Source organism: Fundulus heteroclitus, unplaced genomic scaffold (assembly GCF_011125445.2).
Source record: "Fundulus heteroclitus isolate FHET01 unplaced genomic scaffold, MU-UCD_Fhet_4.1 scaffold_58, whole genome shotgun sequence".
NCBI lineage: Eukaryota > Metazoa > Chordata > Actinopteri > Cyprinodontiformes > Fundulidae > Fundulus > Fundulus heteroclitus.
Window position 1 is genome coordinate 16,673 of NW_023397011.1, and position 140,828 is coordinate 157,500.

The following is a 140,828-nucleotide window of genomic DNA, read 5'->3' on the forward strand; positions in this document are numbered from 1 at the left end:
TACTACAATTTCAAACAAACACAATTTCAAATGAAGAAGTGACATTCCAGATAAACATCCATCTGTCTACTGTTGGATGTTTAGACCTGTGGCTAATTTGAATTGGTATCAAGGCACATTCCTGACTTAACCTAGAGGTAGGAGGTGGGTAGGGATGCATTTGCGTATCTCTACATGCACACCTCAGTTTGCATTCAACATGCTTTAAATCAGGTCATGAGCTAACTTCAACTAAACACAAAACTGTGTTTTATTTATTTATTTGAATAGGGACAATGCACATTAATGAACATCAGTATAAAAACAAATGTAAATATGCCGGATTATAGCTACAAAGCTAATTTTTTGTTGAGGTGGGCCAGCTTCGTCACAAGAGTTCTACCTGTGTTTTATAAGGGCTCACACACAAGAGATATTTAATATCGGAGCACAAAACAGTGAGATCTAAAACTAACTGTACTAGCACCTATACGATACATCAGAGACTGGTTATGAGTCTGTGATGAAGTAACCCTCCTCAGTCTCAAAAAAAAAATACAGTTTAAATGAATAAAGAAAACAGGATATGTATGTAAAAACATAAACAGTATATAAAATAAGATACTTAGCACATACATGTGGGATCTAAACCTGACCTGAATTAATATTTGCTATTCATTTATTCACTCCTTTTTTGCACTGCTGTCAAGACTTACTGTGTTTGCAAACGAGTTACGTCATAGCCTGCACTCCGAATTCGTTTTCCTGTTGACGATACAAACAGCCTGTTTTGATTGTCAACATCTGGGCGGATGTAGTGAGGACGAATCCAGGTGTAATATGCGTCCACCATCTGGAAAGGCAATCAAGAAATATCAATTAATTTCTGTTTGTTGATTGGAGGTGATACTGTATTTCATGGGGAGGCAATTTGGCTTGTACTAAGTGTACGTACTGCAGCTTCCTCCATCGTTAGGGCACACACAGCGATCTGCATTGTCGCAGTCTTGTGCTCTGTGACTGCCAAGCACACCTTGCCCCCAGCATTCTTTCTCTTCTCCCATTCGTTTGTCTGAAAATAAAACACAGGCAGTGAATAACTGTCACAGACTACCTAATATTATCTGTTCTGGACTACTTACCTGGATTCCCTCTACCATCCCTGGCCTCTGAAAGTGACCAAGAATCAGGATTGCTTCGCAATAATATCTAAAAATTGTCTTTTCATCGGAAGCCACCTGGTCACCATCCATCAGCTTTCCATAAATGGTCAGTATGTCCTTCTTGGCCATCCGTAGGACTGCCTGGCACTCGTGAAGGCTCTTCAGACCATCCACGTGCTGGTAAAACCTAAAATCACATAGGGTAAGATAAGATAGATTTTATTGATCTCACATTGGATAAATTCATGTGTCATGTCGAGGAAAAGCTGCATCAGGTATATAGGTAAATATTCCACATACAAGATAACAACGCAGGAGACAACTACACACATGTCTGTATCACATAACCACAGATATACATAAGTACTATCAATATGGAGAAAGTCATTAAACAAAAAGAGATGGAATGCAGATTGGCAACTGACCTTGTTTTAGTGGTGAGCTTGCTGAGGTCCTTGGCCACTGGCTTTCTGAGGGTAACCAGGAAGTCGATGTAGGATTGGCACTTCTTATAGAACTGACCATCTGCTGCAGCCAGGTCGAGGTGAGTCTTCAAATACTGAATAAACCGGATCATGTTTTTGATGTAGTTCAAGATGGTGGCTGGGCCCATTTTAGCACGCCGGAGTTGGGTTAGATAGTCCCTGGTCTCAGTGTGCTTCAGCAGGAAGTCCAAGCTGACTTTATCCCCACTTGGCTGAATGTATCTCAGCATCCTGGATACGTTGTCCACCTGTGATAAAAGAAAAACAGAAGTCTGAGATGATGATGCAGTGAGAGGACAGTGACACTTTCAGACTAAAAAGTGAACATGAGATTAAGGTTACCTCCTGCTGGCAGTTAGGAACTTGCAGGGAATTGATCAAGTAGTTCTTGAAGTCAGACAGTATGGGTTCTTCTGCCGGGAACTTTTGATACAAACCCATATTTGTCATTTGGACCCGGACAGTGTTGGTCCACCGCGCTGGAACTCTGTCAAAAATAAAATGATAACAAGAAAATGAGCTCGAACCAATCTTACAGTTTGTTCACACTTTTTTGCAGAGGTTTCCAACTTACTTTTGCCAAGTTTGGTCATTTGTATCAGTGGAGCTGGCTTCAGAGCTGCTATCCACCAGCTCTTGTGGTGAGACACCACCAGCTGTTTCAGAAACAGCAGAGGCTGGGGGAACAGCAGCTGTTGTCGTGGATGGGTCTTCGACATCTGCCTGGTTGAGAGCGTTGACCACAAAAAACTCTCTTTCTTTCAGCTCATTTAAGCCGGGCGTACACTGTACGAGTTTTTCCCCTTTTCGGGCCGATTCTTCAGTCGTGCGAGCATTTTTTGAATCGGCCGAATTTCAGCTTGGTCGTAGAGGGGGGGAGGAGGGGGGACTGGCTTCTCACGACTACCTCCCGATCAGGAATCGGACGATCGGTGAAAATCAAACATGTTTGAAATTCAGTCGGCTGTCGTGAGGTTTTCGTGAGCGCATCCTGCTGTTCAAGCAGAGCTACGAGGGGGCTCCTCTCCATCCCCGCCAGCGGAGGGAGGGAAGCGGGCGTTCCTGAAGCAACCTCCGGCCGGTGTTGGGGAGGGCGAGCCGTCAGGTCCGCGCAACGCGCTGGCCGCCTGTTTCGGCACTCCTCCGCGGTCCGCGCGTTTTGGCACTCCTCCGCGGTCCGCCTGTTTCGGCACTCCTCCGCTTGCTGGGGGGGGGGGGCAGGCGACCTGCCGTGCCGCGCGGCCGCCGGTGCGTCTCGTCCCTCCTCTCTCTCCCCTCCGTTCCCCCGACGCCTGGTGCCTCCTGCGGGCCTCGCCAGAGCTGGGCTCGAACCCCTGCTCTGGGTCCCTGTCACCTTCCGTTGCTCGCCTGCCTCTGCCACCACAGTGAGCGGTCCCAGAGGGGACACGACGTACAGTGTGAGCACTCCGGTCTCGTCCGAGCGTCGCGCCGCACAGATTGTGAGCGGTGAACTTTTTAAACCCCGCAGTTCTGTCGCACAGTTTGAGATGTATATAAGTACCACGACTGAAAAACTCGTACAGTGTACGCCCGGCTTTAGTAGAGCCATTCTGGATGGTTTGTGGGGATATCTTTTGCACATCTCAGAATAATCCCAGATTCTGGCTTGGCGTGTCCATCTCTTGCATGACTCCTTGGCCTTTCTGGCCTCTTCTTGGCGCTCCTGAGCAGAGTTTCCCTTCATGCACACCCTGCTCAGATGTGTCATTATCATTTCCTGGGGTTTTTCACACAACAGGCAGTAAATAATTCGACGGTCTGCTTTTTGGCTGTGAAAAAAGCAGACACACCCAACATTACAGTTGTGAAAAGGAATAAATGTTTTTTTAATCAATTGAATTAAACAGATCAAAGTTGTGGTTTAAGAAGGAAGCTTTCAACTAGTTCAGTTTCCAGTTAAAGCAAATCTTCTATCATGTATTTACATCACAGTAAAATTGTATTTGAGATGAAAGAAGCCTTACATTAAACAGATACACCCAGAGTGAAATGTATCATTCAGTTTTTCAGAATTTGCTTGTTACATATTTGCTTATTATCAACAATAGTTTGTCCTGGTTTTATCCAAACTATGTCAACTGAATTTCCAATAACATGCACAGACATGATCAGAAACAACACAGTTTAGAAATATAAACCAGAGAAAGGAAAGAATAAACTTACTTCTCTGCAGCCATTTTTTCTGCAAGAAACAAACAAAGGAGTGTAGCTGAGGTCTTGCTAAGGTGCAAAGGTGATCTCTCTCTGTAACCAGAGTTTAAGACAAAGTTAAAGAATTAGCCATGCACTATGTAAGACCACCAAACACACTTCTGTGATTGGTTCTCAAGCCGACCAATGATTCAGCTTTCCATTGTTAGGATGATTCATGGGTGGGGCACAAACTTGATGGTTGAAAACAAGAACACCCCTTTTTTTACACAGCAACATTAATTCCAAAAACTGAAAAAATATTTTCCACATTAAAAATCTACACACAAACTTGTTCATTTAGTTTCTTACCATTTTGTCATATGTGAAGATTTAAAACTTTAAAAATCAGACAGAGTCAGCAAAATTGAAGCCACAATCTCAGCTAAATTTGCATCAATCCAAATGCTAATCCACTGATCAGCTGCCCTCTGTCACTGGAACAGGTTTTTCCTGTATCTGAACTCAAACTGACCAACTTGTATTTCTACACTTTTGGATATATAAAATATATAAATATACACACTGCATGTTATTGGCACATTGCAGCATTTTTTTTGTCTCATATGTACCACTGTACATATGAGACAATAAAGACTAGTCTGTGCACTAAAAGAGTGGATGGTTTCTTTCAATATTCTTGCTCTCAGGCTGAACAACTCAAAATGTCTGGGTGTAATCAGCAAGTGAGGTAGAAATATTCTAAACAACTATTCCTAAAACTGGTTATACCAAAGAGCTACCTAGACTATAATATATGCAATTCTCAACTAGAACTAATTTGTTTACGGTTACTCCCAATAGTGTTTTTATTGTTATCATTATAAACCCAACCTTGCAAGAGCTACCTAGACACTAATCCTTACATTTTATCACATGATTTAAACTGAGAAATGCGGCATACTAAAGAGTGTGTTCACTCAAACTGCATGTCTTAGCACCTAAAGTTGAGTTAAGTTAAAGTGTTTATGTGTGATGTAGAAACCTCTCTTTCCTTGTTTGTTAAGAATGCATTCACCTACATACTAAAATATATATATAAAAAAAGTGTCTTATAAAGTTAAACTAGATAGCCTTTTAAATGTGTTGCTTCTAGGGATTAGTTATTAAACTACTTCTTTTGACAAGAACATGTATTTGATGAAGGCCTAATATCCAAAAACAAGGGTTTTCAGAGAATGCAGTCTAGACTGCATTGTTACAGTGTAATTAGATTAAAGAAATTGGACCTTACGCTAGGTTGTTTATGAATCACCAGCCCTTTCTCTTTCTGAATCTGTTCAACCTTCAGGGTTTTTCTTTATATGACACAAGTAAACATGTCTGTATTGAGAATATGAGAGGGTAGGAAAGCAGAGGTGGACTAAAACATTGGATGGTTTCTTTCAAGATTCTTGCTGTGAGACTCAAATACTCAAACCCACTGTGTTTAATATAACTGTGACATCTAAATCAGAAAAGACCAAACACTGGTTGTGTTTCTGAAAGGGTTGAAATCAGTAAAAAGAAAGACAACATTATATGTCAATCTCAAAATATTACATTTGAAATAAATAAGCAAAACAGTATTTGTGCATGTTAACTGCAAATACCTTTATGAAGAAAATCACATTATTTCAAATTAAGAAGTAGGCCGGCTGTTGGTAGAACTGCAGATAAAGAATGATCTGTCTACTGTTGAATGTTTAGACCTGGGGCTAATTTTAATTTGTATAAAAGGCACATTCCTGCCTTGATGGGTCAGGGAGGCCCTAGCCTAAGTGTTGAACAGGGAGCCATTTGCATACGTCTGCATGCTAACTTCAGTCAACATGTCTAAAATCAGGTCATGAGCAAGACAGTTTCAATGAATAAAGAAAAGAGGATATGTGTGTAAAAACATAAACAGTAATATTAAATATGATAAATAGCACTTACACTGTCAGAGAGCAGTCCGAGGACAGGGCCTCGGGCTGGGGCTGCAGCAGTGGGACTCCCCCCTGTCCTGCTGGAGCTCTGCTGTACCATGGGCACGGCTTTTTTCCTGCCTTACCAGGGGCACGAGAAATTTGGCGGTTGGTTTATTGGTTTATAATCGAGGAGGGGTGCTTAAGAGTGGGTACCACGGTTCGGCTGGAGGTAAAGGTTATGGAGGTGTGAGCTCCAGGGTGCATGGGTGTGTGTGGGTAGCCGGAAATGGTTGCTGGTAGCAGGGGTGGGTGTAGGGTGTGGTGCGGGTGTCCTCCTCCATGGTGGATGTGAGGAGGATGAGGGCTGTGTGCTGGGTGTGAGGTGGACCAGTTGGTGCCCCTGGAGAACCAGGGCAGGCTGGTGTGGAGGTCCAGGCATGGCTGCTGCTGCTGCCTGGGACATCCATGCTGCATGTGGAGGTTAGGAGAACCAGAGCAGGCTGCTGCTGCTGCGGGGAGATCCATGCTGCATGTGGAGGATAGGAGACCCAGAGCAGGCTCATGCTGCTGGGCAAAGACCCAGAGCGGGCTGCTGCTGCCTGGAGATCCATGCTGCATGTGGAGGTTAGCAGACCCAGAGCGGGCTCATGCTGCTGGCTGGAGATCCATGCTGGCTGTGGAGGTTAGGAGAACCAGGGCAGGCTCATGCTGCTGGGCAAAGACCCAGAGCGGGCTGCTCCTGCTGCCTGGAGATCCATGCTGCATGTGGAGGTTAGCAGACCCAGAGTGGGCTGCTGCTGGTGCGGGGAGATCCATGCTGCATGTAGAGGTTAGGAGACCCAGAGCAGGCTGCTGCTGCTGGGGAAAGACCCAGAGCAGGCTCATGCTGCTGCTGGGAGATCCATGCTGCATGTGGAGGTTAGCAGACCCAGAGCGGGCTGCTGCTGCTGGGCAAAGACCCAGAGCAGGCTCATGCTGCTGGGACAATACCCAGAGCGGGCTCATGCTGCGGGGACATCCATGCTGGATGTGGAGGTAAGGAGACCCAGAGCAGGCTGCTGCTGCTGCTGGGAGATCCATGCAGCATGTGGAGGATAGGAGACCCAGAGCAGGCTCATGCTGCTGGGCAAAGACCCAGAGCGGTCTGCTGCTGCCTGGAGATCCATGCTGCATGTGGAGCATAGGAGAACCAGAGCAGGCTCATGCTGCTGCCTGGAGATCCATGCTGCATGTGGAGGTTAGCAGACCCAGAGCAGGCTGCTCCTGCTGCGGGGAGATCCATGCTGCATGTGGAGGTTAGGAGACCCAGAGCTTTACTTAAACTTAACCATGCCCCACTTTTAAACAGGATAGAAGAGGACCTTGAAAGATGGAAATCGCTTCCAATCACACTTATGGGTAGGGTAGCTTCAATAAAAATGATGGTCCTACCTAGAATTAATTATTTATTTTCAATGGTCCCCAATAAACCATCATCTGACTGGTTTAAATCTCTAGACTCTGCCATTTCTAAATTTCTTTGGAAAGATAAACCCCCACGTATTAGCTTAAAGACAATACAGAAGACTAAAGACAGGGGAGGATTAGATCTGCCTAACTTCCATAACTATTACTTAGCAAATAGGCTACAATACATCTCTAAATGGATAAAAAATAGTCTTTTAGATGAGCCTTGGTTAGATATAGAACAGGAAATGTGCAATAATATCATGATTTCAGATCTGCCGTTTATTAGCTCAAATATAAAACGGCATACATGCTTCAAAAATATCAACATTAGTTCTACTCTGACAGCATGGTGGGAGTTCCTCAAAATGACAAAGTCATCCCTTATCCCATGCAGTCGTACACCTATCTGGAATAACCCTGATATCCTACAAAATAATAAAATGATAAACTTTACATACTGGAAGAATAAAGGTATTAAATATCTGGAACATCTACTTGACGGAACCGAGTTCATCAATTTTGCTAAACTAAATATGCAATATGGCAATAGTAAAAATAAATTCTTGGAATATGAACAACTTAAATCTATAATTAAAAATAAATATAAGCATATTAATGGTGGTTTACAAGTCCCAACTAATATAATAGAGTTCTTAGATCTAACCCCCCCCAAACTACTGTCTAAATCATACAGGACACTGACTAAAATAGATGATTCGATATCTCTTCCTATAATGAAGTGGGAAAAGGATTTATCAGGCACCTTTGAACAAAATTTCTGGGCTCAGACATGTCTAAGAACTTTCAAATTGACTAGAAACACCAACTTACAACTAATACAATACAAAATCCTTCACAGAGTACACTACACAGTACAAAGATTATTCAAGATGGGTCTGGCACAATCTAATATTTGCCCACACTGCATAGGCAATCATCCTGATAATTATTTTCATGCGTTATGGTTATGCACACCAGTCCAGAGGTTCTGGACACAGATATGTAAGGACTTATCAAAGTGCTTGAGCTGTAAAATTACACCTTCCCCATCAGTTTGCCTGCTCGGTAATTTTGGGGAAAGTCCTCTGAAAAAAGAAATAGTTTACATGGTTTTTACTGCTTTATGTATCGCAAAGAAAACTATCCTCATGAATTGGAAAAGTAAACAAAATCTCAGTATCAATCAGTATAGAGATCTTTTGTTGGATCATATTAATCTAGAGACAGCATCTGATTCCACATCTGATTGGTCTCTTTGGGCTCCTCTGATCAACACCATCACTTAGTGGAATAGGGGGCGGTGGGTTGCTTCCTGCAGGGCGCAGTGGCTGGATGGAGGGGTTCCTGGGGCCCTGGGGGCACTTGGAGTAGGGCGCCTGGTGGATCCGGCTCCGGGGTCTGTTGCCCCCATCTGGGAGGAGTTTGGGAGGCCTACGGGTGGCCTACAGCAGCCGCTTGCGGCGCTCTTTGGGAGCTGCGTGTTGACGGACGTGGGTTGCTGACCTGGTAGCTGTGCTGCCGCTGGGTGGGGCCGGGGTGGGTCTGGGGGTCTGGGGTCCCTGGGGCGCGCCGCCCTCGGGCGCGGGCCCCAGCGGAGCCTCGGGGGTTCCGGTTCCGGGGGGTGTGCCGCTTTTGGTGTGGGCCGGCGCGCGCCCGGGTGTCCGCCCCTGCACGGGGCCTCTGGTGCGCTGGGGGGCCTCGGGGCCCGTTGAGCTGGTAGGGGGGCATGGTCATTAACATCTCTGGGCAGATGCTCTTCTCCTTCATTGGATAGGCACTCTGCCAGTGGGGGGAGGGGGAAAGGAGGGGGAGTAGGGACCTACCCAGCCTGGATGTCTACTGTCGAATGTATGGTGAGTTGTTTGAATGTTAGTGTTGGGGAGGGATTAAATCTACGGGTGGGGGTGGGGGGATGTTGGGGGGGAGTTGACGTTCTGGTGGGCTTGTGTCCGGCCCCCTGTCCCGGTCCTGGTCCGTGTCGTCTTCCGGTGCGGGTTTCACCTGGGGGGTGGGGTTTGGGATGGCTCGTGCGGGCCGGCTGGCCAGGGTCCCCCCCTCTTATTATTATTTTTTTTTTTTTTTTTTTTTTTTTTTTTTTTTTTTTTTTTTTTTTTTTTATTTATTTATTTATAAATGGTGGCCTGGGGGGGGTTGAGGTGTTGGTCCTGGTGGGTGGTTGGCTGGCGGGCCCTGCGGCCTCTCCCTGGCCCCCGGGCTACGGTGGTGCCGCTGGCGAGGCCCCCTTCTCTGAGTGGGGCTTTCGGGGAGCGGGGGTGCCTATTGGAGTCAGTAGGTGGCTCCCTGGGTTGGCTTCCCAGTCATTTGCTCCCCATCCCCGGACTCCTCCCTCTGCCTGCTCCATCACGCCGCCACACATGTAGGTCCTGAGGGAGGGGGCGTTACTGGAGGTTGCCACTTTCTGGTAACGCCCCTCTCCCCAATTTTATCATGCATCTTAGACACTTTCACTTCAAACATTTTTCACATCGCACACTCATATAGGCCATGGTAGGGGGGGGGGGAGATGTCTGGGGGGGGGGCTTATGTTGTGTGGGCCTCACCTCGGACGGCTCCCTTCACCTCCTCTCCCACTTAGACATTGAGGGTTCTGGGCAGTCGCCCGGAGGGGGTGCGCTGGCAACAGCTACCTTCCGGAAGGTAGGTAGCTCTTGAGAACAACATGCGCACTTGAGAACAACATGCAACAACACAACATTTGAGCAGGCGTAGGGATGATCGGGGTCTTCTGCACACCCCCGTTCTCCGATGGCGGCAAGGAGTCTGGGGCCTGGAGGAGGTGCGGGCCACTGTGTCCGGGGTCTTGGTGGGGGGCTGCGGTGTGTAGTCAGCGGCTTGCCAGGTCTGAGGCTGATGCCTCCGCTCCCCCCAGGAGGGGCGGGGGGCAGGGATGGCAAGGGTAAGGTGGGGGGAGGGAGGGGGTTTATTAGGTATTTAGGGGGAGGGGGGGGGCTCTGGCCGGGTGGCTCGTGCGGGTCGTGTTGGCCCGCCCTCTTGGGGGGGCCCGGTCCGGGGGGCGTCTGGTCTGGGGCCGGGGGTCGGGCACAAGCAGTCGTATAGTCGATTTGGGGTGACCCCCCCCCCCCTTTGGTCAGTGTTGGATGTGAGTGTTATGTGGGAATGTGTGTACAGCGTCTTTTTTTTTTTTTTTTTTTTCTTTGTGTGTGGTGAGTGGGGCACAAGGGAGGGATGGGGTGAATGAGTTTTTTTTTTTTTTTCCTCAGGTATGGGTGTGGTCCGCTTCCTCTCCCAAGAACATCTCAAGTCTCCGCTAGGTGCGGAGCCCATCCCCCCACGTCCTGCCCTCCTCCACTTCGTTGGCGGGCGCCTTGGCCCCCTGGCGCATTGGTTGGCTTCGGGTTTGGGGCGGGTTCCCGGGCGTGCGCCGGCCCACTCCCGGCGGCCTCTTCGCGGGGCCTGGCCCCCCGGGGGGGCGGCCAGGGCCCCCGTCGCGGGGGCGGGGCGCCCCTGGGGCCTCTGGCCCTCAGGGCCCATGGCCGGGACCACTTCAGCGGGGCTAGCTGCCGGCGGAGCCCACGGGCTCGTCTCCGCGTCTCTTGAGGGTGTCGGCATTGCGGTGGCTGGGGGATTTCCTCGGGGTCGTCTCTGCTCCTTCCTTGGGGGGGGTTGCAGATATCCTGTGTCGGCCCCTCTTGGGCGACCTGCTTTAGGGACCCCTTTGGGAGTCCGGGGTTACGGGTCCCCTGACGCCTGCCTCTGTGCTCGGGGAAGGTGGGTCTTCGGTTCTCCACAATCACTATCAAGCTATTTCTGGATAATCTTCACCTAAACTAGTGCACTTTCACATCTCCCACAGGTGCTGGGTCCCAGGTATTAAGTGTTCACTTATATACAGTAATCTTATAATTTATTTATTTATTTATTTATGTTCTTTCACTTTCTTTTTTTCAAATATCACATTACACATGTCAGCTTACATAATAATATATATGATTTAGCAATGGCATCTAGGTGTTATTCGAGTGTATCTGTTGCTTTATGTCTGTTGGTTGTGCTGTTCTTTTTGTGTCTCTTTCCAGGTGATGGAGCAGACAAAGAAGGTTTTATCATTCTCTCCCTTTTATCTCCTCTTTCTTTCACCTCTACTCTTTTTTTTCCTTTTCTTTCACTTTTTGTTCTTCCTTTACTCTCCCATTGTCATGTCCATATAATTTGAAATTCTCCTTGCAGGAATCATAATAAAGCTATTTACAAGCATAAATCAAGTGGAGCACTATGGCGAAAGCCGTTTGCTCCACTTGTAAAAGCAAAATCTGTCAAGCTCTATCTGGCATTGAGACATTAATTCCTATTGCCATATTGCTAGACAGGACACTGGGAAAAAAAAAAAAAAAAAAAAAAAAAGGAGACCCAGAGCAGGCTCATGCTGCTGGGACAAGACCCAGAGCGGGCTGCTGCTGCCTGGAGATCCATGCTGCATGTGGAGGTTAGCAGACCCAGAGCAGGCTGCTCCTGCTGCGGGGAGATCCATGCTGGATGTGGAGGTTAGGGCAGCATGGTCGGTGTAAATGGTAAACTTAATACCCTCTACAAAGTGTCTCCATTTTTCCACTGCCCAAACAACTGCCAAGCATTCCTTCTCTGAGGTAGAGTAGTTATGTTCTGCTCCCTTTAATGATCTTGAAGCAAAAGCAATAACCTTTTCTCCATCAGGAGTTGGTCGGACCAGGACGGCCCCCAGACCAACGTCACTGGCGTCTGTATGGATTTCGAAAGGTAACTCGAAATCTGGCTGTCCTAATATGGGTGATTCACCCAAAGCTTTTTTCAGCATCATGAAAGCACGCTGGCAGTCCACTGTCCAGTCCCACTTTGCATCTTTTTTAAGCAGTTGATAGAGAGGTGTAGCTATTTCTGCAAAGTGTGAAATAAACTTGTGGTACCAGCCTACCATCCCAAGGAATCTCTGAAGAGTTTTCTGGTTAGTTGGAGTCGGATAAACAGTAATGGCATGGTTTTTTTCTGGATCCACTTGAACACCTTCCGCTGATACAATGTGTCCCAGAAACTTGAGTTCTTTCAGAAAAAAGTTAAATTTTTAAAGGTTGAGGGACAAATTAGCGCAGTGGAGCTTTGCGAATACCATGTCCAGGTCCTTCAAGTGTTGCTCAGCAGAGGTTGAGAAAACAATCACATCATCGATGTACACACAGCAGATCTTTCCCCGTAGATCTCCTAAAACTTTCTCCATTAAACGTTGAAAGGAGGCACCAGCGTTTTTTAATCCGAACGGCATGCACTTGAATTGATAAAGTCTGAATGGGGTGATAACAGCAGTTTTTGCTTTGCTATCCTCTGCCACTGTCATCTGCCAATATCCAGACTTCAAATCCAGGGTGCTGAAAATGTTTGCTCCTGTCATCGACTCCAACAACTCATGGATGATGGGCATGGGATACGCATCTTGAAGAGTTTTAGTGTTCAAAGCTCTGTAATCCACACAAAATCGAAAAAGATTGGTCTGGTTTAGTAACAAGGACAACTGGAGACCCCCATGAAGATTGAGATGGCTCTATGATATCATCTTTGAGCATTGCTTCAATCTGTTATTTTATTATTTGTCACTTGAAAGGAGACACCCGGTAAGCTCTACAGCGAATGGGCATTTCATCTGTGGTTATTATTCTGTGCTCTTCCACAGATGTTCTACCCAAAATCCCTGAGCATACAGATGGCCAGGCCTTCAAAAGGTTCTGGACTTCTGGCGGATGTCGTGTCTGTGATAAATACGACTCTATGTTAGGTATGTTGTCCTCTTCCCTTGGCAGAGCCAGGATTAGATAAACTGAAGAAGGACTAGCATGCACAGGTGATCTGGCATCGGCTGAAGATGAAAAAGGATAAAAAGTATAACCCTTTGGCCCTTTTACCCCGTAGGTGTGGTCACCTAGGTTGATAATGGCAGAAGACTTGGTCAAAAAGTCGAGACCTACGATGACAGGAAAGGTGAGGTTGTTATCCTCCACCACAAAGGTCTCTAAAGACCACATCATCCCATGCCAACCATAAATGATTGTTGCTTTCCCCAAAGCACTATAGGTTTTGCCATTGGCAAGTGCAAACTTCTGGTTGTCAGCAGGCTTCAAAACTTCACCTTCTCGTGCAATTATTTTCCACTGACTATGTCTCATCAGGGAATAGGCGCAAGCTGTATCCAATACAGCGTTATACATCCTGCCGCGCACCTCTATGGGAACATGAAGGAGGGAGGAAGCAGGGCCTCGCTGAACAACAGATACAGAGTCGGCTGCCTTTCTGGGATTCCCCTTAGGTCTTGCTGGGCCTTTTCCTTTGGCTTTGTGCTGATCCACTTTCCCCCAGTAGATTTTAACACCAGCACAGTCTTTTTCAACCTGGGATCCCACCTTTATTAGTTGATCCATAGAGTTGACTGTGCCTCGCAGGCAGCCTGCTATCTTCGGATTGCAGTTGTTTAAAATCCTCCTCACCAGTTCTGTCTCACTGATGTCTGGCTTCCATCTTAGACACAGTGCTTGATACTCAAAGGCAAAATCTCTCAGGCATTGCTCTGGCAACTGGACCATGTCTCTTAACTTCTCTTCCACCTCTGTCAGATAATCTGGAGGTAGAAAGGCAGCAAAAAAGGCATTTTTAAATTCAATCCAGTTGTGTATCTTGTTTTTAGCCACACTCCACCAGTACCGAGCAGATCCTTTTAAGACAGCTGTTAAGGCTCCCAATAATTCAGGGTCAGACAGGGGCCTTACTGTTAGAAATGTCTCACACTGATCAAATAAATTTAGGACATCAGAAACCTCTCCTGCACCCTCAAATGTAGGGAACTCCATGTGCACAGGGGGTTTGGAATAAACTACAGATGTTCTGCTTGACGTAGGACCTGTTAGGTGGGAGGCCGCTGCTGGGAGGTCTACGAACCCATAGTTTGTTGATGGCATGACTGGAACTGCTCCTGGAGGAATGTAGGCAGTAGTTTGATCCATCCTTGGGGGGTGTGAAGGTCCAAGGCTTCCTTGTGGTGCTCTTTGTACCGGTAGGGCTAAAGGTGGAGACGATGTTCCAGGGACAGTATGTTTCATGGTAGAGGAGAGATGGTCAGATGGCACGGTGAGACTTGGTCTGACACTATCAAGGGAATGTACAGCTGTAGAGAATCTGGCGCGCTTCAACCTCTCTATCTCAGCCTTCCACTTCTCATCTCGTCGCAGCAAACAGTTCACTACCTTAGCTTCCCACTCCTGAAAGGCTGTGTTCATATATTGTTTCAGGGCCTCAACATTTTTATCTATATATGCCCTGATGTTTTGCTCCCTATTCAAAGCACTGTCTACCGACGCCCGGAAATCTTCTTCTAGTGAGCTAATCCTAACCCCCATGTTGGTTAAATCATCCCTAAACCCATTGATGTCTGACATATTAAGGTTTTCTTCCTGGTCCTCTTCTCTGTCTTCAACTTCACTATCTGATACGTACGGAAGCGTATTGCTGCCACTGGACAAAATATTTTTTTTGGTGCTTATCTTGTATAAACATGATAATTATCTTGTATAAACGTGATCTTATCTTGTATAAACATGATAATTATCTTGTAAAAATGTGATAATTATCTTGTATAAACATGATAATTATCTTGTAAAAACGTGATAATTATCTTGTATAAACGTGATAATTATCTTGTATAAACGTGATAAATATCTTGTATAAACGTGATAATTATCTTGTATAAACGTGAAAATTATCTTGTAAAAACGTGATAACTTATCCAAATGGTGGCGCTAGTATGCTTTTAGTCTGACTCATTTAAGACGAAGAAGAAGCATGTGCGTCATCTACTCGAGAACTAAAATGGCAAATTTATGGGAATGGATCAAGTTTTACTTTATGCTCGCTGGTATCACCTTATTTTCAATGGAAATACGGAGACAGTGAGTGGCGGTTTTCTGTGCGAGACGTCCGGATACGTCACTTCCTGTTACTGGCGAGTCAGCTGGACAGCGACTCGCGCAGTTACCAAATTACTCGTCTTTATGATTTCATGGAAGGCCGGGATCGTTTGTCCGGTTAGAGGCTGTCATGATAACGGGTGTAAACGAAAGGTTTATGTGGAGCAGGAGTGTTTTAATCATCGACCGCGTACGAGAGCTGTAGATACCAGGCGCCCTACTTTCTTCACCCCCAGCCGAAGAATGAGATATCCCTCCGCCTGTGGCTAAAAGTTGTAAATTTGAAGAAACCACCGAAACAATGGTATGTTTGTTCTTTTAATTTCGTGGACAAAAGACCGATAGAAGACCACACGATGCCAGAAAAGTGGCCGGGCTACGAAGTTCCATTAAAATCTCTGTGGAGACGTCAAGAGGGCAGCAGACAGGTAAGCTTGGGAAGTGTACAGTGTTTACGTTTGTGTCACTCTTGATAAAACATATGCTTTCACATTAAGACAGCCGTGTTTTAGCTTTGTTCTGTCTGTCAATTATTATCTGAATATTTTTCATCTCTGCTGGTAGGTTTTTGGGGTTCCGTTTGTAAAGTTATACAATGAGAGATTTACAGCAAAATATTTAGCCTGTCATATGACATAAAAGGCAGGGTTCATTATTCATATTTTTGTTATTCATAAATCTATAAATAAGTCACAGTTCCCAGTTTAATATTTAAATAACAAGCTTAATATTTAGCTCCAAAATAAACGTCTAGTTTGTAAGCTATACATTTAATTTGGAGTTCAATATTTCATTTGAAAACTAAATGCTTGGTTTGCATCTTAATATATAGTTTACGATCTAAACATTTAGCTGTGTAATTAAATATTTAGTTTAGTTTAGCTTGGTGTTAACATAGTTTTAAGTAGTCTTGATATGTTTTATGCTGTTTGCTAAACTGATTGTGGTCTTGTTTTTGACAGATGACTGCCGCTGTGATGCAGAGGCTGACTGGACCGCTCCGTAATCAGTCACCTATGCAGAAAGATGCTGATACTACAGGCACCGAAGGATCACACCTAGGAGAAGAGAAGAACAGTGTATGTGGCAGGGAAAACACTGACTTCTCCAGTGCCTTTGTCCTGGTGATGAAGTGACGGCAGACAGAGGCTTTACCATCTGAGATCTGCTGTTTGAGAGGAGATTTAACCTTGTTCTCCCAGCATTCACCCATAAAAGGAGGACAGTTGTCTGATGAGGATGTAACTGCAACAAGGAGGATTGCAAATGTCCACATACATGTGGAAAGAGTTATCAGGGGGCTCAGAGTTTTGACAATAATCCCCCAGACTGTAACTCTCAACTTGGTAAATAAAATGGACAAAATCTTTTGTCCGTGCAGCCCCTTAGAACATGCAGGAGATCATCCACGAGGATGCTGATTGAGCGGAGAAGTTTACATGTCAAAAAGATCCTGATTAGTTATATTCTACTGTAAATCAGTGCAATTATAATACACTAGAATGTGTTTTGGATTTCTGCTTTTTAATATTTCTTTGTGTAGCACCTTGAGGTTTTACATTTTGGAATTAATTTTAATCTTTTAAAACTTTTCAAGTATTGTATATCCTTAGTTTTAGACCATTTAAATGTTTACATATACATAAATTGTGTCCAACTAAATGTGTATTATTAAAGTTTCCAATCTATTTCACTTGCTAATGTATTGAACTCCAAATTAAATGTATAGCTTACAAACTAGACGTTTATTTTGGAGCTAAATATTAAGCTTGTTATTTAAATATTAAACTGGGAACTGTGACTTATTTATAGATTTATGAATAACAAAAATATGAATAATGAACCCTGCCTTTTATGTCATATGACAGGCTAAATATTTTGCTGTAAATCTCTCATTGTATAACTTTACAAACGGAACCCCAAAAACCTACCAGCAGAGATGAAAAATATTCAGATAATAATTGACAGACAGAACAAAGCTAAAACACGGCTGTCTTAATGTGAAAGCATATGTTTTATCAAGAGTGACACAAACGTAAACACTGTACACTTCCCAAGCTTACCTGTCTGCTGCCATCTTGACGTCTCCACAGAGATTTTAATGGAACTTCGTAGCCCGGCCACTTTTCTGGCATCGTGTGGTCTTCTATCGGTCTTTTGTCCACGAAATTAAAAGAACAAACATACCATTGTTTTGGTGGTTTCTTCAAATTTACAACTTTTAGCCACAGGCGGAGGGATATCTCATTCTTCGGCTGGGGGTGAAGAAAGTAGGGCGCCTGGTATCTACAGCTCTCGTACGCGGTCGATGATTAAAACACTCCTGCTCCACATAAACCTTTCGTTTACACCCGTTATCATGACAGCCTCTAACCGGACAAACGATCCCGGCCTTCCATGAAATCATAAAGACGAGTAATTTGGTAACTGCGCGAGTCGCTGTCCAGCTGACTCGCCAGTAACAGGAAGTGACATATCCGGACATCTCGCACAGAAAACCGCCACTCACTGTCTCCGTATTTCCATTGAAAATAAGGTGATACCAGCGAGCATAAAGTAAAACTTGATCACCATTTGGATAAGTTATCACGTTTTTACAAGATAATTTTCACGTTTATACAAGATAATTATCATGTTTATACAAGATATTTATCACGTTTATACAAGATAATTATCACGTTTATACAAGATAATTATCACGTTTATACAAGATAATTATCACCAGTGGCGGCTGGTGAAAAAAAATCTTGGTGGGGCTGGCCAATAGATTTCCCTGCCTAACCCAGTACATGCATTTAAATTAAAAGTCGGAAAATTACTACGATTCCACAATAAGCATTTAATTAATAAAAAAAAACATTGTTCACAAAAGACTATTTTGGTGTTTTTGTCTTATTAATCCTTTTCACAGACTCATGCCAGAGGGTTTGCATACATTGTACATGTACGTATATTATTACAAAACAAACGTTTACGTCTTGACTTTAATATGTATCCTAATTTTTTATTTATATAATGATTTAAGTAGAACAATGACTAGTGCAAAATTAAGTTGTATTTACCGGAGATGAAGTGTAGACTGCAAATTCTGTCTTAGTATGATGGCTCCCACAGTCCATTGGCATCCTTCATCCTTTTCATTGAAATGATCCATTTCTTTCTTATTTCTTTGTCCTTCGGTAAACGAAACAAACGTACATCCGACGATTTGGAATGCTTCTGTGTGCAACCGGGAGCACAACAAGTCGTAGGCATTGTTTATATTGCAAAAATAAACTAAACGTATGCTCTAATTCACCCGTTTTGTCACGGTGGTAAGCGAAAACAGTGCTGTGTTTGCCGACCACCGTTACCCGGATGTAGCGCGGATGTAGCTCGTGACGTCACGCGTGAAGTGCACCTATCACTGTGCAGCTAGGGCTACTACTCCAGGAGCCCCAAAGCCATTCATTTTGGCGATGCTGATTGGCCAAATATTTATAAATCTTCCCTAGCAACAGTATACGATTGGTTATTTCGCTACACTTGTAGGGCTCCTTCAGTCACAGCCACTGAGCTATATAGCTCAGTGGTCACAGCCCCAAAAGTGTAGAAGAAGAGAAATGATACGTTCTGTTGGTGGAAATGCACTGTTAAATGATAGAGTAAATCAGTAGAAGTGTTTTAATAATTCTTATTACATGTAGCCACGTACTATTAAGTAAAAACTGACATTAATAATACTTTTAAAATCTATATATATTTTGACTTCTCCCCTCCACATCTAGGGAGGGCAGCGCCCGAGCGCCCCCTATGGGCCAGCCGCCACTGATTATCACGTTTATACAAGATAATTACCATGTTTATACAAGATAATTATCACGTTTATACAAGATAATTATCACGTTTTTACAAGATAATTACCATGTTTATACAAGATAATTATCATGTTTATACAAGATAATTATCACCAGTGGCGGCTGGTGAAAAAAAATCTTGGTGGGGCTGGCCAATAGATTTCCCTGCCTAACCCAGTACATGCATTTAAATTAAAAGTCGGAAAATTACTACGATTCCACAATAAGCATTTAATTAATAAAAAAAAACATTGTTCACAAAAGACTATTTTGGTGTTTTTGTCTTATTAATCCTTTTCACAGACTCATGCCAGAGGGTTTGCATACATTGTACATGTACGTATATTATTACAAAACAAACGTTTACGTCTTGACTTTAATATGTATCCTAATTTTTTATTTATATAATGATTTAAGTAGAACAATGACTAGTGCAAAATTAAGTTGTATTTACCGGAGATGAAGTGTAGACTGCAAATTCTGTCTTAGTATGATGGCTCCCACAGTCCATTGGCATCCTTCATCCTTTTCATTGAAATGATCCATTTCTTTCTTATTTCTTTGTCCTTCGGTAAACGAAACAAACGTACATCCGACGATTTGGAATGCTTCTGTGTGCAACCGGGAGCACAACAAGTCGTAGGCATTGTTTATATTGCAAAAATAAACTAAACGTATGCTCTAATTCACCCGTTTTGTCACGGTGGTAAGCGAAAACAGTGCTGTGTTTGCCGACCACCGTTACCCGGATGTAGCGCGGATGTAGCTCGTGACGTCACGCGTGAAGTGCACCTATCACTGTGCAGCTAGGGCTACTACTCCAGGAGCCCCAAAGCCATTCATTTTGGCGATGCTGATTGGCCAAATATTTATAAATCTTCCCTAGCAACAGTATACGATTGGTTATTTCGCTACACTTGTAGGGCTCCTTCAGTCACAGCCACTGAGCTATATAGCTCAGTGGTCACAGCCCCAAAAGTGTAGAAGAAGAGAAATGATACGTTCTGTTGGTGGAAATGCACTGTTAAATGATAGAGTAAATCAGTAGAAGTGTTTTAATAATTCTTATTACATGTAGCCACGTACTATTAAGTAAAAACTGACATTAATAATACTTTTAAAATCTATATATATTTTGACTTCTCCCCTCCACATCTAGGGAGGGCAGCGCCCGAGCGCCCCCTATGGGCCAGCCGCCACTGATTATCACGTTTATACAAGATAATTACCATGTTTATACAAGATAATTATCACGTTTATACAAGATAATTATCACGTTTTTACAAGATAATTACCATGTTTATACAAGATAATTATCATGTTTATACAAGATAATTATCACCAGTGGCGGCTGGTGAAAAAAAATCTTGGTGGGGCTGGCCAATAGATTTCCCTGCCTAACCCAGTACATGCATTTAAATTAAAAGTCGGAAAATTACTACGATTCCACAATAAGCATTTAATTAATAAAAAAAAACATTGTTCACAAAAGACTATTTTGGTGTTTTTGTCTTATTAATCCTTTTCACAGACTCATGCCAGAGGGTTTGCATACATTGTACATGTACGTATATTATTACAAAACAAACGTTTACGTCTTGACTTTAATATGTATCCTAATTTTTTATTTATATAATGATTTAAGTAGAACAATGACTAGTGCAAAATTAAGTTGTATTTACCGGAGATGAAGTGTAGACTGCAAATTCTGTCTTAGTATGATGGCTCCCACAGTCCATTGGCATCCTTCATCCTTTTCATTGAAATGATCCATTTCTTTCTTATTTCTTTGTCCTTCGGTAAACGAAACAAACGTACATCCGACGATTTGGAATGCTTCTGTGTGCAACCGGGAGCACAACAAGTCGTAGGCATTGTTTATATTGCAAAAATAAACTAAACGTATGCTCTAATTCACCCGTTTTGTCACGGTGGTAAGCGAAAACAGTGCTGTGTTTGCCGACCACCGTTACCCGGATGTAGCGCGGATGTAGCTCGTGACGTCACGCGTGAAGTGCACCTATCACTGTGCAGCTAGGGCTACTACTCCAGGAGCCCCAAAGCCATTCATTTTGGCGATGCTGATTGGCCAAATATTTATAAATCTTCCCTAGCAACAGTATACGATTGGTTATTTCGCTACACTTGTAGGGCTCCTTCAGTCACAGCCACTGAGCTATATAGCTCAGTGGTCACAGCCCCAAAAGTGTAGAAGAAGAGAAATGATACGTTCTGTTGGTGGAAATGCACTGTTAAATGATAGAGTAAATCAGTAGAAGTGTTTTAATAATTCTTATTACATGTAGCCACGTACTATTAAGTAAAAACTGACATTAATAATACTTTTAAAATCTATATATATTTTGACTTCTCCCCTCCACATCTAGGGAGGGCAGCGCCCGAGCGCCCCCTATGGGCCAGCCGCCACTGATTATCACGTTTATACAAGATAATTACCATGTTTATACAAGATAATTATCACGTTTATACAAGATAATTATCACGTTTTTACAAGATAATTACCATGTTTATACAAGATAATTATCATGTTTATACAAGATAATTATCACCAGTGGCGGCTGGTGAAAAAAAATCTTGGTGGGGCTGGCCAATAGATTTCCCTGCCTAACCCAGTACATGCATTTAAATTAAAAGTCGGAAAATTACTACGATTCCACAATAAGCATTTAATTAATAAAAAAAAACATTGTTCACAAAAGACTATTTTGGTGTTTTTGTCTTATTAATCCTTTTCACAGACTCATGCCAGAGGGTTTGCATACATTGTACATGTACGTATATTATTACAAAACAAACGTTTACGTCTTGACTTTAATATGTATCCTAATTTTTTATTTATATAATGATTTAAGTAGAACAATGACTAGTGCAAAATTAAGTTGTATTTACCGGAGATGAAGTGTAGACTGCAAATTCTGTCTTAGTATGATGGCTCCCACAGTCCATTGGCATCCTTCATCCTTTTCATTGAAATGATCCATTTCTTTCTTATTTCTTTGTCCTTCGGTAAACGAAACAAACGTACATCCGACGATTTGGAATGCTTCTGTGTGCAACCGGGAGCACAACAAGTCGTAGGCATTGTTTATATTGCAAAAATAAACTAAACGTATGCTCTAATTCACCCGTTTTGTCACGGTGGTAAGCGAAAACAGTGCTGTGTTTGCCGACCACCGTTACCCGGATGTAGCGCGGATGTAGCTCGTGACGTCACGCGTGAAGTGCACCTATCACTGTGCAGCTAGGGCTACTACTCCAGGAGCCCCAAAGCCATTCATTTTGGCGATGCTGATTGGCCAAATATTTATAAATCTTCCCTAGCAACAGTATACGATTGGTTATTTCGCTACACTTGTAGGGCTCCTTCAGTCACAGCCACTGAGCTATATAGCTCAGTGGTCACAGCCCCAAAAGTGTAGAAGAAGAGAAATGATACGTTCTGTTGGTGGAAATGCACTGTTAAATGATAGAGTAAATCAGTAGAAGTGTTTTAATAATTCTTATTACATGTAGCCACGTACTATTAAGTAAAAACTGACATTAATAATACTTTTAAAATCTATATATATTTTGACTTCTCCCCTCCACATCTAGGGAGGGCAGCGCCCGAGCGCCCCCTATGGGCCAGCCGCCACTGATTATCACGTTTATACAAGATAATTACCATGTTTATACAAGATAATTATCACGTTTATACAAGATAATTATCACGTTTTTACAAGATAATTACCATGTTTATACAAGATAATTATCATGTTTATACAAGATAATTATCATGTTTATACAAGATAAGATCACGTTTATACAAGATAATTATGATGTTTATACAAGATAAGCAACAAAAAAAATATTTTGTCCAGTGGCAGCAGTATCTTCCGTAGATACGTAAAGTGAGCTAATCAGAGAAGTTATTTCCTCCACAGGATTTCTCCTTGTAACCCAGGCTTCTCCCCCTCTGTTGCTACTTGCCTCTTCCTGATCTACCAAAAGACCTGCTCCATTTTCTTCTTCATCCTGACCACTATCTCTTTCCTCAGCGGGTTGTGATTGAGAAGTGATGTTATCCATCTTGGAAAACAAACAAACACTCAAAACAAATAAATTCAAATCTACGACAGGATTCTCATAAGGGTATCCTCTAATATAGCACAAAACCTGAAATTATATTATCCTGGGCCCCATACTGGCCACCATTGTGTAACATTCATGCTTGATTAAAAGCAGAATTTACAATATACAAAAGGGGATCCGTCACAGGAAATCAGGTAAAAAATGCCACACCATTAATTTGAAAATAAATTGATTAACTAGACACTCATTAAGAATTTTGTTGATTTTTAACAACAATTATTTATTAAAAAAAGTCATAATAATACTAAATAATGATGGTTATTTGGATAAATAGCTCAATAACAAAAAAAATCCTTCCAAAAGTAATTATGTTTAATTCCAAACACTTATTTGACTCAGCAAAGCAACTCAAAAAAAAAAAAAAAAAAAAAATCCAAAATTGTCCGATCCTTTTATCTTTAAGAATAAAGTCCGTAACGGAGTTCCATATGCTCCAAAACAAAAACAAAAACCTAGGAAAATGTTTTTCCCCTTCAAGTCCAAAGTCCCGTTCAAAAAGAAAAAAATCCAAACGTCAAAATCCCATCCAAAAAAGATAAGAAAAAAAGAGTGGTACCACTAAAAATCCCCAAAAAGAAAAATAAAGTCCAGATCTCACCCGCCGCGTCTTTCTTTCCCCTCGGTAGCGTCTTTTGCCTCGGGTGGCGTCCTTTTGCACAGGGTTGCGTCTTCTGGCTCCAAACTCCGATCAGGTTTCTGAATACACGTTTCTGTGGCGCTGGGATGAACTTTGATTTCCGTGTTATCTATTTCTTAACATTTAATCAAAGCAAAACAAAAATCTCCCGCTGCACAGATTTGAGCGTGTGCGCCTTTTTTTTTTCACCTGTCGACCTCGCGCGCCCCGCACACGCCCCTTTTTATCCACTAATTACATTCACCCGTATGCTACTTGCCCAGTAACAGTTTTAATCAGTGGAGATTCGAAATAATTTTAATAAAAGGGAAAATCAACAACTGTTCTATCCAACAGTTTGTCACCTTTTCCTACTTTAATGTCTTTACACAAAAGAAGAACATAATGGTTATGTTACAAGCTGCATTGCCTATCTTTGCTTATGTCCTACACTGTACCCAGGCTAGCCTTTATTTCAGGCTATTTAATTTTGGAGTGGGTTTTTATTTTGTTTTATTATTGTATTATGTATTATTTTTTATGTGAGTGCTGCTTGTCACGCAGCATGAGTTGCCTCTATCCACTATATAAAATAAAAATGCCATGCCATTAATCAAGCTTTTTTTCTTAAATGAAAAGCAATAATCGTATTTTACAGATTAAATAAGATGCATAATACACACGCACACACAATGTGATACAGATTATAATAACCATTATAACCAGTTATGAAAGTGTTATACATCAATGTAGGAGCTATTTCCCTATTTTTGTTTTAGAACTCAGATTATTTAGTTCATTTGGTGTATAAATACATGGACTCCAGGTAGCTCAGGAGGAAAGTGGGCGGGCTTATGATTTTTTACCAGTCTTCCAATGCTGCAGTCTGTCAATCTACCAGTCCTTTCAGGAAACCAGGGCAGGAGAGGTGGCAAGTAGTTTTTCAGTTTGTATCAAGTTTATTTTTTCCTGAAGAAACCTGGAATAAACTCACGGAACTGCATTTTGACGTATTTTGAGAATTTTTTGTACTGCGTAAAACCAGAAACCCACTATTCATCAAGAGACTATTTGATATAAATTTATTTTTTGTTTGTTTACTTTTAAGTTTTTTCATAGACAAGTAGTCACTACAATCAAGAAAAAAAAATGGAACAGGAAAAAAAAAAAAGGTCCCATAACAAATTTTCTTCCGCTGAGCAAGAAGTGGATCTAGTGGGAGAAGGAGGGACCTGTCGGACCTGTCTATTGCCTCCCCTGTCCCTTGATCCGATCAGCCATTTCTAAACTGCCATCTTCACATCATTCCTGGTGATCTCGTTGGTTAAGGTGTTCTTCTTTAAAGCTCCTGCAGGAAATATATGTTATGATCACTATGGTCACAATAAATCAGTATAAATTTCTCTCGACAAAAGTTACTATATTACAGTCATTATCATCCATCATGCACTTACCAAATATGACTTCAAACAGCTTTAAAGTCCTGAATTCCCGCTTTCCATTCCGGCCCACAAAGTTATACTGCCTTGACAGGTCATGGTCCATGACGAAGACCATCATGCGTCTTGTGGCCTCATCCACAGTGCTCCCTCCAATGGTGCCACTACTGTGACCTAAGGGGGAACAAAGTCAGTACAAAGTTAAATAATTTTTTTATTTTTTTGCAGCTTTTAATGGCTCGCTTTTATTGACAGTAGACTGACAGGAAAGGGGTGGAGGAAGGGGGGAGACATGTGGCAAAGGGCCGCGGGTCAGACCAAAGGCCTCCAAACATGGGTCGCGCTACCAGCTATGCCACGAGCGCACCCCCAGCTAAATCATCTTATAGCCACTGGAGTAAACCTGACAAAAAGACAAACTCTGGATCTAGATTATTTTCATTGTTGATTAATCTATCGATATAGATTAATGTATAATTGTTGATTATTTCAACATTGTGATTGGTTGCTATAATAATAAAATGTTAAAACATTTTGAAATATGTTGGTGCTTCCCAAATCTCTTGTTCTGTCCACAAAACAAAGAGATACTCGGTTTATGGCCATGAATGAACAAAGAAGACCGAGATATTCCTATTTATGAAGCTGAAATCATAGAATTAGGACTTTTTTGCTTTAAGAAAACTATAGTTGCCAGTTAATTGAATTATTGATTACTGTTCAATTTATTGATGATTTGTTGCAGTTCAGATCACATCTACTGCCAGCCCCCCAATAAAACTGAATGAAATGTCACTAGCCTAGACTTTACATACATACCAGTTCAGACATGAAGCTTGGGTCAGACAGTTTTTCCTCCATTACTTCGACCTCCCTAACTGTCCTTAGGTGGAAACCATCTGGGATGAAAGAAAGGGTGTCGCCACCGTTGCCACGCTGTGCCATGGTTTGTAGCATCCTTCTAGTGACTCGATTGTCTTCTTTGAGTTCCTCAAGGACTGTCAGGATGCGAACAACGATGTTGTCCCTTATTTGCATTTGCGGGGTTTTGGGTGGTGACGTGGCTGACCTAAGGAGGAGTACAAGCAAAAAAGTGTCATTGTAGACCAGTTGGATAGAGCAAAGGAGATGTCAGCACAGACACTTCAATCAGACAGTTAAACGGGCCGATTGAAAAGTACACATTCTAATCAGTTTCACTCGCATCAATGTGTCAGGATTGGAGGCAGTAGAGGTGTCGGGGCAGACCTGAGGGGGCTGGAGGCCGAGGAGGTGTAGGCCTGTGGGTGGATGAAGGCAAACGGAGGCGTCAGCACAGACCTGAGGATGGATGGAGGCAGAGGAGGTGTCTCAGTACATACCTGTGGGTGGATGGAGGTAGTGGAGGTGTAGGGCTATCATCATCTTCTTCCTCGCTGGACAGAATCACTCTCCTAGACCTGTAAAATATACTAGCACAATCAGATAATTCATTTGTTACAGTTAAGTGAATTGAAGTGTTTTAAAAGTAGTTGGGTACAGAATACTAAAACAATATATTTTGTACAACAGGTGACACAGTTGTGCATATAATCATAAAATGTAGACATCAGTGTTTCCATAGACTGTCAGTGTGTGTGGTGCTGAGAGAGGACACTAACATACATGCATAATCCAAACAGCCTTACCTCTTTTTGCGCTTCCCCCTTCCCATGTTCTCCGCAGAATCAGACTCTGTAGGGACATCTGTGTTCTGTTCAAACTCAACCAGTTTTATACGGGCTATCTCGTATGTTGCTGTCTGAGAGATACAAAAGAAAGAGTTACAATTACTTTCATTTCAGAGAACACATTCTAACCAAATCAATGGTGAGCTCATCATGTCGCATCATATCATACATTAATTAAGAAAGATGGTTACACTACCTGCTTTTCTCTTGACAGTCAACTTGTAGGTTACCCAGTCAGAGTGTGGGTCCTGTTGCTCTATGACCGCCTTTGCAATTTTAACTCTTGCTGGTGGCCAGTAGCATTCATCCTCCTCAGGCCCGATAAACCATTTGGTCGGAATCACTGCCAATCCTCCACCATTTTCAAAATCAACAATTGCAAAAGGCAACATGCTTAAAGAAGAAAAAAAATACACATCAATAGAAATTCATACATGCATAACAACAAATTAAAAAAACAAATAGGTAGCACACTAGTGCAGGAGTGGCATTGCCACATATCCAGTCTTGTGTGATAACAGAACCATTTTTGTTTTTAAGTCCTCCACAGGTAGTAGCTGACACATAACAGAAAAACAGTTATTGCCACGAGATGAGGAGATCAGCGTCTGTCCATCATTGCAAGATCTATACTATCACTATCTGGCATATCATATGAATCCCAATTTTCATTAATATGATCAAATGATGGAATGTTACTGTCATAAAAAACATCAGTGGAATTTTCTTCTTCATGATTACTTGATAAATTCTCATTGCAAGCATCGTAGAAAGTGTCCATGGAATCTATGTTCTCAGAATTAACTGCCAACAAAGCGAAAGACTCCTTTTCGAGCATAAGCAAATGTTCCTCCACTTTTGCCAATATTTTCCTCCTTTTTGAATTCTCCATTATTTAAAAAAATAAATAATAATAATAATAAATGTTTTAGCTTTCAGCTATGATAACAAACACAGGAGATAACAAACTCCAACCAACAACTGCAAATGATTTGGTTAGAAAATTTATTTCTGTGGTTAATCACAGATCTAAATCCATGTAAAATGAAGCTAGATTTGTTTTGAGATTATCGCATCACAGAGGTGACTATAGGCTAATGTGTGCATTATAAGGCGGAGGGATTTCAGCTGGTTATATGCACTGCATCGTCACTTATTTAAGAGTCAAAAAGCGACTTCACTTTCAGAAACAAACCCAAAGAACAGCAACCCGCATATAGAAAAAAAAACTTAAAGTCGTATGAAATGATCAGGCTTGGAAACAGTGAGCGCGGGTCACTGGAACTACCGCATCGAGGGGAAAGAAAAAAAAAGTCCAGCACGGCGAGGGAAAGAAACATCAGCGCCATTAACGCGCGTTAAAAACAGTCGGCGTTGAAGTCTACTCACGGCCCTTTTAACTTTCCGTCAAATACCGACTGCCAAAAAACAATAAAAAAATAAATACACTAAACAGCCCAAGTAGCTAAGGTCTAATAGTGTAAGTCCAGCTCTGATTCCCTTAAGACGGTACAATGTGCCGCAGAGCCGAAGCTCCGAGCCGACGGCGGTAGCAGCTGCGGTCGTGGTCACCTAAAACTGTGGCTTTTTTTCTTGCTGCTGTTATTACTCTCAAACCCGTAGCATTCTCTAAACTATGTCTGCAGCAGACACTTTATACCTAGCTCCTGCACTCTTTATAGTTACTTTTCGAAAAACAGTATTTATTAGATGTAGAGGCATATTCTTACCTGTATGTCGTCCGAAAGATAACCGTCTCCTCTCCTAGGATAAAAAGATGGCGTCTGTTAACTTCCGGCTAAGCATGGTGTCGAAATCCACTTCCGGCAGAAATAGGGTGTTTTCACTGACGTCACTGGCCAACTTCCGGTCCGCCATATTGGGTGGCACACTTCCTTATCTCTAGTTGTCGTACACGTATTATCGTATCGCGAATGGATAAGTACGCCAGCACGCTAGAGCGACCAGATAAGGACGTATATCTGAGGAAATGTTCCGTGATCGACCATATGGACCCCTATGCCCTCCACGGTGCCTTGTTTAGCCGTAATCCAGATGATTGGCCAAATGTAGAGCACGGCGACATAGTGCATTACCTGGTGTTCGGTGAAAACCCTCTGCACACTCTTGAGGAAATGAGAGCTTACAAGGATCTAGAGGCTCACAACCAGTTCACATCTGGTTATGTACATCAAGGAAATCGCCATCATACGTGGACGGGTGAGTTTTAATAAGATGGTAAAAATGTAAACAATCCGACGCAAATGTGTCGCATGCTTCTGCGGTGGCTGGCGGCCGGCGGTGCGCAAAGGCGCTTGGCTGCACGGCCGATCGACGCCGCTCGCGGCTTTAATTATTTAAGCAGAACAATGACCAGTGAAAAATTAAGTTGTATTTACCGTATTAGCGCCGGTAGGAGCTGCAGATCATAAAGCCAGCAAACAGTGGAAACACAGCAACTCGTTCAAAGGTAAGCTGTGCTCAGACGGGCTCTGGCACATGCTAACCGTTAGCGCTAACAACCACTCACGCATGTAATGTACTTTTAACTTGCTGCTATGTGTTTCAAACGTTTAGAACACACTCTCATTGACATCGGGATACTGTGGAAAGTTATGTTCGGTCGACTTACAGCCGCGATCCAAGCGAGCCGACGACTCTTTGTTACCGCTAACAGTTGTTCTCCGTGGTTGCGCCTCCAGGCAGGAAAGCGGTGGAAAATTAATCTGTTTCTATGTTTTTCCCATGGCGATCATGTGTTGCGCTGTTACAGCCCACAATACAGCAACGGTTTACCATGGTTGAAATCAAGTTAAGGTGAAATTAATCAAATTAAAACACGGCTGAGAGAGGGAGTACAGTACGCGGTAGTAATAGGCAGTAGAGGCGGCGGAGGCAGTCAACATGGCAGCCGCGGAAAGTAATAAGTCATAACGCCCAAGCCCTATTATTAATATATTCTTCTTATATGTTTTAAATACTTAACAGTTAATTACCTGTGACAAAGTGAGCACCGCAGACTCTGGCGTATTCCAGCTTAACACCGTCCAAATCGGACCTGGATATCCGTGTCAGCCATAGGTGACGGCGTTGTTCAGAGAGCTGTTTTGTTTTTTCACATTGATTCACTATTACGGCTAGTAGGCGATAGAAAGAGCGTTGATCTCCACCTCCACGGGCCGTGCAACCAACCATTAAACACGTTTTCCCCATTGTTCACTTCCAATACTGCCTAAGGCGTCATACAACGCAGGTCAACGGTGCGAAACGACTGCCACCCAATATGGCGGACGCGCTGAGTAGTCACGTGAGCGTGACGTCAGCTGAAAACCCCCTATTAAACTGTTTTCTTAGCGAGACTACTGGATGATCCTGGACGATCCAAGGTTTAGTTCTGTTTCAAACAATTTTCGTATTTGTTTAGTTAGCTTGGGTGATTTTCAAGATACTAATTTAGTTGTGAAATTATTAAAATGTGAACATTATAAACGTTCCCCTGTCTCGTGTTCACTGCCCCCTAGTGACTGAATTGAGAATTGTGGTAATTTATTTTTCCCCTTCTAAAGTATGTTTAATAAAGGCCACAATTAATGAAATACTAAATTCTTAGCATGCTTCGTTTGCAAGACATCTTAGCAAAACATGTTCTTTTAAAAAGCTCTTAAAAGCTACTTAATCCACAGCGTGGTGATGTTAGAACAGAATTAACTAAATGAAAAGTGTACAAAATCATTACGCTATACATAAAATAATAAAACAACAACGCACTTACTTTTTGGTTTGACATTAATTCCAGTGTATCAATATGAAAGTGTAATTCACCTGTGTGAAAACAATAAAGGAAGAGACATTAAAAACTTTAAGAATATGAAATACTGATCAGGGCCGGTTTATTATGAAACATATTGATCTGTCATCTCAGTAAAATTTTGAGATCTAAATTTTCAGCCGCTTCACTGAAAGGGGGGTTGTGAAGTGATTTCAATTTAAATGATTTAAATAATTTATAAATGTATCATCGAAATAGGCTGGATTGGTGTGCAATTAAAGACTTTTACTTATTAAAAATGAATAAATAAAATAGCATAAAAAAGGAGACCTTTCAGTGTCTGTTGTTATATAACATGTCGAATTTTGAATTTGTAAACCGTGCCCAACTGGAGCCCACCTATTGCCCATGCTTGGTCTAGCCCACAGACATCATATACGTAGACGCGTCATTGGGCGCAGGTTCGCACGTCAACGTCACCGCCATATTTTATGTGGCAGAAAAAAGTTGAGTTCTGTTGTAGTGAATGTGGATCAGACAGGATGCTTCATTCCTGTGCTGCATGGAAATGTATTAGGGCAGATTCACTACTTGTATCTGCCTTCTGTAAACTAAGGCTGCACCATGTTGCAAAACTGGACACACTAAAGCTGCAGAGTGGCAACACTAGAAAAAAGCTGTGCAAGACCATTCTTTTTCAAGGTTTTTAGCTTCAGGGCTCTTTGTTGGTGCATACAGTACAGACTACTATATTTAGACATAGATGTGCATATATAGATTTTCAAGTATTATAAATAAGACAAATAAATATCTGTGTGATTTTATATATATATATATATGTGTGTGTGTGTGTGTGTGTGTGTGTGTGTGTGTGTGGGTGTGTGTGTGTGTGTGTGTGTATGTGTTATGAATATAAGGATCAATTTGTTAAATCCAAACATTGTGGTCTTCATTATTTAATAAAACTGTATCACATGTGAAACTTTTGAAACAGACTTTTTGGGAGAGTATTAAAGAGGTAAAATTACTAATATGAGGAAAAAAAGAACTAGGACAATAAAGTAAAAAAATAAATAAACATAAAAGTGGTAATGTTATGAGAAAAACGTCATATTATGAGAATTAAGAGGGAACATTTCCAGAATGTTCACAGTTTGCAGAGTCTCCTGGAGTTTCACTACTGGAGTAATAGGGCCAGGTCAGAATATTTTAATTATTTTTATTCTTTACGAGAATAAATTCAGGAGAATGAAGCTAAAGGAATACGAAAATAAACTTGTAATATTGCAAAAATAAAAATATTATGAATACAAAGTATATTCTGAGGTTAAAGTCCCTCTGATACTGTTTAAGTCACTGAGTAACTGCAGATTTGCCACATTTAACATGACGGACGCTCTGACGCATCGCAGCATAGGCGGAACCCTCCCAACGACGCGTCTACTCTTATATTATGTATATGGTCTAGCCCATCTACTGCCCACATTAGTCATGTGGGCAGTAGATGGGCTTCCCAAATGGGTCCCAGCAACAGAGCCCACCCTGAGCCCATGCCCAGCTGAAGCCCTTCTAGCCCAAGTGAGACCCTTATGGGCCCTGGACGTGTTTGCTGGGTCCCCGTGGCAGTATTTGTATTTATTTGTGAGTGAAGATAAATCAAAAAAATCAATGACAAAAATCTTAATTTCTCTGTTAGCTTCAAAAATATGTACTGTTCACTAAAATCAAGACATACAAGACACATATAGACAGTAAGCTACTGCGCGGGGCTGCACTAATTAATTTTAATTATGCACTAACTCTGTAAACAGGCCACGTAGGGAAGCTTAAAAGTATAATGTTCTTGCCTCAAACGATCTGAAAACGTACTTTTGAACAACAGCAGCAAAAAAGAGAGTGTTTAACTTACCACTGTGAGCTCTGTTTGCGCTGTCTGGAATGAAGCTGCAGCCGCGGTGCATTCAGAGACGGTCAGTCTGAAGAGCGCATGCGCGGCTCCTATCTTCGCACTCTGTGCTCCATTAACCAGCCTTGGAAACCGTGACGTCAGACCACTGTTGTGAATTCGTATTCTCAAAGAAAAAATCCGTATTCTCAAGCAGCCGCTACTGTTTGTGTTCATAAAGAGTAAAGCACAAATTTAAACTTGAAATTTGTATTTATTAGTTATTGAAGTTGTAACTATTTAAACTGTATGTTGTATCTTTTGAATGCGATTTAAATTATTATGAGTTTACAAATGTTTTATATGCACAACTTCTGACTAATATGGACACAACTATCCTTTTATGTACAAGTTTATTATGGAACCGCTTTTACCCCATACAGCTGCGTCCTTCAAAGGCATATGCGTGCAGAGTACTTAAAAGGCAACAAGGCAGTGTGTATTTCCGGTTGGTACAGACTGACCGAGCAGGCAGCTCCCCCTGCTGTCTGATCAAGGGTACTACCCACAAGTCACAGATCATTTTTACTGTTGGGGCGGTTGTGTCAAAAGTGAAAATGAAGGCGTAACTTGTAAAGATGAATTTGTGACTCACAGGAGCAGATTCGTGCAGTTGTACTTGTTGATTTGTATTTGTGTTAAGGGAAAAAAATATAAAAACATTTTTTTTTTTTATTATTAAATTTTTTTATTATTTTTCACAACATAAGTATATAACCCCTCCCAACCCTCTCACAAAACAAAACAAAAACACCAAAGAACAACCAAAGCAACCAGGCCAGCGCATATCAAATCAATAAGTTTCACAGAAAATTGACATTTACAAATATCCTCGATGTTAGCAGAAACATCCATAGTAAACAGTAGCTTACAGTAAATAATACTTTCAAAACAAATGTTCATCAAAGAAGTTTACTTGTCCCAGTATTGCAGGAAAGAAAGTAGTTCCAAGATTTCTTGAAGTTTTTTATGTCATCATTTAGCTTAGCTAGCATTTGTTCATATGACACTATTTCCAACATTAATCCCAACCAGCTTTTAACATTCAGAACAGTTGAAGATTTCCATAGTCTGAGGATTATTCTGGCAGCCGTGACTGTCCCCACCTGCACCACGGTGTTTTGGTGTTTAGACAAATTAGGCATCACTGTTGGATCCCCCAGTAAACATAGTCTTGGTGACATGGGTATCCCCACCCCTATCCAACTTCCAATGTGTTGTAATACTGCTTTCCAGAAAGGGGAGATGCATATACATTCCCATATCGCATGTATAAAAGTTCCTGATTCCATTTTGCATTTCCAGCATAGATTATCGGCCAGCAGGCCCATTCTATGGAGCCTGGATGGGGTGAAATAAAATCTATGTATCATCTTATAATGCGTAAATTTCCCTCTCGATTCTTTGATATATTTACCATTATTTGAGAGTATTTTCAACCATTCTTCATCGCTAAAAATGCAACCAAGGTCCCTCTGCCAGACAATCCCAAGACTTTTACACACATCCCTAGGCATGCTATTGAATAATCTATAAAATATAGATGCTTTATATTTGATTTTGCTTGGGCCCATAAACTCTTGTATCGGATTATCCTTACATATGAAATTGTCTTTAATAATACAGTCTCTGATTTGTAAATATTTCCAGAAATTATCTTTTTTTATGTTATATTTCAGCATGATATCTGAAAAAGACATAAACGCCCCATCTGTATATAGATCATCCACAATACGTATTCCTTTCACCAGCCATTCTTTCCAATAAACTGTTTTTCTTCCAATACAAATGGATGGATTAAACCACAATGAAGAATACAACTGTTTTAAATGTGACATCTTACATATTTTATGCATCTCCTTCCATACTATTTTGGAATGTGCTAATATTGGATTTGCAGACAGAGGTTGTCTATTATCCGATTTACCATGGGAAAGGACATCTATTGGTCTGAATGGGTTCACCAACTCTTCTTCAATATTCATCCAACTCAATTTTGTTTCTCCCTTTTCAAAATATTTAGACAACCTGGACATTTCGAATGCAAGATTATACAACCTTACGTTAGGGAGGGCCATGCCTCCTATGTCCCTTGCACACCACATTTTCTTAATACTAATTCTGGGTTTCTTCTTGTCCCAAAGGAAGTCCTTAACATAAGTGTCATACTGTTTGTAAACCTGGGATGGGATGTCAACAGGTACCATCATGGACACATAATTAAATAATGGGGCTATCACCATTTTTATTACATTCACCTTTCCCCATAAAGAGAGCTTCAATTTTGCCCATTTATTAAGATGAGTTTTTATTTTCTGAAGAAGCGGTTCCATATTCAGTGGCATTATTTCTTCTACATTCGGATGAAGTTTTATACCCAGATACTTCATACCTGAGGGCACCCACTTAAAATTAAATTGTGTAATATAATTTGAATGACATGTTTGGGATATGGGCATACACTCAGATTTATTCCAATTAATCTTGTATCCTGAAAATTTTGAATATGATTCAACACACTGTAGTAGAGCTGGGACAGAGACGATTGGATCTGCTATAACAGCTAAGATGTCATCCGCATACATAAGTAGCTTGTGCTCTTTTCCTCCTGCATAAATTCCTTTAATTCTTGGGTTGACTCTTATCGCCACGGCTAGTGGTTCCACCACCAGCGTGAAAAGCAATGGGGACAAGGCACAACCTTGCCTTGTCCCTCTAGAAAGATGAAAAAATTCAGATAACTGACCATTCGTCATAATTGCTGCTTTTGGTTTAGAGTATAATAAGTCAACCCATTTGCAGAACATGGATCCAAATCCAAATTTTAGAAGTGTTGTTTTAAGAAAGCCCCATTCCACGCGGTCAAAGGCTTTCTCAGCATCTAAAGAAAATGTCGCAACAGGGGTTGGGTTAGAATTATTCAAATGTATTAGATGAGTAAGCCTTCTCATATTGTCGACTGAAGATCTGTTCTTAATAAAGCCTACCTGATCTTCATTTATGATATCCGGAAGTACTTTTTCTAATCGCGATGCTAGTGTTTTTGTTAGTATTTTACAATCTACTCCTATAAGACTGATGGGTCTAAAGTTAGATGGATCTGAAATGTCTCTGTCTTTTTTAGGAATAAGTGATATCAGAGCCTCATTTAAAGTGCCAGGTAGAGAGCCTGAATCAAAGGCTTCTCTATACACATCATATAATATTGGGGCAATGCTGTCGATATATTTCTTATAATATTCGACTGGGAAGCCATCCAGGCCCGGCGATTTTCCAGGTTTCATTGACAAGATCGTAGCTTTGATTTCTTCTAGAGTGATAGGAGAATCCAATTTTTCTCTTTGCTCATTGGAGATGGTAGGTAACTTCAGTAATGAGAAAAAGGCATTCATTTCTTCTGAGTCAGGTTCATTAGCAGATGTGTAAAGGTTTTTATAAAACTCTACAAATATCCTATTTATGTCTTTGACTGCAGTAAATGTCTTGCCATCTTTTCTAATTATTGGAATGTTATTCGAATTATCTTGTTGTTTAAGTTGTCTTGCTAATAATTTGCCATTTTTTTCCCCACCTTCATAAAATTTTGTTTTAAGTCTGAATAATGCATATTCAGCTTTCTTATTATATAGCTCATGTAACTGATATTTAAGATTACATAGTGTTTGATATAGAGGATTTGAGTATTTCTGTGCTATTTTTTTCTCTAACACAAAAATTTCTTTTTCCAACTTTTTTTCTTTCTCATTATTTTCTTTTTTAATTTTTGATGCATACGCAATGAATTTACCCCGAATGTACGCTTTCGAGGCTTCCCACACTGAGGCTATATTATCTGTGGAACCCTTATTTACTTGAAGAAAAAAATTAAGGTCCTCCAGAATAGAATTACTAAATGCCTCATCTTGAAGTAGCATAGTATTAAGTCTCCAACGTCCTCTTCTTTCTTTTTCCACCTTGAAGTCTATATGTAACTCCACTGTGCCATGGTCACTTATAATAATTGCTCCTATTTCACAGCCCATTACGGATTCCACTAGCTTATTAGATATTAAGAAAAAGTCAATTCTAGAATATGTCTTATGACTGTGAGAGTAGAAGGTATATTCTCTCTCTCTTGGGTTTATCAGTCTCCATATATCAACCAAATTCCAGTCCTGTGCTACCATTTGGATGGCAGCCCTATCCTTAGGTGCTGCGTTCCTCCCCGGCGTACTTTTGTCAATAAATCCGTCCATCACCTGGTTGAAATCGCCTCCCAGAATAATATGTCCCTCAGTGTTTCCTATTATATTATTAATTTCATGAAAGAAGTCTGGTTCTTCCTGGTTAGGAGCATAAATGTTGCAAAGGACAGTCCTAATTCCATTCAGCAAGGCTTCAATACATATGAAACGCCCTTCCTTATCATTATGTTGTTTAAGCATAACAAAACTTATATTTTTATTAACAAGAATCATTACACCATTTCGTTTGCTTGAAAATGAGCTGTGGTACACTTTACCCACCCAGCCTCTTTTAAACTTGGCAGCTTCTTCCTCCCCAGTTATATGTGATTCCTGAATGAGTGCAATATCAGCACCCTTGGATTTTAGATAAGTCAAAACTTTTTGTCTCTTTATTGGGTGCCCGCATCCATTAATATTCCACGATATTATGTTGATATATCCCTTAGACATCTTTTGCTACTTGGTACTTTGCGTGATTTAATCTGCCACTTAACGAGGTACATACACAACAACATAATAACTAATACTAACAACATTCGCAAACTTAAGAACATTGGCCTGGTGCAGAAAAAAAAAGAAAAAGAAATATAACACAGAACTAAGCAAGGCGACACAGAACATGCTGCCGCTGTTAGTCCTTTTCTTAACCCCTCTATTTAAACTTGGTCCGTGAAACGCCTTGAAAATCGTCCTTGGGCAGCACAGCCATCCGAACTCCGACGCACAAAACCGACATCAATTTTACATAATGTTTTGATAAGTATACACCTCAAATAGTAACGCTCGTTTTTCACTTAGCTTCTTGCAGGAACCGTTCGGCCTCTGAATTATCCCGGAAAGTCTTCCTCTCGCCCTTCCAGGTGAAGAGGAGTGTCGCTGGAAACAGCAGCCGGTGTTTCACCTCCATTTCCCGGAGGCGTTTCTTTACAGTGTTGAAAGCTCTCCTTTTCTCCACCAGCTCCTTCGACAGGTCCTCAAAGAAAGATAGTTTGCAGCCTTCCCACTCCAGTCCACGCTTTTCTTTGGCCATCTGCAGCACCTTGTCCCGAGCCGATGAGCGCAGGAACCGAATCAGGATGGTTCGCGGTGGTTCATTGACATCAGGCTTAGGCGCCAGTGAGCGGTGGGCCCGCTCCACTTCGAACTCGCCGCCCGTGAGGCCGAGCCCTTGAGCAATGATCCTTTCCACATACTGACGCACGTTTCCTTTTTCTTCTTTGTCTTCTTTCAACCCCACCATTCTCACATTGTTCCTCCGACTCCGTTCCCAAAGAGTCGCCAGCTTCTTGTCACATACCTCCACACATTTCTCCATCTGGGCACTAGCATCTTCAATGTCGGACACTCGCTGTTCGACCTCACCCAGCCTAATTAGAATATTCTCCACGGAGTCTTTAAGCTCTTTAGTTGTTTCTTTAATCAAGACAACATCTGCCGCCACAACTTGTAGTGTTGCACTCATTTTCCGTATTTCTTCCATGAAGTTGGAGTCGGTATGTTTCTCTGTAACGCAGCTTAATTCTGCAGCAGTGCTTTCAGGTGTGGGGCTGGTCCTCGCTGCTAGCTTACCCCTCGTTGTCGCACCTTTGAAAAAGTTAGCTTTGTTGTTGCTTGACATTTCGTCGGTGAATTATTAATATCTGGTTTTGTAAAATGACTTTAGGATTTAGCGTATCGAATGTATTTATGTCCGGATAGATTGAGAGGTATATACCATTTAAATGTTAAAAAAAAATTGTCGGTTTCCGGAGCTCTCCTAGCGTGCTGCCATCTTCCTCGGCGGTCCCACGTGACTCTAAAAACATTTTTTTGAAGATTTTAATACACGTGTTTTAATTTGTTTTGCACCATTTGTTTTAGATCAACTGTAGCAGAACTGAATGACAGACACTTATGATGTGCAACTCACAGAACACAATTTGTGTACTTGTAATCAAGAATTTGAAGAGGTGTAATTTTATTTTGTACTTGTGACAGATTTAAAAAAATCTACAATTACAAAACACCAAAATTACAATGCACAAATAGTTTAGCAACAATAGTTCTGGACCATTTGGAGCAAAACTGAGAATGTAAGAGGTTTTTGATGTGCAACTCACAGAACACAATTTGTGTACTTGTACTTAAAATTTGAACAGGTGTAAAAAAAACTTGTAATTTTTTTTTTTAAATTTAACTCCCTCTACAACTTCAAATTCACACTTACAATGCACAAATTGAATTGGAACAAAATTACCTTCATAGCGTTTGATTCTCCGCCTAAGACAAAGTTTTGCAGTTTCACAACACACGCCGGCTCTCACGGTTTATTGTTGTGTGTGAATAACAAGAGGTGGCTGTCAACAAGCTTGAAGGCTGTCATTTTTGATGCGCTGCTTGAGCTGAAATAAAACCGTGAAACGTCCGCTCGCTTGCTGTTCTTTCAGAAGGCTCCACCAGCACAGGATGGATCATCAAAGTGACAGACACAAGGAGCCGTAGCGGGAAACGGCGATACAGGGCAAGAAGCAATAAAAATATCATTACATATTTCGCAAAGGTTTTTCTTTATATTTTTTAAAAAATTTAACTAAATTTGTAATTCTTAATATTTTCGGAAGTAACTGTAACTGAATTACATATTTTTTCATTGTAACTGTAACGAATTACAGTTACGTAATTAAATCACGTAACGTCGTTACATGTAATCCGTTACTCCCCAACACTGCTCGTGACACGTCATCAGCCTCAGCCTGAGCACTGTTCCAATACTGAGAACGCCAAATCGAGAACGCGCCGAATTCCCCGGATGTTGTTCTCGCCCGCCCTCTTTATCGAGCATGCATCAGAGCAGACTTGTGCGTTCTTCAGACTGACCGCTTGCCCAGAATGCACCGCGGCCGCAGCTTGATTCGAGACGGCGCAAACAGAGCTCACAGCGGTAAGTTAAAAATTCCCTTTTCTGCTGCTGTTGTTGTTCAAAAGTACGTTTTAAGATCGTTTGAGGCGAGAACATTATACTTTAAGCTTCCCTATGTGGCCTGTTTACAGAGTTAGTGCGTAATTAAAAAAAGTAGTGTGCATAATACCGCTGGTTATGATTTATTTGTTTTGTGTTTATCTGACTGACGTGTGTTGCTTTATTAACTCAATACTTGCTGGAATAAATTGCAAATGTCTGCCAAGGACGACAGCAGCATATAAAATAAATAAATTCTATAAATGTTTTTCCTATCTAAGTGAGTTTCTTCTGAGTCAGGACACGAAATATTGAGAGGAGAAAGAGGGAAAGAAAACAATAGTAATAATAGTATATGAAAAAACAGACATTTATTTTATACAAATGTTTTATCTTTAGAAAAGAATGAAGGTGTAATATACTCAACAAATTATTAACAGTTACTAACATGGTTTAAAACAAAGAAATAAATCCTATAAGATCTTATACAAATAGACAACACCTACAAACTTACAATTAAAAATAGTTGGAATGGAAATTATTTAATGATTATTTAATGTATTTTCACAGGTGGTGAAAAAAATGAAATGAAGCAGCATGTGAACATGACTCCAACTGATCTACATTAGGCCAGGTGTAGTCATGTTCACTTAAACATGCAGCCAGCTGGAGCAGCTCCCTGTCTTCATCCTCCTCTGGGTCAACCTCCTCATCCTCCACGTCAAGCTGGTCCCCTGCCTTTATACAAATATTGTGGAGGATGCAGCAGGCGGCGATTACTTTTGAGGAAAACGTCAGGCGGACCTCCAGCGCCCTTAAGAAGATGAAAAGCCACCGTGTCTTCAGACCACCAAAGACACGCTCAATGATGTTTATCAGCCTTGGCATGGTGTCTGTTGTAGCGTGCCTCTTGACCTATACCAAAAATAAAATAACTTGTAATTTAGGTAATATGCTGATATGTCTTAATCTTCTATCCAATTAATATCATCTATCAATTGTGTGTCATTGGCTCTATTTAAGGACAAGAAGGTAAGAGATCTTACTGGCAAGCTGTTTCCCTATAGGATGCACTGTGGGCCAGCCAGCAGAGGGTCACCAGCACCTCTATCTCCTGTGGCCATCCATGGACCTTCTGGATGGGCAGCAGCTGAAGGAGGAGGACGATGGTGGCCCTGTTTAGCCTGAAGGCTGGTTTCAGGTCCCCTTAATTAAACAATATTTGGAGGACTGGCACAGAGGTGTTTATCCTCACATATTTTGTTTGCCAAATGTTACCATCATTGTTTTTTTTCAATTCTCACCTTCTCACACCATAAAACTATAACTGCTTAACATGCAGATTAATGTAGTTCTCAAGAAATAAAAAGGTAAAATGTATAGTAAATGTAACAAATGGCTTCCCTTCTCTGGTATTTTTACCATTTCACTGAAAAATGAGCTTAACTAACTGCACATAATTTATAGATTAATCACTGTAAAGGTGGGCAGACAAAAAAAATATGTTTTTTTCCTTTCATAATCAGTAAGTAGCTTAACCCTACTGTTACTAATTTTAAAATTGGGTCTTCATTTTAATTATTTATAGAAAAATAGTCACAATTTCAACCTGATCACGTTTTTAATATCATCATCAATGGGGATTTTTTTAAAGATAAAAGTAGGAAATAGGCTGTCAATCTTAAAATGCCTACCAGTTGGCAATAGATGGGTGAGCAAAGCCTGCCTTCTGAGCCTCCTCTGCCGCATCAATCTTCTCCTTGCTCGGATTTGCCTCCTCAACTGCATCACCTCCTCTTCAGCCTGCTGGTAAAGCTGACCAACGACCGAAGCAACAGCAATATTGCTCGTATCGCTCATTTTGCTTCTACAAAGTGCTTATTTTTTTTAAAGAAGATTCAATCGCCTCTACAACTACAATTACAACTCCCAACAAAGAAATTCCCGCTATTGCTGGTTTTAAATCCACAATTGTGTCATTTCTTTTAGATATTTTATTTGACTTTTTAGAAATGAATAAAAAAAATGTTTTCAATAAGATATGATGGTGTAGTGTATAAATAGTTTTGAACGTTAAAGAAATGCTCAAGAGCTGTGGGTGTGATGACGTCACGAGTATACTTCTGTTCCAATGCACAATACGTGCTGCGTGCTCGCGTTCTCGTCAAGTCCGATCTTCCTGTGTTCTTACCGAGAACAGACTTCACGAGAACGCGAGTACGGACTCGCGTTCTCGTGAATTGAGAAACGGCCTAGAATTACCTGTGAAACGTTTTCACACAGCCAGAAAACTGCCTGTTGTTGTAACCAAATCCTGTGGGGTTCTGTGAGAGTAGGGAGTAGCAAGATGGCAGCTAGTGACTTCAGTTTTTCCGCAAAATCAGCAATCCAGTGTATAATAAAGATCAGTGCACAGATCCCACAGCAGACATGTAGCCATAAGTGTGAGGACCCAAGATGGCGAAGTGAGAAGCAGCGTTTTTGCAGGCTCTGATTAAAAAGTATTGTTTTATCCCAAGATAGCAAATTCATTTGCAACTTTCCATAACCTCCATCAGAATTCAACTTTACACTTCCTTTGCAACCCTTTTTTTTAATTATAGCTTTTTCAGCACTTTTTTATTTGAGTCTTTCGGTCTGAGTTGCAAACATGACAGACCATAACTACAACTTCACTGCTCTCCGCGAGGCTTGTGATGAGAGCGACATTGAAGACATTGATGTCGACGAAGTCTCTTCCAAAAAAAGTAAGATTAATCTGGACCACACGCCAACAAAGAGCCCTAAACCTAAAAAAATGAAGGGGAAAGACCAAGGTAATGGAAATATCAGTACTGTTATTCTCCAAGCTGTTCAGGCGTTGACCGAGAAAATGGATGAACAGACTGAACTTTTAAAGAGTTTTGATAAACGGATTAAAGCTAACACCATGGCTACAAAAGAAGGTGGAATCTGAGGCTGACAGGATTACCAGAAAAAGAGGGAGAAAACACAAGAGAAGTCGTCATCGGAATACTTACCAGAGTTGTTCCCCTCTCTGTGGACACTGTGGACACGGTTCACCGCCTGGGTAAACGTGGCTCCGCGGCTACTTCCAACAACACGCCGAGGGCGATTATCATCCAGTTCGGGATGAGAACCGTCAGAGATGAAGTGTGGAAAAAGTCGAAGGACGCGCGGGTGTGTAGTGAGATGCATATCCGCTTCAAAGAGGACTTTTCCAAAGAAGATTGGGATGCGCGTTCCAAGCTGTGGCCTCTGGTCCAGGATGCCAGGAAGAAGGGGAAAAGAGCGTTCCTGAAGGAGGGCTATGCTCTGATCGACAATCATCGTGTGGACCCTAACTGACCAACATTCTTTAGTTATATTGGTCTATAACAGGTACTGTGAATTTACCTTGTTAGTTAAATGTTTGATTACCCCAAGGGTTGTTGCAAATGTTATTACTAAGTTCTGTTTGGGATATAAGCTACTCATTCCTGCGCAAATCCTTTTCAGCGCACTTTTGGTACTTTGTAAATGTTATCTTTTTTTTCTTTAAATACAAGGGGACTGAAAAACAATGTGAAACGTAACGCAACATTTCTTTTTTGTAAGGAGCAAAAGAGCAATATTATTTTCCTGCAAGAAACTCACTCCATGGAGGCAGACACGAAATTCTGGAAACAACAATGGGGAGACAGCATTTTTTTCAGCCATGGCACTTCACACTCAGCTGGAGTGATGATTATGTTCAACAGGTTTTCTGGAAATGTGATTAACCACATAAGTGACATCAATGGTCACTGGATAATGATGGTGATTGAATATAGTGATGTAAATTATATTTTGATATGTGTATATGGATACAACAGAAGGTTACAAAACAAACAACTTTATGCTTCCTTGAGCAAGATGTTAGAAGAATGGAAAATTACCTATACTACTGACAAAATTATTTCTGGGGGTGATTTTAATTTGGTTCCTGACCTCTGGATGGATCGCTTTCCCCCAAGATGTCAGTCATTTTTATGATGAAATCATAAGTGAATTCACCATAAAAACAGATCTGATTGACTATTGGAGAATGAAACACCCCAATACCAAACAATACACATGGTTTAGTTCAGCCAATAATGGCCAATGCTCAAGGTTAGACTTTTGGTTAATTTCTACCAACCTGATAAATGCAGTCCATAAATGTGAAATTTTGGCATCACCTTTAACAGATCACTGTGGCATTTCAATTTTCTTTCAACTTGACAGGATGAAGGTGATTCCCCCTTCTTTATGGAAGTTCAATAATAGCCTCTTAGACAATGAGGAGTTCTGTAATGAAACTAAAAACTTACTACATGGAATTAATCAATTAGAAATGTCTCATTTAAATAAATGGGAGTGGTTTAAATTCAAAATTAAAGATATTGCCATTCTTAGGAGCAAATATATCTCTAAAATAAAAAAGCAAAAACAACAGGACATTATAAAGAATATAAACAGATTATGTAAAACAGACTTATCTTTAGATGAACAAGTTGAATTAAATAGTCTTCAAACCCAATTGGACAATCTATATTTTGAGAAAGCAAAAGGAGCATTTATACGCTCTAAAGCTCGCTGGCTTGAAGAAGGAGAAAAAAACACTTCCTTCTTCTTTAGTTTAGAAAAACAAAGACAAACGAAAAAGAAAATTAATAAGTTACTAATTGATAATAAAAGTATTGATAACCAGGACGAAGTTAATGAGGAAATAAGAAACTTTTATAAAAAACTGTATACAACCAACTTTTCTGTAGACCATTGTCAAATATTTTTTGAGAAAATTGGGAAATATAGGAAAATAATTGATGGGAATTTTAAGCAACTTATAGATGACAACCTCAAAATTGAAGAGTTAGATTTAGCAATTGCAAAGATATCAAAAATATTTGGAAAAAATCCCTTAGTCACTGGTTAATCAGAGATCTTACTATTTTTGGCAGAACTATTCTATCCAAAACTGAAGGTATTTCCAAACTGATTTATCCCTGCCACTACTTGTATATATCCTCTAAAAACATAAATAAAGCAAACACAATAATCTTTAAATTTTTATGGAGGAATAAAACGCATTACATCAAAAAGTCTCAGTTGGTGAAAGATTATGATTGGAAAAACTACTAATGAATTTATTATTGCATTTTTTATCAAGCAGATTGCATTGTGCAATCAACAATGTGGGCAGTAATGGTGGGGAATTATTATATAACCTACAATTTTTGATCAAATGAATTAGAGGCCGTGGAATCGATTTACACAGTTTGTTATATTCTCTTAGAGAACAAATAAAGTAGTTTTTTCAAAGCCAGAAAATGTCATGATTATGATTTATTCGGAAGGGAGATATTCCTGTTAGTCCAGAAACGCTTGATAAAGCAGGAAAGGATTAATAGGAACAGGAAGAAATGCAGAAAGCGGTTATTAAATATCTTAAGAATGTAGGATTATACTATGATAGATAGATAGATAGATAGATAGATAGATAGATAGATAGATAGATAGATAGATAGATAGATAGATAGATAGATAGATAGATAGATAGATAGATAGATAGATAGATAGATAGATAGAGTAATCATCGCATTGATATGGCCCATGCTACATACTCCGGTACAGTAGGTGGCAGCATGCATCTAAAAGTTAAGGTTGCAATCTGCCATTAAACAAAAAGAAGAAGAAGACCATATTTCCGGTTCCGATGTTGTAGTACCCTTTACTGGTTGAAGACATGTTGTCCCGGTTCTGGCGGGTCGGGCTCGCATTGCCCCGGTCCCTCTCTGTGCCACCGACCCGCTTTGTCTCCCAGTCCAAAGCGTCCAGCGGCACCGCTTCGACGGCTGTGACGGACGTGCACCACCCCGAGCCGCCGGCTGGACACGGTGGGGTCAGCCCATACGTCAAGGTGAGTTCAGCGGCTGCGCTTCCAGCAAACAGACTGCTCACAGACAGGCTGACAAGACCGAGGCCTTGTGGCAGCTCCGTTTCCTGTCAACTTACTACAGCTCAGCGACCGATTCCACATAACATTCCGACCTGACTCCTATTTGTTGTGTGTTCAGATGGGTTCCCTCTGTGCCAGCGGCATACATGAAACATTTAGTCTTTGTTGGTATCGCTTCTTATATACAGTGAGGAAAGCACTCCAAAAAACAGACAAAAATAACCATAACCAGAGCTAAACATGAAAAAGCACTACAAAAGTTCCAGCCAGACGTAAAGTGAAGGATAGAAATGTAGAGGTAAGCTAAAATCTACCTTTGACTAAAACGATTTAAAAAATATTATACGCTGTAATGAGTATAAATCTTCAGCTGAAAACTGAGTGAAAGAAGCTGGAATTCACAGAATTTATTTAACCGGTATTTTATCGGTACCGTTATTGATATTTTTTAATCAAACTAACGGGTAAAAAAATAACAGCAAATCATGATCACTGACTGGTTTATGTTTTAAACATTTGGAACAAAAGCAAACAAAATAAAAGTACAAAATATTTCTAACAGAAATAGAGCAATAAAAACGTTACATAAATAACTTCATATATAAAAAATGCTAAAACACTATGTTGAATAAAAGTATATTGTATGAGAGAACTATCTACGTTAGCAAGAAAAAAAAATTTACTCTCTATGCCCAAAAAACTCCATAAAAATAATTTCAACTATTAAATAATATTGTTACCTGAATGCAAGCAACATTTATAATTTTTTTTATATTAATCAAGTTTAATCAAAAGATAGCAGTGGCACCCACAGTGCATAAGCTGATTAAATGAGAGGCAGTTACATGGAGGGATCCATTCAAGTGCAACAGTTTCAGAGAAAAAAAATATCATTATCCGTTAAAGATTATGTTTATAATTACATTCCACTTTGTAATCTAGTAGAAGCGTTGCTCATGGGGAAACCGACTTCAAGCTGTGTTTGCTGCAGCAGCAGCACAGCGATGCTGACTGACTGACCAACTGCCTGTAAGTGCTTGCAAAGTGGGAGGGGTTCACGGCTGATGGATTGCGGAAGAAAACTACACGGAAAAAAATCGCCAGCTCCATTACTTGTCACTTGAATAAAAAAAGTAACTAGAGAGGTCTGAAAAGTTGTTAAATTGGCAACAGTCAGTGTTGATGAAAGTAAGCGAGGTGAACATGTGAGAGCAGAATGTTAGCCCCTCCCACCACACCCCTTGTATGTTTATTTAAAGCCGGGCGTACACTGTACGAGTTTTTCAGTGGTGGTACTTATATACATCTCAAACTGTGCGACGGAACCGCGGGGTTTAAAAGTTCACCGCTCACGATCTGTGCGGCCGGAGGTTGCTTCAGGGACGCCCGCTTCCCTCCCTCCGCTGGCGGGGACGGAGAGGTAGGGAGGGCGCCCCCTCGTAGCTCTGCTTGAACAGCAGGATGCGCTCACGAAAACCTCACGACAGCCGACTGAATTTCAAACATGTTTGATTTTCACCGATCGTCCGATTCCTGATCGGGAAGTAGTCGTGAGAAGCCAGTCCCCCCTCCTCCCCCCCTCTACAATCAAGCTGAAATTCGGCCCGATTCAAAAAATGCTCGCACGACTGAAGAATCGGCCCGAAAAGGGGAAAAACTCGTACAGTGTACGCCCGGCTTAAGTGGAAAAGATAATCAAAACAATATTTTTTCGGTTGGAGTCTTCCTGAATACTTGAGAGCGACCTTAAAAAATACCGTTAAGAGGACCGATAAAGCTGAAGCTTGTTGTTCCGTGAGGATTGTCTGAAGTGGCCCCAAGGCCGTTTTCATACCATGATCTGGTACCCATCCCTAATTGGAAGTTGAAGAGGTGATCAACTTAAATCGGAAAACTAAGCAGATACCTTAAAAAGCTGAAGTTAATCTAAAAATCTCAGTTGAAGAGTAAAAAATAAGGCAAGAACTGGCAGCTGACCTGCTAAACAAACAAGTTTTAGCTGAAGAGTACTGAAGACAGGGGTTATAAGTACAAGGAGGCTTAGCCCCCAGGAGATTCACTGGATATAAATGAAAGCCTTAGCAGGTGAGCACAAAATGTCTTAAACAGCTAACAGAAACCGAGAAGCTGCCTTTTCACCTTTTGGACACATTTAACAGAGATACCATATTGTTTAAAACTTTTAAACATTTTAATACAATAGAGGTAGTTTTAAACAATTTATGATACAATAGAATGACAAACAGGAAGTACACTATATTGCCAAAAGTATTCGCTCACCTGCCTTGACTCACATATGACCTTAAGTGACATCCCATCCCTAATCCAAAGGGTTCAATATGACGCCGGTCCACCTTTTGCAGCTACAATAGCTTCAATTCTTCTGGGAAAGCTGTTCACAAGGTAAGTGGTGTGTTAAGGGGGATTTTTAACTAGGGATGCACAATACCTATCGGGCCCATTAACTATTGGCCGATTTGGTGGAATTTTTTATCGTCCCGATAGGTAAAATTTTCCGATAAAAATAGCCGATAAATTAATTAAATTTGGTATTTTATCCAGGCAGAGTTGCCCCAGAGCGGGACAAGCCCTGTGGATTTTGCGCTCCTTACGATCAGGACCCAGGCTTGGCTCCGTTATTGCCTGACTGTAATAGTCAAACATGTCTTCACCAGTGTGGTAATTTTTTTCTGTATTGGAAGAAGACAATAGCATTGCAGTTTGCAACACCTGCAATGCAAGGATTTCGAGAGGAGGAAAGAAGACTTCAGGTTACAACACAACAAACCTTATAACACACCTAGAAAATCGTCATCGTGGCGAAGCAACATGGAAAGAATACGAAGCCGCCACGGCAGCAGCCGGTGGTGCTAAGGCTAAAACAACAACAACACGGAGCACAGATGTATCCATTCAGAAGGCATTTGAAAGCTGTAAAAACTTTCCAAAAGACAGTGAAAAAGCTAAAGCTATTAACGACAAAGTGATGGAATTTATAGCGCTCGACAACCAGCCCTTTTCTGTCTTCGAGAACCCAGGTTTTCGTAACTTAATAGCACTTTTGGATCCACGTTACACCATCCCTAGCCGTCGCTTCTTCTCGGACGTCTCTCTGCCTGCCCTCAATGATGCCGTCGCCACACACGTCCACAATTTGATCAATAAGAACGGACTTCATGTGAGTTTTGCCACCGACATATGGACATCAGATGTTAGTCCCGTCAGCATGTTAAGCCTAACGGCTCAGTGGCTGGATCCAGATTTTAACATGCAAAAAGCAATCCTGCACGCACAGGAGTGCCCCGGGCCGCATACAGCGACGGTGATAAGTCAAGCTTTTGAAACAATGCTCGCGCAGTGGAGTATAAAAAAAGACCAAGTGCATGTAGTGCTCAAAGATGCATCTCGGACTGTGTTTCCATCTGCAGGAAGATAGTTGGGCTGTTCCAACAGATCATGGAGTTAAAACTTCAACGAGCACCCTACTGTAAGCCATAGAGCAGCGTTTCAGCCACATCTACATGGAGTCCCTGTTTTTTCTAGCCACAATCATGGACCCTAGATATAAGGACTGCTATTTTGACCAAGCAACAAAACTGGAAGCAACAAAAGTGTCAGATGTGCAACATCGGCAGAAAATGTTGAGGAGCCACAGGAGAAGAAACCCAAGGCAGATGACAACAACAATGTTTCCCTGCTGACGATGTATGATGAAATCCTGCAAGAAAGCAACTCAAAAGAATTTAACCAAAGCCAAACAGATCAGCAGGTAATTAATTTATTGTTTAAATAAAGCTTTAGCTATCTCAGATAAAATATCAAATATAGTAATGTTAAATTTTCTTTTCTTTGTTTTACTCCTTTAGATCCAGGGCCCGTTCTTCGTACGTTGCTTAAAACATCCGTTTTAAGCAAAACATGCGTTTGTTTAAAAGGGGAAATATGTCAATAGTAGAAACAATGATCAGCAGCGCTGCTATTGGCTGTTCAGCATGGCCAAAGAACGCTCACAGTTTTTCTCCCAAGCAGAACACGAGCTTTTAATGGAAGGTTATGCTGAATTTGAGTCATTAATTAAAACGACAGGGAACACCTCAAAATCTGCTAAAGCCAGGAGAAAGGGCTGGCAAAAAGCAGCAGACAAATTAATGCATAAATACTGTCCATGGTAGACGTTTCTATCACTTTCTACTGTATGTATTTTTGCATTTTAATAATTTCATATTTATTTTGTTCTTTTATGTCAGAGCCTACACGGGACCCACTAGAACATGGGGACAAGTAAAAGTGAAATACAAGAATATTCTACAAAATGGTAGCCTTTAATTAATATACTGTATTTTTAAAAGCAACTTCTTCCTCTTTTTTAAAAGCCACTGTTGAATGATGTTTGTCTGTTTATAACAGCCACCAATAAGAAGGATGGGGGGAAAAAACTGGTTATTTTTTACTTTTGTTGCATGAGGCATGTTTTTTTTTTTTTTTTTTACAAAATGACACATAGTGCCATCCGTTTCCGTTAGTATTTTGACCTGAAAAAAAACACAAATTAAGTAGAGAAATTGAACTCCACAACGTGAAAAAGAGAAAAAATGCACTAGAGATCAAGTTGCTTCAAAAGGACCTTCAGAGTAAGTTCTAATACACCATTTGACAGTAGTATTGCTGACTTTACATAACTATCTCTTAATGCAGACAAAAGATGACTTGCTGGCTGTTCTTTATAAAGAATTGTTTAAATAAAACGACAGGAACTAAGCATTATTTGTTTCGTCTTTTAATTAAACATTAAAAACGCCTCACTTGCATGAAAAGACCTGTGTTCGCCTTGCACCAGCATAGACAGTGAGCGTTTGTTTTCTGCTGCTGCAAATGTTATCGATGAAAAAAGAAACAGACTTGGATGTGAGAAAGCAGAGATGCTTCTTTTTGTTAGGAAAAATCTACCATTGATGCCCTCATCTAGAAAATAGAAAAGACAATGGGGACAAAGACAGTGGGGGGTTGTAAAAGATGAGTAGAAAGTGGTTATTTAAGTTATTGCAATTTTTATTTTTTCTCATAATATTTTTAAAAAAACTTCAAAAATACATTTGCAGTTAAAGCATTGATCTGTTCAATAATTGAAAATTATTGTTATATGAATGTAATTGTTTTTTTCTGCTGTTAATTGCAGTAAAGGACCCTGTTTTTGTGATAGCTCTTTTTTTATGAAAAAGTCACCACTGATGCACTGACCTAGAAATTAGAAAAGACAATGTAGAAATTAGGAGTGAAAATACTTTGGGGGTTAAATTATAGGTAGAAAGTGACAGTTATTTAATATTTGTTATTTTATTTTGAGCTATAAGATTTAAAAAAAAATCTCTACAATGCCCCCATGCAGTCAGGCAACCTTTTGTTAATTTTTCGCCTCATATTTGAGGATGCACTTTTATTTACTTTATTGAATTTTTTTAACTTAGGCTGACATGCATATGTGTGTCTGAACAGTCTTTAAGAAGTTGAATTTTTTTCTTTCACCTTAGCTGTGGTTATTTTTGAGGGTGCACTTTATTTTTTTATTACATTTTTGTAACTGAGGCTAACTATGTAAATGCATATACTTTTATATTTTATATAAATATTTGACTTCACAAATACCTATGCAGGCATGGATCTGTTCAGTAATTTTCAAGAGATGCTCTTTGTATTGTGAATTGATTTGTGTCTTTTGTTATGTAAAGCAAATTACCACTTTGTGTGATGGCATAAAAAAATAAACATTTGAAGAGCAAAAACCTTTTGTTTGCTGTTATAAATAAGCCAGAACTACTAAATAATTGTTTTTCATAGATGCATTCAGCATAAGCTGCTGAAAAATATGCAAAAACTATATTAAATATGAACTTATCGGTATCGACCACGAAAAGCAGAAAATTATCGATATCGGTTGAAATTTTTAATACCGTGCATCACTATTTTTAACCATTCTTCCAGAAGCGCAGTCACATACTGATGTTGGATGATAAGACCTGGCTCTCAATCCTCGCTCTAATTCATTCCAAAGGTGTCCTATCCACCTTATTTTTAACGGAAATACGGAGATGGGAAGATGACGTTATTTTGCGTGAGACCTCCGGTCGGTCACTTCCTGTCACTGTTTAGCTGGCTAAAAAGCGATTCATGCAGCTATTTTGTACCAAATTACCAGTCATTATAACTTCAAGGAAGATCGGGATCGTTTGTACAGTTAGAGGCTGTCATAATGCCGGATGTAAAAGGAGGGTAATGTGGAGCAGGAGTGTTTTAATCATAGACGGTGTACAGGAGCTGTGGATTCGAGGCACCCTACTTCCTTTTACACTGATACTCCAAAAATAAACTAGAAATAAAGTTACAGCTTCATTCTAAAGCTTACTTACATTTTAACGTGACAAGCGTGCATCAAGAGCATTGAAACCACATCAAATTGGCACAATTAAAAAATTCAAGCCTAAACATTAAGTAGGCAGAACGTTTTGATATCCTATTACAACATCAGCTCAATCCCAAACATAGTGCCTGTTGATGTAGTCAGGATCCAGCAAAGTGAACGTCGGACTTGCTTTGGCTTGAATGGACATCAGCCTCCATGAATACCAGGTCATCGATGTTGCTATTTATTAACACCGAGCCAACTTTTCCACTGTGGCGGTACGCCTCAATACCAAGTGACGACACAAAGTGGTTAAAAATGTCCTCGCACATTATATGAGGACTTCTTTATGTCATCCTCTCAGTCATGAATAGTGTGAGGCTGTGGCACTGACCTGCCACTTCGATCGCTCAGCAATTTTTGGAAATGTTGTCACGACAGTTTATCATTTCAGTCAAGCTAATGTTATTTGGCTGTGGAAAGCGCTGAAATGGAAGTGCCGCACAAGCAACAAGCAAACAAAAAGACCCATACTAACCTACGTGTTCGAAAATAAGGTGGATTGCACTGGTGCACAGTCATGTTGGAAGAGGAGGGGGGCAGCTCCAAACTGTTCCCACAAAGTTGGGAGCATGGAATTGTCCAAAATGTCTTGGTATGCTGAAGCATTCAGAGTTCCTTTTAGTGGAACGAAGGGACAAGCCCAGCTCCTGAGAAACAACCCCACACCATAATCCCCACTCTACCAAACTTTAGACTTGGCACAATGCAGTCAGACAAGCACCGTTCTCCTGGAAACCACCAAACTCAGACTCATCCACCAACAGATATCCAGATGGAGAAGCGTGATTCGTCACTCCATAGAATAGGGCTGGGTATCAGTTAAAATTTCAAGAATCGATTCAATTCTGATTCTCAATATTTGGAATAGATTTTTTTCGATCCGATCTCAAATTGGATTGCTGGTATAAAATTTTTTTTTAGTTTCATGACTGTATAGTTGTGCAACATATTAATACTAACAGCAAACTGGACTTTCACTCTGTTCTTTCTGAAAATGTTTTGACGCCTATCCAGGAATTTTTGTCAAATCTAGTGGCCTGCACTTGAGCAACCAGCAGTTGGTGCAATGTTGTTTTTAAAGGACATGGACCCCCATCCCCCTAAGCACATTTTAGGTCAGATGCAAATCAATGATCCACCCGCCACTGTCCTGGGTCATTAGAAACTATTGCTTGGTGTGAGTGGAGTACTTGGTCACCTGAATGATGATGAGACTGCTGATGTAATCTCTTTGGAATGTGTTAGAGGACCTAGCTGTAAACACTAAAGAGTTAGCAGCGCAATCCTCCACCTCTGTTTAGTGATGGCTTTTCTCTTTTGACGAAGATGGCTTCTTTTACCCGTCTTTCAAACCATCCATTCTCCCTGTCCAAAATCTGGACAACATTGTCATCAAAAGAGTGCCCTTTGTTTTTTAGGTGCAAGTGGACTGCTGAATCTTGCCCTGAGCTGCTGGTCCTCCTGTGCTGTGCCATGCGTTTATCTAGCTGTTGTTTAGTTTCTCCAATGGGGTACCGCGAACGAGCTATTTTTAGAAACGTAACGTCACCATGACGTCACATCACGTGGTACGCAGTGGGGCAAACTCCGGAAACCCGCCGCTGTTTTGCTTTAAAAGAGACGTGCGTTAGCCTAGGTTTTACTCGTTAAAACGACTGCTTTTTCCAAATCTAAGACCATGGTTTTTAAACATTGTTGCTATGGAACGTGCAACAGCGACTCGAGTTACGCTGATCGGCCGCATATGAAGGATGTTTTCTTCAAGACTGCCAAGGAGAAATGTGTGCGCTTGGTACACCGGTGCGGTTGGCCTACATATGTAGCAAGCATTTTGTTGGAGGAAAGGGCACAACCGAAGAACATCCTGACCCAATTCCAGCGACATCAAGTCAAGGTAAGAGTATTTTGGTGGCCGACATGTTAATAAAGAAGCGCCTGCTACCATGATCGCATATAGGCTGTCATGGTAGCAGGCTCTAACATGATAGCTTGCTACCAGGATAGCTTACTCAAAAACATTTCAAATGAGACAAACATTAAACATATACCCATTCCTGGACGGTGATTGCAAACAACAACAAAAAAAAAAAACGGCCGACGCTACCATGATCGCCGCGCAGGAAAAAAAACCAAAGCTTACCGTTCATCAACTCGGCCAGTTTTCCAGTCTTTTTAAGCCCTCGAACCTCAAGCCATCGTTTGAGCTGAAGGTTGGTGTGTTCTTCGACAGTGCGACCAGTAATCCGTGCGCCTGGAACATCGTCTTGGGAAAGTTTAACGGCTGTAAAGTCGGTCATATCGCTGGTTCTGTTGCGCTTGTAATAGCTGGGTTATCCGTGCGTTCTCTCCTGTGTGCCCTACCTAAGCGGCAAAAGGGGCGTTGCTCTTGAGACGGTGACGTCACGTGCGCGGTACCCCATTTGCTTTTGGAAGCTGTTGCTGTGAACACACAACATGCGGTCAAAGGAGCTCTCAATGGAAGTGAAACAGTCAAGCCTGAGACTGGGAAAAAAGAAGAAATCCATCAGAGAGATGGCAGAAATGTTAAGAGAGGCCAAATCAACTGTTTGTTACTAGGGCTGGGTATTGTCTAGGATGAGCCGATACGCTTCACGATACATAGCTCACGATATGATACGATTCTCGATATAGCTCGGCTTGATTTGATTTGACTCAATATCAATATTTATTACTTTCAAATTAATGCTCATTAAATCAACACACCAGCCAAATATTGTATTTATGTTCAATTTATTGAACACTGATATAGTAAACAGAAAAATAAAGTGCATTTGGTTCAATACATTTAACCTCTTTGCTGTAACATCTGTTTTTAACACAGGCACTTTTAAAACATTCTCTGTTGCTGCACATCGCGCTTGGGAACTCCCCGTGTTTCACATGGTTTGCTTTTTTGGCGTGGTAAAAGGGCGCTTGCCTAGCTTTAGCCTAGCCTAGCTTTAACTTCACAATGGCTTCTTCTCCTACTATTACTTTAGCTTCTCCGTCTCTGTCTAAGTCTTCCCCTATCTCCTGCTCTCTGTGTCAGATGTTTAGTTATTCCTCAGCCTCCTTTAGTGATAATGGTACTTGTAATAAATGTAGTGTTTTTGTAGCTTTGGAGGCGAGGGTGTCAGAATTGGAGACGCGGCTACATAAAGCCACATAGAGTAACTTTATGTAGTGGTCCTCCAGAAGCACCCAAACAGCCGGGTAACCAGGCAGGCTGGGTGACGGTTCGTAGGAAGCATAGCTCTAGATTTCAGCCCCCAGGTCACCACCAACCCGTCTGTGTTTCTAACACGTTTTCCCCACTCAGCAACGCACCCGCTGAGAAGCTGACCCTGATTATTGGGAGCTCAATAGTCAAAAACGTGGCACTAGAGACACCAGGGACCATAGTTAAATGCCTGCCAGGGGCCAGAACGGGCGACATAGAATCCTACTTGAAACTGCTGGCTAAGGATGAGCGTAAATACAGTAAGATTGTTATTCATGCTGGCGGTAATGACACCCTGTCTCGCAGATCGGAGGTCACTAAAGTTGGTGCTGCTTCGGTGTGTAAGGTTGCTAAAACAATGTCGGACTCCGTAATTTTCTCTGGTCCCCTGCCTGATCTGACCAGTGATGACATGTTTAGCCGCATGTCATCATTCAACTGCTGGTTGTCTAGGTGGTTTGCTGAAAACGACGTGGGTTACATTGATAACTGGCGAACTTTCTGGGGAAAACCTGGTCTGATCCGGAGAGAAGGCATCCATCCCAGTTTGGATGGTGCAGCTCTTTTTTTTCTAGGAATCTGGCCAGATTTATTAGTTCTCCTAAATGCTGACAACCCAGGGTCCAGACCAGGAAGCAGAGCCGTAGTTTAACACACCTCTCTGCAGCTTCTGTACTGTTACCCACCCACTATCCTATTGAGACGGTGTCTTCCCCACAGCCAAAACTTTACAGATCAAAAACTGATCTAAAAGGAACAAATCATAAAAATCTAATAAAAACCAATACGGCTCACCTTGAACCAAAAAATAAAACAATTTAAATGTGGTCTATTCAATGTAAGGTCTCTCCCTCCAAAGACTTTGTTAGTTAATGAATTGATTTCTGATAATCAGATTGATTTATTTTGTCTCACAGAAACCTGGCTACAAGAGGACTGCGTTAGTATAAATGAGTCAACTCCCTCCAATTATTCAAATTTCCACATTCCCAGATCTGTGGGAAGAGGAGAAGGAGTGGCAACTATCTTTCAGTCTGATTTATTAATTAGTCTGAGGCCAATTAATAACTACAGTTCTTTTGAACATTTAACCCTCAGTTTCCCTCATCCAAACTGCAAAGCAAGTTTGTTGTTTTGTATCGTGCACCAGGCCCTTACTCTTAGTTTTTGGACCAGTTGTCAGACTTCTTATCTGATTTGGTGATAAACACTGACAAGGCTATTATAGTGCAGGGGTGTCCAACTCCAGTCCTCGAGAGCCGGTGTCCTGCAACCTTTAGATGTGTCCCTGCTATGACACGCCAGAGTCAAATAATCAGTTAATTAGCAGGACTCTGAAGAACCTGACTGCATACTGAGGAGCTAATTGTGCTATTTGATTCAGGTGTGTGGGGCCAGGGAAACCTCTAAAAGTTTCAGGACACCGGCTCTCGAGGACTGGAGTTGGACACCCCTGTTATTGTGGGTGATTTTAACATTCATGTTGACACACAATGTGATAACCTTAGCGTAGCCTTTAAAACTATCCTAGATTTAATTGGTTTTGCTCAAAATGTGCATAAACCAACGCACTCTTGGCTCTATACTTTAGACCATGTGCTGACATATGGCATTGATTGTGAAGAATTAACAGTATTTCCTCACAACCCTGTCCTACCTGATAATTTTTTAATAACATTTGAGTTTAATCTAACTGAGTTCTCCACCCCCAAAAGAGCGTTCCATTATAGTAGATCTTTATCGGACAATGCTGCATCAAACTTTAAAGAGTCTGTCCCCCTTTTAATATTGTCAGTATTGCAGAAATACCCTGCAGATAGCAATGTTGTTTCTTCCCATTCACAAATCAATGTCTTTGTTAACGGTATGACTTTGTCATTGTGTTCTGCATTAGACAATGTAGTTCCCTTGAAAAAGAAGGTGATTATTCACAGGAAGCTGTCTCCCCGGTTTAATTTAGAGCTGCGTTCCTTGAAGCACCATGTTAGGAAATTGGAGAGAAAATGGCGCTCTACACACCAAGAGGAATCCTACCTAATCTGGAGGGACAGTCTATTATTGTATAACAAGACCCTTTGCAGAGTTGGAGCAGCATATTTTTCAACATTAATTGAGGAAAACAAAAATAATCCTAGATTTCTCTTCAGTACAGTTGCCAAACTTACTCAGAGTCACAGCTCTGTTGATCCATCCATTCCCTTAGCTCTTAGCAGTAATGATTTTATGGGATTCTTCATAAATAAAATTGATTCCATTAAAAATAAAATAATTGGCATCCTCCCAAACATGATTACCTCGTCCTTAGTAAGTGAGGCAGCGTTGGAGGAATCTTTAGAACCTGCGCAGTGTCTGAACTGTTTAGAAGCAGTAGAGCTTTCTGAGCTATCTAAAATTTTAGCTTAATCTAATCCTTCTACCTGTATGTTAGACCCAATCCCAACCCAGTTGTTTAATGAGGTATTCCCTTTGACCAGTGGCCCTATTTTAGACATGATTAATCTATCCTTGTTAAATGGATATTTATCACAGGCTTTTAAAGTAGCTGTTATTAAACCTTTACTTAAGAAACCATCTCTTGATCAAGATGAGTAAGTAAATTACAGACTTATATCTAATCTTCTTTTCTTATCTAAAATTCTTGAGAAAGTAGTTGCCAATCTACTTTGTGAACATTTACAAAGTAATGACTTGAAGAGTTTCAGTCAGAGCTCATCATAGTATTGAAACAGCTCTGGTGAAGGTCACCAATGATACTCTCATGGCCTCAGATAATGTACTTGTGTCTGTACTTGACCTGTTAGATCTCAGTGCTGCATTTGACAGTTGATCACAATATTCTCCTACAAAGACTTGAGCATACTGTTGGGATTAAGGGGAAAGCATTAGGCTGGTTTAAATCGTATCTGTCGGACAGATTCCAGTTTTTTCATGTTAATAAATCTTCCTCAAACTCTAGGGTCACCTGTGGAGTACCACAGGGTTCAGTTCTTGGACCAATTCTCTTTACTATATATATGCTTCCGATTAGCAAAATTATCAGACAGCATGGGATTAATTTCCACTGTTATGCTGATGACACTCAGCTATATTTATCCATAAATCCTGATGAATCCAATCAATTACTTCGACTACAGTCATGTCTTGATGACATCAAAAGCTGGATGACTTTAAATTTCCTACACTTAAATTCTGACAAGACAGAAGTTGTAATCTTTGGACCAGAGTCCTCAAAAATAAACTTCTTAATCAATCACTTAATCTGGATGGCATTCACTTGGCCTCTGGTAATAAAGTAAAAAATCTTGGTGTTGTTTTCTACCAAGACATGTCATTTAAATCCCATAATAAATAGGTTTCCAGAGTTTCCATTTTTCACCTCAGGAATATCGGCAAAATTAGAAACATTCTGTCCAGGGGTGATGCTGAAAAACTAGTCCATGCATTTGTTACTTCAAGGCTGGACTATTGTAATTCTTTACTATCAGGAAGTTCACAAAATGCAGTTCAAAGTCTTCAGCTGATCCAAAATGCTGCAGCAAGAGTTCTGATGAAAATCAACAAGAGGGATCATATTTCTCCTGTTTTAGCTTCCCTTCATTGGCTTCCTGTTAAATCAAGAATAGAATTTAAAATTCTTCTTCTAACGTATTAAGCCCTTAATAATCAAGCTCCATCATATATCAGAGCTCTGATTAGCCCGTATGTTCCTAACAGAGCACTTTGCTCTCAGACTGCAGGTCTGCTGGTGGTTTCAAGAGTCTCTAAAAGTAGAATGGGAGGCAGATCCTTTAGCTATCAGGCTCCTCTCCTGTGGAACCAACTCCCAGTTTCGGTCCGTAAGGCAGACACCCTGTCTACTTTTAAGACTAATCTTAAAACCTTCCTTTTTGACAAAGCTTATAGTTGGAGTGGCTCATGTTACCCTGAGCAACCTTTATAGTTATGCTGCTATAGGCTTAGGCTACTGGAGGACATCAGGGCCTATTTTTCTCACTCTACACATTTCTACTGTTCTCCAGTCTACTGTTCTCCAGTTTTGCATTGTTTTGCATTGTATTACATTGAAATGACTGTCGTCATTTCAGCTTTTAACTTTTTGCTCTCTCTCATAGTAGGTACACCTGGTCTGACGTTCTGTTAACTGTGACATCATCCAGGGAAGACAGATCACCCGCTACTACCATCTAATGTAGAACAGATTACTGGATCAATGTGTGCTTCTGTGCTTTTTTGTCTATCTTGTTGTGTCTCTGCTCTGTCTTCTGTAACCCCCAGTTGGTCGAGGCAGATGACCGTTCATACTGAGCCCGGTTCTGCTGGAGGTTTTTCCTTCACGCTAATGGGTGGTTTTTCTTTCTACTGTCGCTTCATGTTTGCTCAGTATGAGGGATTGCTGCAAAGGCATGGACAATGCAGACGACTCTCCCTGTAGCTCTACACTTCTCCAGCAGTGAATGCTGCAATCAATTGGTTCCCTTATATAGGAAAAATTTTGACCAATCTGTAGAATATGATTGATTTTGACTTTGTAAAGTGCCTTGAGATTACATGTTTCATGAATTGGGGCTATATGAATAAAATTTAATTGAATTGAATATAGCGGGCCACTATAGCGTAACAGGTCACACCGACAGCTACTCTCTCCCTTGTGTGTATAATACACTGCATATATTGTGAAGACAGACAGTAAGACGATGTTCCAGGCGCACGGATTACTGGTCGCACTGTCGAAGAACACACCAACCTTCAGCTCAAACTATGGCTTGAGTGTCGAGGGCTTAAAAAGACCGGAAAACGGTCCGAGTTGATCGAACGGTAAGCTTGGTGTTATTTTTCCTGCGCGGCGGTCATGGCGTCGTCGGCCGTTTTTTTGTTTGTAATCACCGTCCAGGGATCGGTATATGTTTAATGTTTGTCTTATTTGAAATGTTTTTGAGTAGGCTATCCTGGTAGCAGGGTATCATGTTAGCGCCTGCCACCATGATAGCCTATATGCTATCATGGTGGCAGGCGCTTCATTATTAACATGTCGGCCACCAAAATACTCTTACCTGTTCACTACTTGATGTCGCTGGAATTGGGTCAGGATGTTCTTCGGTTGGACCTTTTCCTCCAACAAAATGCTTGCTACATATGTAGGTGAATTTGGTAACTTTTTCCGGGTTGAACTGTTGTGTAGGCTGACCGCACCGGTGTACCCAGTGCACACATTTCTCCTTGGCAGTCTTGAAGAAAACATCCTTCATATGCGGCCGATCAGCGTACCTCGAGTCGCTGTTGCACGTTCCATAGCAACAATGTTTAAAAACCATGGTTTTAGATTTGGAAAAAGCAGTCGTTTTAACGAGTAAAACCAAGGGTAACGCACGCCTCTTTTACAGCGACACAGCGGCGGACTATGCAAGCTTGCCCTACTGCGTACCACGTGATGTGACATCATCGTGACGTTAGGTTTCTAAAAATAGCTCGCTCGTGGTACGCCATTGGCAGTGTTATTACCACAGTAAAATAACACCGCCAATTCTTCTGACAGTGAGAGATTACATGGAATGTAGGCTAATTTTGCGACCACAATTTTGAGTTAGAACTGATAATGAACATGAATTAACAGAGTACCAACCAGTCAGACGATAACATGCCTATCCTGTTTTATGGGACTTGTCCAGACAAGCTAGCGGCTAACTGATGCAACGCTACTAGCATCAGTTAGCCGCTAGCTTTCGCTACTGACTGTAAAGATGTTGGGTGTTTAAATGTTAAAAATGTGTGTCACCTTCTTCATTAAACGACTTGCAATACTGCACAACACAACTTAGAATATCATTCTTGTATCAGTTTAACTTAATTTAATTGAAGGTTACGTAACTGTGTGGACTCCAGCTCGAGGCAGCACAGCCACAAAGAGACTTCAAGTGCCAACTCGGAAAGTTGGCTTTCTCGCGTTTCACAACAAAGAAATAAGAGTTTGCAGAACTCTTGTCCCTTGTATTGAACTCAAACTTAAAGATTTAAAGAAGTCCGGTCAAAATCAGAATTCAAACTGCTGAAAGTACTTAAAATATAAAATTAGTACATACTGTTCAATAAATGATAAGCTTTTTTAATTAAGAGTAATTTTCATTTGAAGGTCCTTTTATGGGGGCAGCAATCTTGGTGAAGAACAGTACTGCCTCCTCCCAGTTTGTGACGTCAGGTAGTGGGATCGGCTGTAGAGCAAGTCCCAATGCTCTATCTATCCCCTTGTAAAGTTTTCATGCCAAAATATTTTTTAACCCCTTAAACAAAGATAGACATGGTATTAAGCATTTAAATTTAAATTAATACTAATTGTACATTTTAGAGACATAAACAAATAAGCATTAAAGTACTGTTTATGGGTTGGGTTCTGCAGTTATGAGTATAAAACTCATCTTTAGAACCAATCTCTGCTCAAAATGGTGATCTGCACCGCCTAATCTACTTTTAGCAGTTATCAGTTATTCGTCCGTCCGTCTTCTTCCGCTTATCCGGGGTCGGGTCGCGGGGGCAGCAGCTTCAGTAGGGAGGCCCAGACGTCCCTCTCCCCGGCCACTTGGGCCAGATCCTCAGGAGGAATCCCAAGGCGTTCCCAGGCCAGCCGGGAGACATAGTCCCTCCAGCGTGTCCTGGGTCTTCCCCTGGGCCTCCTCCCGGTGGGATGTGCCCGGAACACCTCACCAGGGAGGCATCCAGGAGGCATCCTGACCAGATGCCCGAGCCACCTCAACTGGCTCCTCTCGACGTGGAGGAGCAACGGCTCTACTCTGAGTCCTCCCCGGATGACTGAGCTCCTCACCCTATCTCTAAGGAAGAGCCCAGACACACTACGGAGAAAACTCATTTCAGCCGCTTGTATCCGGGATCTCGTTCTTTCGGTCATGGCCCAAAGCTCGTGACCATAGATGAGGGTAGGAACATAGATCGACCGGTAAATCAAGAGCTTCGCCTTTTGGCTCAGCTCTCTCTTCACCACAACGGATCGGTACAGCGCCCGCTTCACAGCAGACGCTGCACCAATCCGCCTGTCGATCTCCCGCTCCATCCTCCCCTCATTCGTGAACAAGACCCCAAGATACTTGAACTCCTCCACTAGGGGCAGCACATCATCCCCAACCCGGAGAAGGCACTCTACCCTTTTCCGGTTCAAGACCATGGTCTCGAATTTGGAGGCACTGATTTTCATCCCGGCCGCTTTGCACTCGGCTGCGAACCGCTCCAGTGAGAGCTGTAGATCACGCCCCGATGAAGCCAATAGGACCACGTCATCCGTGAATAGCAGAGACGCTATCCTAAGGCCACCAAAACGGATCCCCTCAACACCTTGGCTGCGCCTAGAAATTCTGTCCATAAAAGTTATGAACAGAATCGGTGACAAAGGGCAACCTTGGCGGAGTCCAACTCTCACCGGAAACGAGTCCAACTTACAACCGGCAATGCGGACCAGACTCTGACACCGGTCGTACAGAGACCTGACAGCCCTTATTAAAGGGTCCGGTACTCCATACTCCCCCCACAGGATCCCTCGGGGGACACGGTCGAATGCCTTCTCCAGATTCACAAAGCACATGTAGACTGGTTGGGCAAACTCCCATGCCCCCTCCAGAATCCTGCTGAGGGTGTAGAGCTGGTCCAGTGTTCCACGGCCAGGACGAAAACCACACTGCTCTTCCTGAATCCGAGATTCGACTATCCGACGGATCCTCCTTTCCAGAACCCCTGAAAAGACCTTACCAGGGAGGCTTAAGAGTGTGATCCCTCTGTAGTTGGAACACACCCTCCGGTCCCCCTTTTTAAATAGGGGAACCACCACCCCAGTCTGCCTATCCAGGGGAACTGCCCCCGATGTCCACGCAGTGTTGCAGAGCCGCGTTAACCAACACAGCCCCACAACATCCAGAGCCTTAAAGTACTCAGGGCGAATCTCATCCACCCCCGGGGCTTTGCCACCGAGGAGCTTTTTAACAACCTCGGCAACCTCAGCACCAGAGATGGGAGAACCCGACCCAGAGTCATCAGGCTCTGCTTCCGCAATGGAAGACGTGTTGGTGGGATTAAGGAGGTCTTCGAAGTATTCCGCCCACCGAAACACGACGTCCCGAGTCGAGGTCAGCAGCACACCACACCCACTGTAAACAGTGTTGGTACTGCACTGCTTCCCCCCCTTAGACGCCGGATAGTGGAGCAGAATCGCTTCGAAGCCGTACGGAAGTCTTTCTCCATGGCCTCTCCAAACTCTTCCCACGCCCGAGTTTTTGCCTCGGCGACCAGCCGAGCCGCCTGCCGCTTCGACTGCCGGTACACATCAGCTGCTTCCGGAGTCCCACAGGCCAAAAAAGCCCGGTAGGACTCCTTCTTCAGCTTGACGGCTTCCCTCACCGCTGGTGTCCACCAGCAGGTTCGAGGGTTGCCGCCGCGACATGCACCGACAACCTTGCGGCCACAGCTCCGACTAGTCGCCTCAACAATAGAGGCGCGGAACATGGTCCATTCAGACTCAATGTCCCCCGCCTCCCTCGGGACGTGTTTAAAGTTCTCCCGGAGGTGGGAGTTAAAGCTCCGTCTAGTGGGGGACTCTGCCAGACGTTCCCAGCAAACCCTCACAATACGTTAGGGCCTGCCTGGTCGGACCGGCTTTCTCCCCCGCCATCGGAGCCAACTCACCACCAGGTAGTGGTCGGTGGAGAGCTCCGCCCCTCTCTTCCCCCGAGTGTCCAAGACATACGGCCGCAGATCAGATGAAACGACAACAAAGTCGATCATTGAACTGCGACCTAGGGTGTCCTGGTGCCAAGAGCACATATGGACACCCTTATGCTTGAACATGGTGTTTGTGATGGACTATCCATGATGAGCACAGAAGTCCAACAACAAAACACCACTCGAGTTCAGATCAGGTGGGCCATTCCTCCCAACCACGCCCCTCCAGGTCCCACTGTCATTGCCCACGTGAGCGTTGAAGTCCCCCAGCAAAACGAGGGAGTCCCCAGGAGGGGCACTTTCCAGTACCCCTTCCAAGGACTCCAAAAAGGGTGGGTAATCTGAACTGCTGTTTGGCGCATAAGCGCAAACAACAGTCAGAACCCGTCCCCCCACACGAATGCGGAGGGAGGCCACCCTCTCGTTCACCGGGGAAAACCCTAACGTGCAGGCACCGAGATGGGGGGCAACAAGTATGCCCACCCCAGCTCGGCGCCTCCCACCATGGGCAACTCCAGTGTGGAAGAATGTCCAGCCCCTCTCAAGGGGACAGGTTCCAGAGCCAGAGCGGTGCGTCGAGGTGAGTTCGACTATCTCTAGTCGGAACCTCTCAACCTCGCGCACAAGCTCAGGCTCCTTCCCCACCAGAGAGGTGACATTCCACGTCCCAAGAGCCAGCTTCTGAAGCCGAGGATCGGGACGCCAAGGTCCCCGCCCTCTACTGCTACCCGTTGCACATTGCACCCGACCCCTTTGGCCCCTCCGACAGGTGGTGAGCCCATCGGAAGGGGGACCCATGTCGCCTCTTCGGGCTGAGCCCGGCCGGGCTCCATGGGCAAAAGCCCGGCCACCAGACGCTCGCCAACGTGCCCCACCTCCAGGTCTGGCTCCAGAGTGGGGCCCCGGTGACCCGCGTCCGGGCGAGGGAACACGAAATCCAATAATCTTGCTCATTGTCGAGGGACCAAGCAGTACATAGTGGAGGACACAGGTGTTGGATTCAAAAAGTGGGTTTTATTTACCCAAAGCACAAAAATATTGAACTAAGTCAGGAATTAAACTGGCATGCCATTAAAAGAGGTCAACTGAAAATACTGAATACAGACAGACACAAACAAAACTGACCTAATGAAATGAGAAACAAGGGCCTTTAAATAATAGTTTAGCTAAACCATAGACATACTATAGGGGAAAACAAAATGGCTGCCACATAACTACTAACTCAAACAATGAAATAATCCTAAACACCCCCCTAAGACTACCCCACTTGGCAAGAGGCACTTGGTTCAGTCCAATGAGGCCATCAGCTGCGCTTCAGTGATCAGCCACGCCTTAGACACGCCTTCTCCCACCCGGAAGGGGAAGCCAAACACCAAAGTAACTCAAACAAAGAAAAGAGTATTAGTACAACATAAACTGAATTGACCTTGCAGTGTTAATATGTGTGCACTCCATATAAACATTGTAAGGTAAATAAAGGAATAAACTAAGAGATATAGTGAAGGAATATTTAAAGTAATAACTAAAGTGAATTAAAGAGAAAGCAAACTGTTTTAGGGTGTGTTCTTACCCTGTGTGGCTTGCCATCACACTCATCATAAGGGGCATTTTGGGCTGCGCTTTGTCTGGTCCCTCACCTAAGACCTGTCTGCCTTGGGTGACCCTACTAGGGGCTTAAAGCCCCTGACAGCATAGCTCCTAGGATCATTGGGACACTCAAACCACTCCACCACGGTAAGGTGGCAGCCCAGGGAGCGGGTTATCAGTTATTGCAACTGTAAACTGCAGAAAATAGAGGCAGAGCGGCTCTTTCTGAGTTTACTCTCTGCTCCTGTCAGGATGAGCTGCAGTGCGTTATGAGGCGGAGGGATATTTCGCCGTCACTTAGTTTAGAGCCTAAACAATCGACTTCACTTTCAGAAACAAGCCCAAAAAACTGCAACCCGCAACTCATGAAATTTACAAGCGACTTTAGAAAAAATACGACCAAAGTGGTATAAAATAAGTGGGCTTTGCAACAGTGAGCAATGTTTCTAAGTGTGTCGTATCCCTCCGCCGCTCTGTGGGCAGCGACAGACCGGAAGCGCCAGAGTGTACAGACGGCTACCCGAGTGCGCCGGAGGGCTCTGGCGGCAACCTGCGTGCGCCGGGCAGCGACAAGCCGGATGCACCAGAGGGCACAGACGGTGACACGTGTGCGCCGGAGGGCTCTGGCGAACCTAAACACCGGGGAAACAGAGGAACTAGGGGACACCAGAACTAAACAGAAACTACAGAGGGCTAAGACCAGACAAAACTAAGGAACACGATAATCATACAGAAACTAATAGGCCGTGGGCCAGAATCTGTACGATGACTTTTCGTGTGAACTGTCAGGGAGCAACTTTCTTGCACCGGGATAAGTTGCTACACATAGCAGTGATCTCAAAACACCAATGTTCCCACGTTTTCACGTGCACATTAATAAGTTAAAGCCGATAGATACATTTTTGCTGCTAAGCCAATCAATTGGTTTAAGCAGACAGACAATGCGACAATCTAATAACATAAAGCTAATATTTTCGTGACACATCTGGAAATGACCACAGAGCCGTTTTCTTTCCCAGAACGTGTTATAATGAGTGATCAATCGAGTTTTAACCGGTATAGCAATCCCTTATGATAGCACTAACAATTTTACATTTTCAGTTTTTTCACACTAACTGAACGATAATGTAACGACACCATTGCTATATTTCGTTAAGAAAAGTAAAACATCTTCATTTCCACGCCTAATAGGTTGGAGATGAGGCAGAGTTGACTGGATTCATTCTTCCAGCTGAATGCACTCCCGACGCAGGGGATACAAATTCTGCCGGGGATAAGTCGCTTGGCTGTGCTATCCTAGCACAGCAGGTCTCGGTGATATTACAGTCAATTGGGCAAAAGTCTGGGCTATTTCTGCTCTGCCATGGATTGCCGACCGGTCCATGTTGTACCCCGCCTCTCGCCCATTGACAGCTGGAGATGGGCACCGGCACCCCTCACGAACCCAGCAGGGATAAGCGTGTTAGAAAATGAATGGATGGATGGTCTAGGCAATTTATTTTTACCTTGCCTTCTAGATCTTTTCAACTTGACTTTGTAAAGTGCCTTGAGATGACATGTTTCATGATTTGGCGCTATATAAATAAAATTGAATTGAATCTTTACCATCTGGTGCCAGGAAATGCTATTATTGGGCTTTCTTCATCTGGAAACAAATGTTTACCACTCTTTACAGGCGCAGCCATGATGAACGGTTGAACGCGCTCAGCTGACAATACAGGGATCTGATTGGCTGAGCAGCAAAAATCGAATCACGTGACCTCTTGGCCTGGAGCGCCATAGTTTTGATTTTTTTATCGCCTATAACTTATTAATGTGCAAGTGAAAACGTGGGAACATTGGTGTTTTGAGATCACTGCTATGTGTAGCAACTTATCCCGCTGTTAGAAAGTTGCCCCCTGACAGTTCATACGAAACTTCTTAAGGAGACGTCCTACAGATTCTGGCCCACGGACTATAAGGAGCGTGAAACTAGGGAGCGCAGGAACCCAAATGAGCACTGGGAAAGCGCAGGAATGCATAAACGCAGGAATCAGAGAGCAAGACAGAAACAAATAACCAAGAACTAGAATACAAAGGCAAAAATTACAAAATTAAGGCAAGGCAAATTTATGTATATAGCACAATTCAGTACAAAGACAATGCAAAGTGCTTTACATGATTAAAATATAGCAAAATAAAACAGAATAAAAGCAAGTAGGAATAAAATGTAGAAGGAAAAAAGAACAAAAAAGTGGTGATTCAGTTAACTAGAACAGTTGAAGGCAATCCTAAACAAATGTGTGTTTGAATCTTGATTTAAAGGAACTCAGGCCTTCCGGTGGTTAAACACCGCGCTGGTGTTTAACCCGTCATTAAACACCTTGATAAGGGCGGTCTCTGTACTGTGGTGAGCACGGAAACCTGACTGGAAAACGTCAAAGCGGCTGGTCGTTGTTAAGAAGGTGTTTAATTGTTGAAACACAGCTTTTTCAATAATCTTACTGATAAAGGGGAGGTTTGAGATGGGCCTGTAGTTCTGGAGTAGTAGTTTGTCTAAATTGTTCTTTTTCAGCAGTGGTTTGATAATTGCTGTTTTTAGGGACTGGGGGAAAACTCCTGACAGAAGGGACGTGTTTATTATCTGAGTCAAATCAGACGCCATGACAGGTAAAACGTTCTTAAAGAAAGCTGTGGGGAGAACATCAAGGCAGCATGAGGAGGAACTTAGCTGCTGAATGATCTCCTCTAAGCTTTTGTGGTTTATTTGGCTGAATTGGGACATTTTGTCAGGGTAAGTTCCAGCTGAATACAGCTTCGGTTCTGGTGTTGATATAGAAGAACAAAGTGATCCTCTAATTTTTAGGATTTTCTCAGTAAAGAAGTTAGCAAATTCATTGCAGGCCCTGGTGGAGTGGAGTTCAGAAGCCACGGACACAGGAGGATTTGTTAACCTGTCGACTGTGGCAAATAAGACACGAGCATTATTAAGGTTTTTCTTGATGATCTCTGAGAAGAAAGATTCCCTTGCATTTTTCAGTTGTTAGTTAAATCTGTAAAGTCTCTCTTTATAGATGTCACAGTGAACCTACAGTCTGTTCTTTCTCCACCTGCGTTCAGCTTTCCCTTTTTTCACCTCTAACTGCTGGAGCATTTCTCCAAGGAGATTTTTTCTTCCCGGAAAGAACTTTCATTTTAACTGGAGCAATGCAGTCAATGATGTCTGAGACTTTAGAACGAAAGTTATCTACTAGCTCATCTACTGAGTTGCAGCCCAAGGTTGAAGTATCAGAATAAGCTTGAATAAAAGTTTCTGTGGCATTGTCCTTAAAGGTGCGTTTTCTTACGGTGTCTCTTTGGCTAAATGAGTCACTGGAAATTATACATTCAAAGGTAACAGAGAAGTGATCAGATAGGGCAACATCAGCTACATTGACGTTAGAAATGTTTAGACCTTTAGTGATGATCAAGTCTAAAATATGTCCCTGTTTGTTTGTTGGCTGTTTAACATGCTGAGTTAAACTAAAGTTTCTAAGTGTGTCACACAGTTCTTTTGCACTTCTGTCTTCAGGGTTGTCAACGTGAAAGTTGAAGTCTCCCACAATAATTAAACAGTCATAGTCAACACATATCACAGACAAGAGGTCACTAAAATCCTTAAAAAGGTTTGATGTGGACATAGGAGGCCTGTAGACATTCAGAAACATAGTTCGTACCGGGCTCTTTACCTGGAGAGCCAAATGTTCAAAAGAGTCAAATTTTCCCAAAAACACCTTTTTACACTTTAGTGAATCATTAAACAATGTTGCTACTCCTCCACCTTTCCTTTGCTGTCTGCTCTCATAAAGGAAATTGTAGTTTGGAGGTGTCGACTCTATCATTATAACTTCCTTATTAGATTCATGTAACCATGTTTCTTTTAAAAACATTACATCAAGATTATTGTCAATAATGAAGTCATTAATTAAAAGGGATTTTCCTGACAGAGATCTAATGTTTAGTAAACCCAGTTTATATGACTTGGTGGTTGATGGTGTCTGTGGCAGGTTGCATCTGACAGTTTATGACTTTTAAGTACGATTGATTATTCCTGTTTGTTTTCCTTTTGCTTTTCTTATTTCTGCCACGTATCATAACACATATTCCATATTCTCTGTCAAGAGGCCCAGGCTGATGCTGGAAGCGGTCTTGTCTGATAAACGTACTGCCAGGGCCTGGTGTACATCACACTGGGCCCTAAGTCATGAACAAAGAAAAACAAAGTATTAAATACATAACAGGCTTTTTGACTGAAGAAAAAATAGAAACACTTCTAAAAGATATAAACATCCCTGGAAGAAAAATATGAACAAGGAAATGTAGTATGTAGTATTTTATGTAAAGAGAAGCTTGTGTTGAAACAGTCTATGATACAGGCTGGTGGTGTACACCCCTGTGTTTTTGCTCTGGTGTTACTGTTATGTCAATTTATTTCCCTCAGGTTCACCAGCTCACAAGTGAGGTGCACCCAAACCGCATATGATTCATTTGTATTTGAAAAAAAAGAATCAACCTCAATTATTAAAGTAATTTAGTTGTGGCTCTAAGTGTGTTCCAGCTCAAATGTTGTGTTCTGTGTGTTCTGTTTTGACAGGTTTTTCATTTTGTTTTATTTTCTATTAGAATCCAGATTACCACGGCTTCTCCTGCGATCCTGTGGAGGATGAATGGAACATGAAAGTTGGCTTCTTCTTTGGCATCTCTGTGGCTCTTGTCATCGGAGGAACATTTATCTATTATTTACCAGACCAAGGGTAAGTTTATCGTTGTGCTCAGATGTGATGTAACAAATGGAGTTTTTAGAGATTAACCCAGTTTTATTTATGTATACAGAGCCAATTCACAACACGTCATCTCAGGGCACTTTACAAATGTAATCAAATGTCAGACAGATTGGTCCATCTTTTTTTTTCTTTAAGGAAACCCAGCAGATTGCATTGAGTCATTGATGTGCAGCATTTACTCCTCCTGATCGTGTAGAGATAGTGGACAGTCACTTGCAATATGTTATTGACTTTGCAGCAACCGCTCATACCAAGCATCCATGGAGCGTAAAACTCCCCTTTAGGGATGGATACCAAAATCCGGTATCAAAAGAAGGCCCGGGGCCACGGTGGGCAGTTCTAAGGGACTAAAAAGCTTCAACCTTATCCTTGGTCTTCGTAACAGTATTACTAAAGCCCCAATGTGTAAGATTTGCACACTGGCGAATGAATGATGACCTCGCCGTTAAGAGTGTAATAACTCGCCCTGCAACCCTACGGACAAGAATGAACTTGCTGATACCACGCCACCCCTCCGTGTACACACATACTCCCTGAGAGGGAGACAAGACGAAAAAACAAGCCGTCTCTGCCGGGAAGACAGAGTAGTTGCTGGACTACGCTGCCCTGTTTCTAACATACGGCAAAATAAACATCACTGTTTTATTGAATTAACTTACCTGCTATCCAGTTGAAAGCCTGAAATCTCTGCATTAGTTTAGAACCCCCGCTCCCTCATTAATTATCTTCACTCCATCTGGTAATAAATTAGAGATGCCCGATCCATATGTTTTCACTTCCAATCCCATATCAGAATTTGGGTATCTGCCAACACCTATACTTTTCTGATACCAGAGCTCTTTTTGCTTTAATGTTATTCTTATCATATTGTTGAATTTTTTTAATAGGCTGTAATCTCCTTTCTACAGGCAAGTATGATATGCATGAATGTAAGCATGTATCCCAAAATAGCACTTGGGATAAGTATAAACTCACAAAGGAAGTCAGAAAAACTGTGTTTACAGGAAAAATCTCATCCTGAAACCAAAAACAATGTGCAGATTTCAAATTGACTGTATTTATGAAATCCCAGAGATATTTCCATAAAGGGCAAACTTCCATGCTGTTCAAAACTTTAACCTAACTTCTGATTTTTTTTATTTATCTTACTTTAGTTCATCTTTTTTACCCTCTTAATTGTAGCAGTTTGAGATATATAAACCACATGTAAAATGGATAGTAAAAAAAATATTATTGTTATTATTATGATTATCGAAAACTTCACGCTCCAAATAAAATTCAATGGATTGCTTCATATGATCACCACAAAATTGTGTATGTGGAAAAAGTTTTAGATCTGTGCGTTCATCTCATAAAAAATGCGAGCAAAACCAAAAGTGTTGCATTTATATTTTTGTTGAGCGTACATCCTTTGCTTTGTCAAACTAGCAGAAAGTGTGGGTAATGTATGACTTTGGAATGCACCTAGGAGAATGGGCCGCCATGTGGTTAAAAACAGCAGCATGTTGGTGAAGTGCGAGCCACCAGGTATGACAAACTCCTGGAGAGGTGAGGAAACGTTTTCAGAAACACTGAGCCAAAGTCTGTTTGCCTCCAATGCCTGTTTGCTGTTTTGATGACCCAGATAACTGAGAATTTGCACACAAGTGGGCTATGTTCCCACTGCCGGTCTTAATGCTCAATTCTGATATTTTCAGAATTTAACTTTTTTTTTTTTTTGCAAGGTCGTTCCCATTATTTTCAAAATGCTGCGTATATCTGACTCTAGTTTGACACCCACATGCACAATAACCTAGAATCCCGAAATACCCTGGATACCTAGCCTTCACACAATAATGACTTCACGTAGCCCGCTTTGGTCCAGCAAAGCCTCTGGATTGAGGTGTCCAACAGAAGTCATGTATTGTCAGTGGGTTCTGAGGGGGAAATAAAAAGAAAGTGAAACTTTTGGCTAAACAGATGTCTGTTTGGCTGCGGAAACGACTGACGGGTGAATTGAGTCCCGGTTGATTAGTGACGGCAGGTGGAGAAGATCTACGCTCAGTGGAATCGGGGCTGTATGGGAGATGGAAAGTGCTGGAACTGTCCAATAGTATGTTTGTGTGAAAATAAGAACTCTTGTCATACATTTACATTTTCTGAGGGTTATGCCTCTCCTTTTCTCTTTATTTATTTTGTTTTAGCCTGCAAAGCCACATCTACTGCTCTCTTACTGTAATGCACCATTTATGCGCTAAGCTAATTTTTAAGGGATAGCTAACGTCGGCTGGCTTGAAAGCGTATTTCCAAGTATCGGCTCACTTGACATCAGTATTTCACGGTAGTCTCTAGTTTTAAACAGCCTAATCTTGGTGAAAATGGGCCCTGGAAATGTCCTAGATTTACGAATGAGAACCAAATATTGTGTGCAACAACAGCAGCTGGTAGCCGGTCGCGCTGCTGTCAAAGACAGAAGAATCGAAGGCAGACTAGCGCAGCGTCACCCACACACCAGTCAGCCTTGCCCCCCTTCACACTCCCAAGCCCCGAATTTCACTGCAGAAATCTGGTCACCTTGATCTACAGCGACTGCATCAGCAGCTGCCACAGAGCCACTCAACCAGAAATAGGTCTGTGACCTGGCTGGGATAAAAGTTTAATGAGCAATCATAACTAAAACGATTCAGTCTCGCCAGCAGCAGGAGTTTATATAGAAAAGTTGTGAGACCCAGCTTTTATTTTGATAATCCACTTCTGCTTATCGACAAGGGAATTTGCATATTAGCTAAACATTTGGATCCCATCTAAATATTTAGCTCCAAACTAAATATTTAGACGTGAGCTAAATATTTAGTTTTAGAGAAATCGGCTGCTGCTGCTTTTTGTCTTGTGACGCTGCCTGCAAATCTTCATCATCCACCAAAGTTCGTCCTGTAACATTACCATGGCTGTTGGTCCCGTCATCTACTCTTGACCTTTTCTGTTGATTTTTTTGGGCCGAAATATGACAAAATACTTTGGGAGTGGGTATTAGTTTACTTTAACCGCTTCAAGTAGAAAACGTATTAATACTCTTTAAAAACAGACAAAAAAATTTAAATTAACAAATGTGAAGGACACAAGACATGTATTTATATTAGGGCTGTCAAACAATTAAAAATTTTAATTTGAACCGATTAATCACATAATGTCGATAGTTAACTCGAGATTAATTGCAAATTAATAGCATGTTTTATCCTTTTATTTCTGAAAGTGTAATAGCCTGTTTGGGCATTTTAATATACAATTTTGCAGTAAATGACACTAATAAAATACATGCTTGTACAAAAAATATTTTTATTTTGTTTTTTAAGCACTTTTGAGAATTGGAATGAAAACACCCTAGTGCCAAATGTTAAACTCCGAACTATGATGGCTAAATGACTAATCATGACGCCCTGATGTTTACAAAATGTGTAAATTTGTAAATAAATACCATCCCGATATATTTTTTGCCTCTTAAACAAAGAGTATTTGGCATATACATATAAATTATTAAAAATTTTACATTTCAATAAAGTCATAAGTTTTATTGTTCGTTTTTTCACTCTCTCACACACATCTAATTCTGAGCTTTCACACCAACAACAATATTTTTGCTTGCTGTTTATATCCATATTCATACAGTTTAAGCCTGGAAAAAGGTTTTAAATTTCCAGGTCATTCCAGTCTTACTTTGCTTGCAACTGGGCAGGAGCTTAATACCCTGAAAGAGACTGTTTAGCAACTGTTTAGTAACAGTGCGGAGAGCGCAGCGGGGAAAAAACATTAGGGAACGGTGTGTGTGTTTTGACGCGCAATTAACGGCGACAAAAAAAATGTCAGCGTTGTGGTCTAACAAAGTTAACGCTTTAAAACGGACAGCCCTACTTTATATACATTTTTAAAAATCCATAATATTACTTATTCAGACCGGGGGGGGGGATGTATCCCCCCCAGGGATAAAACATGAATGACCAGAGGGGGGGACATCACAAACAGAGGGGGGGTAAATCCCCCCATCCCCGCCGGCAAATCGCACCCAGACCATAGCTATTAGGAGTAGCTAATACATGGTTGACATATTTATATAGTCACATTTATGATACGATGTGACTTCTACAGTAGTTATTACGTGCTTAACAACGAGGTAGTTCATTTAGCTAATCTTACACACTGGGGCTTTAAGTGAAATATTAATTCTGAGTGTTTTTTCTTTTTCTACAGGTTTTGGTAGTAATCTGACCAATTTTGCTTAAAAAAATCTACTTATGCATGGTTAACTTATGCTTTTGTGAGTCATTGCATTTTAAACATGGGGTGAAGTTAGTAAAGATAGATGTTTCCTTTAATAAAGGCAATCTTTTCAGTTTAAATGGAATCTTAACGAAACTTGATTGCATTGTTGTATTTCTAGGATACAACTGTAATCCATGTAATTCACTTTGAAACTTTTTGTATTGCATTGCATTTATCAATCTATCCATCATATCCTGCTGCTCCAAGATCAGGTCACAGGGTTTGATTATATATTTCTATCTATAAACTACATGTTTTGTTTTCAGGGTTTCCGCGGGTCATTAAAAATCATTAAATGTCATTAAATACATTTTTTTTTAATTAAGGCCTTAACTGACATTAAAAGTCATTAAATGTGATTATCAGTGGCATTTAAAATGGCTTATTTTTTTCAAAAAAAAATAGGTTCATAAAAAACAGTTTAGTCAGATATATTATATCAGAGATACAACTGATTCTGGCTTACCATACCATACCATACCAACTTTATTTATGAAGCACTTTATACACCGACAGGACCAAAGTGCTGTACACAATCATAAAATACAATGCAATTATGAAATAGAAAGGATCGAATATAAAATACATATTAGAAATGGACACAATGAAACAAAGTGAAATCTCTCAGATTGTGCCAAAAGCCAAAGAAAAAAGATGAGTCTTAAGAAGGGACTTAAAAATAGCAAGTGAAGAGGCCTGTCTTATGCTCAAAGGCAGATCATTCCATAGCTTAGGAGCTGCCACAGAAAAAGCACAATCCCCTCTGAGCTTGCAATTTGGCTTGCAAATACTGCATTAAGATGGAATAAATCAAAATGCTGCAGCTTTTGGCAGAAATTACTAAACATGACGGTGGTATTCAAGAAAAAACAACCAATAAACAGTTTAATATTTTAGTCTTAAATATTTAGTTTTAAATTAGGAATTATTCCTTGAGTTACTAAATGAGGTGTGAAAAACGTTTTTCTCTCTTTTCTTTCCAGCTTCTAGGAGGTGATGCAAAGGCTTCTGGTAATCATAATCATCATCATTATTTAAATAGCACTTTAAAAGGTATACTATGCAACCGGGGTTGATTTTCCAGCGAGGCTCCCCCCAGAGTGCGAAAGTAAAAGTGCACTGTCGTAAAGATACTTAGCTGTTCTCCTGGTTTTTCCGTCAAGCCAGGCGCGGTTGTTTTGAGCTTAGCAGACAGGCGAACGCAACCAAAAGTCGAAAAAACGGCAGTACAAACAATGACTAACACAGTGAAAGTATGAACATGCACACAGAGAGAAAGAAACCATTCAAATGTTACTTACAATCGCATCAGCAGAAACGCGAGGTCCGCGTCAGCCTTGCAGCCTTCTTTTTCTTTTAGCTCTCGCCATTCGGAAAAAGCTTGCCCGATGTTCACCCGTGTACGACTCCTCTCTGTCCAGAGCCCTTTTCCTCTTTCTTGCCTGCTCCGACATGGGCTTTCGCTGTTTTCTCGCTGGTTCCGCCATGATAACTGCACAAACATCGCCATTGCGCTAGCAACGAGCATGCCTTTCACTGGGGGCGTGTAGCAGTTCTCGGCGTAAAGCAAGACCGACTCTCGCGATGCACAGACTTCTGAGCCTGTGGGTGCGGGCCGAGGGCTCCTGCAATTGCAAGTACGGTATTTCCCCTACAGACCACCAGGGCGGCCGATAAAACCTTTGTTCGACCTGAAATGACTCATTTAATCATCCAAAACGGTATGGAACAAATTAATTAACTGAAAAATATTGCATACTATGCCTTTAACACGAGTAAAACATGCCTTTTTAACACGTAAAACAAAATAAAATCTAACAAAATGACTTGAATAAAGACTCAACAGTTTAAAACAACAATAACAATATTAACTAGAACTGCAAGCAGTTATTAACGGGTTCCAAGCCCATCCACGCCCCGCCCCCTTGAGCATGTTCCTGGACTTCAGTTCAATGTTGAACACCATCATCCCACAGCATCTGGTGGAAAAACTGGAACATCTGTGCTTCAGCACACCCCTTCACAACTGGCTGCTAGACTTCCTCACCTCCTGACCTCTGTCGGTCCGGGCCGGACAGAACACCTCTGATGTCATTACCCTAAGCACGGGCTCCCGTCAGGGCTGCGTCCTGAACCCCCTGCTGTTCAGTCTGACACAAGACTGTGCCCCCAGGTTCACCACTAATCACATCGTGAAGTTTGCAGATGACACAACGGTGGTGGTCCTGATCAAAGATGACAACGACCGGGACTACAGAGAGGAGGTGAAGCAGCTGGTGGGCTGGTGCAGAGACAACAGCCTGATCCTGAACGTGGAGTAGACGAAGGAGATCAACTTCGACTTCAGGAAGAACCGGCCTCGCCTCGCTCCACTTACCATCAACAGCTCAGCTGTGGAGGTGGTCAGCAGCACCAAATTCCTCGGGGTGCACATCACCGACAACCTCAGCTGGTCTGTGAACACTACGTCACTGGTAAACAGGGTACAGAAGCGCTTGCACTTACTGCGGAGGATGAGGAGAGCCCACCTGCCCCCACCCATCCTCATGACCTTCTACAGAAGCACCATAGAGAGCATTCTGACCAGCTGTCTGTCTGTGTGGTGTGGAGGCTGCAGCGCCTTCCACTGGAAGAACGTGAGGAGAGTGGTGAGGACAGCAGAAGGGATCATCCCCTCCATTAAGGACATTTCATCCCAGCGCTGCATGTCCCGAGCCCGTAACAATGTCAGAGACTCCTCACAGTCCCCCCGTCCTTTGTCCAAACCCCTCAGGTTTGGACAAAAATAAGATACGCTTTTTTGATATCATTTCCCCAGCTGTAGAAAACACCCAGGCACAGATGATGCTGGAGTGCACAGAAAATGTAATGAAAGGCAGAAGAGGTTTTGATAGATTATTTGGTTTTTCAAGTATATCATAGGATCCTGGGACCCTCTGCCAAGTATCTGTGCATCTCCTGGATGGCTTCAGCTGTGGACCATTGGTCTGCCTGCCCACTTCGATGTCAAGATTTTTTTCTAAAAATAAAAAAATGGTATTTTAGTACATGGTTTACAAATATATAATGTTTAATAACATGCCTGAAGTGGGGGCAGAATGTTGTTGCAAAGATGTTCCTGGCTTGGGCTCATTTGTGCAGATTGCCTGGCGATCCTGACTTAAAAAGACGATGGCTTGTAAATATTTATCAAGACAAATGCAAGCCATTACCGCATAGCAAGGTTTGCAGCCTTCACTTCATTCCAGATCAGCTTCTTCAGCCTAAGACTGCTTGTGGGAGAAGAATTGGAATAAAGGAGCCGTCCCCGTGTTATTTCAACGGAACAACTTCTGTGTTCCATTGAAATATATATATATATATATATATATATATATATATATATATATATATATATATATATATATATATATATATATATATATATATATATTATTAAACTGAGATAAGGGTTAAATAAGTGAAAAGGACTAGGAAGAAATTAACAAACCGAAAAGTAGTGGTGTTCTGTTCTTGGTTATGTATATATACATTTTATCTTTATCTACTGGTTACTTTTGTTTATAAAAACATATTTAAAATAAATAACTAAATAAATATGGATCTTTATATATTTTGAATGTGTTTTTGCTTGTTCTCAACTTCAACATGTCATCCAGACGCAGAAAATCTTACATCTGTGAGTTCACATTGAGTGGGTAATGCATCGAGATAAAGAAAGCAAACACTTTGATTCAGTTATTCCTTTATATATTGTTGGCATCACTAATGAACTTTTTGCAGTGACTTGCCTATTAATCAAAATCAGCAAATCAGAAAGCTGATGATAAAATGGTGGCAAGTTATCCCTTCAATTTCTGCCTCTTCCCCACTTGAAAAGTGATCTCGGACTACAAACGAAACAGCATTTCTATTATTTGAATCTTTTGAAGCATCCATGAAAATTTTTACATATCCATAATATTCTTTATCTATATATTGTTGAACCATACTTGAATCTGAAATATCTCCTTTGTTTTTCCGCTTATACAATAAAGTTAAATCTGTATAAATTTCAGGCAACATAGATGGATGAAGTAATGATGTACTAACTGTTTTACTTTGAGTTAGTTCAAGATCTTTTATAGTAGAATCTGCTATCCAGCCAAAATAATTTACCAACTTGGTTTTAAAATTTCCTGACATATGAGTTTCACAATAATTCTTTAACTGAAACCAGTAAGTGGAAAGTAATAAGGTAGTTCACGCGTGACGTCAGCGCTACATCCGGGTCCCGCTGGTAGGCAAAAACAGTACTGTTCTCGTCTACTACATGACAAAATGGGTGATTTAGAGCGTACTGTACTTTTACTTCGTTTATTTTTGGAATCTAAGCAATGTCTACGACTTGTTGTGCTCCCGGTTGCACACAGAGAGGCATTCCAAATCGTTGGATGTACGTTTCTGTCGTTTACCGAAGGAGGAAGGACGAAGAACGAAGAAAGAAATGGATATTTTCAATGAAAAGAGCGCAGGCAGACACTCTCAATGGACTGGGGGAGCCATCATACTACGACAGAATTTGCAGTCTACACTTCATCTCCGGTAAATACAACTTAATTCTGCTCTAGTCATTGTTCTACTTAAATAGCGGCGGAGGGGAGGTGGCGATCGCTACACGGGCCGGAGAAGCGGTAGCAGCAGCAGCCGTTGTCTGAAGCAGCAGCGGCTGCTGCGTAAACACTACACGGGCCGGAGAAGCCGCTGCTTCTGCTTATGTCGCGGTACGGAACACTTGGCCAGCATTTCACAGACTCGCTCCGTCCCTTAAGGCTTTTGCTGTGTGGATCTGGCAATCTGATACCATCAACCATAAACTTACTCTTAAAACGATCTTGTAGTACGTTATCTAAAGAAGAAAAATACGCGGAGAACTCGTCAGTTTCTCTGTTTGCGTCCGCCATTGTGTTCACCTTTTGCCTACCAGTCTGGCGCGCATGCGCGAAAAACCCGCATCAAAACAATAACAATGAACTGGTCTATCGTAATCTGCTCAACTGTAGTGACATTTCTCCCGTTTCTACTTGTAATGCGGATGATATTGTTGTTCTTATGGCACCTGTCCATAATCTCAATGCCTGATACTGAACAATAGCCATTTTTTTAAGTAATGATACTGATGCTCAACCAAAAGCAATACATCTATAATAAAAAACAGACCTAATCAAACCTGTATACATTTATTTCAACGCCTTCCTCTCAGCACCTCATAACATTTATAACCATTTTGCATTCATCAATCATCTTCTCAATATGAACTTTCCAAGTAACTTAAGCCTTTCATCCAACCATATACCCAAAAATGTAAATTGGTTTACCCTTTCCGAGTCATATATATAAATTTGTAACTTTATTTCTTCAGAAACTTTTTTCCTTGTAAAAAACAAAGCCTTTGTTTTATCTACAGAAATATTGAATCCCCATCTAAAGGACCAATCTTTTATTTTATTAATGGCTTCTTGAACTTTTTTAATGATGTAACTTACATTTAAAGAAACGTCAATTTTATTTTCCACATCTTCAATACAAGTTATCTATATATTATACTCATAGGACAAATCTATCAGTAAAATTCTGTATAATAGTATCCATCTCTATATTTATTTAGTAAAAACCCATGTCCTGTACTTATGGAACCATTGTTTATCTTGCACTTGCTGCTATTGCACTTCTGGTTAGATCTAAACTGCATTTTTTTTGCCTTGTACCTGTGTAATGACAATAAAGTTGAATCTAATCTAATCTTTCAAACATATCATTAATCATAATAGAAAAAAATAAATTCTGGACTAACGATGCTTCCTTGGTGGATACAATTTTCAACATAAATATTTCCTGATAATTGGTTTCCTATTCTTACTTGTATAGATTGATTATGAAGAAAATCCTTTATCCAGTTGAACATTGAACCACCCACTCCCATCTTCTTTAATTTGATCAAAAATCCTTTCTTCCACATCATACGTCAAAGAAGACAGCTACCACATTCTCTTTATTAACTTGTGCCTTTCTGATTTCATGTTTCAATAACAGAATATGATCCATTGTATTTCTACCTTTCCTGAATCCTTTGGTTGACGGTTCAGTGTGCACCCGCCGCATCCGGCAACCAGTTGTATTACATTTGTTTCACCAGCAGATGGCATCATTGCATCATATTCTGAAAATTCTTTTTTTATATATATGTTTTCTACTGATACGTATTAAATTTATAAAAAATCAACGGTTTGCTCTAAAATTCAAAAAATATTCACAGATGTCCAAGAATGCTTTCCCTAAGCACTTGATTTTTTTTTATTGTGTTTTAGAAAAAATTGTCAGTGAAAAAAAATTGTATACATTATAGTGCTGTACATTTTAATTTCAATGTCTTGTAAATAGTTAAAACATGCCTGGATTTTTACCAAACTGATATCAATGTTAGGTCTCCATGTGATCAACAACTGTCCACATTTTCATTGGCCTAGAACAATATTTGTGGAAAATACATTAATTTCTCCATTTTCCAAATCAGAGTGTGCAACTTTCAAAAACCTCAATACATGCAATGAGAGAATTGTTACACCTTATTCAAGGAATACATCCTGAAAATCTGTGATCGTTACACCAAAAAATGTATTTTTAAAACATTTTTTTATTCTTTTGTTTATTATTTTTATTTTCCAGGTTTTTTACACTATTAGGCAATAGGCCCCGCCCACTTATTTCAATCATCACCATATTTTATACTTTAGTTCAGGGCTATGATTAGAAGGGAATAAAGAAGGTTTTGTAAAAATTCAAACAGCCATTCTTGTGTAGTAGATTTCTTGACATCACAGCGCCCCCTAGTGATGGACGATCCTCAAATGCGGGACACGTGTGCAAAATTTTATTTGGAGTGTGGGTTGCGAAGGACATGTTAAAATCCGTTATGGTTTTAGAATAATCAGCAATTACATTTAGAGCTTGCTAGCTGACAATCATTTATTTTACCATTACTTTTCGAAAAAGTCAAAATTTAAAAATCCGCCAAAGAGACTTTTTTTTATTTGTCCTTTACACGGTTATATATGAAGTTTTGCGCGGATTGCACAAAAACTGTAGGAGAAGTTTAACCAGAAAGGTTTAACCTTTCCACCCATGTAGCGCGAAAACTAGCTAGGAAACGAAAGGTGTGTAAATTCCCTTTTTGATGCAGAATCATCCAATAAACAAATTGATATGAAGTTTTTAAGTGTGAGACCAGTACTTTGGTGGTTACAGGCCGAAACGCATTGTCTTTTGTTATAGCGCCCCCTAGTTGTTGAGGGGTCTGAATTTCTGTGTTTGAGTAGGGGCGCACATTCTGTACCTGATTCAATAGGTTCGTTACAAGTCCGCATGGGCCGCACAACGCGTTTTAATTCCGTAATAATAATAAAGAATAATGGAAAAACACCCGAGAAACAATAGTGTTCTCTGGTCACAGAGCAGGCGAACGGCATAGAACCCTAACAATAATAACTAATAGTAGTAATAATAATAATTAATAATAATAATAAAAACTTTATATCAAACATAATGGAACCAGCCGGAACCGCAGAAATACAAGTACCAAGAAAAGTTGAGAAAGATAAAATCTCAGTAAGGTTGAAGGCCAATAAGTAAAAATAGGTTTTAAGACAGGTTTTAAAACTGGACAGCGGAGGGGCCTGTCAAATGTACAAAGGTAAGTCGTTCTATAACTTAGGGGGACCCAATTGAGAAGGCCCTGTTCCCTCTAAGCTTCTGCTTAGAGGGAACAGGGCCTGTGAATGACCATGAGCAGTTGGTCAGCAGACATGAATGAGCAAGCAGGGGTGTACAGATGAAGGATAAGCTCATTTAAGTAAGGTGTGCAAAGCTGTTTAAACCTTAAAAACAAACAGAAGTTCTTTAAGCTGAACTCTAAGATAAACAGGCAACCAGTGAAGGGAGGCCAGGATGGGGTAATGTGCTCTTTTTATGTTTTTCCATTAAAAGATGCAGCAGTGTTTGAACCAGCTGCAGACATCTGAGTGAGGACTGACCGATATAGAGATAAAGAGAATTACATTAATCCAGCCATGATGAATGAAGGCTTGGAGTAGTGATTCCATATTTTTGCCTTGAAAGAATAGGTTTTACCTTTGTTACTTAAATGATAAAAATTACTTAACTGAGGTCCTTTTTTGACTCATGTTTAAAATCCCCGTCCATTTTAAAATTGAGGTTCATATATTGGGGCCAAACATTCAATGTCAGGGAGTCTAAATCAACAGGATAAACACTTCTTTGAGTGTTTCAACTGTTATATTTGACAATTCATGATTTGCAAAGACAAATAGATTTGAGTTTTGATGGTCTCCTCGTTATTACCTTTATCTCTTTCTATAGATTCTCTTTCTCATACAATTTAGGACTTTCCATATGCCTTATCATCTAGGTCTATATTGAAAAACCTACAGAAAAGTAATGTCGATTCTGGATGTAGTGTAGGAATTCCATCAATATAAACCAAAGAAAATTTTACATTACCTACCAGAAGCTGGAAAAAATCATTAAAAAAGAGATAACAGTATTTTCACACCTCACGTAGTAGCTCAAGGAAATATTTTAATCTAAATATTTTAGGCTAAAATGAGTAAACCCTAGTGATAGATTTTTAGCTAAACTAAATAGAGCAGTGTTACATGTCATTGTTTCTAAAACAGCATTTTTCTGAGCTGCGTCTAAAAGGGCAAACATTGAGAGTATACCTACTTCTCCAGGGACCACTACACCACTGCGGACAGCCACAGATCAGCTGACAGCTAACAATGTCAAGTTACTTTTCTGTAACCAACGCAGTCACATCCGCATTAGCCACCGCAAACAGCACAGCAGCAGCTGGGGCAAGCTTTACCGCCACTAACGTCAGGAAATCGGACGGTCTCATGTGTGTATATATATATATATATATATATATATATATATATATATATATATATATATATATATATATATATATATATATATATATGGCATTAAAATTATTTCTGAGAGCATTAAAAGAGCTTTAAAAAGCATTAAATTAGAGTTACTCATTCCTGTATAAACCCTGGTTTTGTAAATTGCTTTGGGATGACATTTGTTGTGAACAAACACTAAATAGAATTGGAAACTGCATTTTGCATTGTCTCAGGTTATCTTTGTATGCTTACAATTTTATAATTGTGACAAAAAGTTGTTAGTTTCTCTCCATGTTTTTGAGGAGACACATGGGTTTCATCTTCCTCCTTTAAATTCATGAACTAGCCTTTTTTTTAAAGTGCACTTTAGTGGTGTTTACATTGTCTACCTTTTTAGAAAAAAACATATATAGTATTTGGGAAAACAATATCTAAGTTATGTCAGTTAGAAACACTAACCAAAATGCGCAAGTATGTCTTTCTATAACTGTTAGGTTTTTTACTTTTGATCACAATTTTGACACAAAAAATAACTATACTTTTGCCTTATCCCATGCAAGTGTCGAAATTAAAGTTATGGTGCTATGTACTTTTTTAGAGAAAAAATACTTTTTACATCAACCCATCCAAACCAGCCATACTCTAATTTCTAATCTTGTCATTAAGTTTAAAGTGTACCTCACCCTGATGTAGAGACATAACTCTGCCCCTAGACGCATTTTGAAAAATGCCACCAAAGTGGGCAGTCCCAAGAGACTTGGCTAAGTGTGGAGATGAGCGATGGAGGTTTAAGTAGGGCTCATTCCTGCAGTGGTCACAGACATATGTCTGTGGCGGCAGTCAGGAAGAGGGAAAGTGACAGATCGAAACATAGAGTGACACTGGTGACATCTGATGGTTTTGACACAAATCTGCCTTTTGAGCTGGAGGATCTTCCACAGCCTCTCGTCACCGAAGGTTTGTGGAGCCTTGCTAAACCTTATACACAGTTCGAGACACTGGCTCAAGACGCTTACTCAGCAATATTGGAAGCCGGCACTGTCGAGGCAGTGGAGGACAAAATACGTACAGTTTAAGTGGTAAAGTGATGTTAGCAGCATCAATGCTAACATGGGCTAACGTTTAAAGCAGTAACAGACATTAAACACTATCGATCCATGCTCTCAATGCTTGTGACTTCAACTCGTGTATGTGTCTGACTGAGATCCTTTTGTACACTAACATGGAGCTATGGTGACAAAAGCATGTACTGTTTGAACCAATGGGAAAATTCAACTGCAATAGCCACCGGTCAACCCCAAGAGGGAAACACTTAGATGGTTTTAAGAAAAATATTGCAGAACTGAACAAGTTCCCATAAAAATGTAAGAAATTGTACAGTAACATTACAGTAACCCCCTTAGACCCAGTACAGTTTATCTGCAAAAAATGTTGAATATGGAGTGGCTTACAGTTTAACATTTATTATGCTATTTGAGGCCTGGAGAGTTTGGGAAGGAGCTGTAGGTTGCAGTAGGATCTTGACTTGAGCTATACTCCTAAATGTTTTTCACTTGTGTATAAGTACAATAGAATATAAATACCTTTTTGTCCCACAACGGGGAGATTTGGGTGTCACAATGGTAAAAAAAAAAAAGTAGACAGAAGACACCGGACTTGCACACAGGTTTAATTAATATGAAAATTAAAGTTAAGCTGTACAGCAGAAGAGAAAAACTTGTCGGAATTTGAAATTACTGCAATTATTTATAGGTAATAAGGTATATTCAGATGAATATGAAATGTTCAAGTTAAATAAGAAGAAAAACAACAGGTGATGGCAGAGCGTTGTAAAAAAATGCTAAGGATAGAATGCCAGGTATTAAAAAGTTTGGAAATGGCTTTATGGTCACTCACCTTATTATCAATAATACCTGGCTGCTACTAAGCAGGGTCCTCAGCAGGATTTATTTTCGACATTACGGTGGATACGATGGATGGCGGGGGTGCATGCGTGTGTGTGGGGGAGGCGCCTTGCTGTTGTTTTTTGTTGCTTTTACACTGCATCTGCATTCTCGCAGTGTACATAGTGCTGCTCAAAGGCAGCTGTTTGTCAACCTTATAACAGCTAGCGTTAGCTTATGCAGTTTGGGAGGTTTAGAGCTGCGCTGATTAATGTATGTTCGTGAGCTTTACTGAAATTTCCATGTTGCTCTCAAACATCCATATCATGCTGTTCCGTGTCGTACTGACCGTCACACTCATTTTTAATGAGCGTAACTGTCTAATTTCAGCGTGACTTTGACAACTTTTACCTAACCGTTCACAGTGGTGGTTCTACATTGAATTACTCCCCAGGCAAGAACTTCTTTCTGTTTGGTGTGCAATCCTTGGATGTTTAAAATTATTCAATGCAAACATCTATTACCAACCCAGGTGGTTCTTACTCCTCCTCCTCCTCAGTCACCTTGTCTTTCACCTGTCCCTCCTCATCTGTCTCCTTCTCCTATGACTGGCATTATTATGTCCCTCTGCATCAGTTCCACTACTAAAACTCGCCTCCTCAGCTACAGATAACAATAACAGCAGCAATAATAAACATTATAGAATGTGCAGTGTTAAACACAACTACAATAAAAAACAAAATAAGGAAGTGCTAAACAGAAAAACCCAGTAAGGGAATTACTTCTTGGGCTTGTAAGAAATTGTCAATGTAGAAACACAACACGATATTAGGATGTAGCCTATAGTTATTAAAATATCCTTTGAACACAGACTCTCATTTTAATTGATTAAGCAGAGTAATTATTTATAGACATATTGTAACATTTAATGTTATATGTCCCCTGAACACATCCAAAACACAAACATAATATCTGGCAAGTCTGAGATGATACCATGTAGGGAGTGGTCGCTAACCTGTAGTCATGCTGCTCGGTCCATTACTGGCCTGGCTGACTGGAATCACGCATCCTGTAGACATTTTCTCTACTCCACTATTTTCTTTCCAGCATCTTTGCTACTTTATGTCGCTCCAGTTTCTTTCTTGCTTTTTTTTAATAATGAGGGGCCGGTTGTATCTCGCGTAATATCAGACTCACTCAGTCTGATAATATTTCTTCTCTGTTCCACATGCAGCGTCGAGGGAAGCTTTGCGGTCACTTATCACTGCAGTTGTGTTTTATTATTGGATAGAAAGAAGGGAAAACGGTTCGACCACCAACCTGAAACAGACCGGCCTGTAGGGAATCCTCCCAAACCTCCCTGGCCACCCCGTGCCTTGGTGTGACTGACTTTAGCCACCGCTCAAAGTTGATATTCAATTGTCTAACGGCATTCATTCCGTTAGACAATTGCACTGTAGAGTGGTTCCCCCGCAGTCCCGTTGCCGATGGTCCATTTGAGAGACCCAGAGGTTTAACCTCCAACCTGTCAGCCTCTATGCAGTGCAGGGCTAGAGCATCTTCTCACAGCAAGCAGGGCACCTGCAGCTGGAAGGGGCGCTGATTCCTCACACAATGATATGATAGAAATTTTTTTTTTTTTTTTACTGCTCGTGCCACCCCCTATACGTTATTGAAAAAAGTGCTGCCCCAGGCGGCTGCCCAGTTCGCCCATGCCAAATATCGCTACTGACTGTCCATTACGCTGAAATGCTCTGGCGAGAACCCTTCTTAGCTTTTTGATTTTGATATTTGCAGAGGGAGGAAGGATTTTTACTCACTCAAATTTTGTTAGACTGTTAAATAATGACTCAATATAAATAAATCAGGGACACACTGGTGCCGAGGTAGACTTCTGTTGGATTTACACATAGAGGTACAATGAAAAATGATCACATGTGGTATTCATCATGTTAACATGGGATAATAAACAGCATTTGTGGTTTTCAGTATGCGGCAGTGGGCCAGAAGGGAAGCAGAGCAGCTCATCCAGCTTAGAGAGGAACAAGATCTGCCACTCATCAAGGAAAACTACTACGACACAAGCAAAATTATCTTGCCCCCATCTGAGAAAGAGTAATACCTCTTGCACTGTCCAACTGTATTTAATGGCTGTGATTCACTGATAAAATAAACAATATTCATCCTTGATTGTGTTATTTTCTTTGTTCCACGGTTTGATTTAATAAAAAAAATAAATTTTGTGGTGTGTTTAGAGCTGCAACTAACAATTATTTTTATAATCGATTAATCTGTTTATTATTTTTATGATTTAATCAATGACTCCGGATGGGGAGTCAGTTTTATTTTCATTCCTATTTTTCCAAAATAGAACATTTGGACTGAGAGCAAATAAGCGCACACAAAACAAGTTGCTACTTAGGAGTTCTGTTGCAATATTAGGTTGTAAATATTTTTGCTTCAAATAAAGAAGTTTGTGTTGACTAGATTGTTAGTCAATCATTTAATAGGCAATGTTGTCTGTATGAACATTGATTTAACACAAAAGTGAAGCTGTAAAACTAGGGTGTCAAATGCAGTTTGGTTGAACCTTACCCTTGTGCTAAAGCACCTCGGGGGGGGGGGGGGGCATAACAATGAAACCAGTGCAAAAACACCACTTCTGACAATCAAATAAACCACCAGCCCATTTCATAGACTGTTTCAGCACAAGCTGCATTTTATGTTAATGCTACATTTTTGTATATATTTTTCTTCCACAGACATTTATTCTGTAAATTTTTCTAATTTCTAAGGGTTAAAAAGGGTGTTAGATATTTCTTCTGAGGGTTTTACATTTTTGAGGGTGTCTTTTAGGGATGCTTATGTCTTGTTTTTCTGCAAGTCTTTTTAATTTGGGTCTGCCTCTTATCATTCTGAGTGTCTCACCAAAATTCCGTTATGGTTGCATAACAAAAAAGACTTAATTCTTGAAACTTTTGTTTAGAGCCCTACTCCTCTCTCTCATGCAGTACCTTCACTCAGACTTTGTCAGCAAATTAAAACTTCAAGCTTAATCAACCAATTATTACCATCAGAATGAAATTGTATTCCGACTGAGAGTTGGTTTATGATCCATGATCCGATCCATGTCCATCTAAACACTTTCCGATTAACTCATGAACTTACTGCGTCTGCATGTGGAAGATGGGGCCACAGCTTTGAGTGCATCTTTTTAGCACAGTAGGCCTGTCAACAAGCCTGACATGAAATTCAGTGCAACTGTCATGAAAGTTCATCCCGAATAATGACCAGTGTCTTCAAAGTGTCCAGTTTCTCTTATTGGTCCAAGAAATGTTCATAATACAAAAATGCATTCCACAGAGGAATTGGTGCCAGGTAGTCACATCGCAAATTGACAGGTAATCGCTAAATTTTTAAATGGAACACTTCTGTGCATGAAATGTGTGAACATCTCAACCCAGTGCTCATCTGCAACGTTTAGTGTCTTTGTTCTACTGTTCAATCTTGTCAGACGTGTACATTTTCACAGAGGAAACTTCGTTAAAGAGTTGCATTTCATTGATGTTGACGTGTGACAGTTTTTAGGAGACATACCTCAGGGTCTCAACCTCATCCCAATCTGGTGAATGTTGTAGCAAGGTCCAGGAGACGCATTTCATGTCACTGAATGAAGAGCCCCACTCTGGCTGATATGAGATGCAACCTTCATAAATGTGAGTTCCTCCAGCAGCAGCTGAAAATCCCGGCTGACGAGGTAAAACACATCACCTTACACCGCGTTCACAGGCTTGGAGGTAACAAGCCCGATAAAACCCAACCTCAGCCAATTGTAGCTAAATTCGAGCACTACAAGCAAAAAGCGCAGGTAAGAAGTCGGGGCAGGGAGCTGAGGGTAATGAAATTCCTCATCAGTGACCAGTTTCCAAAGGAAATCCTTGATAGGTGAGTATTATTCCCAATCAGGAAGATATACATAGCTGAGGGCTTCAGGGCTACAGTTGCTGTAGACAAGCTTTATATTAATGGTCAGCTTTTCAGGGATCAGAAGATCACTCCGTGGCTTTATTAGCAGCACAACAGGTGAATTTAAACCGTGACACATGTTAAAAGAGAACAGAACTGAACACGGTGATAAATGTATGCCCAGGCCATAGGCTGAAGCCTGTATCGTTCAGGTTCGCTCCACCTATTTAGGGACTACTAAATGAAAACTACAATAAAATCCTAAGTGCATTTTGAGGCCATAACCAAAAGTTCTCCAATCGCTTTGAGCCAGTATTTTTACAGTAATTACTTAAAAGTGTAACTATATCGGTAGCCTGATCACACCGCTAATCTACGCTCGAATCAAGCCGCCTAGCCGTTAGCCAATCAGAGCGCGTCCTTCAGGTATGCTCTCGCACTTCGAGCGGAAAGAAAACAACAACAAACACGTCAACCCTGGCTTGTCCAGACGAAACTCTTTCTGGCTTCTTGGAGGTACACAAACTTGGTTTTCATCCAACTTGTTATAGATGTTTCATCGATAAGAAACGAATTGCCAGTGCTGAAAAACTAGCAGAAAAACAGAGAGCATGTGGTGGTGACAACAATGATTCTGATTCTGATCACGAGTCTTCCACAACCACGTCCACGACTAGCCGGCCACCATCTCCAAAACGGTTGAGATCCACGACTAAATCATCGAGGTCTGGCAATGTACTTCCTGCTGTCTGTATAATTTGCAAGAGGGTTGACCGCTTTGTGAAAGAAGGACACAAGACAAAGAAAGATAAATTGGTCCAAGCAGAAACTATTAATGCTGGTGAGTAGATAATTTGCAGACTGCATCTTTGTTTGTGGCTTATAACCAAAAGCAAAAGTAATACATTTGTTGGTAAAAAAAAAAATGCATGTGTAATTGGTGCCAGCCCAAGCCTGCTCATATCATTATGAAGTAGGCGTATGAATATGGAGGACCAAGTCTTCCATATTTAAAAATAAATACAGAAATAAATAAATGCTCAATAAATAAATATGCATACAATTATGTGCCACCAAAAAAAAAACAATAAACAAATAAATGTAGATAGAAAATTAATTATACAGTGAGACAAAATGTATATATCTCCTTTAATTAGCCACTTTATTTATTAATTACTTATTTTTTTAAGTATTTATTTATGTGCATGTTATAATATTTTTGTCTGTTTTATTCTTTCTTTGTATTTTTTTGCCCTATTTATTTCTCTGATGCTATTTATTTCTGCCTGTCCTTTTTACATTTCTGTTTGTCCTTTTTACATTTCTGTTTGTCGTTTTTACATTTCTGTCTGTCCTTTTTACATTTCTATTTGTCCTTTTTACATTTCTGTCTGTCCTTTTTACATTTTTGTCTCTCGTTTTTACATTTCTGCCTGTCCTTTTTACATTTCTGCCTCATTATGCAAATGAGGAGGGGCTGTGTCTTAAGGGCTCAACTTCTTCCCATTGGTTGGTTAGCATTTTACTGCGTCGGTCGAATCTACATGGCTTTGCCCCGCACTAAAGCATTGTTTAGTAATGTCAAACTCAGCAGGCAGACGTTCAGTGTCTGACCTCTTACGGGAAGCTGCTAATAGACTGGAAGAATTAGAACGCTGTACATTTGGGATCTGAAATGTTTTTCGGTGGTTTCAGATTCGGCTTTCCAGATCAATAACTCATCGGCGGATGATTTATTCTACAAAACAGACACCTCTCCGCAACCACCGCAAGGCAGACAGTGAGCTACAACCGTAGTTTCCTCAAAACGAGTCTTAGTCCGTGGGCCAGAATCTGTGGGACGTCTCCTTAAGAAGTTTCGTATGAACTGTCAGACGGCAACTTTCTTGCACTTAGATAAGTTGCTACACATAGCAGTGATCTCAAAACACCAATGTTCCCACGTTTTCACTTGCACATTAATAAGTTATTGCCGATAAAAAATCTAAACTGTTGCGCTCCGGTCCGAGAGGTCACGTGATTCGATGTTTGCTGCTCAGCCAATCAGATCGCTGTATTGTCAGCTGAGTGGGTTCAATGTGTAAGGTGTTGTAAACATTTGTTTCCAGACGAAGAAAGCCCAATAATAGCATTTTCTGGCGCCAGTTGGCAAAGATCTGGATGGCAAGGAAAAAGAAATAGCCCACCATCCATCATCCATTTTCTAACACGCTTATCCCTGCTGGGTTCGCGAAGGTTGCTGGTGCTGATCTCCAGCTGTCAATGGGCGAGAAGTATAAACTGGACAGGTCGGCAGTCCATCACATGGCAGAAATAGCCCAGACTTTTACTCATTTTACTGTGATATCACCAAGCCCTGCTGCGCTAGGATAGCACAGGCGACAGGTGTCGTTGTGCCAAACGGCTTATCCACGCCAGAATTTGTATCGCCTGCGTCGGGAGAGTGTTTGAAATCAATAAAACTTTTAACCTCCAGCTTTGTGAAGTCTAAATATTTTTAAACATCACATTCTAATAAAATAAAATTGATTTTTTTTAAACTCCTAATACATTGTTCAGTTTTTAAAGTCGACATATCTCGTTTTCTTAATATAGTTAATATCTCTATATGGTTCTTGGTTGAATTAAAATCTTATTAAATCTGATAATTTTGGCTGTACCTTTATTCAGTGTTCATTTGATCACTCGTGAAATCCGCTTTATATGATCTATTCATGCGGGTCTAGCTACCAAAAAAGAAAGAGAAAAAAGACGAACAAGTAATCAGCTGTGATGGACTCATGAAGGTGGATTTTTGGTTTAATCAGACAGACATGCAACAATCTAATAACATAAAGCTAATATTTTCGTGACACATGTGGAAATGACCACAGAGCCGTTTTCTTTCTAATAACGTGTTATATTGAGTGATCAATCGAGTTTTAACCGACATAGCAATCCTTGATGATCGCACTAACAAGTGTTACATTTTAATTTTTTTCACACTAACTGAACGATAATGTAACGACACCATTGCTATATTTCGTTAAGAAAAGTAAAACATCTTCATTTCGGTTGGAGATGAGGCGGAGTTCACTGGATTTATTCTTCCAGCTGAATGCGCTCCCGACGCAGGGGATCCAAATTCTGCCGGGGATAAGTCGTTTGGCTGTGCTATCCTAGCGCAGCAGGTCTTGGTGATATCACAGTAAAATGAACAAAAGTCTGGGCTATTTCTGCCCAGCGATAGACTGGCGACCTGTCCAGTTTATACCCCGCCTCTCGCCCATTGACAGCTGGAGATCGGCACCGATCCGAACCCAGCAGGGATAATCGTGTTAGAAAATGGATAATGGATGGTCTGGGCTATTTCTTTTTCCTTGCCATCAAGATCTCTGCCAACTGGCGCCAGAAAATGCTATTATTGGGCTTTCTTCGCCTGGAAACAAATGTTCACAACACCTTACAGATTGAACGCACTCAGCTGACAATACAGCGATCTGATTGGCTGAGCAGCAAACATCAAATCACGTGACCTCTCGGACCGGAGCGCAACAGTTTAGATTTTTTATCAGCAATAACTTATTAATGTGCAAGTGAAAACGTGGGAACATTGGTGTTTTGAGATCACTGCTATGTGTAGCAACTTATCTAAGTGCAAGAAAGTTGCCGTCTGACAGTTCATACGAAACTTCTTAAGGAGACGTCCCACAGATTCTGGCCCACGGACTAAGACTCGTTTTGAGGAAACTACGGTTGTAGCTCACTGTCTGCCTTGCGGTGGTTGCGGAGAGGTGTCTGTTTTGTAGAATAAATCATCCGCCGATGAGTTATTGATCTGGAAAGCCGAATCTGAAACCACCGAAAAACATTTCAGATCCCAAATGTACAGCGTTCTAATTCTTCCAGTCTATTAGCAGCTTCCCTTAAGAGGTCGGACACTGAACGTCTGCCTGCTGAGTTTGAAACTACTAAACAATTATTTAGTGCGGGGAAAAGCCATGCAGATTCGACCGATGCAGTAAAATGCTAACCAACCAATGGGAAGAAGTTGAGCCCTTAAGACACAGCCCCTCCTCATTTGCATAATGAGGCAGAAATGCATACATAAATGTAAAAAGGACAGGCAGAAATGTAAAAACGAGAGACAAAAATGTAAAAAGGACAGACAGAAATGTAAAAAGGACAGACAGAAATGTAAAAAGGACAAACAGAAATGTAAAAACGACAAACAGAAATGTAAAAACGACAAACAGAAATGTAAAAAGGACAGGCAGAAATAAATAGCATCGGAGAAATAAATAGGGCAAAAAAATACAAAGAAAGAATAAAACAGACAAAAATATTATAACATGCACATAAATAAATACTTAAAAAAATAAGTAATTAATAAATAAAGTGGCTAATTAAAGGAGATATATACATTTTGTCTCACTGTATAATTTATTTTCTATCTACATTTATTTGTTTATTTTTTTTTGGTGGCACATAATTGTATGCATATTTTTTTTTTAAGCATTTATTTATTTCTGTATTTATTTTTAAATATGGAAGACTTGGTCCTCCATATATGAAGGCTATGTGTAGGGCCTCAAAAATAATAAAAGGCATTATTATGAACTTGAAGTGATGATAGGCAATTAATTCATTTGTCAAATAATGGTTAGATTTTAAATTTGTCACCCAATTACCAGTTCAGTCTCGTAAAACAGAGAAAAGGTATTTGATATTATTTGTTGGCAGCTGGTTTATGATTGAAGTTTTTTTAACTCTCTCTTTGCTAGGGAGTTTGGTTAAAGCAGCTGAACTGAAAATGGACGAATCCATCCTCAAGGATGTATGTGGAAAAAATTGTGTCACAATTGAAGTGCGGTACCACAAATGGTGCTACAAAGAATATACAAGATTTCTGGTGGCTACAACAAGTGATGAAAGGTAAATTTCAGATAATTCAAGTAGAATATTTGTGAAATACAAATACTTGAGAGTGAACCTTATATTGATAGTAGGGTTACATTCTGGGGTTAAACATTTTTGAAAGTTGATTATTCTTACAAATGAAGCCCAGTTTATAGAGAAATGATATTGTAGTAAATAATGTAAAATAAACATTTAGATGCAGTTTTGCATAAAACATTTTAACCATACATTTGTATGAAATGAGATATTCTGTCATTGTTAATTTTAAGATTGAGTAAGCATTTTAACTAATCTGTATTTTGCATTGTTTCACACAGGATGCCAAAAGCCTGGGAGTATGCCACTGTGTGTCTTCCCCTTCAGAGAAACTTTTGCCTCCTACAAAAGATGCCCTCTACCAGCACAGCTTGCGAGCCAATTATCAAGCAGCTATTCACCAGAGATTGCTTGAGCAACAGATCTGCGCTCCTTCTCCTGAGAGTCATGGCTGGATTTTAGAAGGTTGAGCATTGTCTATAAAGTGGATGACTATCGCTGCTGCCCTGGATGTGGTCCTTAATACATCTCGCTGTTCTTGTAAAGTCGGAAAATGTTCTCAGGGTAAATGCTCCTGTTTAAAAGCAAAGGTCTCTTGTTCTTTTTCCTGCAAATGTGTGGACTGTGAGAACCGTGATGCTACACCTAATGAATTGTTGCTCCAGACATCGAAGAGCATTGATGAAATGCCAGACTCTGAATCAGATTCAATTCAATTCAATTCAATTCAGTTTTATTTATATAGCGCCAATTCATGAAACATGTCATCTCAAGGCACTTTACAAAGTCAAATTCAATCAGATTATACAGATTAAGGGAATACCAGATTAAGGGAAACCAGTTGATTGCTTCAAAGTCCCGACAAGCAGCATCGCAAGTGATGAAAGTGATTTTGATGATTCATAATTTCTTTGTGTTTTCTATTGTAATTCTCAAGTCGTAACAACCTGAAGTGATCCTAAAAAGTTTAACATCTCTTTCTGGGTCCAACAAAAAAAAAGTCATTGTTTAAAAACAAATGTCTTTGTGCCTAGTTTTCATTGATCAAATTTTAGCTGTGTTTCAGTTACTTCCTAAAATTTTGCTTCCAATATTGTAACTGGTCTGTTAGGTGATAAAATTCACACCACTTTTCATAGTAATTAGTTAACCAGACACAAAAGGATATCTTGCTATTAGAGTTTTTCAATTGAAAATTCAAAGAATTGCAGTTTTCATGTGCAATAAAGATATATTTTGGGAGATTGTGAAATTGTTAAAAAGTGTATTTTTTCATTTAGAATAACTCCTTACTTAAAGCACGCAGAACATTGCCGCTTTATAAGCTCTGAGTAAGTATGAATGTCTGTAGGAATCAAAATTTTGAGTCCGATCGCCTTACAAGGGTTTGAAAATGGTAGAAGACCCAAATTTGTCACTTTTTTGGGTAAACTGCCACCTTTGGCACCCATTTTCTCAAATACTGGCAGAAATCCCATGGAGAACTTTTTTTCCCAGCTCGAGTACACATTTAAGTTTGGAAAACTGCTATCGAAAAGTAGTCCCCATGCAGGTTAGTGGAGCGAAATCCTATTTCTAGCCTCATTTTGAGCTTCAGCCTATGGCCTACTCAACAGCATTTTGGCACGGTATGTTGGTTAGTCACGGCTGGTGTTTCTGGGTCACGGGTTGTAATCCTTTTTCTTTCACCCATTTTCATTCTGCACTTTCTTTATTCTCTGAATAATCTTCACCCTGTATAATCTTTGACCAGTATAGTGTATTATGTGAAGGATTTTGCTTTGTATTAGTTGTAAATTTGGGATAAAAGTTTAAGAAAGTTCTTAAACATATCTGAGCCCAGAAGTTTTTTTCAAAGCTGACTGATAAACCCTCTTCCCATTTCATAACAAGAAGCGATATTGAATCATGTAGTTTAGACAGTGTCTTGTATAATTTATACAGTAGTTTTGGGAGGGGGGTTAGATCCAGGAACTTTATTGGAATTTGTAAACCACCTTTATTGAGCTTAAATTTATTTTTTATCATAGATTTAATTTGTTGATATTCTAAAAATGTAATGAACTCAGTTCCTTCTCATATACTAATACCTTTACTCTTCTAGTATGGAAAATGTATATATTTTTTTGTAGGATGTCTGGATAATTCCAGATGGGTGTACAATTGGATGGGATAAGTGATGACTCCATCATTTTAAGAAACTCCCACCATGCTGTCGAAGAAGAGCTGATGTATATTTTTAAAGCATAAATAAATGGCAAATCAGAAATCCTGATATCACATATTTTCTGTTCTGTCTAGCCAAGTCTCATCTGAGGGATTATGCTTTATCTATTTTGAGATGTATTGTAGCCCATTTGCAAAGAAGTATTAATAGAAGTTAGGCAGATCTTGTCCCCTATCTATCTTTAGTCTTCTGTAGTGTCTTTAAGCTGATGCTTGAAGTTAGAAATTTAGAGATGGAGGAGTCCAGAGATTTAAACCATTCGAATGATGGGGATTTATTTATTGTGGATCATTTAGAATAAGTAATTCATTCTAGGTAAAACCATCAATTTATTGGAAGCAACCATTCCCATAAGTGAAATTGATAGCAATTTCCATCTGTTAAGATTCTCTTTATAAGAGAGATGTGGTTAAATTTTGTTAAATCCACCAATTTAGATGACACAGTAATACCCAAATAGTTAATAATCCCTGGCTGTAGTTAGAAATCTAGGAGGTTCTGTAAAGAGCAGTTAATGGGCAGTATTGTAGATTTTGACCAATTAATTCATAAGTAATCTGAGAATTTTGAGAAAGATTTTAGTAATCTAATTACTTGAGAGAGAAAGAGGTGTTTGAGTGCTGGAGATAAAGTAATACATCACCTGCATAACGACTAATTTATGCTTTATTTTCATGCATTTTATACCTTTAACAACATTAGTTTGTCTAATTGGTATTTTATTGAACCAATGGCAGCAACAAACAGTGAGGGGGGAAAGCAGGCATCCTTGCCTGGTGCCTCTCTGGAGACAAAAGCTGGAAGATGTTTGGTTATTTGTCCTGACACATGCTGTTAGGAAACTATAAAAAAAAATTAACCAATTCAGTAATTACTAAATCAATTCAAATTTAGTAACGCTGGAGATAGGCACCAGCACCCCCCGCGACCCCATGAGGGATTAAGCGGTTTGGAAAATGGATGGATGGATGGAATTCAGATTTAGTAATCTGTGTGCCTTTGTGAATGACTGCCTTTAATAAAACCAGTTTGATCAGGATGTATTATGAGAGGAGTGACTTTATCTAACCGTCTTGCAGGAGCTTTACAGATTATTTTAATATCAACGTCAATAAGGGATATGGGGCGATAGCTGGTAGGAAACGCAGGATCTTTGCCTGGCTTGGGCACGAGACTAATGGTAGCATAATTCATATTAGCTGGGAACCTATCATTTTCCTGAGTTTCCTGCAATGTTCTGTGGAATGTTGGTGCCAAAATATTCCAGAATTCTTTATAAAACTCTGCTGAAAATCCATCTGAACCCGGAGCCTTTTTATTTCAACTGTTGTAAGTAGTGCATCTAGAGTCATCGTTTGACTGTCTGATAATTTAGGAAGAGTTATTTTATCCAGAAATTGCTCAATATCTTTATCTGATGGGTTTGTTGCGATGTGTATAAGGATTTGAAGACATCCCGGAAGGTGTTCTTTATACTTTCAGGATCATATAATGTATTATCAGTTGAGTCTGTGACTGCAAATATAGTTTTTTTTTATTGATTTATTTTTAGTTGATTAGCTAAGAAGCTTCCTGACTTATTGCCATGTTCAAAGACTTGTATTCAAAGTCTTTGTATTAAGATTTTATTTTTGCGTTGCAATATATTTGTTTAATTCTCATTTTGCTTTACGGATTTTACCCAGCTGTTCCTCTTCCTGGTGGGTTTCTAGTAACTTATTTTTTTTCTTCTAATTCCTGAATCTTTTTGATTTCTATCTTCTTTTTATGAGATAAGAATGAAATTATTTTACCTCTCATCATTGCTTTCCTTGCCTCCCAGAGAATAGATGCTGATGTCCCTGGTAGATCGTTGTACTCCAAGTATGAAGCCCACTCTTCTTTAAAATATTTGACAAATTCTTCACTGCATGAAAAGTGTGATTTTCGTCACTATGCGGCACTGTAGATTGTCGTGGAAGTTCAGGTTAACGGCTGTTCACGGTAATTTGCAGTCAACACCGAAAACTGCCATGAATTGTCAGAAATTGACGTGGCAGTTGTCCCCCCATGACCCCCCTCCTCCTAATTCTAGGGGAGGCTTTAACATGTAAATGAAAATGCTGTGAGCTATACAAACGCAATGTTGCAGGGGGAGGTTTCGCCTTTAGCAAGACAGAGCCACATTTCACAGACTTGATGCACAGAAGAAGTGATGTGATAACCTGACGCCGCCAGATAGATTTGCTTCGCATTTCCATCTGGAAACCTTCCGTTGAAGTAATTTTGGGAAGGGGCGAAAATACTGGTTAGCTGATTGGCCTATGTTGGTGATAGACAAGCCAAATAAACCAATCAGATCAACGAAGCATATGACGTACTCGTCAACAAGCAACAAAACACAACCACAAGCCAAGCTACTCTTGCTGCTGCAGGTAAAGGCTCGTTAGCTCAGCAAAGAAATACTCTGTAATGCCGATAAAACTTGCTCGATAGCCACGCTAACGCTAGTTTCATCGGCTGAAGCCGCCATGTTCTTTAGACTGAACTGTCGATCTTCTCGTTGCGTCACACCTCAACCCGCCTCAAAGCCAACGCTGATTGGACGTTCGTTTGGTGAACGGCTCCAAATTTTCTTTAACGGAGAGTAGCCAGACTGATCTGCGAGTGAAACCTTGAAAGCTCGCGAGATCAGGATGGTCTCACGAGGCTAGTGATGTGATGGCATTGTCAGAAATCTTGAAGGTTGATTGCCATGACAAAAGCATCATGGCCAGAAGTTTCATCAACAAGTCTCCTGGTTTTTCACTTGTGGACTGATCACTTCGTAAAATGTGTTATTTAGTTAGAAGTTATAAATTTACTGAAGGCTGTGTCATGACTGGCTTTAAATGTTTGGCCCACATGCAGAGAACCACTCGGCAGCAGAGATCAGTTCAACAATTTATTTGCGAGGCAAGTGGTGTGACAGCCCAAATGGCGAGGAGGTAACAACGGGAACGAGGCCCGGTGAATCACTGAAAGGTAAGGAGAGATGATTAGAGGGGGAAAGGCTCAGGGGAGAAGGATCTGAGGCGCGTACGCTTACCACCGGGCGCGGCGACCGGACCGGGAGGGGACGGTAAGGACTCAGCGTGACGTACGAAGGTGGCAGGTGCTTCAGGGACCGGGGAGGGCGTAGGTGGAGCGGGGGTCTGAGCAGCGTCGTCGATCGAACGAACTGGGACAGCGGAGGAACCAGAGGAGCTCGGGGCGACAGGTATACTCGAGAGGGAGTCCCGTAGGAGGATCTGACGAGAGCACTCGGGTGAGGCCTGAGAGACACAAACAAGCGGTTAGCTCAAAGAGATCTATCTCGTGACTGAGATAGTGGCCTGCAGTCATACCAACGACTGATAACATTCTGGCATCCTCCTGCTGTCCGCACGCAGTTCTTGTAGCGTGGCAAGACGCTGCTGAACCAATCCCGGTGTGTGTGCCCCGCCCACCGGTCAACTGGGAACACCTGCGGAGAGGTAGAGCCAGCAGAACAGCCTGGCTCAGCTGACTGAGTCCTGACAGGCTGTGGCTGGAAATAATTGGGGTGCAGATAGACAATCATTATTAAACATATATAAGGCTCTCATGAGATCAATAATACATTATGGCAGTTTTATTTATGGAGCAGCAGCTAAAACAACATTACAAAGAATAGATAGATTGCAAAGTAGGGCTTTACGTATATGCACAGGAGCCGTGAAAACACCTATCAACGCTCTTTTAGTAGAGACTGGGGAAACTCCACTGGAATTCAGAAGAATGAAATTAGGTTTAGTATATTGGATGAAAATTAAAAGTAGTATGGATGAAAATGTAACTTCAACAATTTTACAAACTTGTTGGGAATAAAAGGACATGCCAAGAATGGTGTCTTAAAGGATAATTGGGAAATAAAGGAAATATAAAGGATATTTATAGATTAAGGAAAGCATTATTTATTTATTATTTATTATCTTCAGAATACAAAATTAACAAATAGAATTTAATAGATGTAAAACAGTGTTGCTACACACTCATTGACAGTAGGTGGCGGTATGCACCTTAAAGTTGCTTGCGATCCGCCATGATAGAAGAGAAGAAGAAGACAAAGAAGAAAAAAAACGTGCTGAGCGCTCCGCTACTGTGTGTTCATGTCCACTTCTGAGCCTGAAGATGAAATAAAACCACAACTGCTGGTAAGTGATCAATGGATGGACGACGTCTCGCGTTCAACTCGCCTTCAACTTGCAAGAACAAGCTTTATTAAAGTGTATTTTTTGTGAATCACAGTAAGCAGTACGCCGTCTTCACAACTCGGAGACAAATTGCAGGCGCTATGAACCGGAGCAAGGGTAAGATTTAAAGAATATGCTTTCATTCTGTGGTAAAAGGAAATAGATACGGATAGATACCGATCATAACTGTACATTTTGTTTTCACAGACTAATCTCGCCTCATAATGAGGCGGTGACCTCCTATTTGCTCGGAGCAATATATGCAAGTCCAGATTTACACGATGTTGATAAAGACGACATTGTGTGTAAGTAACTTGTTTTACTGTTTTCTCCTTCCTTGTTACTGTGACTTGCGTTTGATTTTTATTCATACCACTCTCATTTAATTGTTTTCCAGCCGCTTGTAAGACGTATTATGAGACGGTACGCAGGAGCTTCAGATATACGCAGCCAGAGAACTCAATGCGGGCGGAAGCTGCCAAGAATTCAGCTCGGAGTCGAGCTAGAAGAAAGAGGGTAAGACTTTATTTGGTGACTATTTTTCAGGTGCATTGATAGATGTGTTGTGTCCATACGCAGTGCATCCCATCGCACAGTACTGATTCATTGTTTTTTTTTAACAACTGCTGGAATTGAGACAGAGCGTGCTAGCGGATGACGAGGTGGAACTCTGGAAGTCCGCCACCGTAGACCTCATGTCTGGCGAAGAAGATGGCGTCGTTGGCAGAGTCTCCGGATGGATTGTACAGCCGCCGTCATTTCGTAAGGTTGTGCGCAATTCTGTTCCCCCGTGAAAATCTGTTTCCCCCGTGTCGGGAACGCGCTTTGCAGCCATTTTCCCGGCGCTTCTAATTGATTTCTCGGTTTTCTTTACCGAGAAATCAACTAGAAGCGCCGGGAAAACCTGCTGCAAAGCGCGTTCCCGACACGGGGGAAACAGATTTTCACGGGGGAACAGAATTGCGCACAACACCGGATTTCTCTGAACTCTGTGTGAAGCTGCAGTCCCGGTTAGAGGCGACGCCGAAGTACAGAGCCACGCACAGTAGGCGTCTGCACATCGAACCTGCCTCGGAGAAAATGCTGCCAGCATTTACCTACAACCCCGAGGAGGCAAATGGACAGTTCACGGAGTTGTAGTTTTTGGATAGACATGTGTGGGCAGATCCTCGCGTTGTATATAGTTGTTTGTTTTAATAAAGCTCTTTCTTTGCATAAACATCTTCCTGGCAAATGTTCATTTCCTGTATAAATTCATTCATGTCTTTGATGGTAGCCTAATAATAGTGTAGTAGTGTAGGATAACATGAATATACAGCATAGTGTATGTATGTATGTATATATATATATATATATATATATATATATATATATATATATATATATATATGCCAACCAATCACGAGTAAGAACATTCAAGCCTGGCCTGGCCACGTGTGGTTTTGCTGCCAATCACGAGCGATTTTACTTGTTTGAAATAGTGGTTTCAGCCAATACTGAGTAGGTTATTCAAGCCAGACCTGGCCAGCCGCGCGGGTTCGCTGCATTCATATGCTAATTAGGGCCATTAGTACAGCTGATCGCTCTCCACATACGTCATAGTCGGGTTCCGACAATTTGTGGCACTGACAAACGGCAACAAGCGCGGGTTGCAAATTGTCATTAACTGCCGAAAATGAGGGAGATCTGCGGTAGTTTACGGGGACGAAAATCTCACTTTTCGTGCAGTGCTTCATCCTTAAGCAATGATGTATTCAGTTTTCAGCATGGGTTACTGGCCTGGTAGCTGTGCTGCCGCTGGGTGGGTCCAGGGCTCTGGGTTCCTAAGGTGTGCTGTCCTAGGGCGCGTGTCCTGGCAGGGGCAGGGTTCTGTGGAGTATGTTGCTGGGGGTGGACATTGTGGCGTGTGGCGGTAGGGGTTTCCTAAGGCCTGTCTCTCTTCTTCCCTCAGGTGTGTGTGTGTGTGTGTGGGGGGGGGCAGCTTTCCTTGTGTTGGCCCCTCGTGGACCACTTTGCTCTGGAGGTCCCTTCGGGCATCTGGGGTTTCAGTTGCTCTGGCGTCTGCCTCGGTGCTCTGGGGGTGGGTCTTTGGTTCTTCTCAAGCACTATTAAGCATTTTTCTTATGGATAAACCTTACATACAAAAGTGCACTCTCACAAACACTTACAGGTGCTTGGATTCAAGTACTTACAGTTTCACTTCTATGCAGAACACCCATATTTACATACAGGAATCCAACACCATGTTGGCTGTCCTGGTGAGTCTCCCTCTCATTGCCCGTCATTCGGTTTCCATATATGGAGTCCATTTGATTAAATCGCTTCCAATGTGTTATGCTTGCGTTGCTCCCACTGTTGTAGTCCTTAATGGACTGGTAATCACTCTTTATTCTCTTCATCTTTACTTGGCAGCATTGTGCTGCTCGCTGGTAGCCCTCAGCAGCCGTCAGTTCTGAGTTCTGAGTCTGATTCTAGTTCTGGAGTCGCTGTTGTTACACAAACAATAACTCCACCCCTTAGCCAGTCAGAGACAGACAGCCTTTTTGAAGTGACATCTACACGTCAACCCGTTGGGTTTGGAAACTCAGTGAAGCAGGTACTAGAAATGGTAATGGTTCCACATAACCTTTACGAGTGGAAAGGCCTAAAAAGTTACGTGTACTGAAGCAACCCGCCCAAAGTTAATACTGCTGCACAGGGGCACTTCAACTCGCTTCGCCAGGGGTCTGTTTTGTCGCTTTTCCACTAGTACCAACTTAGGGTGATTTGCTTCGGTACGTGTCACTTTTTAGGTCTTCTCACTGACAACAGTTACATGAAACCATTACTATTTCTGCTACAAAAAAAGTAAAGTATATCATTAGGTACTGAACAGAGATGGAAGCCCTCACATCAGTGCCGCGGCTCAACGTAGAGGTGCACATGTTTTTGTGCTTTGTGATGGATGAGAATATTCAGATGGAGTTCGGCTGTGTCACACGAAGGAAAGTATTAAAGGAGGAACTGATGGCCCACTGAGGGCTACCAGCAAACAGCACCCCAATGCTGACAGGTGAAGGTAAAGAAAATAAACAGCGATTACCAATCCATTAAAGGATCTGTTACGGATTATGAGATTAGAGACTAGGCTGTGAAAGGCAGTTACTATGGAAACAAAAGATAAACACTGGAGACACAGAGCCTGACATACTTAGATTGGACAGAATGACTGATTAGGAGAAGATGTGTCAGCTTGGACACGTCTACATTATAGTATGATCTTCTCCGCCACTATGATGAAAGGAACACTGATATCGTACTATGTAATGTCTGTGAGAGCAATGAACGGACACTCTCTGGTGTCCAGAAATCTACCCATCACATTGTTGCATATGAGAGTCCAGTACTAAAGCTGTAAACATCCCTCTGCCTTTTAGATTAAATATGTTAAAATATAGTTTCAGTTTTAAGAGTCTTTTATTACTACAGAAGTCTACAATAGAAACACCACATTATTCAGGCACAGAATCTGGGGGGACCACAACCAGGTCAATTCTTTAAAAGAGCAATAAGCAAAATTTCATTATTTTAGATAAAAAAAATAGATAATGTGAAAAACTAAAGATAATATTTGAAATGGGCTATGGTATGATATCACACGCTTCTCTCTGCGTTGTTCTCCAATGTCTTGTTTACATAGCCAGGCCGGCCGCGTGTGCATGAACATGCATGTGAACAGCTGCCACTCAGGGCTTAACCCCTCCCTGCCCTAAAATGCCACCATCAGAGCAGCGCAGCATTGGAGAAAGATGGCAGAGAGCACCCCCAGCAGATTAAACTGTTCTCTTGCTAACAGCATTATCAAGTTATGAGTGACTTACTTCTTCACTTGAAATGTTTCTCTGAAAGGTGATGCTGGTTTGCTGTGGTTTTATCCTTTACAAATAAGTGCATAAGAGGCGACAGGTGAGATGGGAAATGAGGAGCCGGGTTGCAGATGGAGTGAGGGTAGAGGAGCGGCTTGTCATACATCTTGTTTTGGTCTACAGATGTTACTTAAGCACCACCTAGTAGTAAAAAATATTGCTCATGGTTTCTTTAAACACTACAATGGTCGAAACGATGCTAGCTGAAATTTTTTTAAGCGATTCGACCAAATGGACTCATTCTATAGGAGCCGACCGAAATGCATCGTGAGGGAGAGTCGCCGCTACTTGGCCACCATAGTGTTGGATTCTTTAATGACGGTAAGAATAGGGTGACCAGACGTCCCCGATTTCCGGGGACTGTCCCCGTTTTGGACCACCTGTCCCCGGCTAAAGCTGTCCCCGGAAATGTCCCCGATTTTACCGAGGGGGAAAATGTGTTGCGGTAGCTGGTTGCGCTGCGCGCACCACTAGATGGCGGTAATGATCCTTTTGGATGTCAGATGCCATTAAAACACGAAGAAGAAGAAGAAGAAGAAGAAGAAGAAGAAGAGCGCACCACTTTTAAAACAAAAGAAGAAGAAGAAGTGGAAATTCGTTGTCACAGGGGGAGCTGCCCTGTGTCATGGTAAGTATTTGAATCGGACTGATCCTGTGATAAATGTTTGTTTTTTGTCCAGGTTAAAAATTATCAATAAAAAGTAAGACAAGACCACGAGTTGCTGCTCACATCAGTAAAAGACACTTGGATAAATTGTAACAGAATAATTGAAAACTCCTTGTAAGGCGCTATGGTACGCTGGTTCTCCAGGGATCAACAAGGGTTCCTCTAAAGATGTTTTAGAACTGATTGGTGACCTTTAGTTTATATTTCAGATAGTTGGAAGTAGAGTTATTACTAGTTGTTTTGCTGATTTATGAGCATAGACTTCCAGGCTTAGGTTTAGCTTTTCTACTGCTCACTTTGGATATATGAAAGTTCCTTATGAAAAAATAGGAGTCAGTACCAGGAGAACTGAATGAGAAAAGATCTACATGATCTGAGAATGATGGAGGAAGAGATAACCACCTGTTTAATGTCCATTTATTATGTCGTTTTTGCTTGTAGCTCCTAATATTGTGGTAATTAGATTTGTAGTATTTAATTAGATGATATAATAATAAAAATAACAATAATTGGAAGTTTTCATGTTGTACATTCTAATGTTTTTGGAACTGATTTTAATTATATAATGTCTGTTTTAGAATAATGTAAGATTGATACGAGAGGAAGAGGATAGGAAGTCAGAGAGGAGATTAAATGGGTGGAGGAAAATAGGAACACTGATGTAAAGAACACTTGATGAGAAGAGATGAAATTTTACTTAGAGTATTATTAAAGTTCAAGTGATAAAGCGTTGACATGATTTAAGTGATAAAGTAACGTATTGAGTAATGTAGTGTGTGAAGTTTGCTATGTAAAACAGAGTGACTCAGGTTTGAGTTGAGAAGCCCAATTTCTGAGGATATAACCTCTTTCTGAGTCTCTGCACTGAACATGAGTTTCACTCCCTGGCTGTGGCAGAAAGAAGAGGCAGATTAGTTGTATCTTTTTCTTGTGTCTTAAAAATGTCAGTTCTTCACATAATACATTCTCTTCTCCTCTTATTTTATCCAGACCTCTGGATACCGTGGCTGATGGCTCTTCAGACACAGAAGGCCTTGAAGAAACCAGAGATGATCTCATGTTAGCTGACTCCCTGACCGGAGTTAACTCACCTTATAGGAGCAAACAATATACTGGCACATCAACTACCACCATACACATAATGTAGTTATACACACTTTGTGTAAGTTTATACATGCTCATGCTGCACACTGATCCAAGGGGTCTCCAAGTCTGTGCCTTTGTTCGACCTCACATCACCACAACCCATTTTCTTGTCCCAAACAGGCTCCATGCACAGCTCCACTTCTTCCTGAAGCTCAGCAGCTCCTGATTAATCCAGATGTGTCTGACTTCAGTAACCAGCCAGACACACCTGGATTAATCAGCTTGTCCAGTAAAGAAAGAAAGGAAACAAAAGAGATCCTGAGGTTCAGGAAGTAGTGGAGCTGTGCTTATAGCCCATTATGGAAAAAAATGAATCTGCTTATTTGAGATGCACAGGGCCCTGATGTGGCCAGGTAACAATAAGAAACATGTACCATCCTTTACCTGTGGGCTTGACCTCTACTTCTTTTTGATGTTAATGCAGAAAACCTATTGCTCATAGGTATGTAGACATGAGCAGAATAACTATTTGTTGCACTTTTTTAAAAGGTTGAGGAACTCTGTCTTCACAGAGAGCCACAGGCTAAATGTTTGTATTTACTGTTTTTTCTTTTCCTCATGTCACTCTCCCCTTAGGAGGTGGCAGAGCTCTTTGGGCTACACAAAATTGAAAAACCCTGCTAACCACCTTAGACCCCTCCACTCCCACCCCCATCACTTTGCCTCAACCCAAAGACACAGTTCTAGTTTTCTATTAACACTATTTATTAATTTTATTAATCTTAGGATATACTAAAAATGTGGAGAGGCACATTCCTGGCTTTCACACTTGATTTTTGTTGTTTAAATATTAATAAATATGTAAAAATAAATGAAACCATTACTGTCCCCGTTTCCTAATTTCATCTTGATGAGATGTGTCCCCAGATTTGATTTAAAAAATCTGGTCACCTTAGGTAAGAACCACTTTTACCTAAGAATCCAGGGAGGTTCCCCTGATGGTGCCAACACCATGGTGGCTGTGTGCCACAGTGGCTTTCCTTCACCTCAATACACAGGTGAGAATGGTGAAGATTGCTGTCTTTGTCGTCACTTCCTGTTTGCGGTAAGGTGTATTGTGTCACTTCTTGTTGTCACGGTGTGAATTGCGGTCTGTTGTTCCAGGCTCTCTTGCTTTTATCTTTAATCTCTTTGCTGTAACATCTATCTGTTTCTAACACATAAGTACTTTCTCGTGAAGTGCAGCAACATTCTCTGTTGCTGCGCTTCACGTTTGGGAACTCCTCGTGTTTCACACGGTTTGCTTTTCTCGGCGTGGTCATTAGCCTAGCTTTAGCCTCACAATGGCTTTCTCCTCTATCTTTCCATCAGCTTCTCCGTCTCTGTCTGAGTCTCCCCCTATCTTCTGCTCTCTGTGTCAGATCAGATGTTTAGTTATTTCTCTGCCTCTTTTAGTGATAATGGTACATGTCATAAATGTAGTGTTTTTGTAGTTTTGGAGGCGAGGGTGTCAGAATTGGAGACCCGGAATGGTCTCCAATTGGCTTCCTCCCAAACATGATTACCTCGTCCTCAGTAAGTGAGCCAGCATTGGAGGAATCTTTAGAACCTGCGCAGTGTCTGAACTTTTTAGAAGCAGTAGAGCTTTCTGAGCTATCTAACATTCTAGCTTGATCTAAACCTTCTACTTGTATGTTAGACCCAATCCCCACCAAGTTGTTTAAGGAGGTATTCCCTTTGATCAGTGGCCCTATTTTAGACATGATTAATCTATCCTTAGTAATAACAGCTAATTTAAAAGCCTGTGGTACATATCCATTTACTAAGGATAGATTTATTGTTGATTTAAATTTTTTTCACTCTCACATGTACAAGCCTGAACCTTCGCTACACACCAACAGTAATTTCTTCATATTTTTGTGTGCTGTGCATGCACACATGCATACACACAGTTTTTAAAGGCCTGGAAAGATGTTCTTTAAAATTTCCAGGTCATTTCAGTGTCTTGCACTACCCAGCTTGCAAAGACTTGCTTAAGACCCTTAGAAAACAACTGTTTTTCACAGCTTCTTGTGTGTGATAGCAATTTGGCAATGCGAGTCAGCCTTAATTTGTGAGATACAGAGATAACAAATTAATAAACATAAAATTATGGTCCATCTGCTGGGTTTCTGCATTGTTCTCGCTCCTCTTCTCAGCCCAAAATGGTGTTCTGCACCGTGTGATCTACTTTCAGTAGTTTTTGCCATTTATTGTAATCGCAAGATCCAGAAAATACAGGCAAAGTTGCTCCCTCTGCGTTTACTTCCATTAGCTCCTATGTCAGGCTTGATTAGGAGAGACCCATCCAAGATGGCGACGCCCAGTGTGAGATTTGCAAAACAACCAGAGGGGGGGATCATTTCAAGTGTTTTATAAATGAACATGACAACAAGGTTATGTGGCCTGCATGCTGTCTGGCTCGAGGCAGCATGTAAACTATCCTGGGCGGGAGGGTGGGGAAATCGGCTGCTGCTGCTGCTTCTTGTCTTTTGACGCTGCCTGCAAATCTTCATCATCCACAAAAAGTTTGTCCTGTAACATTACCATGGCTGTTTGTCCCGTCATCTACTCTTGACCTTTTCTGTTGATTTTTTGGGCCGAAATATGACAAAATACTTGTCATATGTTGACGTTCATGCTGCCACACGTTTTCATTCATTACTTGGTTAGCTAGCAGCTGCTCTTTCAGGTAAATAGCTAGATCCAGTAGGTTAGATTGCGCCATCCACTGTCTGTACTCGGGAGTGGGTATTAGTTTACTTCAACCGCTTCAAGCAGAAAACGTATTAATACTCTTTAAAAACAGACAACAAAAAATTTAATTAACAAATGTGAAGGACACAAGACATGTATTTATATTAGGGCTGTCAAACGATTAAAACGATTGAATTTGAATCGATTAATCACATAATGTCGATAGTTAACTCGAGATTAATTGCAAATTAATCACACGTTTTATTCTTTTATTTCTGAAAGTGTAATAGCCTGTTTGGGCATTTTAATATACAATTTTGCAATAAATTACACTAATAAAATACACGCTTGTATAAAAAAAATATTTTGTTATTTTTCAAGCACTTTTGAGAATTGGAATGAAAACATCCTAGTGCCAAATGTTAAACTCTGGACTATGATGGCTAAATGACTAATCATGACGCCTTGATGTTTACACAATGTGTAAATAAATTTGTAAATAAATACCTGTTTTCATGCCGATATATTTTTTTGCCTCTTAAACAAAGATAGACATGGTATTAGGCATATACATATAAATTAATAAAAATTGTACATTTCAATAAAGTCATAAGTTTTATCGTTCGTTTTTACTCTCTCGGAGCTTTCACACCAACAACAATATTTTTGCGTGCTGTTTATATCCATATTCATACAGTTTAAGCCTGGAAAAAGGTTTTAAATTTCCAGGTCATTCCAGTCTTACACTTTGCTTGCAACTGGGCAGGAGCTTAGTACCCTGAAAGAGACTGTTTAGCAACTGTTTAGTAATTCCAGGTACTTTGTTTGGCAACGTAATTCAGCCTTAGTTTGTCAAATACAGAGAAAACAAATGAATAAGCATTAAAGTACGGTTTATGGATTGAGTTTCTGCAATGTTCTCAGCATGTTAAAAACTCATCTTCAGAACCAATGTCTGCTCAAAATGGTGATCTGCACCAAGTAATCTACTTTCAGCAGTTATCACCGGTTATTGCACCGTAAACTGCAGAAAATACATGCAGAGTTGCTCTGTCTGCATTTACTACCGTCGGCTCCTATGGCGGAGGGATATTTCAGCTGGATACACTCAGTGTCTAGTGCAGGCAGGTCTCTTAATAACCGCTGTTTCGTCACTTATTTTAGAGCCCAAATAAGCGATTTCACTTTCAGAAACGTGCCCAAAAAAACGCAACCCGTGACTCATGAAATTTACAAGCGCCTTTAGAATAAAACAAGTCCAAAGTCACATGAAATAAACAATCTGTGCAACAGTGAGCGCGGGTCTGTTTTGTTTTCTAGTGCTCTTGAAACTACGGAAAGCGCCGAGGGTAAAAGAAACACAGTCTGGAGAGCGCGCCGGGGAAAAACATTAGGGAGCGGTGTGTGTGTTTTATATGTATCCCCCCCAGGGATAAAACATGAATGACCAGAGGGGGGGACGTCACAAACAGAGGGGGGTAAATCCCCCCCATCCCCCCCAGCAAATCGCACCCAGGCGACACCGCAGGATGCGCTCCGGCACGTAATGGGGCGTCTACGTAATGTTTATGCTTGTCCATAGACATCATATACGTAGTTGCGTCGTTGGCCGCAGGTTTGCACGTCAACGTCACCGCCATATTGTATGTGACAGAGAAAAGGTAAGTTCTGTTGTAGTGAACGTGGATCAGATAAGATGCCTCATTCCTGTGCTGCATGGAAATGTATTTGGGCTGATTTCACTACTTGTATCTGCCTTCTATAGACTAAGGCTGCACCATGTTGCAAAACTGGACGCACTAAAGCTGCAGAGTGACAACACTAGATAAAAGCTGTGCAAGACCATTCTTTTTCAAGGTCTTTAGCTTGCATACAGTATATATATATATATATATATATATATATATATATATATATATATATATATATATATATGTATATATATATATATATATATATATATATATATATATACATAAATATAAAATCACACAGCTATTTATGTGGCTTAGACGTAGACGCCGCGTCGTCGGGTGGGAGGCGTGCCGACAGAGCGGCCATCTTAGGTCAGACCAAGGTGCGATCAGAGTGAATACACGTCGATTCAGGAAAGTGGTACTTTATGTTTTGTTAGGATATCAACGAGGTCAAGTGGAACAAATTGTTTATCCCAGAACTGCCTGCCACACTTGGATTACACCGGACAACAAGGAAATGACTCATCTGTCTGTTAGCGTCCCAGAGTTGACACAGTTTATCTACTGATGACGGAGTTTGGATATGTACAGCCTTTTATGGGCGTTAACCTAAACTCCTTTATAATGTTTGAATGATGAGCAATCAGGGCTTCTTGCCAATCAAGAGCCCATCAGCTGATGTGAATGTAACTCTTTCTCTGTCTTAAGTAGATAAAATATAACTAAAAGCATACTTGTCTGTTTTATGCATCCTACATTCAAGGTAATATTTAAGTGGGGGTCGCCTGACTGGGTAAAAAGAACTGGGTCCACTCAGGGTGTTTCACCGGCAGAAGGGTCGGTAGACATTAACAGTTTTGAGACACTCTGAATCCGGTGAATTCTCAACTGATTTCCAGATAAATTAGCTGACTGAAAATGTCACCCATTTAGGGGTTACATGAGACCAATTGATTGCATTAAATGATTTTCTAACTTAATAAATATTTCGATTTTTTTTATTGACAGTTAGCAAACTTCCATAGTTACGTCCCAGGATGCCCGACTTTTGCTTCACTTATGGGTGCACAAATAAAAAAACACTACAAATCAATTCACGGGGAATTATCTTCCATAAGTAAGATTTTACGATAGATAATCCTCATGATTTCTAAAAGATGTGACTGAGGACATATATATATATATATATATATATATATATATATATATATATATATATATATATATATATATATATATATATATATATATATCAAACAAAATGGTCCTAAATAACTGGACAGACATGATTTATGGGGGAAAAATAATTTTGTAATCTCTTTGATTCTAAGATGCATTATTTTGTTTTTTGTTGATTTTTTTTCCACATTGCGGTTTGTATTATATAATTTTTAACTGGGTTTTAAGGGCACCTCTGTCTACATAGCAGCAAAACTATATACAGACAAGTGAGAGCACTTGTCTGTATATAGTTTTGCTGCTATGTAGATCAGTGCTGTTGTCATCACGTACTCTTAAAAAGTGGCAGATGGTCACTGATTAGTATCTGTTTTTGTACAGTTGTAAAGTGCCATTTGTGAATGTATTTGAAGTAAGCTACCCGGTTGGATTTATGATAAAAGGGATTGAATAGTCTATCAATATATATATATATATATATATATATATATATATATATATATATATATATATATACATTTATCAAATATAAGAGAGATAGATGTGTATTTAATTTGGGTGTTTATTGTATTAATATGTAACCACAAAATATATAATTGTGTGTATATATCTCATCCGGTTTGACTTCAATTTAAATTGTTTTGATTCTGAATAAATATGTGTAATCTAACTGAAAGGTCACGAGCATTGTGAACATATGATTAAATGAGATCTGAGCTGCCTCCTATTCATTCTGACAGCAGCTGTCTGATCTATGGTCTGACCCAAGATGGCCGCCCAGTAGGCACGTCGGCCCAGCCATAGCCATATATAAAGATATTATATTACGTCTATGGGCCCAGCGGCCGGCAGCATAGACATATATAAAGAGTAGACCCCGTATCGACCGCTCTCGCCTATAGGTGCTGACGAGATTTAGGGGCGCCAAGTTAGGGCGGTCGACAACTCCGCTCAGTGTAATGTGTTAACCAGGTGCAGAATCAATTTTAGTCAACTATACTCGCTGATTAATAAACTAATTTTCACATTGTTTTTTTCTGAAAACTTTAAAGCTATAGCCCAGTTGATTGTTATTGTTTTGATCCGGGTTTTTCGCGCACCGGACTGGTAGGCAAAAGGCGAACACAATGGCGGATGCAAACAGAGAAACGGAGGAGTTCTCCACGTATTTTTCTTCTTTAGATAATGTATCACAAGATTGTTTTGTGAGTAAGTTGATGGTATCAGATTGCCAGATCCACACAGCAAAAGCCTGAAGGGATGGAGTGAGTCTGTGAAATGCTGGCCAAGTGTTCCGTACCGCGACATATACAGCTGCCTTATAAACACGCAGGCCAGTACAGACGAGAGAGAATGAAAGCCCCTGAAACCACTGGACGGCTACAATTATTTTATATCGGGACATAGGCACCAGCAACCCCCGTGACCCCATGAGGGATTAAGCGGGTCAGAAAATGGATGGATGGATGGATGTTCAGACATGTTTGTGTAACAGCAGAAAGCGAAGTCAGACACAGACCGTGCCTCAGCAGAGAAGAAGACCCGCCCGGTAGGTTAAAAAAAAACATTGTTTACTACAGATTATTTTGGTGTTTTTGTTTTTTATGTAGTGGGGGTGTCGGCGACGTTGCAGCGTAAACACAGACGTACTAGCGCACGTGAACAGGGGCGTAATGCAGCCGCTGTCTGGTGCACATTATTGCACACTGATTGCACGAAGAAAACTAAAATGATGCGGCGTGCTGCTGCTGCAGCGCATCGACTCCACTTCTCCCGGCCCCGTCTACCGATCGCTAGAAGTTGTATTTACCGGAGATGAAGTGTAGACTGCAAATTCTGTTGTGGGATGATGGCTCCCACAGTCCATTGGGATTGTCTGCCTGCGCTCTTTTCATTGAAATTATCCATTTCTTTCTTCGTCCTTCAGTAATAGACAGAAACGTACATCCGGCGATTTGGAATGCCTCTGTGTGCAACCGGGAGCACAACAAGTCGTAGGCATTGTTTAGATTCCAAAAAAAAATAAATAAAAGTACGCTCTAGATCACCCGTTTTGTCATGTAGTAGATGAGAACAGTACTGTTTTTTGCCTACCCGCAGGAACCGGATGTAGCGCTGACGTCACGCATGAACTGGTCTATAGCTATTATAACAAATGGTTCAGTGCATCCCCTCCCCTGGCTGCCACCTTACCGTGGTGGAGGGGTTTGAGTGTCCCAATGATCCTAGAAGTTATGCTGTCAGGGGCTTTATGCCCCTAGTAGGGTCACCCAAGGCAGACAGGTCCTAGATGAGGGACCAGACAAACAGCAGCCCAAAAAACCTCTTATGATGAATACGAACATTGGACGTTGTGGCCTGGCCCCACTCTGGAGCCAGGCCTGGAGGTGGGGCACATTGGGGAGCACCTGGTGGCCGGGCTTTTGCCCATGGAGCCCGGTCGGGCTCAGCCCAAAGAGGAAACATGGGTCCCCCTTCCAATGGGCTCACCACCTGACCTGTCGGAGGGGCCAAAGGGGTCGGGTGCATTGTGTAACGGGTGGCAGTAGAGGGCGGGGACCTTGGCGTTCTGATCCTCGGCTGCAGAAGCTGGCTCTTGGGAAGTGGAATGCCACCTCTCTGGTGGGGAAGGAGCTGGAGCTAGTGCGCAAGGTTGAGAGGTTCCGACTAGAGATAGTTGGACTCGCCTCGACGCATGGCTCTGGCTCTGGAACCAGTCTCCTTGAGAGGGGCTGGACATTCTTCCACTCTGGAGTTGCCCCTGGTGAGAGGCGCAGAGCTGGTGTGGGCATACTTGTTGCCCCTCATCTCGGTGCCTGCACGTTGGGGTTTTCCCCGGTGAACGAGAGGGTGGCCTCCCTCCGCATTCGTGTGGGGGGACGGGTTCTGACTGTTGTTTGCACTTATGCGCCAAACAGCAGTTCAGATTACCCACCCTTTTTGGAGTCCTTGGAAGGGGTACTGGAGAGTGCCCCTCCTGGGGACTCCCTCGTTTTGCTGGGGGACTTCAATGCTCACGTGGGCAATGACAGTGAGACCTGGAGAGGCGTGGTTGGGAGGAATGGCCCACCTGATCTGAACTCAAGTGGTGTTCTGTTGTTGGACTTCTGTGCTCGTCACGGATTGTCCATCACAAACACCATGTTCAAGCATAAGGGTGTCCACATGTGCTCTTGGCACCAGGACACCCTAGGCCGCAGTTCGATGATTGGCTTTGTTGTCGTTTCATCTGACCTGCGGGTGCATGTCTTGGACACTCAGGTGAAGAGAGGGGCGGAGCTCTCCACCGACCACTACCTGGTGGTGAGTTGGCTCCGATGGTGGGGGAGGAAGCCGGTCAGACCTGGCAGACCCAAACGTATTGTGAGGGTTTGCTGGGAACGTCTGGCAGAGTCCCCCATTAGACGGAGCTTTAACTCCCACCTCCGGAAGAGCTTTGAACACGTCCCGAGGGAGGCGGGGGACATTGAGTCCGAATGGACCATGTTCCACGCCTCTATTGTTGAGGCGGCTGGTCTGAGCTGTGGCTGCAAGATTATCACGCAGGTGGATACCAGCGGTGAGGGAAGCCGTCAAGCTGAAGGAGGAGTCCTACCGGGCTTTATTGGCCTGTGGGACTCCGGAAGCAGCTGATATGTACCGCCAGTCGAAGCGGCTTGGCTGGTCGCCGAGGCAAAAACTCGGGCGTGGGAAGAGTTCGGAGAGGCCATGGAGAAAGACTTCCGTACGGCTTCGAAGCGATTCTGGTCCACCATCCAGCGTCTCAGGAGGGAGATGCAGTGCAGTACCAACACCGTTTACAGTGGGGGTGGTGTGCTGCTTACCTCGACACGGGACGTCGTGCGTCGGTGGGCGGAATACTTCGAAGACCTCCTTAATCCCACCAACACGTCTTCCATTGTGGAAGCAGAGCCTGAGGACTCTGGGTCGGGTTCTCCCATCTCTGGTGCTGAGGTCGCCGAGGTTGTTAAAAAGCTCCTCGGTGGCAAGGCCCCGGGGTGGATGAGATTCGCCCTGAGTACCTTAAGGCTCTGGATGTTGTGGGGCTGTAATGGTTATCGCGGCTCTGCGGCATCGCGTGGACATCGGGGGCAGTTCCCCTGGATTGGCAGACTGAGGTGGTAATCCCCCTATTTAAAAAGGGGGACCGGAGGGTGTGTTTCAACTATAGAGGAATCACACTCTTAAGCCTCCCTGGTAAGGTCTATTCAGGGGTTCTGGAAAGGAGGGTCCGTCGGATAGTCGAATCTCTGATTCAGGAAGAGAAGTGTGGTTTTCGTCCTGGCCGTGGAACACTGGATCAGCTCTACACCCTCAGCGGGATCCTGGAGGGGGCATGGGAGTTTGCCCAACCAATCTACATGTGCTTTGTGGATCTGGAGAAGGCATTCAACCGTGTCCCCCAAGGGATCCTGTGGGGGGTACTCCGGGAGTATGGAATACCGACCCTTTAATAAGGGCTGTCAGGTCTCTGTATGACCGGTGTCAGAGTCTGGTCCGCATTGCCAGCAGTAAGTCGAACTCGTTTCCGGTGAGAGTTGGACTCCGCCAAGGTTGCCCTTTGTCACCGATTCTGTTCATAACTTTTATGGACAGAATTTCTAGGCGCAGCCAAGGTGTTCAGGGGATCCGTTTTTGTGGCCTTAGGATTGCGTCTCTGCTATTCGCGGATGACGTGGTCCTATTGGCTTCATCAGGGCGTGATCTACAGCTCTCACTGGAGCGGTTCGCAGCAGAGTGCGAAGTGGCCGGGATGAAAATCAGTGCCTCCAAATCCGAGACCATGGTCTTGAACCGGAAAAGGGTAGAGTGCCTTCTCCGGGTTGGGGAGGATGTGCTGCACCTAATGGAGGAGTTCAAATATGTTGGGGTCTTGTTCACAAATGAGGGGAAGATGGAGCGGGAGATCGACAGGCGGATTGGTGCGGCATCTGCTGTGAAGCGGGCACTGTACCGATCAGTTGTGGTGAAGAGAGAGCTGAGCCAAAAGGCGAAGCTCTCGATTTACCGGTCGATCTACGTTCCTACCCTCATCTATGGTCACGAGTTTTGGGTCGTGACCGAAAGAACGAGATCCTGGATACAAGCGGCCGAAAGGAGTTTTCGTAGTGTGTCTGGGCTCTCCCTTGGAGATAGGCTGAGGAGCTCAGTCATCCGGGGAGGACTCAGAGTAGAGCCGCTGCTCCTCCACGTCGAGAGGAGCCAGTTGAGGTGGCTCAGGCATCTGGTCAGGATGCCTCCTGGACGCCTCCCTGGTGAGGTATTCTGGGCACATCCCACCGGGAGGAGGCCCAGGGGAAGACCCAGGACACGCTGGAGGGACTATGTCTCCCGGCTGGCCTGGGAACGACTTGGGATTCCCCCGGAGGAGCTAGCCCAAGTGGCTGGGGAGAGGGACGTCTGGGCCTCCCTACTGAAGCTGCTACCCCCGTGACCCGACCCCGGATAAGCGGAAGAAGATGGATGGATGGTTCAGTGCATTTAAAGGTTCTTAGTGTGGTTAAAAGTAATTGAATATTCTGACAGAATTTATGTATGCTGCAAAACACAGCGCCACTCTCACACACACACACACACAATATATATATATATATATATATATATATATATATATATATATATATATATATATATACACACACACACACACAGGGGTTGGACAATGAAACTGAAACACCTGGTTTTAGGTGTTTCAGTTTTTTCAGGTTTTAGGTGTATATGTCATTCTTAGGAATGACATATACAAGTCCTGCACAGTGGTAAGAAGGATTTTAAGCCATTCTTCTTGCAGGATATTGGCCAGGTCAGGACGTGATGCTGATGGAGGAAAATGTTTCCTGACTTGCTCCTCCAAAACACCCCAAAGTGGCTGAATAATATTTAGATCTGGTGACTGTGCAGGCCATGGGAGATGTTCAACTTCACTTTAATGTTCATCAAACCAATCTTTCACCAGTCTTGCTGTGTGTATTGGTGCATTGTCATCCTGATTCACGGCACCTCCTTCAGGATACAATGTTTGAACTATTGGATGCACATGGTCCTCCAGAATGGTTCGGTAGTCCTTGGCAGTGATGCGCCCATCTAGCTCAAGTATGGGGCCAAGGGAATGCCATGATATGGCAGCCCAAACCATCACTGATCCACCCCCATGCTTCACTCTGGGCATGCAACAGTATGGTTGGTACGCTTCTTTGGGGCTTCTCCACACCGTAACTCTCCCGGATGTGGGGAAAACAGTAAAGGTGGACTCATCAGAGAACAATACATGTTTCAAATTGTCTACAGCCCAAGATTTGTGCTCCTTGCACCATTGAAACCGACGTTTGGCATTGGCACGAGTGACCAAAGGTTTGGCTATAGCAGCCCGGCCGTGGATATTGACCCTGTGGAGTTTTGGTGGAAACAGGAGAGTTGAGGTGCACATTTAATTCTGCCGTGATTTGGGGAGCCGTGGTTTTATGTTTTATGGATACAATCCGGGTTAGCACCCGAACATCCCTTTCAGACAGCTTCCTCTTGCGTCCACAGTTAATCCTGTTGGATGTGGTTCGTCCTTCTTGGTGGTCTGCTGACATTACCCTGGATACCATGGCTCTAGATACATCACAAAGACTTGCTGTCTTGGTCACAGATGCGCCAGCAAGACGTGCACCAACAATTTGTCCACTTTTGAACTCTGGTATGTCACCCATAATGTTGTGTGCATTGCAATATTTTGAGCAAAACTGTGCTCTAACCCTGCTAATTGGACTTTCACGCTCTGCTCTTGTATGTTCAATGTGCAATTAATGAAGATCGGCCACCAGGCTGGTCCAATTTAGCCATGAAACCTCCCACACTAAAATGAGAGGTGTTTCAGTTTCATTGTCCAACCCCTGTGTGTATATATATATATATATATATATATATATATATATATATATATATATATATATATATATATATATATTAATTTTTAGATTAATTTAGTTCTTGCTAAATTATTAATTATTTATTGGTTTTGCTTAGACCCTCCTCCTTGTCAGTCCGCCTCCTGCTGAGATTACCAAGTAGAAGCAGCTGCTGAGGTGGATTTGATTGTTTGGTGAAGGAGTGAGGAGTGAAACAGTTTTTCTACACACACACAGACCAGTTAAACGTTTATATTAGAATTTTTTGTAAGTCAACTCGGAGAATATTTCTGTTATTTTTGTAAGTAAAATCTCCGCGAGTGCTTTTTGTTTTGAGTGAGTCGAAAAATCTCCTCCTAAGACTACTCTTGTAATTTTTGATTTTTTTTGGGAAATTATTTTGAAGCAAGAGTTGCCGTAACAAGTAGAAAAAACTTGACTGATCTGATGACTTGAAGAAGAGCGCAAAGTTGGGAGCCACCAGCTGAACACTCACCGACGAGCAAAGAAAGCAGCCAGCGGGCCTGAGTAAAATCAGCTGATCGAGTTTATGAATGAAAGCCAGATCACAACCGAAAGCAAAGCTGTTGATTTTGGAAAAGGATTGTGGCAAAGAAGGACACTTATTGATGAACTTATTTCAAAGTAAAGGGATCTGTGTGATCATTAACAATGTTGGACCCCAAAGCCACGCCTGCGTCTGAGGACATGTTAAAAGAGCGCATGCTTTCGCGCAGAGGCAGATTGGGAGCCTGCACTAGAAAGATTAATGAAAAAAAGGCTTTGATGACAGATGCAGGAAATGTTGATGCAGTCAATGATTCAGCACAAGCATTTAAGAAAGCCGTGGATGAGTTTAAAAATGCTCATAAGTTGGTTCAAGAGCTCTTGTCAGAGGACGAAAAGGAAAATGATTACAATGACTGGTTTGAGCCTCGAATAACTAACTTAAACTATTTTTTGAAAGATGCTGAAACATGGAAAAAAGACATTGTACAATCAACAATCAAACCATCTGACAGTATATCTAATGTATCACAGAAATCAAAGTCATCTTCTTCCACATCCAGATCTTCCTCAGTCTCTTCAGAATTAAAAAAGGCCAAAGCAGAACAGGCTGCTGCACTGGCACGAGTTGCTGCCTTGAAAGAAAAACATGCTTTACAAATGGAGGAAGCTAAATTGAAGTTAAAGATGGAGCAAATTGAGCTAGAAGCTGATCTTGCAGCATCAAATGCTAAAATAAAGACCTTGCAAAGTGATAAGGTGGACCAGAAACTGTCTTTAGGTGACGGCATGAATGAATATTATAGCTCTCATCAAGAACCACATTCGATAGAGGGCAATGTGGAATTTATGCACCTAGGTGCTATACCAAAAATTCCACTTCAACGGACCATTTTGGAGAGATGTAACTCTTCTCCCAGGAGTTTAAGCTCAGCAGAGAATAAACCTCGAAATAAGAATCCCACTGAAAGTGAAACTGAATCTGCAACATATGATCATAATGCACCTGAAACTGCACAAGATTACCCAGAGGTGGCCGTTACTGCTGATAATGAAAATTTGAATGTTGTTATTCAAAGACAAAATGACATAGCAGAACTCATTGTCAGCCAGCAAAATCTGTCTTTGTTACCTCCGAGAAATATTTCTGTGTTTGATGGTAACCCATTAGAATACCAGTCTTTTGTTCATGCATTTGGACAATTAATTGAAGACAAGACTAAAAATGATAAAGACAGACTGTACTATCTAGAACAATTTACATCTGGTTTGCCAAGAGATTTGGTTCACAGTTGTTTACATATGGAAGGAAGTAAAGGCTACAGAGAAGCTAAACAACTATTAAAGGAGCACTTTGGAAATGAAATTAAAGTCTCTGGAGCTTATTTGGATAAAGCCTTGAACTGGCCAGCAATTAAAGCTGAGGATGGAAAGATGCTGTATGCATTTGCAATGTATTTGAAAGGATGTTGTAATGCAATGCAAGATTTACAGTACTTAGAGGAACTTGAAATACCATCAAACTTAAAGCTGCTAGCATCCAAACTACCTTACAAACTGCGAGAAAGATGATGAACCACAGCTTATGAAATACAACAGAAAACTCGCAAGAGAGTCAGATTTAAAGATCTTGTCAAGTTTGTGGAAAATCATGCTAACATGCTTTTGGATCCTTTGTTTGGAGACCTTCAAGACCAAACATCAACCAATAAAACATTCCCAAGAGGCAAAGGTGAACTAAAATCAATAAGAGGTAAAAACAGTAGCTTTGCAACATCAATAGTTACCGAGAAAACAGGATGTGCTATAAAGCAATCAGTTCTGTCTCCACCACCTCCAGAATCCACACCCAGTCCCATCATCCCTCACTGTGGATTCTGCCAGGGAAAACACAACTTAGCTGACTGTCTGCGTTTTAAAACAGAGACACATGATAGTAAAGTTGAATTTTTGAGAAGTCACGGATATTGCTTTGGTTGCCTACTAAAAGGTCATCTAAGCTAAAATTGTAAGAGGAGACTAATGTGTCAAGTTTGTCGAATGAAACATCCAACAGTACTCCATATTAAAGGTGCAAAAGTTTCAAAGCAGGACAGTCAAACAGAGATTGAAGAAACTCCCATAAGCAGTGCTCTTGTTTCAGCAGGTGATGTGACCGGGGCCGGGAGAGAATGTGCACTTGCAATTGTGCCCGTTCGAGTTAAGGTGGCAAAAGGGGACAAATATATTCAGACCTATGCTTTCCTCGACCCGGGCAGCACGGCAACGTTTTGTACTGACAGATTGATGAACCAGCTAAATTTGAAAGGACGCAAAACAGAGATACTTCTGCAAACAATGGGACAGGAAAAGTCTGCAGGAACCTATGAGGTCAGAGGACTGGAGGTGGGAGACTTGGAGGGCTGCACATACTTGGACCTGCCGAAAGTCTACATTGGAACTGATGTTCCTCGAGCATTAGAGCCATGGAAAATAATAAACAGTCATGACAATGGACCGTATGCAGTGGAAACGGTACTTGGATGGGTGGTAACTGGACCACTTGGTGTTGATAGTACCACAGAATATGCTGGGCCTATTGCAGTGTCCAGTAACAGAATTTCTGTTACTGAATTGAAGGATATGCTCATCAGACAATATAACCAGGATTTCTCTGAGAACATGTATGAGGATAAGCGTTTTATGAAGATTGCTTCAGGCTTGTCAGGTTCAAACACCTAAAACATTCATTAACAACACAAGAAGGAGAGACAACAATGAGATTGATTTTCAAATAATCTTGCAAGGAGATCGAACGGAGATGCTTAATACAGATCTCCAAATCCGATCTGAAGCAAATCCGTCGCCCCCTCTCTATTTATTAGGAAAGGGAATCCCTGGTTCCATTTTGAATCTAAGGGGTAGGGATAAGCAAAATAACTGTGACCTTCGAGATAAAACCAAGCAGTTCACACAGTGCAGCACTCCAGATGGCTGAATAGAGTTCATAAAAACACTTATCATAGTCACAACATATTTCTCTGCTTTCTGCAGGCCTTCTGCAAATATAATAGAGAAATCTAAAACCTTAAAACTTCTTAGTAGTAAAGAGTAAATATATATGATAAATGAAATGAAAATAGTAAATAACCTAAAATATGTAGACATAGTAATAATAATTCTATCATTCCCCCTGTTATCATTTAATATACTCTTTTTCTCATCTCACTTCAATCGTTCATGATGTTTTCTTTCTTTTAAAAAGTAGCAGCTTATTAATACAGTCCTTTGGTTCAACCGCGAACTTCCGTACAGCTGAATAATATTTTCCACAACATGGAAGGTTCCCGTGTTGGAACCGGGCAGTGCTGTAACTTTTAGTACAGATCAACATGAATGCTTCATAGAGTTGTATCACACAATAAGAAAGGTTTAGCTTTTATTTACAATTTAGGGTTCATTTAATTAAGTAAGGCCTGTTTTAAGTCCCTATGCGCACATTATTTGAATTTTACATTAGACTAGATTAGAAAAAACTGTTCAGTAACCAAGGTTGAATCCGTCTACTCTTCCCCTACCCTGTAAAACCCCTTACTTGGTTCTCCATTTACCATTCCCATGGACAATCATCCATCACTTTCATACCTTACAAATCCAGGAGTACCACTGAGGGGCATCAGAGGGCAGGCTGGGTCTTTGTCATCAGAAAAATTCATCCTATCTAAAAGATGATAAAAACTGATTTGACCCCAGGTGAAATCCCGCTCTCGGCCAATCCTGAGCGAGAAGTCCCTGTATTGAAACTAGGAGTTACCATTACCAGCTAAGATTAAAGGATCTTTAGAGCTAATCAGACCCTGGTTCTTCCTATATCAAAGCAAAAAATTGCATAAACCGTAGGTCTTTGTGTGTCTGAAGCAAACAGTTTCCATTCTTTACCATAAAATGATATTGAACATAATGCGACATCACAGTGTAGATGTCTTAAACACGCAAAAAATCAAACAAGTAAGTCAGTAGAACAGAGCAGTTAAACAAACAGTAACACAATATGAGAAGAGTCCAAAACGTCAAGAACGCAAAGTTAAGAAAGCCTTCAGGCCATTCATTGCACAAGGCAGAAAATAATCTAATCGCGCTTAGGGTCTCTTCAGGCAACTCCTCCCGTTGAAGAATAGGAAATCAGAGTTCTCTGGCTTCTTCATCCCCAGTCCTCTTCTTGTTTCCTCCTCGCAGGCTGGACGATTGAGCTAGATGGTAATGAATGTTCAGTTCTGGATGGGCCATGAGCATTTTATTTTGCATTTCTCTCTAATAAAGCACTTTGTGAAGATGGTCTGCAGACACGAGTCCTTGTTTCCACTGGAGAAGAGAAACAAGGTGTAATTAGTGCTCTTATCAAAAAACCGCATTCATGTGTCATTTATTAAAAAACATCCTCCAAGCACTTTCACATTCAAGATATTTCCGTGCACAATTATTTAGCTCCCAGAATTATGCAATTTAATTATTAGTTAAAAGAGTAATCTTTAAGTTCAAATGTGTTTGCAGTAGTTTCCTAATAATTCTTAACAGAATGCATCCAATGTTTGCCTTAACTTTCATTGTCTGACAGTTGAAGTTCTCTGCAACATAATTTTATCAACATATTTGTTTCATGTCATTTCCCGTTTTATTTTAAAACCCCAACTGAGAAAAAGGAAGCCTTTCCACGTGAAAGCCTTTTCCCTCTTTCTCTCTCTCTCTCTTTTTTCTAAAAGAAAGAAAGTGAGGTGCTGTTCTGCACAGAAAAGACAAAATATTTATACCAAGCTGTTACCGTTCAAGGATGCCAAGGTTCTTCAAAACAAAGCAGTAAGCAGGAGAGCTTTTTGAAAACGTTCTAACATTGTTGAACAACTAAAGCTACTTAAGCAAATCAGAATTAGTTCCCAATTTAATCTTAAAATAAAGTAAACCACACATGTGATTATTTGTCATTATTTAACTGAGGATTAAGGACTTTGATTAAGAAGTTATTGGATGAACGCGTCTCTGCGTTCCTATTTGTCTAGGCTTCGGTAATCTGATCTATGATCTATGTGTTCTGAGTGTCTGGTCAGGAAAGGTTAAGGTTCTCTGAAGCTTTCTGTTTTCAGCAACCCTGAAAACCCAGAACCCTTTACAGTCAGTGTCAGGTGTCAGGTAACCTGTGGGACCACGTCATAGTCTCCCTTGGTTCCAACCTGGTTCCACCAGCTGTGTCAAGTTTACAACAGCTCGTCCTGGGTGCCATGCCCCAGGGGTCTCCACACCCCCCTGTGTGGAACGTCTCTCATTATAAGGATCTCACCTTACGTGCCTTTCAAGATGTTCTTTACACAACAGGAGTTCCAATGTGGGATGTCTTTTGCTGCTTTAATGTTCCTCAGAGAAAACCTTCATTCATCCCCAGCAATCCTGACCAGATCCAAAATGTCTCCATAATTTAATCTAATTAAATAAATCTTACTTCTTTTCTGTATGTAAGAGGATAACCATTAAATTATCCTGATCTAAAAGCCCTCAGGTTAACAATTAGCTAACCTCTGTTTTATGTGTTCTTCCCCTTAGGATGTTTTAACAACCAGTTAAAAGAACTATTGAGTTATTTGTTCTAGTCGAGAGATATTAAATCTCCATAAATATTGTAACCATTTTACACTGATGCTTTAATCTTAAATCTACCCATGTTAGTTAGTAGGATGTGTCATTATGCTAATTATATTGCAACCTTATCCATTTTAGCCAGTAACCTTTTGTTACTGTTTTATTGATGCCTGCTGGATTGGCAGAAATCTGCTTACTCTAAGATGTTCATTAAATTAAATTTCAATTTAAAAGTTCAGGTTACTCTGCTTATATAGTAAAAACCAATTAATTTATTTATTTATACAACTGTTGATATAATACCCAATTAATTTATTAGGTTGCTCTATGATTCCATCAAGTTGCTTCTTTAAAAGTTTTCATCTTTACATAATGTTAATATGTTTCGCAATGTGTGTTTTGTTTTAATAGTGTACAAGAAAATCTGAAGTGAAATGCATGAAGTCGTGTCTGCAGAACTCATCTGTGTTTGTTGTCGAAGGTTGTCCGATGCTTCAGTCATAGTCCTTCATTTTCAGTCCAATGTCTGACTTAAGCACAACATTCTCCTTCCCTTCAAGAGTCCATCCTCCAGTCCTCACGCCTGCAAACAGAATGAATTCTGCCAGCATTTTTTGCCAAAGAAACGCTCCATAGGTTGAAAAGAAATTACAGCAAAGCAGTCACAAACATTTTAACTACAGTGTTCCCTCTAACATGACAAACATAAAAGAAATAAAGTAATTTAAAAAATAAATCAAACTTTGCCTCTGACAAAATAAAACTCAAAACTGGATCAGGCTGAAGTCAATGACATCACCTTTTTTCTTTTGTCCCATGGATCAGCCCTCATGTCACTGCAGCACCGTTTTGGTATTCACTCGCATCTGAGAATGTCTAAAAAGAGACTAAATCTCTCTGTTAGCACATTCCTATCATATTGACCAGGTTTCTTTGCAAAGAGAAAGAAGCAGAAAGACAGAACTGTGTATAGCATAAAGCAACAAACATTTTTAAGACACCACCTTTCTTTTGAAACTCTGTTCAAAACATCTCTAAAAGAAAAAAAATCAAAACAAAATAAATAACCAAAAAAACAAATTTGTCTCCCAAGGAGCACAATTATGTATTTTCAATATGACATAGCAGGGCCGGATTATCCATAAGGGCCAGTGGGCCAGTGCCCAGGGGCACCAAGCATGGGGATGGGGGGGGGGGCACCACATGACACATGCTTTAAAAATATATTTTTCATAAATTGTTATATTATTTACTTGAAATTGACCATGCATTATTCATTTTGTGAACACTGATGTCACAATAATAAAAAATGATAAATAAATCAAGATTAGGCTACATGATCTATCACTCCCCCTCCCCAATCTGTCATAGTTGAGCTGGTCCACAAGTACGTTCAAATGTATCGTCTTTTTTAACGCTACAGAAAATTAATCCAAAATGAACAGACATCAAAAGCTGTGCTTTTTGATTTCAACATTTTAAAATGAGATATTTGAATATTGCTCACTGCTCATATGCCTACATGTAGTTGTGTAAGTTAGTAAATAGTAAATTACATTACAGAAATCCCCTTGATTATGTCTGATGGGTTGGGGGGCTTTGAGGTATAGTGCCCAGGGGCACCACATTGTCTTCATACGGGCCTGGACATAGGTTTTTGACTTATTACAAACTTTTGATATCCTTCTGGTCCATTGACCATGTGTATTTGCTGTTAGTACTATCTTTATTTATACATAACTTCCCAAATCTCAATTGGTCAAGCGTTAAACCTTAAAGCAATGATTTTGTCTTTTAGGTTTCTGAGCTTCTAGTGTTTCTCTATAAATGATAAGAGTTTTCCCAGTAAGCACATTGAGAAGGCTACCCAAAACAACCCAAGATTAGAATTAGAATTTAACCCTTCAGAAGCTGGCTTTATTTTATTTTTTCCCCTCTGACATAGTTTTCGTGCTCCCAGGCCAGAACACACAGACCCAGCCTTGCCATAAACATTCAGATGTTTACATCATGGTCAGAGTTGTTTATCATATCTATTGTCCTTCTCAGGTTATACTGTCCCTCTGAGGTTCACCTCAGTTCAGCATAACTAAATGAAAGTGAAATAAAAGCCTGGTTCACCAAAAACTTCCTTCAATTAAACAGTAGTAAAACTGAGGTTCTCCTCATCGGCACCAAATCAACTCTTTCCAAAACTGACAGTTTCCCACTTGTTATTGACAGTTCCTCCATCTCCCCCTCCCCCCAGGTTAAGAGTCTGGGTGTCATCCTCGATAGCACCCTATCTTTTCAATCCCATATCAATAAGATTACCCGGTCTGCCTACTTTCACTTAAGAAACATCAACCGCCTCCGTCCCTCCCTTACCCCACACACTGCTGCCATACTTGTGCACAGCCTTGTCACCTCCCGACTGGATTACTGCAACTCTCTCCTCTTCGGCCTTCCTCAGAAATCACTCCATAAACTACAACTGGTCCAGAACTCAGCTGCTCGCATCATATCAAGAACTCCCTCTATCCACCACATCACTCCGGTCCTCCAACAGCTTCACTGGCTCCCCGTGCAGTTCCGCATTCAATATAAAATTCTCATGGTGACATTCAAGGCCCTTCACCACCTAGCCCCCCCTTATCTGTCAGGCCTCCTGCACATTCCCACCCCCTCCCGTGCTCTTAGATCCTCATCTGCTTTACACCTGTCTGTCCCTTCCGCCCGTCTCACCACCATGGGGAGCAGAGCATTCAGCCGCTCTGCCCCCCGCCTCTGGAACTCTCTACCACCCCTACTTAGAAACACGGACTCACTTCAAAATTTTAAATCACAACTCAAAACTCATCTGTTTAAGACCGCCTATTCTCTTTAATTATCAATTTCCCTGTCCCAGCCTCGGTATTTATTTATTTTTTATTTATTTTTTAAATGTTTTTTGTTTTGATTCTGTTCCTGACATTCTGTTTTTTACCCTTCTGTACGGCGACCTTGAGTGTCTAGAAAGGCGCCTTTTAAATAAAATGTATTATTATTATTATTATTATTAACTAATAACATCAGATGATTTTGTAACTGATGACGCGTGTAACGTTGCCTTCTGATAATTTGACACTTTTCAAAATTTCTCATTAGTTGTATTCAAATCCCAAGTAAAAAGAAATAAAATAAATGAATAGAAAACCCTTAGAAAAGCAACCATATGTAGTTCCATACAGGTTTGATCAAAGCCAAAGCACAGTTTTTTTTATTTTTACATCTATTTAAATCAAAGATCATGTATTTCTAAACTTCTTTCAAATGGACTGGTTTGTGATGAGTCACTATTGTTATAAGCAATAAGATTTTAGTGAGTTTGTATTACTTTAGGGCTCAAACAAATGATGGGGTCACTGCCTAATTCTGTAGTGGAGTAAACCCAACAAGCTTTTATGTGCAGCTCATTGCCTGTTACAATTTTCCAACAAAGCTGAAATATTTTTCGTTTAAACCATTTTAATCTCTCCGTGTATCAATTTAATTCGGCCCTGATATTTAATGTTAAAAAAACAAACTTTGTTATTGAAGTATCTTTTCCCTTCTTTAGTTTTATTTAACATAGTTCATGCTTAAAAATGTCATTTGGATTAGGGAGCTGCAGTTCTCCCAAAACAAATGAACATCTTTGAAACCATGATTTATAAGTTCACCCAGACGAACGTTTAGTTAAATAGATACATACATACAGTTACATAGAAACGATGACATTCAGAAAAAAACAAACAGACGAAGGCCTGTTTTTTCATTATCTTACACAGACAGATCTATGTTTTTAATATTTTTCAAAACATCTATGGCAACGCTGAAAGATGTTTTCAACGTGTTAAGTTCCCGCTTAGTTTAAAAAGTGGAAAGCGTGCGCTGGCTAAGACCCTCCTGTGTTTCGTCCAAACACGGTTTTACGCTTAAGCCCCGCAAGGGTGCAACTCTTTGTCTTGCAGACACCTGGACGCTTATCCATTTTTGAAAGTTATACGTCGCAGTTCAGAACACTTTTATCCACAACGAAAGTGTCTAGTTGGTCCCCCCATGTAAACGCTTCCCCGATGCAACGTCCTTTTATTTCCGTTTCCGTTTCCATTTTTTATTCAATTTTCGCTTTTCTTTTTTCAACCAGATATATGATAATATCAGGTGTATTATCTCTAAACTAAGGCTGTCAAACTATTAATTTTATTATTTCAATTAATCGTGTATTTTATCTTTTTATTACTCAAAGTATTAAAGCTCATTTGGGATTCTTAATATGCAATTTTGCAATAAATGACACTAGTAAAAATTATGCTTGTACAAAAATATATATATATTTTTCTTTTTTCTTTTTCAGTTGTCTCAAAGAAATGTTTAATCCCCTGCCAAATATCAACTATAATAACTTTTCACCACTATTCTGGCCAAATTCTCCCTTCACGAAGATCAACTCCACACAGTACTTTTCCACTGTAAATCTCTTCACTCAGACGCTATTCTGAGCCACACATACGTACACACATATACGCAGATTTACACACACAGACCCACTCGCGCACACACACACTCTCAAGCACTGTGGACTCAAACATTCTCTCCTTTCATGTAATGATCCCATTAAACGACACATTACGTTGGACAAGATATAACAAGAACAAAAACATATCAGACAGACAGCTTGCGCGAAAAGAGTCTTCTGCGACACTTTGTTGTTTTTTTTTTCTCTCTACGGGACCTTTAAATACCTCCTTGACTAACCGCTGTGTTTTCAAAAACTCCCAAAATGTTTCTGTGGGATCCCCTTTTAAATCTCTTCATTTATTAGTAATACTTTCCTGGAATTTTAGCTATTTTTGTTTGTTGAATCACCCCTTAAACCTGCATTGTATTATTTTACCCATGTAGCTAAAGGTTTTATTTTATCAGGGTCCTGCTGTTCAATGAATTTCCAGTCTTTACTCTGGAGCTGTTTCAACGTTTTCCTTTGTCCCTTTCCCATTTTTATAAATTTGATCCAGTCCTGTAACACATAGGGTGTTCTATAGGCTGGGATTTTTACACCGTGGGGTAACAATTAAAATACCTGTTGTGGTAATTCTCACTTCAACTCTTTCGAGTGGAGAATTCTTGCTAGACCTCCTCAAAGGCTTGTTACTTACAATCCCACTGTTTTTAAATGAAAAGAAAATACCTAGTGGTATTTAATTTTCCAGTCATACACACAAACACACAAACACACAATGCAGACGTTAGTTTTGTAGGACTCTGCCGCCCTATCCTCGAATTACACGGCCTAGTCTCAGGACGCCGTTATCCTACTTTGTTTTTTTTCTACACAGACTTTTTGGGCTCTGTTACCCCTTCAATTCACAGACCTTTTGGGCTCTGTTACCCCTTAGTGTACCTATCAGTGCCAAGGATGATAGGGTTTGTTATCACGGACTTTCTCGGACTCCGTTATCCCTTCTATGCGCAATACCTCTCAGGTACTCATTTATACCTTTAAAAAAACAAATCCACTCACCACTGCTGTCAATCCTCCCTCGGACTTCCCGTCAACAGTCAGAAACCCAGAGGCGAGATGGACTAGGCCCTTGGAAAAGGATCTGAATGCAGTGATCACTGACATTTCACCCGGTTCACCTCACCCAGAGGAAATCCTCCTGTATGTTGGGATCCGGCTCGAAGGACCAATTAAATGTCAGGTTCAAACACCTAAAACATTCATTAACAACACAAGAAGGAGAGACAACAATGAGATTGATTTTCAAATAATCTTGCAAGGAGATCGAACGGAGATGCTTAATACAGATGTCCAAATCCGATCTGAAGCAAATCCGTCGCCCCCTCTCTATTTATTAGGAAAAGGAATCCCTGGTTCCATTTTGAATCTAAGGGGTAGGGATAAGCAAAATAACTGTGACCTTCCAGATAAAACCAAACAGTTCACACAGTGCAGCACTCCAGATGGCTGAATAGAGTTCATAAAAACACTTATCATAGTCACAACATATTTCTCTGCTTTCTGCAGGCCTTCTGCAAATATAATAGAGAAATCTAAAACCTTAAAACTTCTTAGTAGTAAAGAGTAAATATATATGATAAATGAAATGAAAATAGTAAATAACCTAAAATATGTAGACATAGTAATAATAATTCTATCAAGGCTCATTGTATATTAAAGATGGACACTACCACCTACCACTTCCTCTCATAAATAAAGACAAAGTTATGCCTGATAACTATAAAATGGTTAAGGAACGCACACTGCACCTTATGAAAAAATTTAAGAAGGATAAGTTGTATACAAAAGAATACACATCCTTCATGGAGGACATTTTGAAAAGGGGCTATGCAGAAAAGGTTCCAATTGAGCAGCTTTGCAGAAAGGATGGACATGTCTGGTACATTCCACATCATGGTGTTTACCGTAAGTGAAAGCGCAAACTGAGGGCGGTGTTTGACTGTACATCCTCGTTTCAAGGAACCTCTCTGAACAAGGAGCTCCTCCAAGGTCCTGATTTGACAAACACCCTTATTGGGGTATTGTTAAGGTTTCGCCAAGAACCCATTGCAGTAATGGCAGACATTGAAGCAATGTTTTATCAAGTCTTTGTGGATGAAAAGGACAGAGATTTCCTGAGGTTTCTGTGGTGGCCAGAAGGGAACATTAACAAACCTCTTGAGGTTTACAGGATGAAAGTTCACCTCTTTGGCGCTGTATCATCCCCAAGCATTGCTAATTTTGCTCTGCGTCAAACTGCTGCTGTCAACCAGAAACATTATTCTGATGAAATTATCAAAACCATTGAAAGTAACTTTTATGTAGATGATTGCCTCCGATCAGTGGCAACAGTGAACCAGGCAATGAAGCTTGTCACAGATCTCACCAAAATATGCAGTGAGGGAGGTTTCACGTTAACAAAATGGGTCAGCAACAGCAATGAAGTGCTGACAAGCATCCCTGAACATCACAGAGCTGCAGCATTTAAGGAACTAGATCTGGATAAAGAAAAGTTGAAAGAACAAATAACAGTTGAGTCTGCATTTGGACTCCACTGGGATACTCTCAGCGATACCTTCAGCTTTAAGGTGACCATCAGGAGTCGACCTGCTACCAGAAGAGGTATACTCTCCACAGTAAGTTCAGTATACGACCCATTAGGATTTCCTTCTCCTTTCATCTTGAAAGCTAAACAATTACTTCAGGAACTCTGCAAATCCAAGTATGGATGGGATCATGTCATTCCCCAGGAATCTGCAAAGCCTTGGCAAAGATGGCTCAACGAGTTAAATCTGCTACATGACTTTCAAGTTGCAAGATGCATGAAGCCTGAAAACTTTGGTCCCGTGGAAACTGCTGAACTGCATCACTTTTGTGATGCAAGTGAATCAGGCTATGGTACAGTAAGATACCTCAGATTATCAAATCACCAAGGTCAAATCCATATCTGCTTCATATTTGGAAAAGCTAGAGTGGCACCTCTAAAGCAGATGACCATAACCAGACTGGAACTCACAGCAGCAACATTGGCTGTTAAGGTGGATCGAATGCTAATGAAGGAGCTGCATTTACCACTTTCTGATTCAACTTTCTGGACAGATAGTACCTCTGTGCTGAAATATATTCACAATCAAACTAAAAGATTTCACACTTTTGTATCCAACAGGATTGCCGTAATCCATGACCTCTCCCACACCAGCCAGTGGAGATACGTAAATTCAAAAGTCAACCCAGCCGACGACACATCAAGAGGAATCTGTGGAATCTTTCTTAAGATCAAAATGGCTGACCGGTCCTGAATATCTCAGCAGAGAAAAAAGAACATGGCCGAAGCACACAGAAGGTTTGAAAGAAATGCCAGCCAACGATCCTGAGGTGAGAAAGGAGATCACAGTTAACAGTGTGATAATGGAGGATCAACATCCAATATGCAGGATAATCAAGTATCATTCATCATGGAACCGACTTCAGAAGCAAGAGTTGCCGTAACATATATATATATATATATATATATATATATATATATATATATATATATATATATATATATATATATATATATTGTTACGGCCCAAGGCCTTTCCTCTGAGTCCCCGTGTAGAGCTTCTAATTGGTGCTGATTGGAAGTGGAGGCAGCTGGCCAGACTGACAGCAGCAAACTTCCTCACCTGACAGCCCAAGCACCAGGGCCCCGTTCTTCGTACGTTGCTTAAAACATCCGAGATCAAATGAGACATCCAAGATGATTTCATCCGGCTAATCCTGATCTGGCTAGTTGGGTTCTGCGAACACACCTGTTGTTTATGATTAGTATGGCTGGATTGAGTTATCTGAGATAACTGCGCGTTCATGCGTTTGTTTAAAAGGGGAAATGTATCGATAGCAGAAACAATGATCAGCAACGCTGCTATTGGCTGTTCAGCATGAACAAAGAACGCCCACAGTTTTTCTCCCAAGCAGAACACAAGCTTTTAATGGGAGGTTATGCCGAATTTGAGTCATTAATTAAAACGACAGGGAACACCTCAAAGTCTGCTAAAGCCAGGAGAGAGGGCTGGCAAAAAGTAGCAGACAAATTAATGCATAAATACTGTCCATGGTAGACGTTTCTATCACTTTCTACTGTATGTATTTTTGCATTTTAATAATTTCATATTTACTTTGTTCTTTTATATCAGAGCCTCCACGGAACCCACTAGAACATGTGGACAAGTAAAAGTGAAATACAAGAATATTCTACAAAATGGTAGCCTTTGATTATTATACTTTATTTTAAAAAGGCACTTGTTATGTCAAGAGATCCAAATTTCAGTGTCATTCCTTAGACACTGGAAGTAAAGGATACGTGCAAACTGAGAGTTTTAACAAAAAAAAATCTTTATCTATAAAAAAAATGAAGTTCTCCCTTTTCTAAGTCATACACAGTTTACACGGTAAAACTGTATTGCTCCGTGTCTAGATAATCCATCCATAGTTCTTTTCTAATACAATATACGGCTCGACAGGAAGAAAGCCTTTCAAAGTAAAACTAAACTTCACAATAAAATGGCCTGAACAAATCTTCTTACTGAATATGATCAAAATAAAAAGCAAACCATCATACAAATAACTTAAATACTTTCTATTTATGACTCTAACACCATTTTTCCTCTTTAAAAGCCACTGTTAAATGATGTGCTTGTCTGTTTATAACAGCCACAAAAAAAATCTCTCTACAAAATCACTGTCGCGCTGCGCTAAAGGATCCTGTCTATTGCGCAATACGCGATTAATTCAAAAAGCTCTGAAATTATTCTTGCACCTTCCGCAACAGGTTGCTGTCGTAAAAATGGACATGGCTACGACAGACTTCCCTATCTCCTCCGCTTATACAGCCGTGATCTAATCCTGTTTACATGAAATAAACCTGCTCGCGAGCAGGCTTAAGCTGGCGCACATGTTGCTATGACAACAAGTCCAAGATGAGTTTCGAAGAACCAAACGATCCAAGATCATGCCAAACCGTCAACAATCAGATCCAGCTAACTGAGTTAGCGACGTACGAAGAACGGAGCCCTGATCATCAACTGCGGTCAAGTGAGCCCTCACTTGATTTTGTTGGTCTCGCAAACACTAAGGATTACGGCAGAGGCGGCTGAGACTACTTTTCAAAATAAAAGCAGTATGTTCGCGGTTTATCGACCATGCTTAATGCTATACTTTATGTAACACTCTTTAGCCTAAAAAACTCTCAAAACACTGTTTTCTTTTACAGCTGACTACTTTTACTTACAGATGACAGATGATGTTCTTCAGAACTTATTCATCAAACTGCATCTACATCATTTGTGTTTTAAAAATAAAGGCATTTAAAAATCTCTAGATTGACTACATTTTTGCTGTTTTATACTACCATGCTGAACACTGGAGGTGTTCAGCATGGTAGCAGAAAACCTCCAGATGTGGCTCAATAAGTTTCAGTCAATTCTGATGTAGCACTTAAAAATAAGAGCCATTTGAAATTGCTATATATTAACTAATTATTAACAAAGTTGCTGCCACTGCAGCAACTAAACCGTAGATAATCAGTGGATGAAACCACTTCAGCATGATAGGAGAAGACCTCCAGATGTGGCTCAATAAGTTTCAGGTAATTCTGATGTGGAATTACAAAATAAGAGCAATTTGAACTTGCTATATATTAACCCATTATTACCAAAGTTGCTGCCACTGCAGCAACTAAACCATAGATAATCAGTGGATGCAACCACGTCAGCATGATAGGAGAAGACCTCCAGATGTGGCTCAACAAGTTTCAGACATTTCTGATGTGGCATTTCAAAATAAGAGCCATTTGAACTTGCTATATATTAACAAATTATTAACAAAGTTGCTGCCACTGCAGCAACTAAACCGTAGATAATCAGTGGATGCAACCACTTCAGCATGATAGCAGAAAACCTCCAGATGTGGCTCAATAAGTTTCAGACAATTCTGATGTGGCATTTCAAAATAAGAGCCATTTGAAATTGCTATATATTAACTAATTATTAACAAAGTTGCTGTAGCTCTAGCAACTAAATAGTAGATAATCAATTGATGCTGCCACTTTAGCAGGACAGTACAACACCTCCAGATGTGGCTCAACAAAGCTCATTAAGATTTGATGTGGAATTTCAAAATAAAAGAATGTTAAAACCTTAAGTGCATTTGCCCTACACTATATTGCCAAAAATATTTTCTCACCCGTCCAGATTATTGGAATCAGGTGTTCCAATCACTTCCATAGCCACAAAATCAAGCATCTATGCACACAGACTGTTTTCACAATCATTTGTGAAAGACTGGGTTGCTCTCAGAAGCTCAGTGAATTCCAGCGTGGAACTGTGATAGGATGCTACCTGGGCAACAAATCCAGTCATGAAATGTCCTCACTCCTAAATATTCTTCAGTCAACTGCATCACAACAAAATTAAAGCGTTTGGCAATGACAGCACCTCCGCCACGAAGTGTTAGGCCACGTAAACTTTCAGAGTGGGGTCAGTGGATCCATCCATCTATCCATCTTCTGTCATGTTTGGCCCTATTGGGGCCAAGCATGACAGAAGGAACAATCTGCAATCTACTGTAACAATCTGTAGTGTACAAACGTTTACTGTTATTCTTCCTTATGAACATAAAATATTTTGTTTTTTCGGGTAAGTTATCTTTTGTGGAAACAACTATTGTCGTGATTAGTCTTGATGAACCTAGACAGAGCACACACACACTCACAGAGCTTATTTCTGAGAGTTTATTGAAAGAAAGATGAGTAGCGGATGAGCAAACCAGAGAGGCTGTACTGGACTGGAACTGGAGTGTAGATGGGAGCAGGAGCTGGAGGACCAGAGAGAGTTCTTGAGATGTAGGGCTGCTGGAGCACAGGGGTAGCAGACAGTCCAGTTAGCAGAGGCCTTACTTAAAGCAGAGAGGTAGCCTGAAATCCAGCAGCTAGCAGAGGCTTCACTTGAGACACAGAGGTGGCAGGAACTCCAGCAACTAAACAGGGAGCAAAGTAGGCTCACAGACGTGGAGTGAGTGGAGAATGATGACGAACCGGCGGGGAAGAGAAGACTGAGGGAAGCTTATGTAGGGAGGCTGGCAGGTGGAGTGAGTTCTGACTAATTAAAGTCTAACAGGTATGACTGTTTGCTGAGGGAGTGGAAGGTGAGCTGAGTGAGAGGAAGAGGAACTGGAAAATACCAGGGAACAAAGTCAGACCCAAACTAAACCATGACAACTATTAATTTTGTTATTAAGAGTAACTATATTGCACTACCCCTCCCCTGGACTGCCACCTTATCACGGTGGAGGGGTTTGAGTGTCCCAATGATCCTAGGAGCTATGCTGTCAGGGGCTTAATGACCCTAGTAGGCTCACCCAAGGCAGACGGGTCCTAGATGAGGGACCAGACAAAGAGCAGCCCAAAGACCCCTTATGATGAATGAAACTAATGAACGCAATGTTCCCTCGCCCAGTCGCAGGTCACCGGGGCCCCACTCTGTGGGCCTCTCTGGTGTACACCGGTGATGAGGAAAGCTGTCAAGCTGAAGGAGTCCTGTCTGGCTTTCTGGCCTGTGGGACTCTGGAAGCAGCTGATAGGTACCAGCAGTCCAAGCGGCAGGCGCCAGGCTGGTTGCTGAAGCAAAAGCTCTGTACCAAAACTGTTTATAGTGGGGGTAATGTGCTGCTGACCAACCCAGAGCGAATCTCAATGATAGCTTTTATGTTAAAATTTTCTCTGAAAACTTACACAAAAGTAGCAACCTCGACAACAACTTGGTTCAGATTGACTAAATGATGACAGCAACTTTGGTCAAAATCACTTTATATATAGAGATTTAGAATGGCTCTTATTTTGTAATTCCACATCAGAATTGGCTGAAACCTATTGAGCCACATCTGGAGGTGTTCTCCTATCATACTGAAGTGGTTGCATCCACTGATTATTTACGGTTTAGTTGCTAGAGCTACAGCAACTTTGGTCTAAATTAGTTAATATATAGCAATTTCAAATGGCTCTTATTTTGAAGTGCTACATCAGAATTGACTGAAACTTATTGAGCCACATCTGGAGGTTTTCTGCTATCGTGTTGAAGTGGTTGCATCCACTGATTATCTACGGTTTAGTTGCTGCAGTGGCAGCAACTTTGTTAATAGTGAGTTATTATATAGCAATTTCAATTAGCTCTTATTTTGTAATTCCACATCAGAAATGTCTGAAACTTGTTGAGCCACATCTGGGGGTGTTCTACTGTCATGCTGAAGTGGTTGCATCCACTGATTATCTATGGTTTAGTTGCTAGAGCGACAGAAACTTTGTTAATAATTACTTAATATATACTGATTTCAAGTGGCTCTTATTTTTCAATTCTACATCACATTTCGATGTAAGTTGTTAAGCAACATAAGGTTTAATATTGTCAAAACTGGTTAACTTGAGTCAATGTAAGGGTTTTTAAATGTTTTTATTTTTAAATCACAAATCATGTAGATGGACTTCTGGAGATCATCATATGTCATCTGTAAGTGAAGGTAGTCACCTGGAAAAAATAAGTTGTTTGAGGCTCAAGAGTGTGACCAAAGCATATATTTCCATTTTCACCAGCAGGCCAGAATAATGGAAAAAAATGACACATGAAGCATGAATATAAATATATCATAAATGATGTAAATATGTGTGAAAAGACATAGTCGATACACCGCGAACATGCTGCTTTTATTTTGAAAAGTAGTCCCAGCCGTCTGTGCCGTAATCCTTAGTGTTTGCGAGACCAACAAAATCAAGTGAGGGCTCACTTGACCGCAGTGATCATCAACCCCAGCTGGGAGCAGCTCAGATCAGACCAGCTCAGAGGAGCTCAGCTCGTTCTTTCTCTCTCTCTGCCACCTACTTCTCTCTTTCCCGCTCCTCTCCAACCAGTTAGGATTTTTGTTAAATAAATCCCATTTTAAGTTATCCCATGCGGGGCTTCCCTTTGATTTGTTATGGTCCAAGAGCCAGGCCATAACAAAAAAAATAAATGAATTATATATATATATATATATATATATATATATATATATATATATATATATATATACCTCTCAACTTTTGACGACAGTTCAGAGTGAGATTGTTGACGGGGGGGGGTGCTGTTGTTCGATTCAACACTGTCCAACGGGGGGGGGGGGGGGGGGGGTGCTGTCGGTCGATTGAAGACGGTCACTATTTTACACGGACTTTGCTTTCTTTTTACAGTTTGTAATAACACATGACGATTTACCTTTTAATTCGCACACAACACGTAGCGTACAACTGTTTCACTTTGCATGAGGGAAACTGGTTTGCGCGGCGGCGGTCCTTGCAGCTGTGTTACATCTACTAATGGACGTGCGGAAACCATTGTACCGCAAATTGGTTCCGCCATGACGCGAAGCGTCCGTACGCGTGCGTTTCAAGAGTGAGATTTTCATTGTAAGATTGAGATTTTCAAAGTAATGCGTGTGAGCGTGTGCAATTGATGAAATGCGTGTGTCACACGGTCAATGCGTGAGAGTTGATAGCTATGTATATATATATACCAATGTCTATAGCTCTGATGCCCTCACGGAGTAGATGCAATTTTGGAGAGACTCAGTCACAAAAACTTGGACATGTAGACCTGTATCTCTCTATCTAATATTAGAAAAATCACATTCTAATATAACCAATATCTTTTGATCTTACTTGTGAGAAGGTATCCCTCGCGCCCTGACGTCAATAGTCCGTCGATTTAAACAAAAAATACGCCGCACAGTGCTGAGGTATCATTAGTGTGTTCAGCTTGAACCAGCAGGTTAGGTAGCAAGTCGACCGCCCCAAGATGGCGGCCGTAAGTCCTGCGCCACGACAGTCAATGCGGGGTCTACTCTTATATTATGTCTATGGTCATGAGACTCTCTGTTGTGGTCCATTGTGGGAAATGTAGTGCAACGTTTTACACTTCCAACTCATTCACATCTGACTCAGATTCATAGAAAACTTCGCTTCCCAGAAGCTCCATCTTTCTTGTCGAGGAGCACTTCCACCCTGAATAAAAAAAAGTCACAGTTCTGAGGGCTGTTAGTCAGTCATCCCAGCTTCAAAGTGATTGTGGAAGATCTTGTGATGAAACTTTAATATTTGTGCTACGTGGCTTTACTGGAACTGGGAAGGAAAACCGTGTTTGCTTGAATGAGGGACGCCTTTCTTAATAATCAGGGGCTAGTATGTTGCTAGCAGCTTAGTCCCCGTGAAACTTAGCTTAACTGGTGGAAACCCATGTTAAGAAATTGTCGATCATCGGACTTTGGTTTAATCCTTTTGTTTTTGTGGACTATTTTCTGAAAAAGTTTAGCGATGGAGGAAGTTGATAAGATCTTGATTCACGCTCTCAGACACGTCGGAACGTAAGTTGGTTCATTTTGTGTTCTTGCAGGTTCTATAAGCTAGATGTAGCCGACTTATTGACAGCTCTCGGGTAGGTTATATCACATTCTTGTGCCCTACAGGGAGGTGGGCGAGGGCATCGACAGAGTAAACCAGTTCACCAGTGAGCTCATCGTGGAGGCTGTGGTCAGATGTATCCGGGTGATCGATCCCGGCCTGGGCGGAGCGTTACCTGCCTCCCTGCCGCCGGGTATGTCTGCCCGCTTCAGAGTGGGCATGAGCCTGGCTCAGGTCTGCCAGGTAAACACCTTGAGAAAGTGCCGTTCCCAAAAGTCTGAGCTTTTGTGTTGGCTAACTGGTTTATTTGTACATGAAGACTGCTGCTGGAAAATGCTTTTCTTTTCAGGTGAATTGAATAACTAAAGATCTGAATTAACAAACCTCAATCACTGGCCAAGGAAACAGGAACACTAAATGCATCTGTCACTTAGGCCAAATGCAAACACTGTCCAAATTCATGCAAAAAAAGATTTCTTAAATATATTTTCACCAAAAGAAATGTGAACACTCCAGTGTTACCCCTGGGTATTTTCTTTATCTTGCCTAAGAGAATCACATGTC

General features: G+C 41.1%; 4 protein-coding genes and 2 long non-coding RNA genes across 7 annotated transcripts in view; 3 read left to right on the forward strand and 3 right to left on the reverse strand.

Annotated features, from left to right (window-relative positions):
* Positions 1–2,473, reverse strand: part of LOC110369458 — a 3,056-nt gene extending 583 nt beyond the window's left edge. The window contains exons 1-6 of the mRNA XM_036133131.1: positions 2,202–2,473; positions 1,970–2,114; positions 1,568–1,875; positions 1,122–1,329; positions 935–1,051; positions 1–832 (exon numbers count right to left, since the gene is read on the reverse strand). The exon at positions 1–832 is cut by the window's left edge and continues 583 nt beyond it. Coding sequence (XP_035989024.1) covers positions 692–832; positions 935–1,051; positions 1,122–1,329; positions 1,568–1,875; positions 1,970–2,077 — 882 coding nt within the window. The 5' untranslated portion in view covers positions 2,078–2,114; positions 2,202–2,473 and the 3' untranslated portion in view covers positions 1–691. The remainder of the gene's footprint in view (positions 833–934; positions 1,052–1,121; positions 1,330–1,567; positions 1,876–1,969; positions 2,115–2,201) is intronic.
* A 42,978-nt stretch (positions 2,474–45,451) lies between these two features.
* Positions 45,452–87,848, forward strand: ndufb11 (NADH:ubiquinone oxidoreductase subunit B11). Its single transcript, XM_036133123.1, has 3 exons — positions 45,452–45,687; positions 70,350–70,480; positions 87,648–87,848. Exons 1-3 carry the CDS (start codon positions 45,514–45,516, stop codon positions 87,775–87,777), a joined length of 435 nt encoding a protein of 144 aa, XP_035989016.1. The 5' UTR covers positions 45,452–45,513; the 3' UTR covers positions 87,778–87,848.
* An 11,793-nt stretch (positions 87,849–99,641) lies between these two features.
* LOC118561188 lies at positions 99,642–121,662 on the reverse strand. Of its 2 annotated transcripts, XM_036133125.1 has the most exons (4): positions 121,476–121,662; positions 100,152–100,333; positions 99,854–100,079; positions 99,642–99,782 (listed from the first exon to the last, which is right to left on the reverse strand). In XM_036133125.1, exons 1-4 carry the CDS (start codon positions 121,548–121,550, stop codon positions 99,780–99,782), a joined length of 486 nt encoding a protein of 161 aa, XP_035989018.1. In that variant the 5' UTR covers positions 121,551–121,662; the 3' UTR covers positions 99,642–99,779. The 2 variants fall into 2 exon arrangements, with proteins under 2 accessions (XP_035989018.1, XP_035989017.1); XM_036133124.1 differs by having other exon boundaries at positions 99,642–100,079.
* A 7,975-nt stretch (positions 121,663–129,637) lies between these two features.
* On the reverse strand, positions 129,638–139,560 carry LOC118561193. The gene is made up of 2 exons (XR_004929855.1): positions 139,527–139,560; positions 129,638–131,010 (listed from the first exon to the last, which is right to left on the reverse strand). It is a non-coding gene; the product is annotated as an uncharacterized LOC118561193 (long non-coding RNA).
* On the forward strand, positions 134,781–135,160 carry LOC118561194. The gene is made up of 2 exons (XR_004929856.1): positions 134,781–134,960; positions 135,054–135,160. It is a non-coding gene; the product is annotated as an uncharacterized LOC118561194 (long non-coding RNA).
* Positions 139,561–139,836: 276 nt separating the features above from the next.
* ccdc22 (coiled-coil domain containing 22) overlaps positions 139,837–140,828 on the forward strand; it is a 72,805-nt gene continuing 71,813 nt past the window's right edge. Inside the window, exons 1-2 of the mRNA XM_036133127.1 lie at positions 139,837–140,227; positions 140,330–140,507. Of these exons, the coding sequence (XP_035989020.1) occupies positions 140,178–140,227; positions 140,330–140,507 (228 nt within the window). The 5' untranslated portion in view covers positions 139,837–140,177. The remainder of the gene's footprint in view (positions 140,228–140,329; positions 140,508–140,828) is intronic.

Bases quoted from the DNA above. Each gene is read 5' to 3' on its own strand.
- LOC118561188 (XM_036133124.1), bottom strand. From the start codon at position 121,550: ATGATGGGACTGGGTGTGGATTCTGGAGGTGGTGGAGACAGAACTGAT. The intron at 100,334-121,475 runs GTAACTATTGAT...AATTATTTCCAG, and splicing joins TAGCACATCCTGTTTTCTCG to CCACAGCCTGTCAGGACTCA. The intron at 100,080-100,151 runs GTATGACTGCAG...TGTGTCTCTCAG, and splicing joins CAGAATGTTATCAGTCGTTG to GCCTCACCCGAGTGCTCTCG.
- ndufb11 (XM_036133123.1), top strand. From the start codon at position 45,514: ATGTTGTCCCGGTTCTGGCGGGTCGGGCTCGCATTGCCCCGGTCCCTC. The intron at 45,688-70,349 runs GTGAGTTCAGCG...ATTTTCTATTAG, and splicing joins GGGTCAGCCCATACGTCAAG to AATCCAGATTACCACGGCTT. The intron at 70,481-87,647 runs GTAAGTTTATCG...TGTGGTTTTCAG, and splicing joins TATTATTTACCAGACCAAGG to TATGCGGCAGTGGGCCAGAA.